The sequence below is a fragment of the Cucumis melo genome, chromosome 12, assembly GCF_025177605.1.
Source record: "Cucumis melo cultivar AY chromosome 12, USDA_Cmelo_AY_1.0, whole genome shotgun sequence".
NCBI classification, from domain to species: domain Eukaryota; kingdom Viridiplantae; phylum Streptophyta; class Magnoliopsida; order Cucurbitales; family Cucurbitaceae; genus Cucumis; species Cucumis melo.
This window is the reverse complement of record NC_066868.1, coordinates 403,845-525,740: the sequence shown is the minus strand read 5'-3', so window position 1 is coordinate 525,740 and position 121,896 is coordinate 403,845. Positions and strand designations below refer to the sequence as shown.

At 36.2% G+C, this 121,896-nt stretch overlaps 3 protein-coding genes and 1 pseudogene across 12 annotated transcripts in view; 1 reads left to right on the top strand and 3 right to left on the bottom strand.

Annotated features, from left to right (window-relative positions):
* Positions 1–4,744: 4,744 nt before the first annotated feature.
* LOC103497223 (uncharacterized) lies at positions 4,745–5,482 on the bottom strand. Its single transcript, XM_008459335.2, has one exon. It carries the CDS (start codon positions 5,480–5,482, stop codon positions 4,745–4,747), a length of 738 nt encoding a protein of 245 aa, XP_008457557.2.
* Positions 5,483–13,657: 8,175 nt separating this feature from the next.
* Positions 13,658–66,321, top strand: LOC103497010 (probable LRR receptor-like serine/threonine-protein kinase At1g06840). 3 transcript variants are annotated; one of them, XM_051080347.1, is made up of 21 exons: positions 13,798–14,024; positions 14,180–14,489; positions 14,747–14,897; positions 15,263–15,334; positions 15,448–15,519; positions 15,786–15,929; positions 16,026–16,097; positions 16,300–16,371; positions 22,670–22,744; positions 34,940–35,008; positions 35,140–35,208; positions 35,345–35,416; positions 40,176–40,262; positions 40,522–40,590; positions 40,820–41,325; positions 44,497–44,655; positions 50,521–50,804; positions 54,818–54,869; positions 55,025–55,275; positions 63,796–63,930; positions 65,791–66,321. In XM_051080347.1, the coding sequence occupies exons 2-21, from the start codon at positions 14,381–14,383 to the stop codon at positions 66,127–66,129; spliced, it is 2,859 nt and encodes a 952-aa protein (XP_050936304.1). In that variant the 5' UTR covers positions 13,798–14,024; positions 14,180–14,380; the 3' UTR covers positions 66,130–66,321. The 3 variants fall into 3 exon arrangements, with proteins under 3 accessions (XP_008457284.2, XP_050936304.1, XP_050936305.1); XM_008459062.3 differs by having other exon boundaries at positions 13,658–14,489; XM_051080348.1 differs by lacking the exons at positions 13,798–14,024; positions 14,180–14,489; positions 14,747–14,897 and having other exon boundaries at positions 15,316–15,334; positions 15,448–15,543.
* Positions 66,322–72,526: 6,205 nt separating this feature from the next.
* Positions 72,527–78,431, bottom strand: LOC127144379 (uncharacterized; annotated as a pseudogene).
* Positions 78,432–103,780: 25,349 nt separating this feature from the next.
* The window catches only part of LOC103497008 (general transcription and DNA repair factor IIH subunit TFB1-1-like), a 39,274-nt gene continuing 21,158 nt past the window's right edge, over positions 103,781–121,896 (bottom strand). For 6 of the 8 annotated variants that reach the window (XM_051080340.1, XM_051080343.1, XM_051080342.1 and 3 more), the window contains 12 exons: positions 121,282–121,338; positions 120,987–121,142; positions 120,792–120,857; positions 120,070–120,193; positions 113,881–113,937; positions 113,663–113,772; positions 113,396–113,587; positions 113,180–113,293; positions 112,625–112,702; positions 104,598–104,645; positions 104,434–104,505; positions 103,781–104,135 (listed from right to left, as the gene is read on the bottom strand). In XM_051080340.1, the coding sequence (XP_050936297.1) occupies positions 104,049–104,135; positions 104,434–104,505; positions 104,598–104,645; positions 112,625–112,702; positions 113,180–113,293; positions 113,396–113,587; positions 113,663–113,772; positions 113,881–113,937; positions 120,070–120,193; positions 120,792–120,857; positions 120,987–121,142; positions 121,282–121,338 (1,161 nt within the window). In that variant the 3' untranslated portion in view covers positions 103,781–104,048. Of the gene's footprint in view, positions 104,136–104,433; positions 104,506–104,597; positions 104,646–104,668; positions 105,038–112,624; positions 112,703–113,179; positions 113,294–113,395; positions 113,588–113,662; positions 113,773–113,880; positions 113,938–120,069; positions 120,194–120,791; positions 120,858–120,986; positions 121,143–121,281; positions 121,339–121,896 lie in introns of those variants that run through there. The other 2 variants (XM_008459056.3, XM_051080341.1) reach the window with 2 other exon arrangements.

Genomic DNA, 121,896 nt, shown 5'->3' with positions numbered 1-121,896 from the left:
TAGTAATGCTATAAAGTTATCACATCTTGAAGTCATGAAAGATTTATGTGAGACTAATGTGATGAACTTAGTATTATTGAGAATGTTTTGATTTATGTCAATCACATATTGAATCTTATTAAGGAGATTTTAATAGTTTGATGGTGCTCTTATGATGCTAGTAATGTGCCTTAAGGAAAATAAATGAGATAGTGTTTCTCAATCTAAATATGCAAAGATTATAGGAAGTATTGCATTTTTTATAAACTGTACAAGACATGTTGTTGCATATGTTGTGAGAAGATTGAGTATATATATACACATAATCTTGATTAAGATTATTTTATTACTCTTCATCATTTATAAGATATCTTAAGGTTATAATAGATTTTGGTTTACAATGTAACAATTGTCTATCATACTAAATAGATAGTATATGCATACCGAGTAACTTAGAATGACAAAGTAAGCTTTACTATTGGATATGTGTTCTTAATCAGAAATGTATCATTGTATGGGGATATTAGTATAAATGATATAGAAACCTAATGGGAGATGTACCATTGTGGGGGACCTATGTACCAGTATATTTGTATTAAAATTCATACGCAGCCATAGGGTATTGCTAAGAATAGTGTGTTATGGCAAAAGAAGACACATTCGTCTGAAACAGGGAGTTGTGAAATGATATATAGTTGAATGAAAGAATTATCTTCTTGAAGTATGTAAGAAGTGAGGAAATTTGTAGATCATCTCTCCAAAGGCCTAACAAGAAGAGTAATTTTAAGATTTTCAACAAGTATGAGACTAAAAAATTTGATGGTCCATAGCCCTATATTTGAGTGATCTATTGCGATAAACTTGATGGTCCGTAGCTCTTTTCTATGTGGTCTATTGCGATAGACTTGATGATCCATAGCCCTTTTCTATGTGGTCTATTGCGATAAACTTGATGATCCATAGCCATTTTCTAGGTGGTCTACTACAGTAGACTTGATGGTCCATAGCCACGTGTGAGTAGTCCTTAAATGGATTTGATTGATGGAACTAAAACCTTTGGATATTCCATAGCCCTTCTTTGGGTGGTCTTGGTATGGACTTGATGGATAACAGTAAAATCTTCATAGTTTAGTTTTGAGTGGTTTGTCTTTGACAGACTTGATGAAGTTGGTCTTAATATGGACTAGTTGTGAAGTTTTCATAGCTTAGTTTTGAGTGGTCTATTGTGATAGACTTGATGAAGCAATAAACGTGATTGTTTAAGGATCTTTTTTAGAGCTTCACGTTGACCCAAGGTTCTATGTGCATGGCCTTAAATAACACAATTATGAGTTGTCTATTGTGATAGACTTTATTGCGAAATCAATGGAAAATTAAGAAGTAAAACGTGTTGTGGGAGTCTCAACCATAATTATTGAAAGTTCAAAATATAACTTACTTTCTTTAATTGGATTGTTGCCCCGCCTCACTATGCATCAATTCAAATCGAAAGATATTGATGTTTAAGTTTATACTACTTCTTTCTTTTCTCAACAATAGTAATGACATTAAAATTGCTGCAACCATCACAATACAATGTAATTCGAGAAATTAAATATTCAAGAGAGGGAAAAAGATTACATTGAATTAGATAAACAAGTTGGTTGAAAGATATGTTCAATGGGACATGCACTTCACCTAGATGGAAGTTAGGATAACGGTTGTTTTCATCCCATCTATCATTGAACAATGCTCTTACAAGGGTTCATGACAGGAAAATTAGTTCAGTCCATAGGATGAAGAAATATTGTCTATTTTTTAAATATTAAAAAAATAAAATAAGATCTAATATAAGAACTAGTCTTAATTTCCTAATTATTAATGGTTGAGATTAACCCAATTAAGGTTATTTTGAAATAAACTCAAGAGTTGAGATTTGGTTAATAAAAAATAATAATTTAGTTATTTTGAAATTAGTAAAATGGAATAAAGTTTTAGAATTTTCAACTAATTGGTTGAGTCCCGAGATATTAGGAAGAGATTATGATAGGAGTTGTCATATCTCTAACACATTGAAAATAGTTATAGACTCATAAATGCATAACACAAATTAATTACACCGGAGAGATGAAATAATTATAGTTCAAAAATGTGTGTATTTTTGTATTTTATAAAATACCATGCACATGACATAAGTGTCATTTGCTAAAATCAAAAGAAAAAATGGTTTTGCCATTTTTATGATCCCTAAAAACCTTGGTAGATCCCTTGTTATCCTTTAATTAATTTAGTCCAAAGAATTTATTTATTTTGGCTAAAGTCCAATTAAGCCATAATAATAATAATAATAATAATAATAATAATAATAATAATAATAACTATAATAATAATAATAATAATAATAATAATAATAATACTCAAATACAAGTGGTTGAGCGCATGGTTCTGATCTATGGACTAACCACCATCAAAGAACCAGAAGACTCCTTAACTTCTAAAGTCGGTCACCTTTAAAGATATATTCTTTCTTCCAAGACTTCAACTTCAAGAACATTACATACTGTGTTCTGCTTCCTTAAATCAAGTATAAGCATTCAACCGACAGAGGATCAGAGGATAACTATTAGAGATTGAACCAATCACATCATATTAACACAAACACAACATCAACACAAGTTCCACAAAACATGTTTATCCAAAAACCTTGTGCAAACATATGTTGTAAGTGATTTAGGGTGGGTTTACACTTGTTCGAACAAGTTGCTTAGCTTTATTTCTTATCTCGCAATTATTTTCCAACTTCCAAACTCTGAAAAGCTCAACTCCAAGTCACTTTTATACATGCTTTAGCAAGTTTTTAGCTACCATTTTTAATTCACACAATGTCACGACTATTGATTTGAATTTGTGCTTTTCAAGTTTGAAAAGTTAGAAGATAATTGCATATGTTGCAGGATATCCTTAGATAAGTGGACAAAAGAAAAGTACTTCATTTTATACTTTCAAACTACTTTAGTCAGGGGTGTAAGTCCAACTCAGATAACCCGACAACCCAGACTATCCAACCCATATTATATGGGTTGAGTTAGGTTAGTTTAAAATATGGGTTGGGTTGAGGGTTGAAAAATTCGGGTCAACCCAACCCAACCCAAATAATAATATATATATTTTTTATTTAATAAAATATTAGGAAATTAAGTCATTTGCTCTCCTCAGACTCTTCATATCCTTCGTGCGCCATCTCCTTCTTCACACTCTCAGTCTCCTTCACACGCCATCTCCCTCTTCACACACCCAATCTTCTTCGCGCGTTGTCTCCCTCTTCACACCCCTAGTCGTCTTCTTCATCGCGCCATTGATGTTTCCCTCTTCATCTCATAGTCTCTGACTCTCCCTCTTCATCTCACTTCAGTTTAGTCTCCAACGACCATCCTTTTCAGATTTTAGTCGCCCTTCGATGGTCATCCCTCATGCCGACGATTGGTACCGTAAACTTTAATTGCTAACTTGGTGTCCTAACTTGTTGCTTCTGTACATATATTTTCCCTAGTAAACAAAATCTGTTTTAAATTTAGAGATCTATTCTTGGGGGGATTTTGTGGTGTGTTTTCATTTTGGGATGACTATTGTCACTCTTTTTATTTACAAACATTAGAAATTAAGAAGAAAACAAAATAAATCGATAACCCAACCCAAGTCAATCCATATTTTACGGGTTGGGTTGTGATATTAATTCGAGTTGCTAATCCAACCAACCTAAAAATATGGATTGGGTTGAGAATATCCAACACAACTCGTTTACACTCCTAATCTTAGTTTTCTAATTTACGTACACTTAAATCACGAACAACATACACAATTTACTTTTTATATAAATTTGTGGAATATGTGTGGAATAAGCAAATCACATTGTTGAGGCTTGTCTTAAAGTTCGTGAGCATTTTGTATGTTTCAACCTACGTGTATTTTTTAAACCATCTTTATGGGGTTTTTTTTTTTTTTTTTTTTGATTTCTTGATAATGAAGAGAAGTATGCTTGCTGCCTTCTCGTAGTTTCCTCAATTTTCTTAGTTAACTTTAGCAAACATATGTCATCGATAAAGATTTAAAATTTTCTATCTACATGTTGTCAAACTCAAATAAAAAGAAAAGATTCAAAACAAGGAATTTTTCTTTTACTAAGCGATCTTTAAATGGATAACTCAATTAATGCAAAATAACTTAATATTAAATTCAATGAAAACTAACATTATCCTTGTTGTAGCATGAAACATTAAACAACTTGGAAACTTCTTCACGCAATTGCCAATGTGTATTGCTATTTTTATTAAAAAATCTATTTGTTGGTCATCCCCAACAACCACAAAATTATAGCAGAGTCAGGTTCCAATCTTAGAATTGGTCACTTGTACCAAAAAAAAAAATCTCTTTTATGGACAACTTTTCTATTAACATCTCACATATTGGTAACTTTATTAACCAATGTCGTCATATGATAGGAATCTCATTATACATCTTCTAAAAGTAAAAAAAAAAATAGTAAACAGAATCAATTTAAAACGACTTAAAAAGAATATCCACAAATTTGATGAAAGAAGATTTAGCTTAAAGAAACTACAGGGAAAGAGACATTTGGAGGAATAACTATCCATAAATGTATATAGATGAAAAACAAAGAGTATAAAATTTCATATGGTTGATTAAAGGTCGTAAAAAAAAAAAGTCAGAGAGTTGATTTGATGAAGATGAGAAATAATGGTCTAGCTGAGATAATTGTTGTGTTGTTTTACCTGATGTTGGGAAACATTCTAATATTACATGGGGGCTCGTTGATTCGATATACAAGAAGGTTTTGTTGAAAATCACATGCTACATGGATTGGCACGTTCTTCAAGTTGAATATCCCAACATGAAACCCAACTTTAGCCTCCATTTTCACCTGCACATCCATTTGCACCTTTTTCCGATCATCTTCTAGTTGCGATAAATTGTCTTTATCTGTGGAAACTCTCTCCACATTCATGGTTACATTTAAATATGTGGTATTTCCAGGACTATGAGAGAAACTAGGAATCACGCTCCTGCCCAATTTCACGTCCTCTGAAACCAAATTAACAACAATACTGCTATAACTCAACTCTATTTTTTCATTCTTGTTCCTCATCTCGATTGACATATCTAATTTCGCATTTAACAGAGCATTATTATCATTCTGATTTGTTGAGTTTTTAATCTCAAAATTGGACAAATTCAGCATTCTTACGGTGATTTCTGGCAATCCTGATTGAAGGAAGGACACGAATATTACGCCAAGGATAAGAATGGCAACAACAATTCCGAATATCCCAACGCATATCCAGGCGCAACAAGCAAATAAACGTGGACAACATTTGTTGTGACGCTCTGAATTACCATCCCCAAATGCAGCTCGGTGTTTAGGAAGGGAATCTGAGAATGCCACACGACGTGATCCTTTGTTTTGGCTTGGAAGTCGATCAAGTCGATTAGCACCAATATTATTCATTTTTTAAAAAAAATGGAACGAGAGAAATCAACCTCTCGCCCAACCCACCACCTTCCCGATTCGGAATTTTATTTTCTTTAACCTCTCACAATCATCTCCAACGCCTCAATGGAGGACATGTTATTGTTGCACGCGAGACTTTCGAGATTGAAATATTCATTTATAGTAAATAGGAGTGGGTTGAAATCTAACCATAAATTGAGGGTTTTTTTTTTCTTTTCTTTTTTTAATTTCATTTTTCCATTTTTGGTTTTCTAGAACAATAGTAACTTGAGGTTGGTAAGGAAAATTAGTAAATATAGTACACTTTACTTTTACATCTCAAAGGTAGCATACTTAAAAAAAAAATAGTAAATTTGTTTTTCTCAGTCAATTTTGGACAACCTCGACATCGAGATTCTTCTCAAATTTTAAAAAATCGTCTCAACATCATTTCTCAATCCATCTCGGCCAAACACATCACCACGATTATTTTGGGTCTTGTTTTCAAATTTCAAAATAAATGGGTATTCTCAAATGACTAAAATACCCTTGAAAGTCCGAACATTTGATATTTGTAAACCCTAAACCTTGAGCTTATTCCGACCGAGACGAAACATGTTTACTCCCAAAATTGAAGAGATTTGACTAATTTTTGCGCACCCACATTTCAAGAAGTCATCCTCAAGCTTAAATTTGTGAAGGTAATTTACTTTGAACGATTTCATAGTTTAGAGTTGGATTTTAAGTTCTGTTATAGTGATTTATGTGAAACTGAGGTGAATGGGAAAATATTTAGTTGGTTTTCTATTGTAGTTGAACATAGAACTAGATTTTAAATTAGTGCATGTGGTTTCGTTTGATGAACTCAACAATTTCATAAATATGGGCTCGTGTAGATGAAGAACCTCGACCGACATAATTGAAATTATCCCGAGATTTGTTGAAAGAGTCCTGAGTTTTGTTGCGTTTCATATACATTTTATGGGGTAATCTCGAGGATGATTGCACCTGATACTAAGCATAGATACATCACATAATGCATATAAAACCCTTATCTCGTGGCATCCCGATGCAATGTTGCTTGAGCTCCCTTGTTAATTCATGTTATTCTCGGACGAGATTTCCTCGAGTTTGAGGAAAGATTATTGATTTTTCTTTATTATGTGTGTTTTCTGTTTTGCATATGCCTTTTGTCACCAAAATCCGCAGTGCATACTTTTTCCTTACGAACTTGACCTGTTGTTTCCCACCTAGCGAAGATCGAACATTAAAAACAAGTTAACACCTAGGGCAGATGTATATTTTTAGGAAACCATGTTTGAACATTTCTTGGATGTTAAGTTGGTTTTAAAAGGACCCCTGTGTCATTACATTTTGATTAGAGAGGTTGAGGATGAACGAGAGGATGTTATTAGCTTTAAATTACTAGGTGAGATTTTCTTTTGACGGAAAGATTTTGACATTATCACGAGATTGAGGTATAGGCCGAGACATGCGCTTGAATTTTAATAAGATAAAGCCCTTAAATTGCGACAGTTATATTTGGGCGATAGGACAAATATGACTGGTGCTAAGTTGGATAGAGATTATCGAAATATTCAATTCCAGAGCAAAACGAGGATGTGATGAATGTTAGAAATGACTATCATTGTACTATTTTATAAGAGTTGGAAATTAATAATTGCTATTATTTAATATATTTTTTAACTCAAAAATCATAATTCTTTTATATATTTACATATGTTTAAAGAAAAATCTTTGTGTAATCTTTTTCCTTCTCAACAAAACAAAATCTTAATTTCTTTCTCTGGGCGTTTTTTCTTCTGATTCTATTCCTAACTCTTACGAGTGCACGCTAGAGTTTGGAAGTTGTGTTAACCTTGGGAAGCAACCAGGCATATGCGATTTAGCACCGAGGTTGTGCCGAATTTTGCTTTCAAGGCAGTGGTTCAACACGGCACAACAATGATGATCAATGTTTGTTTATTTCCAACAATTGAAAGCAAAATTCTCAAATGTTGATCAGATTTGGAGAAAAAAAAAAGGAAAGAAAAGGGGTTTCGGGCATCTTTCCCTGAGTCGAGGCGTGTCAAAACAAATAAGTACCACAACTAATTCATCTTCATTCTTGTGTTGGGTTGTTGGCAAGTTTTGATTTTTGTAATTCCCTTTCTGTCTCCCTTTCTATCTCTCTGATTTAATGCTTATCGCTTGATATTTCCTCAATAAGGGTTGGTTTTGTTGAAGTTTTTCTATGTAATGTTAGTTGTTTTGATGTAATTCATCGAGGGAATTTGACTGGGGTTTAGATCATAGGTGTACTGTAAATTGGTAAGGAGTTGACCTTTGTTGTGGGTATTATAAGATAATGTGTTTCGATCTGCCTTTGATGCAAAATTGAGAATAAAATCTTTGAAGCCAACGTATATCTTCAGTTTCTTTATGTAATTCACCTATTGTTCTTCTTTTGCTTGGTTCTTTATGTTCTTTTCAATTTGGAATGAAGAATTTGAGAGCTAAAACTTCAAAATGGTAGAGTTGGGATTAATGTGGGAACACAATGGAAGAATTTTTCTCTATTAGGTGTGCAACGTGTCCCAATATTTTGGTAAGTTAGTAGAAGGTGGGCTAAATTCTAGGAGTAATTTTCTAAAATTACTGTTTATTTTGGTAAGTTGTTATTTATTTATTTGACTAATAAACTGTAATTTATTCATTACAGTTATTTCTAAAATTAGAAAATTTTGATGAATAATAAATAAATAAGTAATATAAATGATGATTTGTTGATAATTTGTTATGCATTACAAAATTGGAAGATACAGTGCATAACAAATCTTGAAGTTTTGGTTAATTGGCATTATGACACTATTTTAATTGTGAATATTTGGACATCATAAATTGGAAATTAATGACCAAAATAAATTAGTAAGCAACTTACCATTTGAGCTTTCACTGTGTAATGGAAAGTTTTCAGCTTACCATATATATAATCTCGTGTGACAGAGTTATGCATGACTTACTTCATGAATTGTTGATTAATTTGGTTGTTAATTTTCATGAAATTGAAAGTATTACTATTATTTGTAATCAACTTTGGTTGTACAACATTATTTGCATATTACTAAAGTTTGCTAGTAGTATGAAAATATGCAAATTCATTCTTTATGAATCTCATTGGATCTTATCAAAGCTTAAGATATATTGTCTAAACTATTGAATATGTGATTATAAGGAACATGGGGGACTTATACCCTAAGGTGTCTCCAAATTAAAGTGGTATCAGAGTCATGTTGTTATGGTTTAGCCTTGTTGATATAATTCTAGGTCGAACAAAGGGGTAGTGGAACCTTAAAAGTAGTCACAATATTATCTATGGTTGAGCTCTACTGAATAGGCAATATGCTCTAGCTAGAGAGGAGTTAGCCTAGATAAAAGTTTAATGGATAGATGTCTACTTTAGGGGAGGTTTAGTTGAAACTTTGTTCGAGGGGAGGATCGTTGGGAATGCGACCAAAATCTCAAATTAGATAAAGAAACTGATCATAAGTACATAGGCGTAACTTTAGACTAATGAAAAATATTTTGAATCAAACAAGGAATTTAGAATGTTTTGATTCTTATTCTCATACGACCAAATTAGCCACTATAGAGCCTTAAAAGCTTTTGTAGTTGTACGTGGTCTTCTAATAAATCAAGTGTATGTAAAGATGATATTCCTCAATGGTAACTTGGTATAGTCAAATTTCTTTATGGTCTTAAACTAGTTTCTGAAAGTTTAATGAAGAAAAAAAACATTAACAACACTGTAAACAATGTCTCGAGTAGTGAATTATTGATATATGTGTTTACTAAAAGTTGTTTGGAGTTTATTGTGTGAGTATATGTTTATATGTTGATGTGAAAGATTTATGTGATACAAACATAAATGTTAGTAATGCCATAAAGTTATCACATCTTGAAGTCATGAAAGATTTATGTGAGACTAATGTGATGAGTTTAGTATTATTGAGAATGTTTTAATTTATGTCAATCATACATTGAATATCATTAAATAGATTTTAATAGTTTGATAGTGCTCTTATGATGTCAGTAATGAGCCTTAAAGAAAGTAAATGTGATAGTGTTTCTCAATCTGAATATGCAAAGATTAACTGTACAAGACATGTTGTTGCATATGTTGTGAGAAGATTGAGTAATACACACATAATCCTGATTAAGATTATTTTATTGCTCTTTGTCATTTATTAAGATATCTTAAGGTTACAATAGATTTTGGTTTACGTTATAATTATTGTCTACCGTACTAAATAGGTAGTGTATACAAACCGGGTAACTTAGAATGGCGAGGTAAGCTTTACTAGTGGATATGTGTTCTTAATAAAAAATGTACCATTATATGGGTCCATTAGTATGAATGACATAGAAGCCTAATGGGAGATGTACTATTGTGGGGGGTCTCTATACCACTATATTTGTATTAAGATTCATACACGGCCATAGGGTATTGCCAAAAATAGTGCATTATGGCAAAAGAAGACATATTCGTCTGAAACATGGAGTTGTGAGATGATGGTTGAATGAAAGAATTATCTTCTTGAAGTATGTAAGATCTGAGGAAACTTGTAGATCATCTAGACCTAACAAAGACAGAGTAATTCTAGGATTTTCAACAAGTATGAGACTCGAACATCTTATGGTCCATAGCCCTTTATTTGGGTAGTCTATTGCGATAGACTTGATGGTCCATACCCCTTTTCTGGGTGGTTTGTTGCGGTAGACTTGATGGTCCATAGCCATGTATGGGTATTCCTTAAATGGATTTGATGGATAAAACTAAAACCTTAGAAATTTCCATAGCCCTTCTTTGGGGTGGTCCTGGTATGGACTTGATGGATAACCGTAAAATCTTCATAGTTCAGTTTTGAGTGGTTTGTCTTTGACAAACTTGATGAAGTTGGTCTTAATGTGGACTATTGTGAAGTCTTCATAGCTCAATTTTGAGTGGTCTATTGTGATAGACTTGATGAAGCAATAATCGTGATTGTGAGGGTGTGACCGCCTTCTATGAAAAAGTTTAAGGATCTTTTTCTAGAGCTTCACGTTGACCCGAGGTTCTATGTGCACGACCTTAAATAGCACAATTTTGAGTTGTCTATTGTGATAGACTTTATTGCAGAATCAATGGAAAATTAAGAAGTAAAACGTGTTGTGGGGGTCTCAACCATAGTTATTGAAAGTTCAAAAGGTAACTTACTTTCTTTAATTGGATTGTTGCCCCACCTCACTACGCATCAATTCAAATCGAAAGATATTGATGTTTAAGTTTATACTACTTCTTTCTTTGCTCAGAGAAAATACTTTATTACTGTTTTTAATTGGATTGCAATGGTAGCCATTTGTGGGGGATCGTTAGGAACATTGTACTATTTTATTGGAGTTGGAAATTAATAATTGGTATTATTTAATATATTTTTTAACTCAAAAATCATAATTCTTTTATATATATATATATATATGTTTAAAGAAAAGTCTTTGTGTAATCTTTTTCCTTCTCAACAAAACAAAATCCTAATTTCTTTCTCTGGGCGTTTTTTCTTCTGATTCTATTCCTAACTCTTACGAGTGCACGCTAGAGTTTGGAAGTTGTGTTAACCTTAGGAAGCAACCCGGCATATGCGATTTAGCACCGAGGTTGCGCCGAATTTTGCTTTCAAGGAAGTGGTTCGACACGGCACAACAACGATGACCAATGTTTATTTATTTCCAACAATGAAGACATCCCTATTTTATTTTTTTGAGCTTGCGATAATAGGGGAGAGAGAGGAGGCAACACATGGACTGGACCATGTTAGGCCTCATAAAGGATTTGGAGGACTTCGTCAGCTACGACCAGGGTGAGCTGATATGGGTTAAGACCCTATGTAGCTTGAAAAGGGCATTGAACGAAAAATTTGCCCTACATAAGAAGAAATTTGCAAATAGCAAGTCCCTAGAGTCGTATAGCCTATATGAATTTTCCTTCGCCTTTCAGGTTAGTAGTTAAAATGTTTATTATATGCTTTTTTTCTAGTAGTTACATGCTTGTATTAACAATATAATTGTATTAAGGAGATAGTGTCCTTCGTTAGTGGGTGAGTTGCCAATGGGGCTTCGCATGATGTTTTTAAAGGGCCTGCCTTAATCAAAATAACCAATGTGAGACTTTAAAAAAGGCATTTTGAACAAAGTTTAACCAATATAAAGAGATAGAAGAAGTTGGTGACAACTAGCGGTCATGGGCAATGATGAACAGTTGTTGCCAACTAGTACTATAAGACCCGTGCCAGAATAGAATGGTGATCAATTTTGAAAAATAAGTATTTCCGTATGGATTTTGAAGAAGGCTTTGAAAAAAAAAGTGTTTGAGAAGCTAAGTGTTTTGTTGAAGCGCGTAAAGTTAGGCGATGCGAAGAGGGACAATGCGTTTTGAAGCTTGGTGGTAAGTTTAGGCGACATGAGGAGAATGAGAAGGCGGACAAGACTAACTAAGCAACCTGAAGTTCTTTGCGAGATAAACTATGTGATGAAGGATTAGAAATTTTCTGAGAAATTTCCTAAGTATACTTAATGAGCCCTGTGTAGGAGTTTAAGCTAAAGCATGGCTAAGATAAACATTAAACTTACACATGTAGAGTCTCAAGTAGGAGTTGTCAAGATAATAGAGACTCAAGGATGACTAATCTATTTTGGAGATTAGTATAAATAGAGGAGAAGGAACAATAAAAGGATTATTATGCAAAAATCCTTAGTGTTACTATGTTGGAAAAAGAAGAAGTTAGGTGACTAGGAAACTTGAAAACGAGACGTTCTGAACTAAATGGAAACTTAAGATTCGCGAGTGATTTTTCAAAATGTTTAATATTTTTTAAAGATTTCTTTTAAACTTCTCGTTCATTTGTAAGGTTGTTTTTATACGATTAATGTTTATGAAATAAATGATTTTTTAAAGAAAGCTTTTATGCTAAGTAAAGTTTTATACGTGTGGATTGTATTGTATGATATGTTTGTGTATAAACCATTAGTCTTATTTCTATCAATGAGCTAACTATATGTGCACATAAGAAGTAAAGACAACCATGTAGAAAAGGAGGAGTGCATGGTGGAGTGAAGCTGGCCAATGCGTAAAAAAAGCGTATTGTGCTTAGCGGCCTGAGCAGCGAGAAATGAACTAGAAAATTCTCAAAGGGGTACTGTTGATGAAAAGACCATCACAATAGTCTATGCGTGGGAATGGTCATTGTTCCTGGAGAAAGGAATGGAGAAAGGCTAATGTGTGTTTTATGATTTACTGAAATGAGGCGTTGAAGCCTATTTGATGAAATGTTTTTAATGCTTTGTATGCCCAGAATGTTTTCTAAAAGTATCACTTACTAAGTTTTTGACTTACATTTTAAGTTTTCCCTCTCTAGGTGATCAGACGTTAAGACTAAGTAAGAAAGGATGAGACGGGTTGCTAAGCGAGGAAGTTAAGCAAGACATTTAAGATTAATTGTTATGATTTTTGTATTAAGGATGTATGCAAAGTATAATTTGTAGAACATATGGTTTAAAGTTAATAAAGAGAAATGTTTATCATATTCCATTGCTTTGTGTGTTAAAGTTAAAGTGTAAGATTCAAGTGAGCGTTCTGGTGTTTCACTTGAGCACTTGAGGCGTCATAATTGCTCAAGTCGCGTTTCGTTCTGCATAGCAAGGTCAAGGGCCCGTGTGAGGCGGGACGTGACAATCACGGGTGCCTAAGCCGTAAATTTTTTATAGTCACAATGGTCGGTTAGCGGCGGTTGCCTTTGATCATGGACAAACAACTATTTGGTTGTCGATGGTTATGATAGTCGGTTGCCAACAATTGCTGATAAGACTAATAAGAGGACGGAGATGTATGGACATTTTTTCCAAACTCGTGCCATTCTTTAGAATACTCTAATTCAAACCCATAAGCTCATTTTTTAATCATGAGAGTTTTATTTGAAGTGCCGAAACATGAGCTGCTTGGCTTCAAAAGGGCTAAGTTCCCCCAAAACCCACATGTCAAACACCCATTGGAAGATAGATTTAGAAGCAGTTGAAAAAAAAAATGTCAACATTGTGCCTAATGGGCCTCTTGTTGGTGCAGTATGGCATTGCAAAAATCTCGAAATTTACAGGATCTTTGATCAAATCAAATCACCAATATTCTTCGCTAAAACTAGCAAGGACAAATTTCTATGCTATTTTGGAGGAAACCCTAGTCCTTGATATCTACAAATTGCATTAAACACTTTTCTTAATCATCAAGCTTCACTTTCAAGAAACTCTTGGAAAGAATGTCTTACTCCCCACCCCTACCTCAATACAATACCTTTGCAGAAAGGAAAAGATATAAAGTATTGGTGATCTTACGCTACAAATAGTTAGCAATGCCATAACTATTACTATTAGCGAGTTGAGTTGACTAGGTCCATGTGGCGGTAGTGGAAATCTTAAATAAGTAGATTCCGTTCCGATTCCATTTCCAACCACGGCATCCAGTGTTTTTTTGGTATGTATCTGTATTTTCGCTTCCGAAGCGAGGAAAGTAAAGGAAAAGGAGAAAAAAAGAATTTAAATTTAAATTTTTAGCAAAACCTATACCCACTCTGACTTTGTCGTTGTTATTTTATTGTCTTTCCACGACTTTGATGGACTGCATGAAAGAGATGACTTCCATGGTCATCAGCTACAGCAATTTGAAACCAAACTAGAAGTAAAACTCAATAACTATAGATTCTAACCATCCACAGCCACCATCACCTACTTTGCCTTTTCATCTTCTGAAACCCAAACATTTGTTTTCAACTATCCATTCTCCCCAAAGCTTTCAATTCTTTGTGTATTTTGAGTGCTTCCACTCCCGAAATGTGTCGTCGATCACAGCAGTGGGCTTATGTAGCCCTTCTGCTCCTCTGCTTCTCGTCGTCCTTACTAATTGTTGTTGCAGCAGAAATGGGTACCCACCCCTCTGAAGGTAATTCGTCTTCTCCCTTCTAATTGATTTTCACATTTCTTTCCCACAAAACCTTTATTCTTCAATTCTCCAAATTGTCTGAAGCATTGCGTTCGCCAGTTTCTAGATTCAGATTATGTCACGATTGAGTTCACATCTTTTCCCGGATATTTTATCTATTTTTAGCATCATTTTTTAACTCAGAAGACCATGGACCAACTTATCTCTTAATTTCATCTTCCTTGAAGTTCTGGTCGCTCTTTCTTTTTTGTTTTCAGTGGACGCTTTGCTACTCATCAAAAGAAGTTTGTTCGATCCTAATGGGAATCTGAGCAACTGGAACAAAGGAGACCCTTGTAATTCAAACTGGACTGGTGTTCTGTGCTACAATACGACACTGGATGATAACTATCTACATGTTGCTGAATTGTATGATTTCAAGTACTTATGGACTCTTATAACTTATGTTAAGACGTATCTCCATCTATCCTTTGGTACCAGTTTGAAAATAAAAATTTGTAATTGTTACTATGGAAATTATTGTTATGGACAATCTCAAATTTTTAATTTTATTAGTTAGTCACACGACCTAACTTTGGGACTTGAACATCTATGAAACGGCTTCTTGTTCAAATAATCGACTGCATACTTCAGAGTTGTAAATTATTGCGTAGTGTGGTTACGTTGGCATCTCATATTTGGTTGGTCAAATATAAGGTGTTAAATTCTACTTTTCTCCTCGTACCTTTTCATGAACAAGAAGCTAAACCATCAATCTGTATAATCCTTTGCAGGCAACTTCTAAATATGAGTTTATCAGGAAAATTGTCACCAGCGCTCGGCCGTTTATCTTACCTGAGAGTTTTGTAAGTAACTAAAGAACAGGAAATGGAACTTTCATTGAGCTTTAACTATTATGTCGTGGGTGCCATGTGGTTTTCTCTCTCTGCTAACGTAGTTTTTCCTATTTTATGAGAAGGGACTTTATGTGGAATGAGATAAGTGGGGAAATACCAAGAGAGATAGGCAACCTAATGTCCTTAGAACTGTTGTGAGTTGTTCTCCTTTTCTGCTGGTATGCTTATTCACTTTGACAAAGGTTGACTGGTTTATCTAAAATATACTGATACACCATTATATCTTCACTTAAATTTTTAATATGCTCATTATCCATGAACAAGTTCTCACAGAGTTAGTATATATAAACCACTCGATGTAACTGAATATTTATTATTTCAAGGGAATACTTGTAATATGGATCTGATGCTTCCTATTTCCTCTCCTGCACTGCTTTACTTTCTATAAGATGTTTTACAGGCTTCTGAACGGGAACCGGTTGTCAGGTTCATTGCCTGAAGATCTTGGTAATCTTCTACATTTAGACAGAATACAGATTGACCAGAACCATATATCAGGACCAATACCCAAGTCTTTTGCAAACTTAAAAGCAACAAAGCATTTGTAAGCACGTTTCTGCTTCTGCAAGGAGAAAATATTCCTGCAACTTCCTTTTCATCTTAAAGGTTTTTGTAATCCTCCTTTGACTTTTTGGCCCAGTCACATGAATAACAACTCTATCAGTGGTGAAATCCCGTCTGAGCTATCTGGATTGCCCAATCTTGTTCACTTGTAAGTTGCTCCCCCCACCCTTACGACCAGCATATACTTTCTAATGCAAGTTTTGTTTCCTGCAAATTTGTTGGCTTCTCCAGGCATTTCTAGTATGCGCATACACTCTACACTCTACACTCAACACTGTACTTTTTTTAATGTAAAAATTATTTGAATGCTTATACTTTTGACTAATGACATATTTTCCCACTCTTGGCAGCCTTCTTGACAACAACAACTTGACGGGGAAACTTCCTCCTGAGTTGTTTCAATTGCCAAACTTAGAAATACTGTATGCCTTCATCTCCTACCACCTTAATTGCTTTAAATATATGAACACCCTTCCCTGGCTCAGTCTTCGAACAGTTTGTTTATTTTCTCACACCAATTTCTTATGTCTGTCTTTTTTTTATTCTTCTTCTTCTTGTCTTTTCTTTTTGTGTGTGTGTGTGTGGGGGGGGGGGGGTCATAATATATTGTAAACTACATTATAAAGCATGAACACAAGCACAACCATGGATCCTAGTGCTAACTTTCACACCCTGCCAACCTACCAAGAACATAAGTCACGATGTTTGCATGCCTGTTCCAATTTTTTCGGATATCCCCTACGGAACAAACTCTAAGATTCAAACTCGTTCATTTTTTTAAAGGAAACGAACCTTTTCGTTAAATTAATGAAAAGAGATTAATGCTCCAAGTACAAGGAAACAAAATAATCAAAGAAAATTATGAGATAAAACATATTATCTTTTTTTTTTTGAAAAGGAAACCAACCTCTTGAAAACGATCATTTAAAAGGATAAACAATTGTGTAAATGGTTTAACGATCGTGTAAATGGTTTAACGATCGTGTATGTAGCTAAACGATCGTGTAGGAAAATTAAAGAGGTTCTCAGGGTTATAATTGGATTCCAGGTGTTGTGACATGCGGATACTTAGAATTTATTTAAGTAGGAGCCGACAAGATTATTAGTGTTTAAGGAGTGACTAATCTATTTTTAGGATTAGTTTAAATAAGAGATTAAGGTAAAAGGAAAGGGTTTGTTCTGAGAATAAACTCCTGCAAAAGAAAGAGATTGTTTAAGAGTGCTGCCGAGAAGCACTTTGGTGAAGAAGAAAGGTTTGGGCAAGGCTCTCTAAGAAAAAGGGAAAACAACCATCATGGGTTGACCTAGTGGTAAAAAGGGAGATATAGTCTCAATATCTAACTAAGAGGTCATGTGTTTAATCCATAGTGGCCGCCTACCTAGGAATTAATTTCCTACAAGTTTCTTTAACACCCGAATGTTGTAAGGCCAAAGATTAGTCGAGGTGCAGCTTAAGTTGGCCCGGACACTCACGACTATAAAAAAAAAATGAAAAACAAGTTGCGAGTGATTTTCTAGATGATTACAGATTTCTAAAGCTTTCCTTTCTAATGGTCATGTTTTCATGAATCATGTTTACGTTTATGAAAAGCGTGTTTATTAAAGAAAGCTCTAATGTTGGGTTTTCAAGTGAAAGTTTCATGTTCTATTAATTGTATTGTATGCTTTGTTTGAGAGTAAACCATTAGTTTTATTCCTATCGATGAGCTAGCTCTTATGTGCACATAAGAAGTAAAGGCAGCCATATAGAGAAGGTCTGCATGGTGAATTGAGGCGAGACATTGCATAAAAGATGTGTATTACGCCTGGAAGCTTGAGCAACAAGGAACTAACCAGGAAATTCTCAGGGATGCTGTTGATGAAAGGCCATCACAGTGTCCATGCACGGGAATGGTTCATGTCTTGATGAAAGGAACAAGTGAAACTAATGTGTATTTATGAGATCTGAAATATATTATTCAATTTAGACATTGAGCCTGTGTTTAAATGAAAATGATTTATGAAATGTATTCCCAAAATGTTTTCAAAAGCATCACTCACTAAGTCATGAACTTACGTTTTCCCTTCCCCAGGTTGTAAGAGGTAAGCGATCGTTTAGAAAGGTAAGCGATCAGGTAGACAGGTACGCGATCATTTAAGACACTAAGCGACTGTGTTTGAAAGGGTAAGCGATCGGGGCTAAGCGATCGGTCAAGGAGCTAAACGATCGGGCTGGGAACTTAGCAATCGTTGAAGGCTGTAGACCTGAAGGCATTTAGAATTTCTTATTTAAATCCTATTTTAAGATCTTGATTCTTGTACTGTTGTTGAATTCATTAGATTAAGTAATTCAAAGTGAAGTATTGTGTTGTTTCCATTGCATATGGTTATGTTTGGAATGGTTTTCTTTATCGTTTAGTAATGTTAGAGGTGTCAGGATTGCTTAAGTCATGTTTCATCTCGCATAGCAAGGTTAAGGATGTGTGCGGGGCAAGGCGTGACAAAAAGGTTTATACAAAGAGCTAAACAAAAAAGAAACCATAGGATCAACAGGCACATTCGGATATCTCAACTAAGTTGCCCTCATCATATCCAACAGAAGTAGAGCCCAAAGATACAAAGTATAATCTTTCCAGAGTACAAACAGCATGTGCTGAGACAAACATATTATTAATAACATCATTCTAAGACACACGAAAAAATAAGCTATGTTGAAAACACAAATGCCCCCGAATTCAAACGAATATCTTGGATGGAAAAGTTCCCAAATAACTTTAATAAGCTATGCTGAAAACACAAACGCCCCCCAATTCAAACGAATATCTTGGATGGAAAAGTTTCCAAAAAACTAAGAAAGATAGCACTAGGTCGAGCCGTTGATCCTTGCAATTTCAGATCGATCTAACCATTGAATGGATTTATCATGGAACACCCTTTGGATTCTTTCAAATCATAATTCAGGTCGAGCCGTTGATCCTTGCAATTTCAGATCGATCTAACCACTGAATGGATTTATCATGGAACACCCTTTGGATGCTTTCAAATCATAATTCAGGAAGCAATGTGCTAGGCCCCCAATTTTATTAGCTTAAAATAGAAGGAATAAGAAGAATAATGAAGCCAATAGAGAAGCCACACGTGGGAGTGAGGGAGGGAGCAAGGAAGTTGGGGACCATTCTGATGGGGCCCATCAGTTAGTTAGTAGTGCAGAGTAAATAGTGGGAAAGAGAGTGGGGGAGGTTACAGAGTATTTTTCTGGAGAAGAAGGGTGGTTGAATTCCTCCTTGCGTGGGAAGGAAGACAAAGGTTTAGATTCTAGAGTTTCTTTTGTTCTTTGTTTTCATTTTGGTTTTTTAGTGTTCTTGTGACTGTTTATGATCATCTTGGATCATTGTTATGTGTTTCTTGAGTAGTTTTATATTGTAATCGTTTGGAAATATCAATATATATATATATATATATATATATATATATATATATATATATATAAGGTACTGTTTAGTATCTTAACAATTTGGTATCAGAGCTCAACACCTGGGCAAACGCACGAAAATGACAAAGAAGGTTGAAGAGAGGTTGGATGTGGTGGAGCAGGGGATACAGAAATTGCCGATGATCGAAGAGAACATAGCCCTGTTGTCAAAAAGTATAACAAAGATGAACACTTAGATTGACAAGCAATATCAGCAGCAGCAAGTGATCTTGAAGTATATCGAAGAGGTCATCCGAGATGATTCACTGGTGAGGAAGACAGCCGACGACTCTTCTAGTCAAGTCAAGAGCAATGAACCAACGATAATGGCCGTTTCTGGGGAATCGAAGCGAGATGAGAAAACTGATGATGAACGTCCAATGGACCGGAGTAAGTTTAAAAAAGTGGAGATGCCCGTGTTCAATGGAACCGATCCGGACTCCTGGTTATTTCGAGTGGATTGATTCTTCAAAATACACAACCTAACTGATTCGGAGAAACTCACCTGGTCGTGATTAGTTTTGATGGTCCGATGCTGGATTGGTATCGTTCCCATGATGACCGCGAGGCTTTTAAGAGCTGGGATGACTTGAAACAAAAAATGCACGTTCGTTTTAGATCGATTTGTGATGGCACCTTGGTTGGCGTTGGTAGATTCTTATTGATTCTCAAGATGGAAGTTGGAGGTTTTGCTTCGACTATAGAGCTTTGAATAATGTGACTATCCTGGATAAGTTCCCAATCCCAGTAATAGAGGAGCTCTTCGATGAATAGAATGGGGCTAATATGTTTTCAAAGATAGACTTGTAAGCCGAATACCTTCCAATCAGGATGCACCTGGAGGATATTGAGAAAACAACTTTTTGCACACATGAAGGCCGCTATGAGTTCTTGGTGATGCCATTTGGCTTAACCAATGCTCCCTCAACCTTTCAAGCCTTGATGAACCACATCTTCAAGCCTTATATGAGGCGTTTTGTGTTGGTCTTTTTCGATGATATATTGATGTACAGCAAGGGATTGGATGAGCATGCTCAACATCTTGAGAAATGCAGTTTTGCTAAGTCTCGAATAGGGTATTTAGGCCGCTTCATATCAGAAAAAGGGATAAAGGTTGACCCGGAGATGATAAGGGCGATAAAGGAATGGCCTATTCCCATGAATGTATGAGAAGTAAGGGGTTTCTTGGGGCTCATTGGTTACTACCGAAGATTTGTGCAAAATTATGGTAGTATTGCAACTCCCCTAACTCAATTGCTGAAGGCAGGAGCATATAAATGGTCCGAGGAGGCCAATGTGGCTTTTGAATGGCTCAAGATGGCAATGATGACTCTCCCAGTTTTGGCCATACCAGACTTTAATCTCCCCTTCGAAATAGAGATAAATGCATCAGGCTTTGGGGTGGGAGCAGTGCTCACCCAAGCAAAGAGGCCAATAGCATTTTTCAGCGGAACTTTGTGTATGAGAGACAGAGCACGGCACTGATTGCTGTTGTGTTTGCAGTTCAAAGGTGGCGTCCCTATCCATTGGGAAGGAAATTCATAGTAAAAACTGACCAAAGATCTCTTAAAATCCTGCTTGAACAAAGGGTTATACAGCCTCAATACTAGAAATGGATTGCCAACCTAATGGGATATTCGTTCGAAGTGGTTTACAAACTTGGTTTAGAAAACAAAGCAGCTGATGCATTGTCTAGAGTTCCCCAACTGTGCATCTGAATCACTTATCTGCACCAACTCTATTAGATGTTGCAGTCATTCTTGAGGAGGTGGAGAAAGATCCCAGCCTTCAGGAAATTATCAAACTAATTGAAGAGCAGAATCTTGAAGTTCCAAACTACATCGTCCAGCAAGGGGTGTTGAAGTTCGAAGGGAGGTTAGTCCTTTCAAAATCTTCATCTTTGTTACAAACCATCATGCATACCTACCATGATTCAGTTTTTGGGGGACATTCTGGCTTCCTAAGGACCTATAAGCGGATGACTAGTGAGTTATATTGGAAGGGGATGAAGAAAGACATCAAAAAGTACTGCGATGAGTGTTTAATCTGTCAGAAAAATAAAACTTCAGCCCTTTCCCCAGCAGGATTATTGATGCCATTGGAGATCCCCAATGCAAATATGGAGCTATTTTTCAATGGATTTCTAATATTATTCCTCTCTAATATTATTGAACGAATTACAAAGTCTTCTTATATAGGGAAAGACCAACAAAAGGAAAAAATATAGACATAAATAAAAAATAATATTACTATAGAAAGGGAAATTCAACATAAACATATTTATCCAAAGTTTCAGCTGCAGTCAATTGTTCGAAAACAGAGTTAATCAAAACATATTCCAGAAGGCTCCAGTTAGAATTGTCATCACTCTAATGAAACCAATGTAGTTTGCTTTTCTGATAGAATCTTGCTGTTCAGTGAGATAAATTCCCTTTGATTGCTGCACAAATAGGCACTTCCATTTCAGAAAAAGCAGAAGCCTCGGCTTTTGTTTCAAGGAAAGATAAAACATTCTGGAAGCTCTTTCCTTATTTTTTCTTTGGATTTCAACATTTTCCTTCCACTTTTTAACAGCTCCTTTAACCTTTCTCAGGTTAAAATGTATAACAAAACCTGCCCATCCTTGAACATTACAGCCATTACAGCCAGCAATGGAATCTTCAATAATTTTAAGTCTATTGTAGAATTTAAAAGGTGAAGGACTCCAAAAATTAAGGAACGGTGGATGGGTTTCTGGAAAATGTTTGATCTCTTGTCAGTTTCTGTTTCTGATGAGTTTTGTAATGTTTGTTTTATTTTAGGTTAAAATATCATTTTGGTCCCTATACTTTAGAGTTTGTACTTTCAGATGTTCAATTTTAGTCCTTGAACTTAATTTAGTCCTTACTACTAGTTTATCGTAGACTTTTCATTACTTTTTATTTTTTATTGGCATTTTTGCTATAAACTTTAATAATATATTCATTTGCTGTGTTTCTTCGCATGAAAATTATTATGGTTATTTAATTAATTTCAATAAAAATTAACTTTGAGGAACTAAATTTTAGATTTACTAAAAGTACTAGGACTAAAATTGAACAAATTTGAAAGTACAGGATTAAAGTAGTATTTTAAGTTTAATTTTATTAGTCTTAGGATTTCTGTTTATCTTCTTTCCCTGTTTTATTCACATGCCGTTCCTTGTAGAATTTAGTCTGCACAATTAACCTTCTGCTTTTTTCCTTTTCGAATAAATTGAATTTAACAGCCTGATTTTATTTGATTTTCAGTCAACTTGACAACAACGACTTCAGCGGGGCCACAATACCAGATTCTTATGGAAATATGACTAAATTGCTGAAATTGTAAGTGATTTTTAAAGAGATTGTGCATGTTATATTTATTTTTTTGAAATGGAAATAGATCTTTTTATTGAATTAACGAGGAAGATTATGAAGTACAAATAAGTAGGATCAGAAGATTCACCTGGACATCTCAACTAGGTTGGCATTTATACGAAGCTTGAGTTGACTTAATGACTAATAATGGTCAATGTGAATGATATAAGGTTTGAAGGTATTAGGTCATTAGTCAGTCAATATGTTTAGTTAATTTGTTGTCTATCTGTTTATTGTTCGCTGAACTTATATTTCTCTTATAAAAGTCAAGTTCTGAATGATCAATAAAATCAATGATAGTGAATCTATTCAAGCCTTAATGACCACTTAGGATATATCCTATAAGTTTCATTCTTTTTTCTAATTATAAGAAACCATGCTTTCATTGATAAAAAATGGAGAGAATTCAAGGACATCCCAAAAAGTAACTAATCCCATAAAAAGAGGGATTCTCACTAAATCAAAGGAATCCAATTGATCAAAATATGACCTAAATGATAATTACAAAAAAGAATATATAACCTAGCAAGGTACCAAATACCCCTACTGTCCGGCTCCATCCTTCTAAATATCCTATTGTTTCTCTCCTAAACCCCGTGAATGGGATTCAACCCATAAAGCCTCAAGCAGTGAACTTTGGGGGAATACAGAGTAAGTTACCTTTGAATAAAATTTTCACAGAAGATGATAATCTTTAGTTGCAGTGTGAGATTGGAATTGATGCCAAATAGTACCAAAATCAGGACCAGTTGCATAACAGCGGAATTGATGCCAAATAGTACCATAATTAGGATCATTTGCATAACAGCTAGGTAAATGATCAAAGGCAGTCAAAGTTCCTTTTTTTCCCGATGAAAACCACTTCCCTTGAGAAAGAATGAAAAAAGGGCATGCACAAAAAACCAGCCCACAAAACCACCATTTTAAAGGAAAGGGGACCAACTAAGTAAAATTTTGCATATAGAATAGTTACAAAAGATCTTCGAAACCGAAGCCCAAAGAGACGTGATATCTAGCCAACAACCAAACCTCACTATGCCCCCTCTCCCTACCCCTAAACACTCTTTCATTCATCTCGATCCCAAATAATAGCACACACCCCAGAACGCCATAAAAAGCCACCATTTTCATTAAAAGTCGGATGGAGGAGGAACTCCTTAATTGTTGCTTTAACGCTCCTCAAGCCGACAAAGCTAACACCGAACTCCTGCAAGAAAGAGCACTACAAAGACCTTGCAAAATGGCACTCCTAAAAAAAGTGATCAAGATCTTCCTTTGTCATCTGATACAACAAACAACAAAAAGACCCGACAAGCGAAGATCTCTTCCTAACAAGCCTATTAATAGTATTAACCTGACCAAGCGACAAGAACCTAACTTTTTCGGAACCTTTGTCCTCCAAATTACATCACTCCTTTGGGAGAGCGGGGTCCACCAACAACCCATATAAAAAATTACAAGAAAAACCCAGCTAGGACTAGGAATCCAAACACGAACAACTCTCCTCCCTCTCTAACAGAAAACCCCTCGAGTAAGGAAAGAAGAGAAGCCACGTCTATCGTTTCCTTATTGGTCAAGTTACGACGAAATCAGAATGAGAAAGACAGAATTCTCATATCTCATCAAAAGCTCCGAGATAGTATAGTTTTTGAACAAGGAAAGATGATACAAATGCGGAAAAACAGAACAAAGGGGATCCTCCCTAAACCATCTATCCTAAAAAAGAAGTTTCCTTACCATCCCCCACAAAGCAAGAGACAAATCGAGAAAAAGTAGGAAGCTCGTTTGAATGTCCTTCCAAGGATTTCAGAAAGTGCCTTAACCCCTATTGTAATCCACTCAGAAGGAAGGGAACTGTGCTTGCTCAAAATGATCCTATTACAAAGAGAATTGGGCTCAAGATGGAAGTGCCAAAGCCACTTTGCCAATAAAGCTCTGTTACGGCTTCTAAGATTACCAATTTATGAACCCGTATAACTCATTGGGCGCCCCACTGCCTTGGAAAAGAACCTTTTCTTCCATGTTACCAATATCTTTCGAATATTCTCACAAATGGGATTCCAAAAGAACACAACTCTAGTATTATCCCCCAATGGGAGACCAAGGTAGCAAGAACGGTAAGTGCCGACCTCACAATCAAACGCTTCAGCCCACCTTTGCAACTTGGCCTAGTTAGAATTAATGCTGTATAAGTGCATTTGTTTCTATTAATTTTCAGACCTGACATCTCTTCAAAGAATTCAACTGTATGATTTAGGGTTTGGAAAGACTTCTCTTTTCCAGAACAGAAAAGCTAGGTATCATCAGCAAATTGAAGGTGCGACAAGGCAACTGCTAGTGAAGATGATTTTCTACTTAAAGCATTTGCAAGTTTATTTGATGTGTCGGAGGTGTATTTAATCATGAAATCAATCCACCTAGAGTGTATTCTCCTAACACGTTTCTGCAAATGCAAAATCTTGCCAATTAAATAGTGTTCCCTATATTGTAATTCTCGAGCCAAAGAATACAGTTCCTCCTCATAAGCTAATCATTTTTGCCTAGTGTCACGTGGTTATTTTTAACACTTAACCAACGTGCGGCACAATGGTGATAGATACACCAATGTAAGCCTTAGAGTTTGTTGGAAGACTTGCTAGAAATAGAAAGAGGCTTTAGAGAAGGGAAAAGTAGGCAAAGAGTAGAGAAAGATTGAGAAAATTGAGAATACAAGTGTATTGCTTAAGGATGCTTGAGGATTTCTTGGTTTACTCTTGGATGCTTTTTGGATTTCCTTGGATTTCTTGGGTGCTTTTTGGATGCTTTACAAATGAGACCCCTTAGGGGTATTTATAGTAGTACATGACCGACTTTGGCCCTTTAAACCGACTTAAAAGGTCGGCAAAATCATTCTAGAGCATTCTGGGGTTTTCATGACAGTCAGCCACTGACATAGCACTGTTCATGACCGACATAGAAGCTTCCAGATGCGTCTGAGCGTGTCTGGAGGGGCCTGGAGCGCGCGCGCGAGTCTCCGTCACGTTCGTCAGACGCGCGTGCGTTCCGCTCGTTACGGTGCTTGACGTCCGTCATCGAAAGTTCCAGAAATTTCCAGAGGCGTCTCTGGTCTTCCCGGCGCGCGCCGTCGGGTGTCAAGGGCATAATCGTCCAAGGTATTATTTACCGATGGCCGTATGCCCGAATACCCCTAAATCACTTTATCTTTATGTCTTGAAAGTAGCTTAGATTAATTCTTTCGTTTAGGTGTCGCCGAGTCACAGTGTGACATTTCGGCTTTTTCATATGCAAGCGTGCCAAGGCCAAAAATCTCAATATGTACTAGGGGGTACATGACTAGTCCGACCCCCGCCCAAGCCTTGTCGCACTCTCTGCAAGTTAAGCTATTTTCTTTGCAATTGACAGTCTTCAATGCTTTCTTTATGATGTTTTCAACTATTTAATTTCTCTTTCCCGTTTTATAAAAACATTTTCTCAAGAACGAGGAGGGAGGCTACATCATACCGCGAGTTTGTCCGCGGATTCCGAATTTTGAACGGCTGACTTGTTAACCGAGCTAAACAAGTGCCGCACAATCGTGTTGAGAAGTTACGATTGTGACAAGTGGTATCAGAGCCAGGTTGGCTAATTGACGATACGACTGAAACATGTCGTCGTCGAATCCATCGGGCAAGGCCCAGAAAGACCGACTAGTAGAGCAAGAAGAACAGATGCTCTACCTAGTCGAAGTTCCCGACTCCATCCGCTACTTGGAGTCTCGTCTCGATGAAATTTCCGAGAAAACTAATACGATCGATGCGGTAGCTGGCCGTGTCGAAGGGTTTCCGATACAAGAGTTGATGACAAGGGTCGACGCCCTGAAAACAACTATAAACATCGGAAGAACTGTCAACTACGAGCGTGGAGACAGTTCGACGGGCTCTGTTGCCCATATTGAGGAGCGTGTTCAAGAGCTGGATAGCTCTCAAAAGACGCTGTTAGAGATGATAAACGGCATGTCAGAGGACTTCCTAGCTACCCTCGATGTCGTCAGAAACGAAATCGCAGATGTGAATGCGAGACTGAGCCTCACAATGCGAGCAATGGCAAATCAAGCTCCCGTTGGGGGAGCCATTCCGGTTAGTAGAGTGAAGATCTCGGAACCAAAGCCCTTCTGTGGGGCAAGAGACGCGAAGGCCCTAGAAAACTATATCTTTGACCTGGAGCAATACTTCAGGGCCACAAACACGGTTACAGAGGAAGCCAAAGTCACTTTGGCGACGATGCATCTTTCTGAGGATGCCAAGTTATGGTGGAGGTCTCGATTTGTTGACATACAGGAGGGACGTTGCGCGATAGATACTTGGGACGCTTTGAAGAGAGAACTTCGCTCACAATTCTTCCCTGAAAATGTCGAGATCTTGGCTCGACGAAAGTTACGCGAGCTGAAACACACCGGTAGTATTCGGGAGTATGTGAAACAGTTTGCGGAACTGATGTTGGATTTACGCGATATGTCCGAGAAAGACAAAGTTTTCTGTTTTGTCGAAGGATTGAAGCCGTGGGCGAAGACAAAGCTATATGAACAAAGAGTTCAAGACCTCACGTCCACGTATGCTGCAGCCGAACGGCTGTTTGACCTGTCCAACGACTCTCAAGATACGAGACGTCATCCAAGTTCCTCATCTGGAGGAAGTAGGAACAACCGCCCAAGTTCTCCTAAAACTACGGGAGGGGACAGACGCTTTAATGGAGATCGTAGATCCCATCAATCGAATATTGGAAACTCCTGGCGAGGACCAAGTAACCAGAATGTGTCCAATCGTCCTCTTAGTTGCTTCATATGTAAGGGACCACACATGGCCAGGGAATGCCCGAACAAAACTGCTTTCAATGCATTCCAGGCATCTTTGGCCTCAGATTCAGACAATCTACAAAATCAGACCGAGAGGGAAGCAGACCAGACAGAAGAAGTTGATAACCCTCGAATGGGGGCCTTGAAATTTCTGTCATCTCTCCAGAAAAAGGTGGGGGAGACGAACACACCAGTGGAAAGGGGCTTAATGTACGTTGACACCTGGATCAACGAGAAGCCAACCAAAAGCACTATGGTTGACTCCGGTGCCACTCACAATTTCATAACAGTAGCAGAAGCTAAACGTTTGAATCTCCGCTGGGAGAAGGATGCAGGAAGAATGAAAGCTGTGAATTCTACTGCCCTACCTATCATCGGACTAGTGAAACGAACGATGATAAGATTAGGAGGATGGAGTGGCCTCGTAGACTTTGTAGTAGTAAAAATGGATGACTTTGATGTGGTACTGGGAATGGAGTTCCTACTCGACGAACATCAAGTAATCCCAATGCCTTTGGCCAAATGCTTGGTGATCACTGGACCTACACCCTCGGTTGTACAGACTGACCTACGTCAGCCAGATGGGTTGAAAATGATCTCCGGCATGCAATTAAAGAAGGGTCTCTCTCGAGACGAACCAACATTTATGGCCATCCCACTCAATTCGTCAGAGAACTCAAGGGAGACAGTCCCTAAGGAGATCGTGCGCGTACTAGAGAAGTACCGTGATGTGATGCCCGATAGTTTGCCCAAGTCTTTGCCACCTCGGAGAATGATTGATCATGAGATCGAGTTGGTGCCAGGGGCAAAACCGCCTGCGAAGAATGCTTATCGTATGGCGCCTCCGGAGTTAGCTGAACTTCGAAAACAGTTAGATGAGCTACTGAATGCAGGGTTCATTAGACCTGCAAAAGCTCCGTATGGGGCCCCGGTTCTTTTCCAGAAGAAGAAAGATGGGAGTTTACGATTGTGCATTGATTATCGTGCCCTGAATAAACTCACGGTTTGCAACAAGTATCCTCTTCCCATAATTACTGACTTGTTCGATCGCTTACATGGGGCGAAATATTTTTCAAAGTTAGACTTGCGGTCGGGGTACTACCAAGTAAGAATTGCAGAGGGAGATGAGCCGAAGACAACCTGTGTCACCCGATATGGTGCGTTCGAATTCCTCGTAATGCCATTTGGTCTCACCAATGCCCTTGCCACCTTCTGTACGTTGATGAACCAGGTCTTCCACGAATATCTCGATAAATTCGTAGTAGTCTACCTGGATGATATAGTGGTCTATAGTACGACCATGGAGGAACATAAAGACCACCTGCAAAAGGTTTTTCAAAAATTAAAAGAGAATCAGCTGTATGTCAAAAGAGAAAAATGCTCTTTTGCACAAGAGCGGATAAACTTCTTGGGCCATGTGATAGAGTGTGGCCGAATTGGAATGGAAGAAGGGAAGATTGTTGCGATACGCGACTGAGCAATGCCGAAATCAGTCTCGGAGCTACGCTCCTTCCTCGGGCTGGCAAATTACTATCGTCGATTTGTCGAGGGATTCTCCAAACGAGCAAGCCCGCTGACTGAACTACTGAAAAAAGACGTTCACTGGAATTGGGACCTCGAGTGCCAAGCCGCCTTCGACGGCCTAAAACAAGCCATGATGGAGGGGCCACTTCTAGGGATTGCGGATGTGACCAAACCTTTCGAAGTCGAGACAGATGCGTCTGATTATGCGTTGGGGGGTGTGCTCCTACAGAATGGACACCCGATTGCATACGAAAGTCGAAAATTAAATGCAGCCGAAAGGAAGTATACTGTGTCCGAAAAAGAAATGCTCGCAGTAGTACATTGTTTGAGGGCCTGGAGACAATACCTACTAGGTTCGACGTTTGTAGTGAAGACGGACAACAGTGCAACCTGCCACTTCTTTACCCAGCCAAAGACTTCGAAACAAGCAAGATGGCAGGAATTTCTGGCCGAGTTCGACTTTGAATTTGAACACAAGAAGGGGTCGAATAACCAGGCTGCTGATGCCCTAAGTCGAAAACAAGAACATGCTGCCATATGCCTATTAGCTCACCTCCGGGGGAGCGAGATTGGCGGGTCGGTTAGAGACACCTTGAGAGAGTTCCTACAGAAGGATCATGCCGCTCAGAATGTCATGAATTTAGTGAAGGCGGGCAAAACACGACAGTTTTGGGTCGAGGAAGACTTGTTAGTCACAAAGGGCAATCGACTGTATGTTCCAAGAGCAAGGGACTTAAGGAGGTAATTGTTGTATGAGTGTCACGACACTCTATGGGCTGGCCATCCCGGATGGCAGCGGATGTACGCCCTGTTGAAGAAGGGCTACTTTTGGCCGAATATGAGAGATGATGTCATGCAGTACACTAAGACATATCTCATCTGCCAACAAGACAAAGTAGAGAAAGTGAAGGTTGCTGGACTTCTCGACCCTCTACCGGTTCCAACAAGACCTTGGGAGAGTGTCTCTATGGACTTCATCACCCATCTTCCTAAGGTAGGCGACTTTGAAACCATCTTAGTCATCATTGATCGTTTTTCAAAGTACGCCACCTTCATCCCCACCACCAAGCAGTGTTCAGCAGAAATGACAGCTCAATTGTTCTTTAAGCATGTTGTTAAGTTGTGGGGAGTCCCGGCAAGTATAGTGAGCGACAGGGATGGTAGATTCATTGGCTCCTTCTAGACGGAATTATTTTCCTTCTTGGGGACAAGTCTGAACATATCCTCAAGCTACCATCCCCAAACTGACGGCTAGACTGAGCGATTCAACTGCATGCTCGAAGAATACTTGCGCCATTTTGTAAACGCAAGGCAAAAGAACTGGGTCCAGCTGTTGGACGTAGCCCAATTCTGTTTCAACGCTCAGACAAGTTCATCTACAGGGAGAAGCCCATTTGAGATTGTTTCTGGGAGACAACCAGTACCGCCACACCTTGTTGATCATCCCTTTGCAGGGAAGAACCCTCAAGCCCTCAATTTCACGAAGGAGTGGAAACAGACAAACGACATCGCCCGAGCGTACTTAGAAAAAGCATCGAAGCGGATGAAGAAGTGGGCAGATAAGAAGCGACGGCCTCTTGAGTTTCGAGCGGGAGACCAGGTACTCATCAAACTACGACCCGAGCAAGTCAGGTTTCGAGGACGCAAAGACCAACGTCTCGTCAGGAAGTACGAAGGACCAGTTCAAGTGCTGAAAAAGGTAGGGAATACTTCTTATAGAGTTGTGTTGCCCACATGGATGAAAATCTACCCAATAATTCATGTTAGTAACCTGAAACTGTACCATCAAGACACGGAGGACCTGCAGCGGAATATCGTAACTCGCCCAATTATCGACCTTAGTCAGAAGGAAGACAAAGATGTTGAAGAAATTCTGGCCGAGCGAGTAAGGAGGGGCAGAAGACCCACACGAAGGATCCACGAGTATCTAGTAAAGTGGAAGAACCTTCCTGTGGAGGAGACCAGCTGGGAGCGTGTCGAAGACCTTGAAGCGTGGAAGCAGAAGATTGAAGATTTCAAGCTTCGCCAGTTGACGGGGACGTCAACCATTTAGGTGGGGGAGAATGTCAAGGGCACAATCGTCCAAGGTATTATTTACCGATGGCCGTATGCCCGAATACCCCTAAATCACTTTATCTTTATGTCTTGAAAGTAGCTTAGATTAATTCTTTCGTTTAGGTGTCGCCGAGTCACAGTGTGACATTTCGGCTTTTTCATATACAAGCGTGCCAAGGCCAAAAATCTCAATATGTACTAGGGGGTACATGACTAGTCCGACCCCCGCCCAAGCCTTGTCGCACTCTCTGCAAGTTAAGCTATTTTCTTTGCAATTGACAGTCTTCAATGCTTTCTTTATGATGTTTTCAACTATTTAATTTCTCTTTCCCGTTTTATAAAAACATTTTCTCAAGAACGAGGAGGGAGGCTACATCATACCGCGAGTTTGTCCGCGGATTCCGAATTTTGAACGGCTGACTTGTTAACCGAGCTAAACAAGTGCCGCACAATCGTGTTGAGAAGTTACGATTGTGACATCAAGCGCGCGCGCGTCTGCCATGCGCGCTGTCCGTTGCGGGCGCGCGGATGCCGCGCGCATCTGCCCATCTTCCGCGCGCTCGGGCGCGATGCCGTGCGCGCCCGCCTACCCATCGTGCGCGCGCGTTGTGCCGCGTGCGCCTGCCTGTGTCGCGCGCGCGCCCATGCCATGCCAGGGCCGCGCGCGCTTGGCTGCCGCTCATGCGTCCGTGGGCTCCAACGGCTGTGTCATGACCCCTGCGTGACTTTGCTTGTTTTCTTAGGGCCTTTGGACTGTGTGGGACTTGGTTGGCTCCTCTTGGGCAATGCTAAGGAGGCTTAATTTCGAAAAATTTTGGGGGTCTATTTTTGGGGCGTGACACTAGGCTCACTTAATTTCTCACTAAAATATTCACCGCTTCTATTATCTATAATAACCGTGCTCAAACCAACTTCTTAGACACCATGTTTTCACTGTTCTCACTATTTATAATAACAGTGCTCACCTTTCAATTGATTGTGCATTTTGTTCTAAAGAAGTGTCTTTGAGTATGAGTGTCGATGGTTGGGGATAAAAAAACCTTTTGGACTACACATGATGTGTTTGGTACTTAAGGCATTATGGAGCTCAAAAAGAATTTGTTGGGACCTTGTTGAAGCTAATGACAGATCCAGGAGGATTGCTGATTATGTGGGATGGAAGTAAGTTGTCAGTTATTGAAGTCCTGAAACGAAGTCATTCTCTTTCAATAAAGTGCAACACAATCAATAGAAAATCTGTTGGATTTCAAACATTTATGGCCCACACATTATCGAGGTAGAAACCATATTTAGCAGGAGTTGTCTCTTCTTTCAGACCTCTGTACAGGAGCATGGTGTATGGGAGGGGATTTCAACATCACTCGAAAGGTACAAGATCAATTTCCAGTAGGAAGATTGACCAGGGGAATGGGAAATTTCAATAAGTTCATTAGAGAGTCAGAGTTGTTAGAAATTCCTTTATCTAATGGCAAATTCACATGATCAAGAGAAGGAAGGTCAGTCTCACGCTCTCTGCCGGACAGATTCCTAGTATATGCTGATTGGGATAAAATCTTTGTTGACACCAGAGTTTCTCGAAAAAAAGGACTTGCTTATGATATTTTCCCCATTTTGTTAGAAGCTGGTGCAATGGGGTCCCTCTCCATTTCGGTTTTGCAAACAGTTGGTTGCTTGATAAACAGTGTTGCCAACTTACAACGAACTCCTTGACCTCTGGAAACCATCAAGGATGGGCTGGCTTTTCCATTTATTCAAAGCTTCGAAGTATAAAGAGCATTCTGAAATCATGGCACGTGGATGGTGAAAGAGCTCGAAAATATCAGGAAGAAAGTTTGCTTCAAGCTTTTGCAAATGAAGACAACAAGAATCGTTGAATGTGTCATCCTTAGACTACCTTCTGAAACTGTCTCCTCGGTCAAATCCTTGGTTAAGCACCTCTTTACATCTTCTTCACCAATGGATATTTTCTTGTACAAAAGGTTTTGGCAATCTAACAGTCCAAGGGGGATAATCTGGAGAATAACCAGCACCTATTATTTGACTGTGTCTTTGCATCTAAATGTTGGTTCCATCTTCTCCGAACTCTTAATATTTGTTGGGTTTTTGACCAAGATTTTGAGAAGATTGTGACTCAAATCCTTGCCGGTCCAGCCTTGAAGAAGAAGACAGCTGCTTTCTTGTGGGTTAACGCAGTGAAAGCACTCTTAATTGAAGTTTGGTTTGAAAGAAATCAAAGGGTTTTCCATGATAAATCATCGACATGGATGGACCGTTTTGAATTTGCTTGTCTGAATGCAACTTCATGGTGTTCATTATCCAAAATTTTTCAGGAGTACTCTTTGCAGAAAATTTTGTTAAATTGGCCAGCCTTTATAGCCTCACCACTTTGAAGTCTTCAGACAACATGACTTTTGGAATAGCCCTCTGCTTCAACCAGTTTTTCTGCATAAACAAGGACTGATTTTTGTTTTCTCTTTGCTGCCATTCTGTTTTTACGTTTTGTATGGACAGATTAGTTATTTGATTTTGGCCTTGTTTTTGTGGCTTTTATGTTGTTCTTGTATTGGCTAATATGAGCCTAGAGTAAGGATTTTCTTTTATTTCCACTTCATGAATATGATGAAGGCGCAAAGGGGGTGTCAGCCTAATTGAGATGTCCGAATGCGACTGCTGATCCTCCTACTCAATTATGTCTTCTTGTTCATCCCTTGCTTCTGTTGTGTATTCTTTAATTGCGAGGTTTCTTGTTAAGGACAATCGTTGGATAAATGACCACTTGACCACACCTAAAATGATAGAATGATTCTTGGTCAATTCTTGAAAGGAATGCTAGAATTTTATTCAATGACCAAATAAGGAAAGCGTTGACCATCCTTTCCGAACTGTGGTTTGAAAGAAACCAGAGGATCTTTCACAACAAAGAAAAGTCGTGCTCAGAAGTCTTCACTGCAGAAAGAAGTGTAGCAGCTTGGGTTTCCTTAAACAAGGAGTTCGGGGCTTACTCTATTCAAGATATTTATCTCAACTTCGCAGCTTTCCTCTCCTAATCAACCCCTTAATCCTCATCTAGTATTGGATCTAGCCTCAGACTTGTATCATTCAAATAGCTGTAGCTTTTGTTTATGTTTTTCATCAATTTTTAGTTCTTTAATAGTCTCGGCCTGTGTTTCTCTGCTGGACTTATATATGTTGTACTATTTATTTTCTCTGTTTTGATTAGTGTTATATTTGGAATATGATGTTTTGGTCCCAAGGGGGTATCAACCTAGTTGAGATGCTCAGGTGCACTTTCTGATCTCTAGCTTTTTGCTCTTTATGCTTCTTTATTATTCTCAACGTATATAATTCTTGTACTTTGAGATTTTATCATTAATAAAGAAGTTTTGTCTCATTAAAAAAAAAAATGAAATCGCTGCCATATGCATACACATATATATAGGCATTGATGTAAGAACTTTTATATATAATGACCAAATAAGAAAAGGGTTTTTGATTGTTTCAGAATTCAATCAGTCCTAGAAGAAGTCTCTTTCTATGTTAAGCTTTTATTCTCTTCTTTTATTTGATATATTGGTCTAGTTTTGATTTTCTATTCTTATACTGGCAAGCTTTTAATAGCTTTATGTTTTGTCTCCTCTTTTGTAATTTCAGTATTAGTCTCATTTCATTACTTCATGTTTCTGTTAAAAAAAAAAATGTGGAGTTGTACTGACGTAAATGTATTGGTTGTCTTTATGATTGATTTTGCACAGGAGTCTAAGGAACTGTACCTTGCAAGGGTCAATTCCTGATCTGAGCAGAATAAAGAACCTCGGTTATCTGTAAGTCTAAATTAGGTTTCTTGTGTGTAAGTGTAGATATATGACGTCTTTGTTATATGGGCTTCATGAATATAACCGGTAGATGTCTTCAAAATTGACTCTAATATCTTTACTGTTTCTTTGTATTTCAGAGATTTAAGTTCCAATCAACTAAGTGGATTGATTCCTCGAAGTAAACTCTCTGAGAATATCACAACCATGTAAGAATCTCATCTTTATCTTAAGTAAATAAAACTTCAGTGTTCGATTAAAAAACTTTGAAGATTTAAAACCTGCAATAAAAATATGACGTTGAATGTCCGTTTGATATTTTTCTTATCTATATATGAAATGCAGCATCTTATCCGACAACCGTCTAACTGGCACCATACCATCCAGTCTTTCGCGTTTACCACATCTTCAAAAATTGTGAGTGGATTTTATCTTCAGCCATGATGTAGTGTAGTGTATGGATTTGGGTAAATTTGGCTATCTTGGTCAAATCTTTGATTGATTAGGATTAGAATTAGTTTCGTTGGTTTATTAGTATTTTTTTTGAAAAGGATTCGGATCTCATTTATTATGAAAATGAGGTAGAGCTCAAAGTACAAGAGGGTTATACAATGAGCAATTAAAGAACTAGGGATCTGTAGTCGTACCTGAATATCTCGACTAGGTTGACACCCCCTTAGCTTCCTCATCGTACCTAAGAAATAGAGAAGTGAAATGACATTGAGCTGGTAAAAATGGTCCAAAACATAAGACCTTTACATCAGCAGCCTATCATTAACAAAAGACTAAAAGAAAAATCTAAATAGGGCAAAAAAAGGTCCCTTCCCTAACTCAGCTTAGCTGGACTCAAAAGACAAACAATAAAAGCTTGCCAGTTGAGATGAATGTCCTGTGTGGAGTAATCTTGAAATCCTTTGACCATGGAGCACCATGATGAAGCATTTAAACAGGCATACTCAAATCGATCGGACCATAGTGAAGCCGTATAGTGGAAAACGCGCTGATTTCTTTCAAACTATATTTCTACTAATAAGGCCTTGACTGCATTGCACCATAAAATTGATGAGGTTTTCTTTGAATTTGGTCCAGAGGGAATTTGCAGTGCATTACCACTAAAGCTGCCATCAAAAACCCATATGAAATTTAAAATTTGCAGCAGCCTACACCGACAATTAACTGCATAGGACACTTGAAAAAGGTGTTGAAGGTCTTGATTCATACAACATAGATGGCACATATTGTGGTGATAGGCAGTGAGAGGAAAGGTTTTCCAGAGAGAAGAGGCACAATTTAAATTCCCTTGAAGCATAATCCACACGGGTATGTTGACTCTTTTAGGGCTCTTAGTTTTTCAAAGCCTTCTATATAATGAAGCATCAATGGGAGAAGCAAGTGATAGATAATTAACCATGAATTTGACACTGAAGCAGCCACTTGGTTCTAGGGACCAAACTTTGTTATCTGGGATAGAGTTTACCATTTTCCCATTTAAAGAAATCATCTTCATCAATGATTGAAAGTCAACGACCTCCACCTCCTTCAATAATCTTCTAGAACTAGTTTGGCTATCTCAGTGCTTAGAAATTTACCCTTTAGGCAATAGGGCAATAGATAATCTAGGGAACTTGTTGTTTAAGGAATATTATCCAGCCATGGATCAGTCCAAAAAAAAAAAAACAACAACACTCAGCTGCCATTTCCAATTCAGAAAGTGGCTAGTGCTTCAATCTTGCACTGTTCTCTTGAAATATTAACCCACGGGCTTCTCAAACTCAAATTCTCCTTCCCGCTAGTGTGCCAAAGGAAGGGGTGAATACTATTGAAAGCAATAAACACGAAACGAAGCTTACGTAGAAACCCAAGAATTAGGAGAAAAACCACGATGATTTTAGTTTTATTATTTTCTGATAATCGTACAATAGGTACAAGAGAAGAATAAATAGAAAAGTACAAAGAGATAAAAGAAGAAAGAATATTTAGGGTAATTCTCCCCAATGGGCTAAGCCCACTAATTCTAACACTCCCCCTCAAGTTGGGACGTAAATATCAATGAGGTTCAACTTGCTAACACAAAAGTCGAAGTTTGGTTTAAGAAGTCCCTTGACGAGGACATCAGCAACCTGTCGACTCGAAGGGATGTACGGAATGCATATGCTCCCACTGTCAAGTCTTTCTTTGATGAAATGTTGATCAATCTCAACATGTTTAGTTCTATCATGCTGAACTAGGTTGTTAGCAATACTAATAGCAGCTTTATTATAACAAAAGAGCTTCAATGGAGTCTCACATTCTTGATGAAGATCAGATAGGACTTTATGGAGCCAAATTTCCTCACATATTCCCAAACTCATAGCTCTATATTCGACTCAGCACTGCTCCTGGCCACAACACTTCGCGTTTTGCTCCTCCAAGTTACAAGATTACCCCAAACAAATTACAATAACTGGAGGTAGACTTTCTGTCAACAACAGATCCTGTCCAGTCCGAGTCAATATATGCCTCAATAACTTATTCAAGAGGTATTCGTCAAGGGGACCTCCTTTCGCCCTTCCCTTTTCTCCTTGTAAGTGAAGTTTTAGCAGCCATCATCAACAAGTTTTACCTTTGTGGTTAGTATGAGGGCTTCCTTGTGGGCAAGGATTTGATACACCTCCCCTTGCTGCAATTTACTGATGATACCCTCCTTTTCTGTAAATTTGATTATCAAATGCTTCTCAAGCTCAAGGAAGCTATTAGACTCTTTGAATTGTGTTCAAGACAGAAAGTTAATTGGGAAAAATCAGCTCTTAGTGGAGTTAGTATACCCGAGGACATCCTACTGCAAACCGCTGACCGTATGAGCTGCAAGGCAGAAAACTTACCTATTGTATACTTAAGTCTCCCTTTAGGAGGCTATCCTCAGCATCAAGATTTCTGGCAACCGGTCATCGATCGTATTCATAAGAAACTAGATAGATGGAAGCACTTTAACATCCCTAGAGGAGGAAGACAAATTTTGTGCAATGCAGTCTTGACAAGCCTCCCAACTTATTATCTATCCCACAAAATGTGGCAGTCTCCCTTGGAAAAAATCACAAGAAATTTCTTTTGGGAAGGTTCTTCCGGTAGCAAGCTTAACCATCTTGTCAAATGGAATTTGGTTTCTCTTTCCTTAAAGGGTGTGGGTCTTGGCCTTGGAGCCCTCAAAACTCACAATTCTGCCTTGTTAGCAAAATGGGGCTGGAGATTTGCTATGGAAGATTTTTCCTTTGGGAGGAAAATTATTTGTAGCATCCACGGTAAAGAGCCTTTTGATTGGTTCACATTGGAAAAGTCCGGAAATAGTTTAAGGAGCCCATGGTTTAGCATCTCAAAGGTGTGGAGGTCGGTGGAATCTCTGGCATTAACTAAACTTGGAAGGTAGTAGAACAAGTTTTTGGTCAGACATTTAGGTTGGAACCTCACCTCTAAAAGGCCTTTTTTCCCTACTTTATAGAATAGCCTTACTTCCCCAAGGCTTAGTTGCTGATCATTGGGATTTTGCTACCCTCTCTTGGTCCCTACCATTCAGAAGAAGTTTAAAAGATGCTGAAATTGTCGAATTTGAATCATTCCTCTCCCTTCTCTTAGGTGAACAAGTTCTTGATTTAGAAGATCACAAGGTTTGGTCTATTGATCCCCATGGTGTTTTACGGTTAAATCTCTCTCGGCCCATTTGCATTCAATTCGCCCAATGGATAATCATTTATTTAAAGCCTTATGGAAGTCTTCCAGCCCCCGGAGAGTTAATATTCTGATTTGGGTGATGATTTTTGGGTCTCTCAACAATGCTGATATACTTCAAAAGAAGGCCTCCAACAAGTGCTTTCTTCCCTCAGTTTGCACCCTCTGTTTGAAAGCAAATGAGACTTCAGCTCATCTGTTCTTATTTTGCCCTTTCTCATCTTTTTGCTGCTCCGTGGTTTGAAAGAAATCAGAAGTTATTCCATGACAAAGAAAAGCCATGTTCAGAAGTTTTTCTCTCTGCAGAAAGAAGTGTAGCAGCTTGGATTTCCTTAAATTAGAAGTTCGGGGCTTACTCTATTCAAGATATTTATCTCAACTGGGCAGCTTTCCTCTCCCAACCAGCCTCTTAATTTTCATCCAGCATTGTTTCCAGCCTCATTTTTGTATCACTCAGCAGCTGTAGTTTTGTTTGTCTTTACATCATTTTTTTAGTCTTTTTTTCTAGTCTCGGCCTATGTTATTTTGTCCATAGTTTGTACTTTCTCTTTTTATTTTCTTTGTTTTGTTCATGCTTAGATATGAGATATGATGCTTTGGTGCTAAGGGGGTGTCAACCTAATAGGGTGCACTTTTTGATCCCCTAGGGCTTTTTGCTTTATGCTTCTTTATTATTCTTAACCTAGTTGGGTCATGGGTGCACCTCTTGTTATTTGAGATTTTATCACTAATAAAGAGGTTCGTCTTCTTTTAAAAAAAAGAGATGTAGAAGTAATATGCATTTCATACTTTCCAACAATAGAGCAAATTGCAGATGGGCTAACTAAAGGTCTTCCAAATTGCCAATTCAACTAGTTGACTGGAATATCTTTTCACTAAACCAATGAAAAGTTTCATTTTTGTTTAAAAATACAATTTGATTGACAAGTTGACCATGAAGGATATCTTCAAACTACTTAAGGGGCAGTGTTGATTATTTTCTTTTTGGTTAATATATTTATTGTATTGATTGTGTTATATTTGCTGTATTTTTATTTTTCTTATTTGTAATGAGTGTTTCTTCTATTTAAGTAACCATTTCTTTCTAAAAGTAATAAGAGAAAATTACTTTTTCAGCAGTTTATCTCTTAGATTCTTATGGTGTCTCTCTCTAAGGTTTTTGTAATTCTTAGTTGAAGCTTTTTCATCTTATTTGGCCTGTATTCATCTTCATTAGTTGTGTTTGTCTCTTATATTGACTTTCTAATTGGAGGTCTTGTGTATTGAAGCATTAGTCCCTTTTTCTTATTTAACAAAAAAAAAAAAAAGAAAAAAAGAAAAAAAAAAAACACGAAGGATACAACCAACAACTTTCTAAGGATGGGCAAAGTAGATTTGTCTCTCCAAGCATTCACTTTGGGTTGAAGTTGCTGATTAATCTAACATATTACTCAATGTTCAAAGTAATGATTATTTGGTCAGTTTCTCATGGCAGGTCAGTTGCAAATAATTCATTGAATGGCTCTGTCCCATCCACCATATGGCAAAGCAGGACGCTCAATTCTCTGGATAGTCTTACAGTGTAAGACCTGAAGTAACTGAGGGCTCATTTAGATTGACTTAAGAAAAAGTGGTTTTCAAAAAACCCATTTTTATTTACACAGTTTTGATAAAAAATTATTTAAGTACACATGAAAATCTACTTTGAGTGGTAGCCAAACACTCAAATTTCTTCCAAAATGACTTGTTAACTTATTTTGTTGCAATGGGAATTAATATACGTTCATAACAGAATGCAGTTCATTTACCAAATATTTATTTTTGCCTCTTCCATACTGCAGAGAGTTGCAGAACAATAATTTTTCAGATATTTTGGGAAGCATTCATCTCCCTCTGAATGTTTCTGTCTGGTTTGCTTCTTCCTCTTAACTTTGGTAGATCGAAATTAGTACAATACGACTTTTATGCAAATAATTATATCTTCAATCACCATAATGCATGTGAACTACTTGATCCATCGGTGCAGAGTGAACAATCACCCTTCACATATTTCTGGCTGCAAGTATACATGTGCACAGCGTACAACCAAACTTCACAAGTTGATGTTACTTTCTTTTCTTTTTTCCCTCTAAATTTCAGGCTTCATGGAAATCCCGCTTGTGCTAATAACAGCCTGCTGGACTTTTGTGGATCTGAGAGTGAGGATATAATTGACATTCCAACAAATAACTCTCTTGGTTGTTCTGGCCCAATATGCCCACCTTCTTACGAATGTTACTCAGCAAAATGCCCGTCATCTTGTATCTGTTCTGCACCTCTTCTAATTGGATATCGTTTAAAAAGTCCTGGATTCTCACATTTCAGTCCATATCAACTTATGTTTGAGGAATATCTCACCAGTGGTCTTAAGGTACATCTTGAACAATTGGACATTGGTTCTGCTGTGTGGGAAAAAGGTCCTCGATTAAGAATGAGCCTAAAGCTTTTCCCTCTTTATGTTGCTGATAGCAATAGTTCTCACATGTTCAATGACAGTGAGGTTTTACGAATTGTTTCCAAGTTTACAAATTGGAAAATTCAAGACAGTGATATATTTGGACCATATGAACTTCTCAGCTTGACAATATCCGACGTTTATAAGAAGGGTTAGTCTTGAAAACTTCTCTGCTGTATTTTGTTGGGATATCAACTCTTTTATTTAACATTAAATTACAAGTATAATCCTTGAATTTTCAGATTTGTGTCTATTTGGTATGTAAAATTTTAAAAATTTGTAATAAGTCTCCAAATATCAAATTTAAAAAATGAATTTATAATTATTTATTAAATGTAAATTTGATTTTGTCTAATAGAACCGAAAATTGCAATTATATGTTTAATAGATCTATAAAACTTAAAAAAATGTTGAATAAGTCAATGATCTATTAAATACCAAATTGAAAAGTTTAATTGGACACAAAATTGAAAGTTAAGGTTCTATTAGATTTGAAGTTTAGGAACCTAATGGACATAAAATTCAAAGTAAAATTCAAAGAGGCCTATTTGGGACTTTTGAAAGTTTAATGACCAAAAAGACACCGAAAGTTTAGCAATTAATCTTGCAATTTAACATTTATTAAACTATCCAAGACTAAAGATTGTTATAAAAGCTCACTTTTACCTTTGGTTCCATGTTACCTGTTGAAAGAATTGGATATTTGTGATTTCTAAATAATATCCGTTCTATAAAATGGGAACTCTGTCTGTGGCACATTGGTGACCTTATATGGGTTGTTTATCTAAGAAGCATTGACACTCCTGAAGTGGCCAAGTGTTGATGTCCGACACGTATCCAACACTGACATGTCTGACACACCAGCTCACGTGTCTATTATTTTATTATTTTTCTTATTGCTGACACAGCGAGACAAAGCAGGGACACCTTGGGGACATGTCAAGGACACGTGAGCTGAAAAAAAAAAAAAAACAAAAAACAATCTGACCCTCCAGCATTCCACTCTGGGCACTTTAAGCCCTTACTAAAACTATAAGAAATACTGGCTTGGGGCAGCCAAGGTAAAAGCAATATTTTAAACTTTAATTTGTCAATCATCCACCACGCATCCGGCAACTTTGGTTTCTTTTTCTCCCTGATTTCTGTTTTTCATATCTTCAGTTTTATTTCTTTTTTCCATTTCTGCTTTGTTTTCCGTTTAGACTCTTTTTTCTCTATTTTTATCTTTTTTCCTTTTGTTAATTCTTTTTTCCCTTTTGTTCTTTTTGCCTTACAGTAGTTACATTTACTTTTGTTATTTAAAATTAAGATGGCAGTGTCATCTTCGTAGTCGTATTGAAATTAATTAAAAAATGATCATTGAAGACAAATGAAGCTAGGATGTTAAATATTTTAATTTTTAAAGGTAATATTTCACAATATGTTTATAGGCACAACATATTTATTGTATGAAAAAAACGTGTCCCCAATTTATTTTCTTTATCTGTCTCAGCTCTTCTGTATTTGGCTGGACTATGTCTCCCTTGTATTTTGGCATATTTTATCTCTAGCTTTAATTGGGATATGTTGTTTTGGTGCTAAGGGGTGTCAACCTAGTTGAGTTGTCCGGGTGTACCTTCTGATCCCCCCTCACTTATTGCTCTGTTTTTTGGCATATTTTATGCTTCTTTATTACGTTCATTGTATAACTCTCTCGTTCTTTGAGTTGTTATTATTAATAAAGTAGTTTGGCTCTGTTTCCAAAAAAAAAAAAAGTGTTGAGTCCTACTTTTTTGGAAATTGGCTTGTTGTCGTGTCGTATTCGTGTTGCATGTCAGTGTCTTTGCTTCTTAGTTGTTTGTTCGGTCAGTTGCTAGATAAATGCATGTTTTGATTATCTTTGTAAAATAAACTGTTCTTTTATATTATTTTCTGTATATAATGGTGACTTTTTCTTCGGTATGATGGTTTTGTATGCACTTTTAATTAAAGAGGCTTACGTCAATTAGTTGTTGACAATAGAAAATACTTATGATGACAGTGACATTTTCTTTGATTTCAAGCTTGTTGAACATAGCCATTTTGGCACCATTGCAACTAATATGAACAGATGACTGCGGCTATCTAACTTAAAAGGAAATTAGGATTTATTACTTATTATATTTTGCATTATTTTTTTCTGTTTTGGTATTTTCCATTTATATATTTTCCTTGGGTGGTTTCTTTGAGGTCTTTCCCTATGTAAAGAGGTCATTATATACTCTGCATTATTGTGAATATTCAATATTATATGAAATGTCATAGTATCAGAGCTTAAGTTTTGTCTTATTGAACCCTAGTTGTCACACCCTTGTCCAATCTCTGCCTCTGTCGATCCAGTAGCCATCAGTGGGCAGATTTGTCTTGATCCACAGACTCGTTGTCTAAGACCACGTACCAGTGACCTTTGTCCCGTTCGTGGGTCTGTTTCCACCTCCGCCATACTCATCCCATCAGCCCTATCATATGCTGTCGCCGAGATCCGCATGGGATAAGTTCCTTTGTGCTCCAGGCATTGAGATATGTTGGTTTGTTGCTGTATTTGGTCTCTATTCCGTCTTCAAATCAGTTGTTTATGGGTTTTGTTGTAGATCTCTCTTTGGGGATCTTTGTTTCGGCCTGGAAGTTCTTATTTTGTTCTTCATAGGTTTTCTTATAGAACTCTATATTAGGATAGGATCCATGTTTCCAGCGCATAAACTGTTTTGTTCTTCGTGGGTTTTTGTTTTTGGCCTAAAAATTCTTTTTGTGTTTTATTCTTCGTGGGTTTCTGATTCTATCATAGATCTACTTATTTGATTCGGAAGCTTTCTTCACAAACTCAAGTTGTTTGTCATTCTAACACGTTGAGTTTGAGAGAGGGTGTTAAAAGGGAATTAGGATTTATGGCTTATTATATTTTCCATTTATATATTTTCTTTTAGTGGTTTCTTTGAGGTTTTCCCCTATGTAAAGGGTTATTATGTACTCTGCTTTATTCTGAATGTTCAATATATAATATAAAATATCACGAGGTACTATCACATTATTATCCCAATCCTTCAATTTTTTTTTACTTGAAGGGTTTTATTTATTATTTTTATTTCTTTTATTGCAGTATTTTGTACTGAATGTTATTTTATCCCAATCCTGCTTTATTCTGAATGTTCAATATATAATATAAAATATTATGTACTCTGCTTTATTCTGAATGTTCAATATATAATATAAAATATCACGAGGTACTATCACATTATTATCCCAATCCTTCAATTTTTTTTTACTTGAAGGGTTTTATTTATTATTTTTATTTCTTTTATTGCAGTATTTATCACACCATCGTCTGATTCTACTATGAGTAAAGGGGCATTGGCGGGAATAATATTAGGAGCAATAGCTGGTGGAGCAATGCTATCTGCAATTGTTTTTATTTTTATCATAAGATCACGTATGAGGGGCCACCACATCTCAAGAAGGCGTCATTGTAAGTATTTTTTCTTACAAATTAGGATGTGCTATTTTATGTGCCTCATACCTAGTGTTAGAAGTTCATCATTAGTGAATGGTATAATATGGCTACACATGAGGGCTATGATTTAGATGCTAGTTCGTGACCAGGAATATAAATAACTTTCTAATATGTTATACAAGAAATGATGAGGGCTTAATATTGAAACCTCATCCTGTCAGTAGTAATAAATACTGTAGTTATAAAAGACAAATTTTGAACATGGTTCAATCATAGGTTTGGAGATGTATATCCTGATAAAACAGGAGTGTATCATCGATGTATTTGAGGATGGGAATATGTATCTTCTCCTTTCCAACCACGAAGCCTTCAGAATGCCCATTAATGTATAGCTTATTGATGATAGCTCCTAGAACCTCGCTGACAAGAAGAAATAGAAAAGGAATTGAGGATCTCCTTGCCGAATGCCTCTAGAAGCCACAATTCTGCCCCTTGGTTTCCCGTAGATGAATATGGAAAAACGAGAATTTTTCAAACACCCCAACATCCAAACTGACCATTTGGAGCTGAATGTTTTGCAATGCAATACCTTTTCAAGAAATCCCCAATCTACTCTTTCAAAGGCTTCTTCAAGGTCAAGCTTCAAAATCCATCCCTTTTTCTTCTTAGCCCGATAATCTTCTACTACCTCATTAGCTATTAAAACTGGATCTAGAATTTGCCTTCCTTCAATGAATGCACTTTGGAATGGACTTATAATTGAATCCATAACCTGTTTCAAATGTTGCGCCAAAATTTTGGCCTTGTAGGTTAGGGTAGCGAGGCTGATTGGTTTGAAGTCTTTAACATGGACCGCATCTTCTTTCTTTTGTATCAAACAAATGAAGTTTTCTTGGACACAAGCATTTAACTTTCCATTACTGTGTAAATCATCAAGCAGATTTTAGAATTGCACTTGAGCTTAGGCCAATGCTTAACAAGGAAATCCGTGGCAAAGCCATCCAGATCTGGAGCTTTGTTTCTTCCAAGAGCCTTTACTGACTTGAAGATTTCTTCATCTGAGAAGCGGGTAACAAGTAGTGCATTCTAACTGGAGTGACACAAGGCCAGTCAGTAATAAATGGAATGAATCTGTTCCCTGGAATCCCTCTGTAAAGAACATCAAAGAAACCCAAAACGAGGCTTTCAATGTCTCGAAAGGACTTTGTTGCTGTCCCTTGCCAATCAACCAACTCCCCAATTAGGTTCCTTCTTTTTTTTGTGCTAAGTAAACGGCTGAAAAAACCAGTGTTCTCATCCCCAACAACCAGCCAATTCGATTTACTTTTCTGAGTTCCTCTCTTCAATTCTTTATAAACTTAGTAATTCCGCTTGATGGGTGGATCTGAAGGCCAACTCATCATCATTTAAACCAACTGATTGTGCAATTGAGTCACAAGTTTCCAAGTCATTCAACAAACTGTCTTCTTTCTGTTTAAGAGAAGCTTGAAAAGAAGCATTCCAAGCTTTGATTGCTGCTTTAACTTTTCTCAGCTCTTCATGTAGAATGAAGTCGACCCAACCATTACCATTGGAACTGTTCAGGACTCCTTTGATGACTTGATTACAATCTTTGATCATCAACCAACTATTACAAAATCTAAAGGGGGAGGAGGGCCCCCATAAAAGCACTCCAGCCTCCAAAAATAAAAGTGGTCAGAGAAGGTACGTGCTTTGTGGGAAACCCTAGTATTTTCAGGAACTTCATCCCATTATTTATGTATGAAAAATCTATCCAATAAGGATCTAGAAACTGTGCCACCTTCTCTAGACCAGGTCTATCTACTGTTTTGAAGTTGAATTTCCGTGAGGTTTGAGCAAATCAAAGAAGTTAAATAACCTCATTCCTCTTGTGCTTCTGCCAAAGGAAAATGTTTGTGGGCCCAACGAATAACATTAAAATCTCCACCCATACACCAAGCCTCAACACAACATTCTAATAGAGATAAAAGCTCTGGCCACATGAATCTTCTTTCTTTGTATTTGCAAGGGCCATACACATTGGTAATCCAACAACTCTTTTTGCAGACTGTGGAGCATTTAATTGAAAAAGAAAACATCCCTTTAATGGTTTCAACCACTGTAATCCTACTCTTGTCCCACATAGTGAGAATTCCCCCAGAAAAGCCTACTGATTCCACAAAGTCCTAGCTGATTTCTTTGGAGCTCCATAATGATTTTATAAAAACATCGTTAAAACTCTCCATTTTAGACTTCTGTATCATGACCACTTTCGTATTAAGGGTCTTAAGAAATTTCTTGGGAGCTATGTGCTTGGATGGATCTTTCAGGCCCCTTGTATTCCAGGAAACTACTTTCATTGGTGAGAAATAACAAAAGTGAAGTGACAGGATAGCTTGCTCGAACCAGATTATACTAAAATCATTGACTATGGACACCAGATCCTTCGGCAAACCTCTTAATTTTAAAGGGAAGGACCAGGGGCTTCACCTAAAGGGGCACAATCTGCTTCAAACATAACGTTCAAATCCACTCCCTCTACTTCCGCATCAGCCTTATAATCATAAGGACTTTTCAAACCCGTTGAATCTATGCTACTAACACTGAAAGGCGAGTCTAACTCAACATTCGCCTTCTTCTAGATAGAGCCAGCAGAGTGGCATGGAGTACCTCATAATAAAGTGATCTTTGTATTAGGTCGTGAAACTCAAGTAATTGAAAATCTTAGGAGTAGGGGAAGCACTGACTGACCTGTTAAGATAAGCAGATGCTTGGGATTTGGAGCTGCAAACCTCCAAGAGATCTGGATTTTCTTCCGAGAGGGCTTGAAAGGTGGTTTATGTTGGGGAGCCAATTTTGGAGCTTTGAGAGAGCATGGTCCAAATGATTCAAATTTTAAAAGAGCAATCCAAGCGTTATTAAAAGATGTCTGTTTTCGAATAAAATGCTTCGGGAAGAACTTCGGGGTACAACCTTTTTTCTTTCCTTTACTATGATTTAACTTGTTTAAAGTCATAACTTCTGGTGAAGACAAGGGGACATTGACTGATAGCGAGCCGTTGAGAGGAAGACTGTTGGACTTTTGCAATGATTGCGAGGAGCGGGCAGCGGTATTTCCTGTGCTAAACTCGTAACCACGCATGATATTATTTAAAGGCACCTTTTGAGACTCCTGGATTTTTAAAAGAAGAATCAATTAGTTGTGGGCCCACAAACTTATTCGGACAACTGTCTTTAACTGGTTTAACAAAACCCTTTAAATGTGACTCTTTGTTCTCCGATGCATTTAATACTATTTCGGCCTGCCTGAACACCTTTGTCTTCTTCTTCGATGAGGGATCATGAAAATGTTTTAGAGCTTCGAACAGGTTTCGTGCTATGGAGAGAGATGCATAGGTGGATTTCGGAACGTTTAAAACAGGGGGAAAAATGACACATCTACCTCTTCATCTTGCAAAGCCTCCCTAATTCTCAATTGATCATTGGGATTTTTAAAATCTCTAACCATAAGGGTATCTCTAATTGAACTGGGGGGATTCAAACTTTCAAAATCTCCAAAATTCAATAATATATTTCCTCTCTTAAAATCTGTAATTTCAATAGTTGAGGACATAAAACCGCATAAATTCTGCTTGACTTGAATCATTGCTCATCGCAGTTTGTAAGATTTAGTGTTTTTGTAGCAATGTTCTCAAGTCCCCCAGAATGTTCGCCAATAACCTCAAAAGTTTTTCTGCACCTATAATGCAAAGGGCGGTTCTTGATTTTTAACCAGCCAAAACCTTTTGTGACAAGCAGCCGACTATGTTTGTGTTTATCCCATTTGTCAAATTTGAGATGAAAAGAACCCATCACCTGCCATTTCCCTTCCTCATTGATGATGTCCTTGATCGATCCTTGATCAAGACTTATGAGAGCATTTTCATGAAACAAAGGATTTATAACGATCTTTGCTTGAAAATAGATTCCAGCAGTTTCTGAATGTCTCTCCAATTGTCAAAGTAAAGAGTCTAGTAACAATCCAACAATGCTCGAATTTAGCTTGAACAACTTCAGTGTTCTTAACCACCCATTGACTGTTTTTCTGGCTTCAAAACAGGGGAAGAACCAGAAGGACCATCCCTGCATTTTGTATCAGTCTGAACTACAGCATCAACAACTTCCTCTTTACCTTTCTTCGTGACAGAAACGTTACTATCTTTAGTTTTAACCTTTTCTGCATAACCCGTATTGCTTGCCAAAGATGAAAAGGTATTCTTGGAGTGATTACGTGAAAACCATTTGGCATTTTCCTCCTTAGAAGAGAACTTCTCCAGCATGTTGAGAAAAGACCTCCATCCCTGTTTATTTTCCCTTGAGCACACCCTTAAATTTGAATGACCTCCTGATTTAGGCCAATAAACGCAGAGTAACACCCAACCAATCTTTGCTTTGAACTTAAAAACCTTCAATCTTTCTCTATCCAAATCACCAAGCTTTTGGAAGTACTTATCCTTTGGCCCTCTTAATAATTCCGAGACTGCTTTCATAAACCATTCAAGTTGATTTTCAGAGACTGACAAGATTTTGCAAGCTTCCACATCTTCAACATGAATTCAATCTCCCTCTTTCCAAGTGTGGTAGTGAGACTGTAGGACTTTTCAACTGACTACTACTTCCATATTGTATCTTTAATATTCCATCGGCAGGGAGAAATCCGGGAGGATTTGCTGGCAGCCTGAAGGAAAGAGGAAGGAGGAGAGAGGAGAGAGGGGAGAGAGAACTTGAGAATAATAATAAAAAAACAAAATATTTACACATGACAAAAAACCACTGAAGGATAAAAACACACTACACACAATTTTGTCACAAGTGTAAATATTTTGCCAATTTTACCATTTTTGAAAATTTCCCTTCATATAAACTATGTTTTGGTTCTGTGTAGGAATGAGTATCAGAAGCTTGAACTTGTTTATGCATTTGTAGTTTAAGTCAATGTGTAACGAAAGAGGGGATTTACAAATATGTTACCATATAATTAAATTTATATATCTAGTATATGCTTGAGATATAAACTCAACTTTGCATGTGCTGATAGATATTAAAAGTTATTTATTTATTTATTCTTATTTGTGATTATGAAGATTGTTTGACTGGGATGGGCCAGGTAAATATGGTTGATTGGCATAATGACCTTACAGGAAGATTAAATAAAGTTTTACTTGGACATTTTTAAATATTTTCATATCTTTATGCCAATAAGCGATGTAGTCATAGTAGTTCGTTACCATTTGTGGCTGTGTCCTGTCCAGACAATTCAGGATTATCCATCAAGATTGGACGGAGAATTCAAACAAGTTTTTGGTTCATGGGGTTTGAAGGTCTACGCAGCATGAATTAACAATCCTTGTGTATTGATTGAATTGCCTTGTACTTGATGGTTATAAATATCAGTAATAAATTTTGTTTCCATTTTCTCTAGCTATTCTTCCTTCTCGTCGAAACACGAGATCTCTTTGCCATCATTGCCCTTTCCTGTTGGTAAAAGCTTGATGATGATATCTTTCAATTGTTGCTTGTTAGGAACAAAGTTAAGGTTTTTTGTTTTTTTGCTTTTTGTTGTTGTTTTTTAATTTTTATATAGAAAAGAAGATATTAGATTAAACTTTTATTTTTAGTAGAATTGAGGGTGGGTGATTCAAAACGTGGTTACTAGCACACTCATATGGCAATTGAGCGATGCTTGGTATGGCGGAACATAGTTGAGTTGCACCATTTCGTTATCGACTTTTTATGAGATAATGTGTCAATCAATTTTAACATGCTTGGTATGTTTTCATCCGATTTTAATGAAAGAGAGCACTTACATAGAATAATAATAAAAACATTTGATCTATGCAGTGTCAAAAACCTCCATAAAGATAGAGGGCGTTAAGGAATATGGTTATCGTGAAATGGCCCTAGCTACAAACAATTTTCATTGTTCCACGGTAGTTGGTCAAGGTGGTTATGGAAAGGTTTACAAAGGAATTCTAGCAGATAGCACGGCTGTTGCTATCAAACGTGCACAGGAGGGCTCACTGCAGGGTGAAAAAGAGTTCCTAACTGAAATACAATTACTCTCAAGGTTACACCACCGAAATCTTGTGGCTTTGATTGGATATTGCGATGAAGAAGGGGAGCAGGTGATTTGAGGAATCCTTTATTTATTTATCGTTTTTATAAGGATAATTGCAAAACATGCCACTGAGCTACTGGAGTTACAGTTACCCTCTTGATTTTTAAAATTAACCTACTCAAACTTGTGAAATTGTTACAACTAAATCATATCAATTGAGAAATATGAGGTGCAATAATCTCAGTGTCTTGGTATTTTCTTTTCCAATTTTGTATATAACATCTACGAAAGTAATTTATTTTTTATTGGCTTTGTATATAAATATATTTTCATTGGATTTGTATGCAAATATATTTTTATTGGCTTTGTAGATAAAAACAGATTTAATGAAGTTTCCATTCAGTCCATGAACATATGTAACAATATAAAAATTGTGGGAAATTGAGAAAAGTAAAGGCTGCACTAAAAATATGGAATGGAAATCTCCAGGAAACACTCATAAGGAAAGAAGAGGAGTTGTTAAAAGAAATTGAAATTTGTGACAGCATAGCAAAACTCTCCGGCCTAAACCCAGATGCATTAGCCTTCTGTTCCTCATTGAAAGCTGATTTAATGAGCATTCATAGGGTGGAAGAAAGAAATCATGTTCAAAAAAGCAAGCTTCATTGGCTAAAAGAAGGGGATGAGAATTCAGGTTTCTTTCACAGATTCTTAGCTGCAAAAAGAAGAAGGAACTTAATTTCAGAATTAATAAATGAACAAGGAGAAGCAACCAAGTCTTTCGAGACATAGGAAGACTAATTTTGGGGTTTTATACCGATCTATACAAGAAAATTCTAGGTTTAAGATACATACCTCTAATCTTTGACTGGCCGTGTATTACTCCAATTCAGAATGTGGCTCTTACTGCCACTTTTACTGAAGCAGAAACATTCAAGGCTTTAAAGCCGTTGGAAAGAACAAAGCTCATGCCCTTGACGGTTTCACAGCTGAATTCTTCGTAAAAAATTGGCATTTGATTAAGGAGCCCTTCACTGCCCTATTTGAAGATTTTTATGAGAATGGAAGGCTCAACGCTTGTGTGCAATTTTATCTGCCTAATACAGAAGAAGGAGGATGTGGTCCTTGTAAAGGACTTTAGACCAATCAGCCTCACGACCTCAACTTACAAGGTAGTAGCAAAAGTCTTAGCGGAAAGACTGAAATCTGTTATGGTCAGCATTATCAGCCCCTCTCAATGCGCTTGAAGGTAGGCAAATCCTTGATCTTGTCTTAATTGCAAAAAAAATTGTGGAAGAATACCGAGCTAAGAGGAAAAGAGGGTGGATTTTGAAGCTTGATCTTGAAAAGGCCTTTGATCGGTGGGCCGGGGTTTCCTCGAAAAAGTCATGTACGTAAAATTTTGACCAGAAATGGATATCTTGAATTATGGGCTGCCTAAAAATGCCAAGATTCTCCATTCTCATTAATGGAAAGCCTCAAGGTCGTATTTTTGCTTCTAAAGGAATTTGGCAAGGATGGCAAGGTGAACATGCTAGTTGTAAACGGGCATTATGAAGGCTTTGTAGTTGGTAAAGAGAAGGTTCATGTACCAATGCTCCAATTCGCAGATGATACCCTTCTGTTTTGTAAGTATGATGAAAGCATATTAATGAAACTAAAGGATACAATTGCACTCTTTGAATGGTGCTCCTAGCAGAAGATAAATTGGGCAAAATCAGCCTTACGTGGAGTCAATGTAGATGAGGATGAGCTGAAATTGATGGCTGAAAAGATGGGCTGCTACGCAGAAAAGATGCCCTTTTTATATTTAAAGCTTCCATTGGGGGTACCCAAGACAGGTTACTTTTTGGCAGCCCATGACTGATCAAGTGCAGAGAAAGACAAATAGAGGAGTCAATTTGTCACGAGGAGGAAGAGCAACCTTATGTCAATTAGTATTGGCCAATCTCCCCACTTATTACATGTCCTTGTTTGCAATGCCTATCAACGTAGCATCCTCTTTAGAGAGATTAATGAGGAATTTCTTCTGGGAAGGGCACACAAGAAGCAAAATCAACCATTTAGTAAAATGGGCTAAAGTTACTCAGCCCCAACTTGATGGAGGTTTGGGTTCGGGACTGCTGCAAAATAAAAACATGGCTTTACTTCCTAACCAGGGATGGAGGTTTATGAATGAAGAAACTTCCTTATGGAGACAAGTCATCCGAAGCATCCATGGAAAAGAATCATTCAACTGGCACACAGTTGGAAATTCTGGTCATAGCCTAAAACCCCCTGGATTAGCATCTCACGAGTATGGAGGAAGATGGAGTCCTTAGCCTTTTTAAAACTTGGCAATGGTACAAGGATTGCTTTCTGGACAGATGGTTGGATTGACAATTTTCCCCTCTGCACTCAATATCCCCATCCCCATTTTTTCATGATTACATTCTTACCAAAAGGATCCATAGCAACCATCATAGGTTAGCCTTGTAATAAAAAAAGGAGACATAGTCTCAATAACTAACTAAGAGGTCATGAGTTCAATCCATGACTACCTTTTGACGAAATAATTTCCTACGAGTTACCTTGACACCTAAATGTTGTTGGGTCAGGTGGTTTGTCACGTGAGATTAATCGAGGAGCGCGTAAACTTGCCTGAACACTCATGAATGTTAGAAAAAAAAAGATCTATAGCAGCACATTAGGAATTCTCGACATCCTCTTGGTCCATAGTCTTTAGAAGGCTTTTTAAAGACGATGAGATTCTGGACTTTCAAAACTTGATATCTCAACTAGCTTCTAAAAGTGTTTTGGACAATCTTGATAGAAGGGTATGGTCTTTGGAAGATCTCCTTTGGACAAGGATCTATATAAAGCTTTGTAGAAATCTAAATGCCCAAGGAGAGTAAACATTCTCATTTTGGGTTATGATCTTCGGTCCCCTGAATTGTGCTTCATTCATGCAAAGGAAGTTATTGAACAGTTGCTTATCACCCTCGAACTGCCCACTGTGTAAGCAAGAAGGAGAGGATTTACTGCATCTGTTTTTTAATTGCTCTTACTCTGCTAATTGCTGGTGGAAGCTCCTCTCTTTTTTTTTTTTTTTTTGATGTAGTATGGGTTTTTGGGGAATCTTTAGTCTAAATGTTTAGCAAGTTTTCATGGGGCCTGTACTTAAGAGGAAACGAGATTAATCTGGGAAAAATTATCGAAGGATGTGCTGGTAGAAATCTGGTTTGACGAAACCAAAGAACCTTCCATGATAAGGAATCTGGTTTGACGAAACCAAAGAACCTTCCATGATAAGGAAACACATTGGCTAGATCGTTTTGAAGTAGCAGGTAGGAATGGAGCAGCTGGGTGCACTCTTCATAAAGACTTCGAAGCATTTTCCATTCAAGGTATCAGTCTCAATTGGCAGGACATAATTTCTCCAGATCACTGAGGCACTTCTTTCATGAAATCATTCTTGCATTCATCATTGAAAGACCCACTGCTTTATCCTATTGTTCGGCTGCTGTTCTTCATGATGTTTTTATATCTTTTACTTTTTTCCATTTTGGTTCTACAACTGATGCTTGTTGTAATCTGGATATTTATATTTTGTATTTGTGGACTCTGTTTTATTTGAATATGATGAGGGGACTAAGGGGCTGCAACCTAGTTGAGATGTCCGGGTGTACTTGTTGATCCTAGATGGTCTTTTTTTTCTTTTTGTTTTAGCTCCTTCTATAAACCTTTTGTGCTTTGGGTTTAATTATTATCAATAGAGACTGGTTTCCGTTTCAAAAATAAAACAATTAAAAATTGTAACGATTTAGCCTCTAGATTTCGGTTTGTTACAATTTGGTCTGGAAGTTATATAATTAAACCATCAAGTTCTTAAAGACTATCAAATCTAAAAACTTAAACTGGAAACGGATTGATTACAGTATATTTAAATTAAAGTTTCTGTTTGTCAAATTCTGTCACAAAACTTATTAGTTTGGGAACAACTAATCTTATCAGCTCGTAGGACATTTTTTTTTTCAATTTCTTACCCTGACCTTGGAATTTATCGTTGAACAGACTTCTTGATTTTGAATTTGTATGCAGATGTTGGCTTATGAATTTATGTCAAATGGCTCGCTGAGGGACCACCTTTCTGGTAGAGTTCAGCTAATTTTCCTTTAATTTATTTTTCAAAGATTCTGTTTCAATTGTCCATGGTTTTTGTTCCATCATTTTTATGTCAACTGAAAAAACATGGTTTTCTTTTTCCTTCCAAGCATCAACTTACTAAGCATCCTTGTGTTATTACAGTAAATTCTGCAGAACCCTTGAGTTTTGCCACAAGATTAAAAGCCGCCTTGGGTGCAGCTAAGGGAATTCTGTACCTGCATACGGAAGCTGATCCTCCAATATTCCATCGAGATATCAAGTCCAGCAATATATTATTAGATTCTAAATATGTAGCAAAGGTTGCTGATTTTGGACTTTCACGACTTGCACCTTTACCCAATGCAGAAGGCGACGTGCCTGCTCATGTATCAACAGTAGTAAAAGGGACACCGGTAAAATTCTATTAATATTTATAAAATTCTTAGAAATATAATGATAGATTTAATTTTTTCTGACGATATTGTTAAGATTTCAGGAGATTCTAGGTTTTAGAAGGAAGAAATCTTTTGTTATAATAGGTCTATTAGGTTTTAAAGGAAAAGATCGTTTTTAATAACTAGTGATTAGAGACATGAAAATTTAGAAGTTGGTTGGGACACTAAGTTGGTTATTATATTCGTTTTTATAGTCTATGGTTATTATATTGAAAGCAATAAACACCAAACCAAGCTTACGTGGAAACTCGAGAACCGGGAGAAAAACCACGATACTTTTAGTTTTATTATTTTTTGATAATCATACAATAGGTACAAGAGGGGAATAAATAGAAAAGTACAAAAAGATAAAAAAGGAATGAATATTTAGGGTAAATCTCCCCAATGGGCTAAGCCCACTAATTCTAACACTCCCTCTCAAGTTGGGACGTAAATATCAATGAGGCCTAACTTGCTAGCACAAAAGTCAAAGTTTGGTCTGAGAAGTCCCTTGGTGAGGACATCAGGAACCTGTCGGCTCGAAGGGATGTACGGAATGCATATGCTCCCACTGTCAAGTCTTTCTTTGATGAAATGCTGATCAATCTCAACATGTTTAGTTCTATCATGCTAAATTGGGTTGTTAGCAATACTAATAGCGGCTTTATGATCACAAAAGAGCTTCAATGGAGTCTCACATTCTTGATGAAGACCGGACAAGACTTTTTGGAGCCAAATTTCCTCACATATTCTCAAGCTCATAGCTCTATATTCGGCCTCAGCACTGCTCTTGGCCACAACCCTTTGCTTCTTACTCCTCCAAGTTACAAGATTGCCCCAAACAAATATATAATAACCCAATATCAAATCCTGCCCAGTCTGAGTCAGTATATGCCTCAATGGTCTGTCTTTCAAAACATCAACCCCTTACCATGTGTCGTTTTTAAGTATCTCAAAATTCTTTTGACAGCTTCCATGTGTTCTTTATAGGAAGCCTGCATAAAATGACTGACACTCCAGCAAAGGAAATATCAGGACGAGTATGGGATAAGTAAATTAATTCACCCACAAGGCGTTGATATAAAGTCCCATGCTATGCCGAGCAGTGCCAATCGCCCTCCCCAAACTCAAGTCTTGAAAGCAAACAGATTCAGGTAAGAAAGTAGCTTTACAGTACAGCTCACGGGTGATCTTACTGATAGATAATAAATTGTAAAAAAGCTTAGGTACATGCAAAACATTATGGAGAGAGAAACCGTCAAATAGAACTATTTGTCCTTTTCCGACAATCGGGGCTAAAGAGCCATTGGCTATCCAAATTTTCTCATTACCGGCACAGGAGGTATAAGAGACAAAATGCTCCGAAAAACTTGTCAAGTGATCTGTGGCCCCCGAGTCCAAAATCCAGGGATTCTGCCCATCAACACTAATAAGGCTAAGGGACTGAGACATACCTGACTGAGCAATGGCGCTTAGAGTAGGAGAGCTGGTCTGGCTAGCAATAGGGCCAGTTGGCTGAGAGGTGCTGGCAGTCTCCTTAACATCGGTATGCCCTGAGTTCTATTGCTCGTTGGAGGAACGTTTGTTATCTCTTGAGGGCCGATCGTGGAGTTCACAACACTGATCTTTGGTATGCCATTGTTTCTTGCAGTGCTCACAAACGAGAATTGGTTTTCCATTATTTTTTTCATTATCATGGGTCAAAGATTAAGCACTAAAGGTAGCAGAGTTAGTTATATAATTTGAAGGCACATTAGGAAGGGAAATTACCGGGTTATTGGAATACATCGATAGATCAGTCGATTTAGACTGTGCCGAGGATGCATCAACTTAAAAAACAGCTCTCATGTAGGTTTGGTTAAACCCGAGAACACAAACATATGGCTGTCCGACTCGCCCACTTTAATCCCCAATCTGTTATGGAGTTGGTCAGCCTCGTTCCTATAGAAGAGAGGTTGCTGTAAAGGGTCGACGGACAGATTTGCATTGCTGTAAAGGTTTGACAGTTTTGTAGGTTGCTGTCTGGCGGCAGATGACCGAAAGGGTGAGATGGTTGGACAGGCGACAATGCATAGAATCAAATGGGATGGGTGGTGAGATTAACGAACGGTAGCGCGTGGGCTCACGCGCCCGATAGAGGCGACTCGTGAGGTTGTTTCTGGCCGGAAGGTTGTGCGAAATTCAGCGAAGGTTGGCCCATTGGATAGATCGGTGGCATCTGAATCCTTTGGAGTAGTTTTTCCATGCTGATGTCAACGGTGGCGGCGACAGCTTCTATTTTGGTCTGGGTTTTTTCTAAACTTTTTTCTAAGGTTTCGTTGTTGCTTCGCTTTGATATCATATTGAAAGCGATAAACACGGAACCAAGCTTACGTGAAAACCCGAGAACCGGGAGAAAAACCATGATGTTTTTAGTTTATTATTTTTTGATAATCATACAATAGGTACAAGAGGGGAATATTTAAGGTAAATATCTCCAATAGGCTAAGCCCACTAATTCTAACAATAGTCTTTAGGTATTGTTAGAATTAATGGGCTTAGCCCATTGGGAGATTTACCCTAAATATTTTTTTCTTTTTTATTTCTTTGTATTCTATTTATTCCTCTCTTGTACCTATTATATTTTTATCAGAAAATACTAAGAACAAAAATATCATGGTTTTTCTCCCAGTACTTGGGTTTCTACCTGGATATGTATGTTCTTTGTCTCTACTTTGAATATGGAATCAAAGCAAGACATTGAACAAACCCTAGACGACACAACTAGTGATGAAAATCAAATAGAAGAGATCCGTCGGTTTTAGCATCACTTCGTCAATGATGAATCAGTGCTGTCATGAACGAATGATTCTGCTGCCATCAGACAACACTGGCCAATGTAATCTCGTTAATTCTGCCATCGTCTGCATTGCTAAAACCCTCTCGCACCGTCGTCAGAGCTACACGTGCCGGTCCATCCTCCCCAGACAGTACCAACCATCCCATATGTGCAACCCTCTTCTTCATCTGCAACCTATATTGCTCCATACTCCCCAATTCATGTACTGCTACCATCGCTTCTGCTGTTAAATATGTATGCCCTGCCACCCACTGATCTTAGTTATCATCCCGATGTTAAGGATCCTCAAATTTACTCTACATATGAGGTTGGTGAATCTTTGGTACATTCCAACCCTAATGTGCAAGCTTCCTTTTCCTCTTCGAATAACTCAACAGCAACTGGAAGGGCTTCGACAACATATTGCAACAATTGAGGCACCTTAAGGACGACATCCAATACTCTTGTATTGATGTATTCTGAGAATCTGGTAACCTCGTTCCCTACTTTATCTTCTTCTTATGTGACTAATACAGTGGCTCCGTCTACCAGATATCATCTTTTAGGGGTAAAGTTGAATAACAATAACTATTTTTCATGGTCTTAGTGAGTGAAAATGGTCCTCGAAGGACGATATAAATTTGGTTTTCTGACAGGAGAAATACCTCATCCTCCATCCTAAATCCAGATGAACGATATTGGAAGGGAAAGGACCCTCTTCTTTGATCCATATTGACCAACAATATGGAACCCCAGATTGGCAAACCATTACTGTATACTGCAACAACCAAAGATATTTGGAGCACGATCCAGACACTCTACTTCAAACGTTAGAATGCCTCTCGCCTATACACGCTAAGAAAGTAGGTCCATAAATGCAAGCAAGGAACTATGGATGTTACGTCCTTTTTTAATAAGCTCTCTTATGTGGCAGGAAATGCACCTATGCAGAGTAGTCCTAGTGATGGTTTGCAATACTCTAGAATTGAAGAGATAGACAGAATTCATGACTTTCTTGCTGGTTTTAATCCTAAGTTTGATGTAGTTCGAGGGTGTATACTAGGCCAGAGACTGATTACCTCCCCAATGGAAGTCTGTTATGAAATCCGTCTGGAGGAAGGTCGCACAAGTGCTATGAGTATTTCAGCAACTCCTACTATTGACTTTGCTGCTTTTAGTGCGAGGTCCTCTACCAGTGGCAGTGACAAGTACAGTGGAAAAACAATTCCTGTCTGTGAGCATTGCAATAAACAATGACACACCAAAGAACATTGTTAGAAGTTACAGGGTCGTCCCTTAAGAGGTAAAAAATGCCCTCCAAACGACAAATAGAACATAGGATAGGCGTATGTGAGTGGGTCTGCTGGACCTTCTCAACTACCTGATTTACACAGAAACTAGACTGTTCCCAATCCCGTTACTTTAGGTGCCATCCAATCAGGTATATTTCAGTCCTTCGATCTTATTAATGTTGATGGGAAGAACCTCTAGATTCTGGCGCCACAGATCATTTGACTGGGTCCTTTGAACATTTTATGTCTTATATTCCTTATATTGGCAACGAAACAATTAGAATTATAGATGGCTCCTTGGCCCCCATTTCGAGAAAGGGGAAGATTTATCCCCGTGCAGGGCTCTCCTTACATAATGTTTTGCATGTGCCCAGATTGTCTTATAATTTACTTTCTATAAGCAAGATACTCATGAATTAAACTGCAAAGAATATTCTTACCTGATTTTGTCTCTTTTCATGACTAAGCTCGGGAAAGATGATTGACACTACCCGACATAGTAGTGGACTCTAACTCCTTGATGACGATACCTCTTCTAGTAGCATTTCTAAAACTACTATTTTATCTTCTTATTTTACTACTGAACAAGACTGTATGTTGTGGCATTTTCTTTTAGACCACCCTAACTTCCAATATATGAAACATTTATTTCGTTATCTCTTCTCTAAAATTGATGTGTCTATCTTATCTTGTGATGTATGTATTCAGGTCAAACAACATCGGGTTTCTTTTCCTTCACAACCATACAAACCAACCCACCCTTTCGCTCTTGTTGATATTGATGTCTGAGGACCATCCAAGATAACAACCTCATTTGGAAAACAGTGGCTTGTAACCTTTATTGATGAGCATACCCGACTTACTTGGGTCTTTCTTGTCTCCGACAAATCTGAGGTCACTTCTGTCTTTCGGGACTTCTACCACACCGTAGAAACGCAGTTCAATACAAAGATTGCTATTTTGCGGTGTGACAGTGGTCGAAAGTTCCAAAACCACACCCTCAATGAGTTTGTCTTCCAAAGTCATTGTTCACTGAAGTTCTTGCAACTACACTGGCCAACAAAATGGAGTAGTCGAGCGCAAAAACCATCACCTTTTGGAAGTCGCTCGTTCTCTTATGTTGTCTACTTCCCTTCTTTCCTATCTCTAGGGCGATGCTGTTCTCACTGCAGCCTATCTTATCAACCAAATGCCTTCTCGTGTCCTACATGTCTAGACCCCCTTAGAGTGTCTTAAAGAGTCATATCCCTCTATCCGCCTAATCTTCGATGTTCCTCTTCGGGTATTCGGGTGCACAACCTATGTTCATAATCATGGCCCTAACCCATCTAAGTTTACTCCTCGGGCTCAAACATGTGTTTTTGTTGGTTATCCTTTGCATCAACAAGGCTATAAATGCTTTCACCCGTCTTCCCGTAAATATTGTCTCCATGGATGTCACCTTTCTCGAAGGTCGTCCTTTCTTTCCCGTTAGCCATCTTCAGGGAGAGAGTGAGAGTGAAGAGTCTAACTCTAACTGGGTGATATCCTAAGAGTCTATCGTTCCTACTCTTGTTACCATACCAAGTTCAGATCCTCATTACACAATCCTACCTACGAACCAAGTTCCTTAGAAAACCTACTATATAGGAGGAATCTTAGAAAGGAAGTTGGCGTGTCCTGCTAATCTGCCAACTCGAGTCCAAGATTCTGAACCTTTATAAGATCAAGGTATGATTGATTCTATTAGCTCACATATTGACAGTAAAATGAGTGAAAGTGACAGGTCCGAGACAACTATTCCTGAAAATATAGGTGAACGGGGTTATGTTGATATTGAGGTCACCCTAGATAGAAAGGGCAGTAATGATGAAAATGAGGTCAGTGTAAGAGTTACTAAAAATGAAATTAGGAAAGATCGTTTAGAAAATATCAGTTAGTCTGATCCCTCTCTTAATATGCCTATTGAATTAAGAAAGGGTTCCATGTCCTGCACTAATCACTCTATTGCAGGCTTCGAAAATCCTTATATGGGATGAAACAATCACCAAAAACGTGGTTTGACAGATTTTTCACTTTCATCAAGTCTCAGGGGTACAATTAGGGGTACTCTGATCACACCTTGTTCACTAAAGTCTCCAAGGCAGGAAAAATTGCAGTATTGATTGTCTACGTCGATGATATGTGCTATCTGGGAATGATATTGATGAGACCGTTCAACTAAATAAGAAGATGGGGTTTGAGTTTGAAACCAATGATTTGGGAAATCTGAAATATTTCCTTGGAATGGAGGTGGCAAGATCTAAAGAAGGCATCTCTGTGTCTCAAAGAAAATACACCCTTGATTTGCTAATCGAGACAGGTATGTTAGGATGTTGTTCCGCTGACACTCCTATTGAATTCAATTGTAAACTAGGAAACTTTGATGATCAAGTTCCAGTTAATAAAGAACAATATCAGCGTCTTGTGGGTAAATTAGTTTACTTATCCCATACTCATCCTAATATTTTCTTTGTTGTAAGTGCTGTTAGCTAGTTTATGTAGGCTCCCTATGAGTATCACATGAAAGTTGTCAATAGAATTTTGAGATACTTAAAAACAACACCTGGTAAAGGGTTGATGTTTTGAAAGATTGACAGGAAGACCATTGCGACATATACTAACTCGAACTGGGCAGGATCTGTTGTTGACAAAAAGTCTACCTCCGGTTATTGTACATTTATTTGGGGCAATCTTGTAACTTAGAGGAGTAAGAAGTGTTGTGGCTAGAAGCAACACTGAGGCCAAATATCAAGCCATGAGTTTGGGAATATGTGAGAAAATTTGGTTCCAGAAAGTCCTTCCTGATCTTCATAAGGAATGTGAGACTCCATTGAAGCTCTTTTGTGATAATAAAGCCGCTATTAGTATTGTTAACAACCCAGTTCAACATGATAGAACTAAACATGTTGAGATTGATCGACATTTCATTGAAGAAAGACTTGACAATGGGAGCATATGCATTCCATACATCCCTTCGAGCCAACAGTCTACTAATGTTCTCACCAGGGCTTCTCAGACCAAACTTTGACTTTTGTGTTAGCAAGTTGGCCCTCATTGATATTTACGTCTGAACTTAAAGGGAAGTGTTAGTTTATGAAAAAATTAGTTATGAAAAGTTTACCAAAAATATTTTTTCCCTTTTTTCTTTTGCCCTTATGTATTCTATTTAATCTTCCTCATTGTACCTTCGTAATTCATTAGAAAATAATAACAACAAAATATCATGGCTTTTCTTTCGGTACTCAAGTTTTTACGTAAATCGGTGTGTGCTTTTTGTCTCTACTTTCGATACTTTTGCAAAATTATATTTAAATGAAGTATGATATCTTGGTTCTCTTGCTAAATCCTGATCATACTCGCTATCTCTGGTAGCAAACTGTATCGTGGTGATAATTTACCAGGTAAACTTGTATAAGGTTTGAGTGATGGTCGAACTGGTCTTATCTTCCTTAGATTAGAGTTAATTTATGGAGGTAAAGATGTTATGGAAAGTACCACTGCACGTATTTAAGGACTAATTACAGCCTGAAATGTGGGCATCAAGATGTGAAACATCCACTGGAGAAGGGTTCGTGATAAGAATAATAATTTACCCGTGAAAAGCATATGCTCAACCTGGGGCTATGGAGCTTGAAAGATCAAGAAAGCTCACAGCAGTTGGATTAGTTATCCCAGGGCTGACACTAGTGAAATAAAAAACAAATCCAATTACCGTTGTTCAATTGGTAAACAAAGAAACCTTGTCAAGTAGGTACTTTCAGTTCTGATGAACTGTATAGAGGTCCTGTCAAAACACTTACATTTAGTGAGATGGTAAGATGGCGCTGAATGCAACAATTAAGCTAGCACAAATATTAATATTCTACATTTTCAAGGAAACTTGATTTGCATATTCTAATCCCCTCTCATAGTTGTCATATTCAATTACCATTGTCCATCAATTGGTAAACAAAGAAACCTTGTCAAGGAGGTACTTTCAGGTCTGATGAACTCTACAGAGGTCCTGTTGAAACACTTGCGTTTAGTGAGTGAGATGGTAAGATGGTGCTGAATGCAACAATTAAGCTAGCACAAATATTCTACATTTTCATGGAAAACTGATTTGCATATTCAAATCCACTCTCAAAGTTGTCCTATTAGAATAATTGGGATGGGATGCTGAGATGCAAACGATAATGGTACCCCTACCTGATGTAGAGAAACTAAATCTTCTGTACTAAGACTATTTTCTTTTGGTTGTTCAATAATTCCAGCTCCCGGTAAAATAACTATATGAAATCCTGTATTGAGTTTAGTTAAAGGGTATTTTTGAGTTTAGTTAAAGGGTATTTACGTGCATTTTAAATTGCATGCTCCTTCAATTTGCAGGGTTATCTTGATCCAGAGTACTTTTTGACTCATAAATTGACAGATAAGAGTGATGTTTATAGCCTTGGTGTTGTGTTTTTGGAGCTTTTGACTGGGAGGCACCCAATCTCACATGGCAAGAACATCGTTAGGGAGGTATTACAATTGCATTTCTTATGGCCTCTTTATTTGGAATAGCATTAAAAACTAAACTTTTAGGACATAAATCATGAACTGGATATAATAGTCATATGGGGAATCAATTTTATTCCGAATGCCTAAAGGATATAATATGATGTTTACTTATTTCTCTATATAGTTTCCCTTTTCTTTGGTAAGGTTCCAACCCATGGATTGTAATCTGGTAGGATACTTCCTAACAAGAATCAGTATATTTTATATATTGAGAATTAACTAAGAACTACAATATGATCCAAGTTTATGGTACTCGGGATCCCCTCTCTTGAGAATACTACTCAAGACCTATCTACTCAACAACTCCTCCTTCACTCACCAACTTCTTATTTATAACCACTACTGTTAGTTACCGCCTAAATATCTAATTAACCTTATACCCCTAACCCTATACTAATTTAGGTACTTAACTTACTTTGCCCTTCAAAACACCTTGTCCTCATGATGTGCTTACAAACATGATCACAAAATTGGGCCTTTTTTATTTTTATTTTATTTACCAACAATACCCAACAATCTGCTCTTCGATGTTGAAAAAGTTCTCCCCTTCAGCTATGAAAAACTCTTGGCTCTAGTAAGGTCCATTGACTTCAGCCCATAGCCTAGAATCTCTTCCTTGACTTCCCCTTAACTCCTTCCGTTGTAGTTAGCAGCCATTCGATTAGCCGTACTCTTCACATACCAACCATTGAATGGCTAACGTCTTCTTTCTCCATAACAACCAGACATTTTCTGCTTCTTTGAGCAACATTTTCTTCGCCCAGTCTTCATTTCAGGCCTCACAAGCAATCGCCGCTGACCTTTCTCTATAATTTCTTCTCGGTCACTCTTCCTCAACCTCTTCACCTTCTCCGTATAGCCATTGTAACCATGTTTCCCATGAGATTTTATCTTCGACCATGCTAGTTTTCGCAAATTTCACTTCCTCTTGTTTTGACATATCTCCGCTAGTATTAGGTATTTCTTTATAACTTTCTTCCTTCTCCCACACCTGGTTTTCTTTTTCTATCATGTGAACATGCTCTTCTCTTTGTCCCTCCAACATCAATAAGATCTCAATCTCTCTTCGACCACCTTTGCTTTTCTTTGTCGATATTTTTCTCTTTCCTTGATTCTTCTCCACCTCCTCCTTGCTTTCATTTGTTTTGTTCTGATCCGCCTCTATATTCCACACTTTCTTTTACCAATATTGGAGTTTCTCCCGATTCTTCGTCATTGTTCTTTCCTTCACTCGACTTGTCCACTAACGATGATCCAAAGGCGTGATGATCATCGACCAGTAACTTCCTAATTTCATTTCTTGTGAAGTGTTGTTCCTCCATTTGAATGCTCAATCGCTCAACACTCCTAGCCAAGGATCTCAACTTCTCCTCAACCGCTAACAATTTTAACACATTCGTACAAATTCAGCAAGTTCTTGATCAATCACATTTAGTTGTTCTTCCATCCCTTTTTACACATTTTTTGATTCTCACTTAGGTTGTTGCTTTGATACCAATTTGTTAGGATACTTCCTAACAAGTATCAGTATTTTCATACATTGAGAGTTAACTAAGAACTACAATATGATCCAAGTTTATGGTACTTGCGACCCGCTCTCTAAAGAATACTACTCAAGACCTATCTACTCAACAACTCTCCCATCTTCACTCACCAACTTCTTATTTATAACCACTACTCTTAGTAACCACCTAAATATCTAATTACCCTTATACCCTTAACCCTATACTAATCTAGGTATCTAACATAATCTTGAATGAATAGACAATGGCGTGTACTTACACTTGTATCTCTTTTAAATATATGTATGGTCAATAACAGGTTAATGGTGCATATCAGTCTGGGAAAATTTTCTCCATAATTGATGGTCGACTGGGTTCTTATCCTGCTGAATGTGTAGAAAAATTCGTCACACTTGCTTTGAAGTGTTGCCAAGATGATACAGATGCACGCCCTTCAATGGTAGAAGTTGTGCGAACGCTTGAAAGTATCTGGCTTATGCTGCCCGAGTCCGATACGAAAATTTCAGAGCCTTTGATCACCGATGTCATAAAAGTGACCAGTCCCCCATCTTCATCATCCAATATGAACTATTACATATCAGAAGTCTCTGGTAGCGATCTCGTGAGTGGAGTAACTCCCACCATCATGCCCAGATAGAAAACAATATTGCATGATCCAAACCAAGTTTAGGAGCCTTGTTTCATACTATTTCAACAATGTCGGTACGCGGCGTATGTCATTCTTGTACAGCCTCTGTTGCACACGTCAACAAGTTGAATCTCAGTTTGTATATAGTATTTCATATATTGCTGTACTTTTCAATTCCTCCTAATATGTTAAATTAAATTATATCTACTTGTGTTGGAAAAGCATGATTTTGTTTGAAGTAGTTGTAAATATAGCAATCAAGTCTAAAGTAAGAACACATGTAGCTCAATGTAAAAGAATTTACAAATATAGTATCATACTTTTCATACACTTTTTATGAGTTGGATATAGGTTTAGGATTTAGACTTTAGGGTTTGGATTTGGGGTTTAGGGCCCTAGGTAAAATCTAGAGTCTAGTGTTTAGGCCTTTTAAAAAATGATCAAATAATGGCTAGAGAAAGAAACTTTTGAAATTCTATGCATAAAGAGGATTTGAGTTGTCTATTTGGTATTTGAGGTTTTAAAATAGACATTTTTGGTCCAAGAGATTTTAAAATTCGTTTTATATGGTCATTCAACTAACGAAAAGATATACATGGTTGATGTATCATTTTGTTTTCATTCCAATACTTTTCCCTCTTCCTCTCCTCTCCATCTACCACCTTCGACTTTTCTTTTTTCAGTCAATCACAAAATCAATGGTTGACCAACAATCATCATATCTTCAGGGCTTAATCGAGGAGGGTAAATTGAAAATTTTGAATTTTGGGTCAAAACCCAAAATATATGGTTGCTGAACTTTGTGGAGAGTGAAAATGTCATTAACAAAAGAAAAACGATGCACTCTTCAATTGTCCTTTCAAAGAATGGAGAATGGAGAATGGCAGAATTGTGATTTAGTGATTAAAAGGAAATAGGGTGGGTGGGTGCATGAGGAAAAAGAAAAAATATTGGTGAGTTGCTTGGAGGCAGTTGAGGAGATAGTAATAAATGGGAATGGAAATGGTGGGGAATGTGCTAGACCACTATTTTCAAGCTCTGAAAGTTAAAATACCCTCTTCCCATCTTAAATTCATTTCACTGCATAGTACTTGGAAACATCTTGCATAGAGATTTTGGAAGACATGATTCATAGCCATAGAGATTTTGGAAGACATGATTCATAGCCCAGACAGTATTAAACCTCTTCATTCTAAGACAAAACAGTTGATGGGATTTAACTTTCATTGTTATCCCCTCTTTTAAGGCATAATAATTTATACCTTTCTTGATGATCTATAGTTAAAATAGGTTCGTCAGCCCTACCGTCAATATGGAGTTAACCACACAATATGTCTCATGGAAGATTCAAGTTAGGATAAAACATAGTTGAAAATTTCAAAACATATTTTTGATTTCATAATATGTAGCCATAGCATTCATAACAGACTTGGGAAATGGGTTTGGGGGTTTGAGGTTTAGGGGTTTTTAGGGTTTAGGGTTTAAGGTTAAGGTTTTAGGGTTTTTAGGGTTTAGGGTTTTAGGGTTTAGGCTTGAGATTGGGAAGGATTACTTTTGGCATTCTATATTTTTCGTTTTTAATATACTTTTTGATTGTGCCATTTGTATAATTTTATATTTATTTTGCTATTTTTTCCAAATTAAGTTTTGGAGGAGTTGAACCCATGAATTAAATTCAATGACTCGAAATGATTCAACGTCTTTTCATAGAATTTCAGAAAGCGTTCTTATTTCCCCTTCAATTATTACTAGAATTGAAGTAAATAGACGACGATCCTTTCATTTTGTGCCACAGAGTGCAATTTCCCAAACGTATCCCAAATGAAGAAAAGTCTTTTATCGTGTGTATGAAGTTTGCAACACATTTCTTGGGCTCTTTCGTCAATGCCCCAACTAAGTTTGTATACTGCAATCATCATATACAACCATTTAACTGCACATTCAACTCTGCAAATGTAAAATGAAAAAAGAGATGTACAATTACTTTTTGTCAGATCATTTCTCATTTATTATTCATTATTTTCAAATCCTACGTAATGACAACTATTTTATATAATTTATTCTTAAGAATTATTTCCTAAACCATGCATAGTTCTTTTAAACAAAAGAATAAAGAAAAAAAATCTAAAGCAGTCACTTCATTAAATAATGTATAATTAAGAAAAAGATCGAAAGCAGAAAGATCATACTATGTCTTGGATGAAGTAATATTCAAATGCTTTAGATAGGGAGGAACAGCACGAGAAAGTATTAAGTCGAGCTGTCTCAAATTGAATTGTCCAAAGGGAAGCTTTTTCAAACCATAGTTTTGTTAGCAATGTTTTTACTACATTAGCCCAAATCAGCCTTGGCTTTTCTTTTAACTTAGGACCGATCACTAGCTACAAAACATTGTCCTTGAACCCATAACCAAAAGACCAACTAAGGTTGAGGCACTCAAATAAGTTTTGCAACAATTTTCAGCATAACCACAATTGAAGAACAAATGCAGGTCTTCTGAATCTGCCAAACAAAGGTGACAACGTGGGGACAAAGGCTCTGAGAGGAGAGTTTAATTTCCATAACAGTTGCACAATTTTATCCACCCAAGGAGCAAACCCGAATGAAATTTTTCTGCCATTATATGTTTCAACTTTTAACCAAGTCCTTGATATGCTAATTCAAGGACTACGAAGACTGCAAGTAACTTTTCCACTGGTGTGCCACCTAAATAAGCTTTTGCCATAGATACTTTTTACTACTTGGCTCCTTAAAGAGTTTTCTTCGCCTCCACCTCCATTTAGCTGAAAGGGCCAAAATTCTTGATTTTCAGGCCTCCAATACCGATTATCGAGACCACCATCTACTTGGGTTTGGGTAACTAAATCCCTTTTGACCAAGTGATTTACTTTTCTCCCTGAATGTCCTGCCCAAAAGAAATTTTTCACTAAACATTCAACATTCAAAAGTGGTACAACAATAAAGTAAAGACTTTAGGATTTGTATCTATTTAAACCTTAAACTAATAATACGAAGAAAAAAAAAGGAAAACATAACTCTTTTTTTTTTAAGGGTAAAAAGTCTCTTTTATTATTAATAATAATGGGACAAGAGCTCAACAACCCATAGTGTCACTAGCATGCTTGTCTAGGACGTTGTTTGCATATGGTCGTATGCCCAAATACCCCCAAACCACTTTATCTTTATGTCTTGTACTTAGTTTAGTCTATTGCTTCTATTTTTATGTCGTAGACCTAGGGTGCGACGTTTCGCACTTTTCATATGCAAATTTGTCAAAGCTAGAAAAGAAAAAAATGTACTATAGGGGAGGCTCACTAGTTGAATCCTCAACCAAGCCTTGTCATACTCTTTGCAATCAAAGCTTTCTTTGTAATTGACAGTCTTTAATACTTTCTTTAATGACGTTATCAATGATTTTCTTTCTCTCACACATTTTATAAAACAATTGTCTTAAGAATGTGAAGGAAGGCTACATCATACCGCGAGTTTGTCGGCGATTTTCAGATTTTGCACGGCTGACTTGTGGATTGAGTAGAAATAGTGCCACACAATCGCTTGTCCCGTGTTTGAAAGATTGCTATTATGATAAGTGGTATTAGAGCTAGGTTGGCTTTATTGACAGTTAAGACATAAACATGTCCACAACGAAACAGTTGGGCAAGACCCATGCAGACTAATTGGTAGAGCTTGAAAAGCAGATGCTCTACCTAGTGGAAGTTCCTAACTCCATTTGCTTCTTGGGAACCCATCTTGAAGAATTTTTTTAGAAAGCCAAAGCTATTGATGCGGTGATCGGTCGTCTCGATAGACTACCCATACAAGAGTTGTTGACAACAATTGACACTGTAGGGTTTAGGGTTTAGGGTTTAGAGGTTTAGGGGTTTGGGATTTGGGATTTGGGTTTCGGGTTTAGGCGGTTTGGGATTTCGGGTTTTAGGCGTTTAGGATTTAGGGGTTTAGGGTTTAAGGGTTTAGGGTTTAGGGTTTAGGGTTTAGGATTAGTTTGTGAAATTTTCCTATTCAAGGTTGTGTTGATTTCAACCTTAGTTTTGGTGTAAGTTAGAGATCTAAGATAAATACTTAGATGTTTGAATGACAAATTTATTAATTTAATTTCTTTTATGTTTAGGATTTGTCTCTTTGGAAAGCTTTGACTATGCCTATTAGGAATAATTTTGGTTAAGCTAATCTCGAGGTAAGAGATTTCTAGTATTAGATCCTCGAACTAAATTTAAGAGCTTGTATGTGTATTTTCCATTATGCATTGATGTAGTTAAGATGCATAATCTGTTGATGACTGATATTGTTGACTAATATTGATGATCGATATGGATAACTGATATGTGATGATGCATGTTATATTAATCACATGATTAAGGACTTTATAATTAATATTCATGTCATGTTATGATATTTATGATATGCTACATGCTATGGATGAGTGTTCTGTTAACTTTATCTATTAAGGTCATACCCATATGAGTATCCCTTGGGATCACTATCTTTTCGCAGATTTATGACTGTGTGAGTTTGATGGGACCACCAGTTTGACATGATATGTTTTATCACCTATTCTCTTAGGTGTTCCTTTGGGTTCACCGAAGATCAGACGTGTTACTACGGGATCACTATATTACGTGTGTTCGGGAGCACGATAGTTTTTGGGTACTTCCTTACAAGACTTTAATGGGAAGTTAACAGACACCTAGCGAGACTAGTAGTAGATTTTTTACTACGTATATGCTTATACTCACTCTTTCTATGTTTAGTTTTTTAAGTACAGGTAGAAGAAAGCTGTCTAACAAAAAGTGACAACGACTTACCAATAGGATAACTTTTTGTTGCTTTTTCTTTTACTTTTACAATTTGAATTTTTTTCTAGTAAATTTTTTTGTATTGTTGAATCTATCAAACTTATGATTTAAATTTATAATTATTTTTCTTCAAAAGTTAGATAGGACCCGACTAAGATTTTATTTTCTAGCTCTTATTTCTACGTACTTTTAATTATGATTTATAAATGAATGCTTGAAATTTTCATTGAAAATTTAGTGCTCTCTTCATTTTAAATGTTAAAGTCTTTAGTTATTCTAGTAATAATGATCTCAACTTAGTATAAATGTTTGTATCGTTACGATTGATATCCATAAGAATTCCACAACATAACATCATAGTAAACCTTAACAAACTTTACTAAACTGCAAGCTTTTCGAAGATTGTCAAAAACATTTATGCAAGCAAAACCAATGTCACCTCAAGCTTTGAGAATCCTTGAATTAAACCTCAAAGAGGAACCAAAATTGAATTCAACTGTTAGAGCCTCTTCCAAAAATAAATTCACTAAATATCTTCGAACAGCTCGAACTAAATCTACTTTAAAATTTCACACAAGGATCCTTGCTTAGTATTCATGAACCATAATTAAGGGTTTTATAAACCTATATTTCAGCAACAATAACCAACCCCAAAAGAGTTACAAAACCTTAAATGCCCAAAAAAAACATTAAACCTCCGATCTGCTGGATAGCGAGCCAAAAGTCTATGAACCTTAATTATAACATCAACCACATTGCTGTTAAGCCAAAACTCTATGGATATCTAATATTCTTTTGGAAAATCCAAAAAATAAATAAATAAAAACAAAGAACACCAAAACACCCAGTACTATCCTTATTGGAGTTGAGGTTAGCATCAAATGGAGGAAGGCATAAATGCATACATGATGACAATTGAAACTATTTATAAAAGATAACAAAAACCATTGAAGTCTCTATAACCAATTTAAGTGTTTTGCTATATTTTGTAAATAGTTTCATTTTCTTTGCTATCTATAACAATTCCTTTATATTATATATACATGTATATATATATAAATATGAATTATATTTCCAGAACTCACAATATTGACTTTGTATTTGTACAACAAAAAACAAAGGACCAATTATTTTAGTCCATTTATATATATATATATATATATATATATATATATATATATATATATATATAAAATTAAACATAAGTTTAAATTTCTCCTCTATCCCTCTTAAACATCACCTCATAGTTTCTATATTCATAGTCCACATCCATTTGAGTGGTTCTTTCCAAATTCTGATCCCCAAAACTCATTTAAATAATAAGTTGCCAATAAAATTGTTTCTTTCTTCGTGTAGTGAAGAATACAAACCACGGACTCTTTAATCAAAGATACATACTTTATGCAAATGTTTAGACACAATAAAGCCAAGACCAAATGCCAAGACAAAATCAAAACATCTAAAACACTAGCAATTTTACAAGATCACTACCTTTCAATCATCTATACCATCTAGACTAAAATTCCATTGCAGATTATCAATCTAAGATTCTACCATGCAAATGAACAACAGTAAGAGATCTAAGAGCTTTTTCATTCCTCTTCATTAGCTTCAGCAGCCACAATCTCTGAGTCCAACTTGTTCAGCAACTCCTCGCTGACATGTTTGCCCACATATATCAATCGAGGATTATGCTTGGATCAACCCCGACACCCCCACGTTTAGTCAACCGATCATGCCTGTTGATGGATATGGAGACTGCAGAACTCATTTGAGATTCTTCTTCCAAAGTAGCATCAATGATGTAGTGCTTACCCACTTTTGTCAATGTAACAATGGCTGGAACCCCAGATGTCTCGAACTGTAGAAATTCTTCATCACTTACGTCAACTTCAGGTTGTTCGTTGCCTGATGCTTCTGCAGCAATATGGACTTTTGGGATGCATGTATTGTTCAAAGCAGCCTTGAGAAGAACAATTAGAAGTTTTATTAGTTTCTTTCATAAGTATTAAAAGAGTAAGTAAAGTATCACAATCAGTTTTAAATTAATTCCTAAATTTCTTCAAGAAAAATAGAAAGAAAAAAAAATTAAGAAAGACAACATATACATCAACACTAGACTACCAGCCTTTTCCACGAGCAGGATGGTAACCTCTCCCTAATAAGCATGAACACTTTACTTTGACGAGCATGTCCTTGTCATAACACAGACATGGACACTTGTTAGTATAATATATATGCTAAACATATTATTAGGGTTTCAATTCTACTGAAATATTCGAGAAGGGGTAAATAGAGTAGTACGAGTAAAAGTTAGTTATGATGGGAACTACTAGGCTGTATGGAAGTGAGGAAGTGAGGATTGGTCAATCTATGTATTGAATAAGATGACGATAGTTAGAATAGGGTTTTGGAAATTAGCAAGTAGACTTGAGAAAGGGGAGGTTAAGCTTTTCTCAGAGGGAATTGTAACCTTCAGGCAACTCTTTCATATTAATACTAATATTAGTAAGAAATACCTTACACATACATAGAACACTTGCCTGATAGAATGGACTAAAAAGACACATATATGACAATTATAATAAATTGAGTCTGAAATATATCAAACCAAGTCTTTTAAGCATATAAATGCATCAATTCATTTATTTGAATTTTCTGTTGGCATAAAAATTATCTAGTTTTTTAAAGACATATTTTTAATAATAAACAAATATAAGAGACAGCAACACCAAACTAACCAACCTTTTCATGATGGGGTTGGTAACCTCTCTCTACCAGATGAAAATCCAGAAACCACCACAAAAAAATTCCCCATATGATAACACATTCGTTAGTCGTTTCCCTCAATGCATATCAATACATCCCACTAGCTAACTCTCAATAGGAAATTTCTTGTTTTACTCTTCTGATATGCAAATGGCCTAGCAAAGATTTTCAAAATTGAATGAGACAAATATAGGCTTAAAGCTTGACTTTCCTCAATCAAAAATGTGTTTATTGGACATTGGTTTGGTAAAAGAAGTGAAGGTTATATGGTCATGCTGCCTTGTAAAGTGTAAATGATACAGAAGAGAAGTGTAGACAAAAGTGAATAATGAAGTACAAAATCTGTTTATTGAAGTTAACAAATGATAATGAAGAGAAGTGTAGACAAAAGCCAAAAATGAAAATATACCTTAATGGCAACACCAAGAGTGTCTAGAAGATTGCCCTCTGAGCTTAAGACCAACCCCTCAATATAGAGATCCCAACAAAGCTTCCCTTCCACAACTATCAAAGATGAAAGGTCAATCCAAGCCCCTGAGGCAACAACAACACACTTTTTATCAAGTGAAAAAGTTACTGATCCAAACAAGGGAAGCAAATATGACTGATATATTTATCTAATTACAAGTCAAACCTGAGCCACTTTTTCCACCTAAGAGACACCGCTCAAGAGCAACTAAGAGTTTCGTTGATAACTCTTCACCACCCCTACCCTATATTCAATGAAAACCCAAATATTACAAGCACAACAAAAAGTACATATGAAAAAGAAAAAAGATTACAACTTGAAACGATGGATACCAGATTGACGGAGAGCTACTCCTTTCATTGAGAACAAAGGAAAGAAATGGAATCCTAGAGAGGCTCTATGTATGAAATCCTAGAGAGATGATTGAAATCTAACAAAGGATTACACCTGACATAAGACTTCTCAATCCACCTAAAAAGCCTATTGTTTCTTTCACCTCAATGAAACCATAAAATAGCAAAAAACAAGCCAAACACAATAATGGACCCTTTCAGGAAAGGGGTAGGAGTGAAGAAGCTCCTCCACCATGCACTATTCTCATGGTAGTAATTCATCTTGTAAATTACACCATGTTTATAACTATTTCTAAGTCCAAACAAGAGAGGTGATTTGAATCCAAGACCTCTTGGTTCTCAGGTATATACAAGTGTTAGTTAAATTAAGCTCTTAATAGGTCATATTTATAACAATTTCTATTAGCATATCATTTTAGTACCTAAATATTGATTCCATTTTTACAGTAGCCACTAGTTTTTTTCCCATTATCCCATCTGTTCGTTCAAATTTGATTAAATGATATTACATTCAACATGGTTCTTTGAAAGAAAGAAATTGGTTTTCAATTTAATCTCTTTTTTTTCCTTCTTGAAATGGAGATCAAGGCTCAAGGTACAATAAATAAGTAAAACAACAAAAGGCAAAAACAGAAATAAAACTAGCCAGAACAAACAAAAGGAGGAAAATAAAAAACCCGAAGTCCACAGAGACCGCAAGGGGCAAAAGATCCACAAAGTCTGAAAAGGACAAAAAGGAGAACACAACAAAAGCTTTAGAGAGGAAGCACCATGGAGAGATGAAGGCCGAGCACTGGAAGAACAGCTTGAAAGCATGTAACCCAATTTAGCAATGTGTTCTACAGTCTCTTACTTTAACCAAAAGAGTGAGCAACAAGTACAACATTCCATCAAGCCGATGTAATATCACACACTTCATCAATAGAGACAAGGGGAAGGGGTATTTCTCTTGTATGCAAAGGAGTAAATCTACAAGCTTTAATTCCCACCTCTCATTTTAATATTAAAAAATGAAATTTGAAGGAATTATTTTGACAAGTCAATGATTTGAAGGAATGATTTTAACAAGTCAATCATAGACTAAGAAAGAAGCCACGCAATTGTTAAGGACCTTCGAGTTACAATTAGGGTTTCTAAGTTTTTTCTTTAAGTTATAGAGCTAAGATTTCCTTTAGGCTTCCGTTGCACAATGCTGGAACTCGAACTATTAAGCATGGGATCTTGATTTCAAATGCACCTTAATGAGGTTGAAATTGATGAATAGACCATGATGTCCTCTAATCTGCTCACCCCCAAAAACCCCTCAGGTTGAACACACTTGGAGGTGGAAACTGGATAAATCCGATCGATTTTCATCGAAATCAATCATCCATCACTTTGATCATTGCTCATTGTGGTAACAACAACACTGCCCTACACAAGAATTCTGAAGGAAATCAATTTCTTCCTATGAAAAATCAATCATGATAGCATTAATACCAAAGTTCTTCTTAAACAGGCTCCTTTGATGGTCACACTCCTAATTGGTGTCTGATGCCATCTTAGGGGTGAGAGTATTACACATCTTTTGGTTCTTTGTGAATATGGTCCTTTTAGAAGAAAAATATTCTAGTTTGTTTTTTCATTCCTTTTTTCCTTCTTTTCAAGATTAGTTGCTTAGTTTTGTGAGTTTCTGTTTTAAATGTTGTTTTAAATTGTATGTGGTATTAATTAGGTTCATTCTTGTACCTAAGGTGAGCTTCCATGTAATGTTTGCATCACATTTCAATACCCTATTTTTTTATAAGAATTTTTAGTACCATATTTTGAGTACCACGTTTTCTGCATCACCAAATTTTTTCTACTTCAGTTTGAAGTTTATTTATCTATTAGATTCTATTTACACATTTTCCATTTTGTTCTCTATTTAACAAAGATTGAGATTTTGATTATTGCTTCTGCAATATGTTTCTATCAATTTCATTTTCTCAACAACTATGTAGTAAATATCAAACCTAGTTGTTGAAGCCCAACCTTCCATTTTTCACTTATTATTACCTCCTATTCCCCAACTAAAATGACATGAAACTATGATTGCCTCCAAGAAAACACATTTTTTAAACCAAACCATTCACGGGCAATTGTACAATACACGGATGAACAAAATGTATTAAAATATATATATATATATATATATATATATATACACACACACAAATTACCCCACCTCAAACGCCGGCTCTGCAGTCGGCCTACAATCAACAGAGATTGAGACCTTCCCTTTGTCAGGTTGCATTGGATTAGGCCTTCCAAGTTCAGCCTGCACTTCAACACATCTAAGTAGTCATCATCATACCAAATAAACGTTTAAAGTTTTCCAATGGAAAAAGTGAAAAAAAAAAGGAATAACGTTTGTTTTGGTTATCCTGCAGTTATGATAGCCTGTTTGTGTTCAATAACTTTGTTGTTGATTTGAGATGACTATCCTGCAGTTATGATAACCTATTTGTTTTGAATAAGTTTGAGTTGTTGATTTGGGATGGCTATCCTACAGTTATGGTAGCCTTTTTTGTTTTGAAAGGAGTGGGTAGGATGTGAAGATCGAAGTATTTTGTTGTTAATAATTAGGCTGTGTTGGTTATTTTGCAGTTATGGTAGCCTCTGTAGTTTGAAGTAAGTTTTAGTGAAAATTTTGAGAGATTGTATATTAGTAAAAATTAGTGAAAATTCAGGGGAGTAAGTTATGGATGTGAGAGGAGATGGATATGTTTCTAATAAAACCTATTTATATTTTAGGGACTTAAACGATGGACAAGGGTTGGATGAAACTTAGGAATAAGCTCTCCCTTGAGTATAAAGAGGGAGTGACCCAATTTTTAGAATTTGTCAAGTTTCACGTTGACGCCTACGGAAAATTAAGGTGTCCATGCAAAGGATGTATGAATTTAAATTGGAACTTATTAGAGGGTGTGGAACGACATCTACTGACTATTGGAATATCCCCCTACTACACAAAAAGGGTATATCATGGAGAGCCATTAAGCTTTAGAGGTACAAAAAACTTTGAGGAAGGAACTAGCAGTAACCCTTTTGATGAAGGAACTAGTAGTAAGCAGTTTAATGAAGAAGATGATATGTTTGGTATGCTTAATTATTTACAAGCCCTAATTGAACAGGAAAAGGAAAGAGAGGAATGTCGTTTGGAAGATTAAATGTCGAGGAATATTGGGGTAGATATAGATGAAGATAGAACAAACATATTTTAGGACTTATTGAATGAAGCACGTAATGAGTTGTACCCCGGTTGTTCTAAATTTTCGTCGTTGAATTTTTTGGTTAAGTTGATGCATGTAAAGGTTCTAAATGGTTGGAGTAACAAGTCATTTGACATGTTGTTAGAACTCTTAAGAGTAGCATTTCCAATGTGTAGTAGTACTATCCCTAGTTCATTTTATGAAGCAAAACAAAAACTTCGTGAGTTGGGCTTGGGATACGAGACTATTCACCTGTGCAAGTATGACTATGTATCGTATTGGAAAGAGTTTGTTGATTTGCAACATTGTCCTACATGTGGCAAGGTTTGGTACAAGATTAATCATAATTGAGGGAAAAAATTTCGCATAAGATATTGCGCCACTTTCCTTTGGTACTGAGATTACATTGCTTGTTTCTATCGCAGAAAGGATCTGATGACATGAGATGACATAGGGATAAACGTGTTGAAATAGATGATGAGTTGAGACATCCAACTGATGTAGAGGGATGGAAGTACTTTGATTCTGAATTTCCTTATTTTTCTTCTAATCCACGAAACGTGCATTTGAGTTTGGCTTCAGATGGGTTTAACCCATTTGGTCAAATGAGTACCTCATACAATATGTGGCCTGTTGGATTACTTCCTTGCAATTTGCCACCATGGAAATGCATGAAAGAGCCAAATTTCTTCATGTCACTGCTCATACCCAGTCCTAAATCTCCTGGTAGGAAAATCGATGCGTATCTCCAATCATTGATTGACTAAAAGAGTTATGGACTTTCAGGGTGCGTACGTATGACTCTCTTACAGATCTGTTATTTCAGTTACATGCAGCCTTGTTGTGGACGATTAATAACTTCCCGGCGTATAGTGACCTATCAGAGTGGAGTACAAAGGGGTATCATGCATGTTCTATATGCATGGGTGATAGATCGTCCTTTGGGATACGAGGTAGAATATCTTTCATGAGACATAGATGCTATCTTTCAAAGAACTATGTGTGGCGTAGAAGTAGGCTACACGATGGAAAGATAGAGCGTAGAGCTCCTCTAGTCGTGATGAATGGGCAGGAAATCTTAGAAAAGCTAGATCAGTTGGAGGTTTTAGTTATGAGTAAACATCCTTCAATACAGGATAAGAAAAGAAAGAGAGCTCTTAATTAGACGAAGAGAAATATTTTTTTCGAACTTTCTGACTAGTTGAGACTATTGTTATGTCACAAACTTGATGTAATGCACATTGAGAAGAGTGTTTGTGACAATTTAGTTGGTACGTTGTTGAACATCAAAGGGAAAACCATGGATACCATGAATGCTCGGTTGGACCTACAAGATCTGAAGATAAGAAAGAATTTACACCTTATAGAAGTTGGTAACTGATTGGTTAAGTCACATTCGAGCTACACATTGACTAGCAGTGAACGAGTTGAGTTTTGCAAGTTCTTGAAATCAGTTAAGTTTTCCGATGGAATTGTTTCCAATATATCGAGATGTGTGCATGAAAGAGAGGAAAAAATATCAGGACTAAAAATGCACGATTGTCATGTTTTATTACATCGACTGCTACCAATTGGTATTTGAGCATTCTTATCGAAAAATGTGTACACTGCTTTTATCAAATTATGTAAATTTTTTTGTGACTTGTGCGCCAGAACAATAAAAGTAAGTGATTTTGACAGATTGCAAGTAGATATCATAATCATACTTTGTAAGTTAGAAAGAATATTTCTACCTGCCTTCTTTAGCGTTATGGTACACCTAGCCGTTCACTTACCATATGAAACGAAGGTTACTGCTTCAATTTCTTATAGTTGGATGTATCTCATTGAAAGAAGTCTACGAACATTAAAATAGTATGTTAGAAACAAAGCACGTCCTGAGGGGTCAATTGTAGAAGCTTATGTGATGAATGAATCGAGCACCTTTTGTTTACGTTACCTAAGTGGTATAGAGACTCGATTCATAAGAGATGAGCGAAATGATGATACCATTATAGAGGATGAGGTAATTGGTGACTTTGAAATTTTCAAGCAGAAAGTACGACCCTTAGGTGCGTCAAGTGTTCGTACTATACCATAGAAAGAGAAACACCTCTTCTATTGGTACATACTGAACAATGTAGACGAAATATCGGAGTATCAAAAGTAAGCATTTCTTATCTTCGTAATTCTTAGGTATAGTTATTGATCAGTATTTTTTATACATTGTTCTTAAAGAAATTAAACTCATCCTCATCCTTGTCAAGAAGCATTTAAGGCTAATACGTCGACATGCTCAAAATGCTATGGATTTGTATAAAAGACATGAACGAGCATTCCCTGAATGGTTTCGAGCATAGGTATATAACAAGTTTTAGTGTGACATGTATGCACTAATTTATTTAAGCACCTGAAATGTTTATAATCGTTGCCACATTGATTTTAGGTGTTAGAACTGCGTGAGTCTTAAAATCTATCTGACGATTTGTTCTCACTTGCAATGGGACCATCATTTGACGTTCGTTGTTACAATGGATGCATCGTGGGTGGGCTCAGACAACTACAGAAACTAACTCTCTTGACAGTTTTAAACTGTCAAGAATGAGTATTCTTGACGGTTTTAAAACCATCCTTGAATCTAGTGTCAAGAAAGGCAATTTTCTTGATAGCTGTAAAAAACGTCAAGAATTGTTACAATTGACAGTTTATAACCGTCAAGTTTTCAATTTTTCATGACAGTTTAGAACCGTCAAGAGTATAGTTTTTAATGACAGTGTAGAACCATCAAGAATATGACTATGAATGACAAAAACCGTCAACAATATGAGTATTCATGACATTTTAAAACCGCAAGAATGCATTTTTCATGACATTTAATAACCATCAAGAAAGTGATTGTTTATGACATTTTGTACCCGTCAAGAGTATTCATTTTCATGACATTTGAGAACCGTTAAGAGTATGCTTTTTAATGACATTTTGGAACCGTCAAGAATTTCGTTGTTTATGACATTTGCGAACCGTCAAGAAATTTATTATTCATGACATTTCAAAATCGTCGAGCAAATTTTCATTTTTTAAATTATAATTTATTTATATTATTGTTCCTGTATTATGCTCCCATTGGTCCAAGAATTCAACTACATATAAACGATAAATATACATCAAATGGTAACTAAACATCATTCATTCATATCATTTCCAAAATTTTGTATTATATTCATATATCATTTACAAAACAAATATATATATATATAAACAATTTCAGAAGATTTCCAAGAATTGAACTAAACATCATCTAATTAACTAACCTAACCCAAAAGTATATCATCCCCAATACATAAAGTTTCATAATGGCAACCCCCTACATATGAACAGTTCACCTATTAATAATTCACCTAAACTCTAAACCTCAACAAATTCTCAAAAGTATATCAATCAACCCCCCTCCTCCTCCTCACTTTTCCCCTCCTTATGAACATTTCTAAAAATCAGCCATAAAAAATAAAGTTTCCTGTTCAAAGATGATAAATAAGTCCTAGATCATATGTACGAACCCAAAAATTCAACCAACTCAACCCACACCTCATCTAACTTGGCCTATGAGTATGGTTTTCGTGTATCAATCTGTAGACATGCAAAATAAATGAATTACTATTCATGAAAATTATTATACCCACAAAAGAAATAGTTTGATATATAACATATCGAATCGGAGATGACAATGCTTCCCCTATTTACAATTTCTCTCATATACTTCATGACATAGTATCCACACGCAGTGCTCCCGACTTGTAGTGGACACTAGAAAAACAACAAATTAGAATAACGGACTAATCTTAATTGCTAGTAATCTACAAAATACAATGAATTTAAATATTTATACTTGTCTTTACTGTTCGCCATAAAGTTTGTTTCCTGCTTTTATTAATGTTCTTTTGCGAGTGAAATATCGCTATTGCTCTGTTTTGCCAATATAAGATTGCACATATCTTATAATATTGTACATGCATTAGAATTAACAATACTACATGATATAGAAGATTAAACTTACGTGTCGGTTACATATCTTGTAGTTGCTTTTGATGTCGTCCTTAGCGAGTCAAGGTAAAACACTGTATCCTCATACGCATTTATGGCAAGCAGTGCCCAATGATCCCTAATTATACAAAAATGTAAGTACTATTTTATTGTCAATGCAATCGATACCCTAACTTAACTTACCCGGGATTAAAAGGAGCAAGAACTACTTGGTTTGCTTTTGAAACCATCAATCTACTAGACAAGTTTCGAATTCGAGATTCTTGTGTGTTTCCAGAAGAGATTAGGGACGCATCTACGAAGACATACTGCACATTTTCTTTCGAACCAAGAACAGATGAATACAAGTATCTACAAAATATATAAACTCGTAAAAGAGGTACATAAATTTAGATGCAAAAAATTGAAATTGACTTACATCATATAGGCCACCAATGTAAACGTTTTGACTTCGTTCATGTTACAAAGATCAATGATATCCTCTCGAAGCACAGAACTCTTTCGACTAATGCCAAAAAGGTCAGCGGGTAGTGAAAAAGTGATGCTGGAATCTTTCTCCATTACCTTCTCAGCATATCTGAGAATCGACTTCAACGTTAATGGCAAAGTTGATGTCGATTCACATACAACTACTTTTTCTGTAGGCATTTTTATTAAGTTCGTCTCCTAATTCAAGAACATTCACATTCAGTAAGACGTACAATATTAGACATTCCAGTTTAATAGTGGATTACATACCTTCAAGACGTCCAACTCTGGTTCATTCATCTTCATCACCTCCTTCCCTTTCTTTTCATTCTCTTTTGGTTTGTCCAACGATTCCACTTCTATTGTCTTACCCTTCTCTTCAATCCCCTCTAACATTATTGGCCTTGAACAACTCCCATGTACAGACAATGGTGTAGACAAGTTTGAGCGAATTTGTGTCTCTAATTCACTAACTCGTCTACGGAGTTCTTCATTCTCAACTAGAATGTTCGCCTCATCTTTTGATGTTTTCTTAACTGAATGAAAGTACATTGTCGGAGTAACATATCCACCAACCCCACGCACACGACCATTGTGCTCTTTTGTACCCAATGCTTGAGTTAACACATCATTTGAACAGTGTCTATTCACAGATGATGAATCTGTATTCATTGATATCTCATCCTAAAAAGATAGCAAAATTAATGTAAGTTATAGAAATGTGAAAAAGTGATGCTTGATTATATGTAATGACTTACTATTTTACGGATGACTTACTGAATGTTGTCATTGTCATACTGTCCTTGTTTGTTAACTCGAGCTTTCTTCCACATTTTAGCTCAATCAACATAAACTTCATTTGAACCCTCCTTCTTCAATCGAGAACATAGAGTTCAAGCGGTAAACATATTAGCTTGTATTCCAAGAAACAAAGAAGAAACAAACCTCCCCCCCTAAATGACAAAGCCTTACAAGAAACAGACTTATAACTTTTTATGCAACTCCACAAAGTATACAAAGCCTTACAAGAAACAAACTTACAACTTTTTATGCAATCCCCCCCCCCCTCCCGGGGTCCTCTAAATGACAAAGCCTTACAAGAAACAAACTTACAACTTTTTATGCAACTCCACAAAGTAATCAAATCCTTACAAGAAACAAACTTACAACTTTTTATGCAACCCCTCCCTAAATGACAAAGCCTTACAAGAAACAAACTTACAACTTTTTATGCAATCCCCCCCTCCCGAAATGGCAAAGCCTTACAAGAAACAAACTTACAACTTTTTATGCAACCCCCCCCCCAACCACCACCACCACCACCACGCAAGCAAATAGGAGCATTACACCAGATATCAAACCAAACAAGAAGGAAATAATATTAAACAGACATCCCAAAAATCTAATCCCTTATGAGATGGTGTAAAAGAAATTCTATAAGGTTTCTTCGGCAACAAAGAAAGAACAAACTACAAAAATGGGAGTTTCCTCCTTAAACATCTAAACATCTTACCATTTCCTCCTTAAGATTGGCATACCCTTTTCTTGAGATTCTATGATTGTATTTGTTCTTCGATCGTCTATCCTGTTGTAATTGTCTTTTTTCCTATATCCAAATGTATTTGTTAATGAGAAAGTAGCAAATATTCTTCCGAATGATTTTCATGTATAAAAGTTATTCATACCTGAAAGGTCTCAGATAACCTTGACCTTACAAACTCTTCCTAGTGATTTTGCTCAATGAAGGAATACTTTTCAGGTGGAAATTGAAGCAATTGTGGTTCATCTTTAAGCGGCATGATGTATTCTGTTGTTAGCCAGTTCTTAAACTGACGAAACGAAATACCTGCAGTTTGGAGAACGTTTTTCCTAGATCTTGGATCAATGACAAATGCAACCTAAATAATTAAAAGTATACTTAATCAAGTGTCCATACAGCAAGAATATTATCAATATAATAAGCACATTAAAGTTATATATATCTCAACTGTAGTGAATATCTTATCTTTCAGTTCTAGAGGCACACTTTTCCAAGACGTATATGTGATAGGGACATGATAATGGGTTGCAGACCCTATGAAAGACTTTAACTTCGCTCCATTCTCACCAATAGGTGCTTCATCTTCATTGTACCTCACCACCTTCTTGTCTCCCAAACTTCTAATGCGAGTTACATCAAACATAATAGTAGGTCCTCGTCGTCGCTTCAACTCTTTTGGGGTTTCATTTGTAGTATCAATCTCTTCAACTATTGCATTCAACTCACCGACACCAAGTTCTTCATTAAGATCGTCCATATTATATTATGCAAAGCTGTCAATCAAAATGAAGAAACAATTAGCATGATATACAAATTTTAAACAATAAATAATGAAATAAGATAAATGAACATAATAAACTTATGGTCTAGTTGTTTAGAATTATGAAAACACACCATTATAATATTATGTAGGTATCCATGTGCCTTCACAATCTGATCTTACGTACATTGAGATATTGTCATCCAAATCATTGTTTAAATCGACATTTGGCATATCATTGGGTATTCCTTCACACTGGAGTATTGTATCACCAAGTTCGTCGTCATTATATCTATCTTCAAACTCTCTTTGTGGTGGAGTGAGTACAACTGACCATCTAACATCACTTGGATCCTCAACATAAAACACTTGCTTTGCTTGGCTTGCTAGTATAAATGAGTCTGACTTGTGTCCTACTCTATTTAAATCAACTAAAGTATAACCAAGTTCATCAATCCGGACACCACCACTATTCTGAACCCAATTGCATTTAAACACCAGAACATTAAACGTATTATAATTGAGTTCCCATATCTCTTGTATCGCTCCATAGAATGACATATCTCCAATGCTGGGATTTTTATCTTTAGGACTAGACATTTGCATTATTTTTGCAACTAAGTTAACTCCACTGTTTTGTACATTTCGATCCTTCTCAGAATATTTTGTGTGATAGCGACATCCGTTTATTGCATAACCACTATATGTAATAAAAAAAGGATGAGGGCCATGAGCAATCCACCTTAAGTTATCTGAAACTCCACTATTTCCAACTTCAAGCTCAATTGATACCTACCACAAGAATTCTTATTTAAAGTTCAACACATAACATGTATAACTAAATTAGAAGGTTCAACACTATACCTCTTCTCGTAACCAATGTATAAAAGTTCGATTATGTTCCTCTTGAAGCAATTTCTGATTTTTAAACTTATTCCGATATTGTAGTTGCAAAGCCTTCATATGTTTTCTTTGTAGTCATCATTCAAACATTGTAATATAGTTAGATTTAATTATATAAAAGTCAATGAAACAATAAAGGAAGCAATGAATAAACTTACTCCATATATGGTTGAACATCAATTGTATTTTCCAACACATATCGATGAGCTTGACGTAGAAGTTCTTGTTCAGATTTGAATGGAGCTTCCATGGACAATGACCTACCAATGTTTGAAGTGTCTAAATGGTCTTGTGACTTGCGAGTCCCAAGCCCAACGAGATTTACTCCAGATAAGAAATCAGAACAAAATTCAATAGCTTCTTCTATTAAATAACTTTCGACAATACAACCTTCTGGACGATATCTATTCCTCACAGAGTTTTTTATGACTTTCATGAATCTTTCAAAGGTATACATCCATCGAAGATATATAGGGCCACAAAGTTTGACTTCTCTAACTATGTGTACTGTGAGATGAATCATGATTGTGAAGAATGAATGGGAAAAATACTTTTCAAATAAACATAATGTTACCACAATATCTTCTTCCAACTTGTCTAATTGTTGCTCATCTAACACCTTGTTGCATACAGAATTGAAAAAGATGCACAACCTAGTTATAGCATAACGAACATGTTTCGGTAGCACCGATCTTATCGTAATGGAAAACAACTGTTGTATGAGCACATAGCAATCATGAGATTTTAAACTATTAAGTTTTAAATTTGTCATTGACACAAGGTTTCTAATATTGGAAGAGTAACCTTCGGGAACCTTTATTGTTGACAAAGTCTTCAAAACACATCGTTTTTCTTCCTTTGTAAGAGTATAACACGCAAGAGGAATGAATATTTTCTTCTCACTACTAATAGAGGCAAGCTCCGGTCGAAGTTTTAGATCAACTAAATCACGTCTAGCATTCAACCCATCCTTACTTTTACCAAGAATATCAAGAAGCGTACCTAAGATATTCATACAAACATTTTTTTCGATGTGCATCACATCTAAACAATGTCTAACATGCAGATCTTTCCAGTATGGCAACTCAAAAAAGGAAGATAACCTATTCCAACAAATCTTTTCACTTCTGCTCATCGATAGGTTCTTATGGATCTTCTTTCCTTTAGGAAATTCAAGATCTTTCAATTTCAAGTACACATCCTCCCCAAAAAGTGGTTCTGGAATTGTACCAAGTTCTTTTTTACCGTTGAATGACTTTTTTTGTCGTCGATACGGATGGTCTCGTGCTAGAAATCTTCAATGTCCTAGGTATGCTATTTTCTTCCCATGTCGTAACCTTATAGAATTTGTATTATCTCCACAAATTGGGCATGCCTTATACCCTTTAACACAACATCCACTAAGGTTACCATATGTAGGAAAATCATTGATTGTCCACAACAAAACTGACCTTAAGTTGAATACTTCTTCTCGATAAGCATCATAACATTCAACACCATTTTTCTATAAAAGTTTTAAGTCTTCAATTAGTGGTGCTAAGTATGTGCCTATATCATCCCTCGGTTGTTTTGGCCCTGAAATTAGCATTGATAGCATCATGTACTTTCTTTTCATACACAACTACGGTGAAGATTATAAATAACCATTACTATCGGCGAACAACTGTATTTAGAACTCATGTCACCATGAGGATTTACTCCATCGGCTGACAATGCTAAACGAAGATTTCTAGGTTTGGAACTAAAGTCTGGCCATTTAAAGTCTACTAACTTCCATGCTGGAGAGTCCGCTGGATATCGTAACTTACCATCCTCAATTCTTTCACTAGCATGCGAAGTTAGGTTTGCAGTACATTCAATACTTCTAAATAGTCTTTTGAATCGTGGAATGGGTGGGAAGTACCATATCACTTTTGAGGGAATTTGCTTTCTCTCTTCATTTCTATCCTTAACGTTTTTCCACCTCGATTGACCACATTCAAGACATTCGGTTGCATTAACAAATTCTTTCCTATAGAGACCACAATTATTAGGACATGCATGAATCTTTTCATATTCCATTCCTAATGCACCTAATGTTTTCTTTGCTTCGTACAATGAATTTGGGAGTTCATTGGTAGTTGGCAGAATTTCTTCAAAGTTTTAAGTAATTCTAAAAAACTGATATCACTCCATCTATATCTAACTTTTAAATTATACAATTTAACTAGAGTAGACAACTTGTTGTACTTTTTATATCCTTTGTACAATGGTTTTTCAGCATCAATAAGCAACTTCTCAAATCCATTTGGGTCTTTTGAATACTCCTCGTGTGCAACTTCAATCATTTCTTTTACACTTCCAATATCATTCTCTTCACATGTATGTGTGTCAAACTTTGAAGATTCTCTATAGAAAGATGAGTTAGGAAGTTCTTCACCATGCAAAAACCAAATTTTATAACTTTCATTAATACCATTAACATATAAATGATCTTTAACACCCTTTCTACTATGCTTTTCACAATTCCCACATTTCAAACAAGGACAACGAATGTAGGAGGTACTTGTATTGGAAAATCCAAATTTGATGAAATTTTCCACACCCAACTCATATTCTTTGGATAATCTACTTTTGTGCATCCATGATTTATCCATAATTGTAAATCTATTGACACATAAAGTAAATTAAATTAGTTCAAAAAGTCTTGTTGAGATAATAAAAAAAGAAAACAAATATGGAGATTGAACAAACATTCGCTTAATAAGACTAACTTTCCACCAACTAACCAAATAAAGAAAATAAATTCCTAGACAACATTAGGTTTCTTCAAGCCCCCATCACAAATTTTTTCTCAACGAAACAAATAAAGAAAATAAGGTTCCACTACTACAAAAAATGACTCTCTTCACACAAATGTGTCAGACTTCAACTCTAACTTTATTTCAGGCATTTCATCAAACAGTTTAAGATCATACAGAGAACATCAACATTAACAACAACCTACAATGTTTTGGTTATCACAAAGAATATGACATTCTTCCTCAAGCCAAGAGATGAATTTAAATTGAAAAATTGATATCACAATCCATTAGAAAACATCAATATTGTACTACTGCCAAAATTCTCTAACCATCATCAACCACAAAAAGCAGAACCCAACACTCAATTTTGTCATGTTCATTATGCTTCAAATTAACACAACCAATGAATATCGAAGTTAAGGCCAAAGTACCATTTATTTGTCACGAAAAAGATGATTAAAAAATACCTAATCGTCGTTCGGCGTTGGGCGAGCAAGGGAGCAGGGGAGAGGCATTCGCCGAGCAGGGAAGCGGCGTTCGCGTTTGGATGGTAGCAATAGCGCCGTTCGGCAACAGTGGCGTTCGACAATCGTTTGACAGGCGTTCGACAGGCGTTCGGCGACAACGCGTTTGGCTTCAGCGGCGTTCGAGGCGTTTGGGATGGGTGTGAAAGGGGTTGCCCTCGGGACTTGAATGTGAAATTTTGGGTTGTGTGGAGGGAAGGGAAAAAGTAAAAAAGAAAAGGGGAAAATTAGGTTTATTTTTTAAAAAAATTAGGTCTTTTTTAATTATTTCTTGACGTTTTTAAAACGTTAAGAAATGTCAAGAAATATAAAAATGAATCCCCTCCGCTTTTCATAAAAATTCTTGACGCTCTAAAACGTCAAGAATTTATTGATATTTCTTAACAGTTTGAAAACATCAAGGATAAGTATATATCATTTAACATTTAAAAAAACATCAAGAATATCGAATTCATAAAAATTCTTGACGTTTTACAAACGTCAAATATTTAAAATATAAAACTTGACGGCTTTAAAACGTCAAGAAAAAAGTTCATATTATTTGACGTTTCAAAACCGTCAAGAATTCTGAAAATTGCCTCCCCTCCGTCTTTTCATCAAAAATTTTGACGGTTTTCCTATTAAACCACCCATTTCTTAGCGGTTTTTCCAAAAACCGTCAATAAAATAAAAATCAACCGTCAAGAAAATGTCTTTTTCTAGTAGTGAGATTTCACATCTGTGAATATGATTCCCGATGTACTACACAAAACAGTGGACTGATAGTCATTTGTGAAAGCGATACAAGTGAAAGTGGCGACAATAATTTCTACGGTGTTCTGGATAAAGTGTTGCATGTACAATATCCATTGGGAATAAATGTATGACTATTTAAGTGTCGGTGGTGTGACACCGACATAAACAAAATTCAAAGAACACACGTTGAACTAGGGTACAAATGTCTCAACACGTCTTGTTTTTGGTACGCGGAGGAACCTGTAATTCTTGCGACTCAAGCACATCAAGTTTTTTTACCTAGATGACCTAAAAAATGGTAGCGATTGGAAAGTTATGCAAGTCGTTTAGAATAAGCGTATATAGGACATGCCAGAGGTGGAGGATGTTGAGAATGAGCACATTAGTACTAAAATCGTTGTGAGCCATCGAGTGGATGACCACATTGAGGATGACACTCTGTGCCAGAATGACATTGATCCCACAATCATTGAAAGAACGGTTGTGTGTCATGTCACTGATGACTTCATCGGCGATGTGGATGAACAGTTGTCATATGCAAGCGACGACGATGAATTATAGTGACGAACCACGTACCCACATATTTATGTAGTTTATATATTTTGATTCCAGCTATGTGTTCGTATTTGCTTATTAAATGTATTTTCTTGAGACGAATGCTATGTTCCTTGAGTTTGAGGACGATTTAGATAACCTTACGGGAGGGTCGTCATTGGTGGCGACAATTTCGGCGAGTCTAATAATTTCCTACATTTTAACTTAAGATTATTTCATGTTTTTTCTCTAACATATATGTTACAACGTAGCACTCCAACTCTAAGAGTCGAGACTGCGCAAGTCTCCTAGAAGTCGGAGTCGTAGGTGGTTTAGAAAACAACCCTGCTCAATAAATTATAAGAATTATTATAATTTATTGAGCAGGGTCGTTTTCTAAACCACATACGACTCCGAATCTTAGGAGACGTGCGCAGTCTCGACTCTTAGAGTTGGAGTGCTACGTTGTAGCCAATGGACGCATTTTGATGATGATTGCCCCTGATGTGGAGAAGCCTATTTCGCCACACGTCGTTCGCTTAAGCCAGGCGATAGGCATGTGCGTGTGAAAGATATTTTCCGTCTGTTGCCTTAAGTGGGCGGATGTTGGCAGAGAATACATTGAGGTCCTCATGAACGACCTCTAGGTAATTAAGTCCATTACACATTTATGATTTCATTTGAAACATATCTAAGTTAACCAATTTAATATGTTATTTTTATAACGTGTAGCGGTTTTTTATGCTTGATTTCAATGATCAAGCAATGAATAGGTTTGTTCAACAACTTTAAAGAGTTTCGGGACGACTGTCACAAACACTTTAAAAAGTAAAGCGACCCCGAGGAGGCTCGTGCCAACCCATCAAAGCTATTAGTGGGACGTGATGAGGATCAACATTTTCTTTGCGACCACTACATGAGTCGTGCATTCCAAGTGAACAATTGAACCATTTGTCATGATTAATTATGATTTCAACATTTAATATGTATAAGAAATAAACAATATAATTGTTTTCATGTAGGAGCAATCACGGACGAACAAGGCTGCTAGACAAAAGCAACCTTACAATCATAGTAGTGGGTTAAAGTCGTTTCTACAACGACAGTACGAGCTCTCTGAGAAAAGAGGAGAGTCGATCGATCGTGTGGAGTTGTTCCCATAAACAAACGTTTGAACTGAGACGTTCATGTCACAGGCTGCAGAGGATGCGCATGTAAGTTATCGAAGCAACACTTATGCCCTTATTAATTGTCCTATTTGATTATATATTTTTGACTTACTAATTTAGTTTTTAAATTTATTGCAAAATCAAATGCTGGAACTCTAGTCCCAGCCTACCTCAGAGGGTAGTCAACCACTCTTTAGGGATGAGATATACGATCAGGTGCTAGGTAGACGACCAGGTCACTCAAAAGGCCTTAGTTGGGGACCCAAGTTGAAGGCCTGCAAGATGACGAGTGCGAGCAGTTCCTCGACGTCATGTTCGCAGTCCACAGAAAGAGAGATTGAATTACAAGCTAAACTTGATAAAGTTTTGGAACGGATTGAAGTGCAAGATAGAAATCACCAAGCGTTAGCTTCAGTAGTGGAATAAATACAAAAGCCGATACAAGAACTCGGGCACAACAAGAACCACCATATGATCCCTAGCTTTGCGATACGTATATATGTTTCCATGATTCTTAAGTTTTTTCAATGATAGTATAAAGTGATGATATGAATATATGTACTAAACTTAGCTACTTTTGTATCATTGTAGGATCCGCGGTGTAAAATGGCGCATACAAGGCTTGTTAGGAGATATATGATTTTCTTTGCACTTTTTGTACTATGAATACTATATTTTTTGTATTATGAATGCTATTGTGTTTTTTGAACTTCTTCGTATTATCAATATTAAATTGTTTTGTTGAATTTGTGTTTGTATTTTAATTTACTAATTTATTTTTAATTTCTTTTAATCTAATCCAAAGTGAATGTCATTATTTCACAAAATAGAGAACTTGTTTGAGGAAAATATTTTAGAAGAAAAAATTAAAAATTACATATTTTAAAAAAATACATATGAAAAGAAATTCCCGATGCAACCAACCTCGACAATACTTTGCATACGACGCGTCGAGGATAGTGTTTCCCAACGCATTCTCGACGTCGGATATAGGGACGTCGGGAGAACTCATTCCTGATGCACAAATTGACGTTGGAAATGAACACGTTGGAAATTATATATTCCCGATGCTTCAGTAAATCGTACGTTGGGAGAATGTTATTCCTAACGCTTTGTCGGCTACGCATCGGGAATTCTTCTCCAAATGTATTTCTTCCGACGACGATCCCAACGTCGAAAACGACGTCGGGATACCTTTTCCCGATGTTCTTATCACTTTTCCCGACGTTTTAGTGCATCGAGAGTTCCCTCGCTTCTTGTAGTGAAAGGTGGAGACTTCGAAAATCAATTTTTTTAATTATTCTAATTAAATAATATTAATAAAAATAATAATAATAAATCAAATCTCAATCAATTTAATTGAATTAATTTCAATCAATTTAAATATCACTTGATTCTAAAAAAACTCGTTAAAAATTAATTTCAACTATTCAAATTCTCGATCACCTTGTTCTAAATTTTTTTACCATAATGAGCTAGTAAAAGGACCTTGTGGAGCTATAGATCATGGGCTCCAACAATTCGAGATTAACTGACTAAACTCTTTTAGACCAAGCTAATCAACATTCATGAACTAATGGGTCTTGCACTAAAGTTTTGTAGTTGCACTCCCATCACTATAGATATATTTATATCCACCTGATATAACCATGATTAGTAAATTAACTCTTCACAAGTTGTTCATAATCTCAATTGAGTCAATTTACCATTTTACCCTTGAGATTACTTTTTGTGTCTTAAGTACCACTAATCCTTTAATGAACAACTAGTTTAAGGTCCAACCTATAAACTGAATCCCTCTCGAACCAATGAAAGGGTGGGGCTCATGTTCAAAACTTGAATTCAATGTAAAATAACCTATCTACTTACTATAAATTGGTCGGAGTGAATTCCATCTTGCACTCTATGTTCCTAGCTATCCATCCAGTCCTACCCCTAAAATGGGTGGCATATCAGGCCAACATTGATAAGCTGCACTCACTTATGTAGATCGAATGATAATCCTATGTGAACAGGTGTAAGACTCATGCCTGAAATAGAAGGATCAATGAAAATAAAAGTTTTCTTATAAGGTTCTTGAGGATTTAGGCATTTTGATGCTTGGCATTGGGTTGGAGATCGGGACACGAGGAAGACAAGTTGCGAGCAAGACTAAGTAGGTGGTTTGAAGTTCAACATGAGTTGAAGTTAGGTGTTGAGAGTTAGGAATTTTCTTGAAAATTTTCTAATTGTACTTAATGGGCCACGTGTAAGTGTTTAAGCTAAGCATGGATGATTACTCCAATGTTGGATTAGTATAAATAGGGATGAAGAGTCAGTAGGAAAAGAAGGTTATGCTGAAATTCCTGAAGTTACTCTAATGAAAAGAAGACTCATTAGGTGAGAAGGTCTTTGGGGGAACTAGGCGTTTTAACAAAAGAAATTTGTGTAGTGACTGATTTTTTTTTCCAAAATTTTCAAGTTTTTAAAGCTTTTTTCTAAGTTCCTTGCTGATTTGTAATGTTAATATTTATAAAGGAATGATTTCGAAAGAAAGTTTGTATTATATTTAATGAATGTATGCTATGTTTGTTTATAAACCATTAGTCTTATTCCCTATCAATAAAGCTAACTATTATGTGCACATAAGGAGTAAAGACGACCATGTACAAAAGGACTGCATGGTGAGTGAAGCTGGCCAATGCATAAAAAGAGCATATTGAGCTTAGCAATCTGAGCAACGTGAAGTAAACCAATAAATTATCCAAGGGATGCTGTTGATAAAAAGGACATCATAATAATTTATGTGTGAGAATGGTTCATGTTCTTGGAAAAAAGGAATATGAGGGACTAATGAGTGATTTCTATTCTAAGAAATGATGTGATGGATGCCATATTTATGAAAATGATTTCATATATTGTATGCCCATTAAGTTTTAAAAAACAATCACTCACTAAGCGTTGACTTACGTTTTAAGTTTTTCCTCCCCCAGATCACTAGGTGTTAGGGCCAAGCCAGACTAAGCAAAGCGAGCTACCAAGTGTTGAAGCTAGACCAATCTTTTAAAGCCTTATGTTATAATTCATGTACTTTAAGAAGCATGTGAATTGTATTGTAGAACGCATATTGTTAAGTAAATAAAAGAGATTGGTTGTTAGTTTTTGCTGTGTTGTGTCAATTCTTATCACCTAATATCTAAGCATCTAATTGAGTTGGAACTAGGCGATTCAACTTAAGTTCAAGAAGTTAAGATGAGCATTACGACGTTTCACCTTGAGGCATTAGGACAGCTCAATTCGCGTCGCTTGCCCCATACAAGGTCCAAAACCTGTACAAGGCGAGGCGTGACAACTTGGTATCAGAGAAATGCGTTCCTTAGAAATGGAACAAAGGTAAGTTGTTTTAGTAAAAGTTAAGCTAAAAATTTAAGTTGTTCTTGTAGGAAGCCGTAGAAATCATGCCGCCAAGAGGACGTGGAATAGCTATGAGTAGATCAAGGACTACAACTGAGCCCACAATGGACTCAGAAGCTCATTCGGTCAATCTAGATGCGATGAGAGAATAAGAAGAGGCGTTATATGATAGAGTAGCATATGGATTGATAGACGGATTATCAGGGGAACTTGAGAAGAAATTTAGAATAGAAATGCTCAAGGCGTTAGGAGCTAATGAATTTACTAGAACAGTAGAGTCATAGTAGGTGGAAAAATGGATTAGAACACTAGAAAAATGCTTCAGGGTCATGCAATGTCCTGAAGAAAGAAAGGTAGATTTGATTGTCTTTCTACTACAAGAAGGGGTTGAAGATGGTGGATGCTAGAGGAAAATAGGCGAAGAGAAGTCTGTTGGGAAGAATTTAAGGATATTTTCAATACAAGTATTTTTTAGAAACCTATAAGGATGAGAAGCGAGAAGAATTTCTCCATTTGAAGCAAGGAGACCTCTTTGTTATTGAATATGAGAAAAAGTTCACGGAGTTAGCTAGATATGCCATGATGTTGGTGGCATCGAAAATGGAAAGATGTAAACGATTTGAACATGGTTTGAGGCCACAGATAAGAACACCGATCACGACTATAGTAGTGCAGTGTGATTACGCAGAGTTAGTAGGTGCAGCTCTGTGAATTGAGAAAATTATTCTATACTTTGCGGTGTGAACACTGTTATGGCTTTTTTTCTTTTTCAAAATTGTTCTATACGCTGTAAATATTTTTGCATTTTGTTTTATTTTTGAAAAACTCCCCAATTTTTAACTACTATTTTTAATCTCTCACACATCTTACAATTTTCAATCTCGAAAGGCCTAATCCCAAATAATTTTTATACTTTTCTTAGATGACCTTAGGGTGGTTTTAAACATGCATAACATTGATTTGATGTTAAAATTTATATTTTGGGAATTGTGCGAGATGTTTGCAAGATAATTGCAAGATAAAAAAATTGTAACTAAAAACTTGCTAAATGATGTTAAAAACAACTCTGAATTATCTTCAAAACACCTAACATATGTATAAAATTGATTTAGGGTTAAAATTTTCAATTTTGGAGTTGCAAAATAAGTGTGAGATGAGATTGCATATGAAAAATATTGTAACTTTTAAAACCTTTTAGATCATATTAAAAATCACTCCAAATTATCTTTAAAATACCTAAAACACATAAAATTAATTTTGAGCTAGAAATTCCAATTTTGGAAGTTGAAAGATAGGTGCAAGATCGTTGCGAGATAAAAGAAAAACAAGTAAACTTAGAATTTCCCTTTTGGCTTCTTGAGTTACATTGAGCATGTTGTAAAATCACCGTAAATCACCTAAAATAGGTATATAGCTATGGACATTGTGAGATTTTTGCGAGATGTGTACAAGATTAAAAACTTAGCTAAACAAACTCATCAAACATGTTATAAATCACCATTAACAACTCGAAACAAGTATAAAATTTATTTAGACTTGGGTACTTCAAATTTAGACATTGTGAGATATTTGCGAAATGTGTGCAAGATGTTTATGAGATTAAAAATAGTTGATAAAACTCCTCGAAGATGTTATAAAATCACCATGAATCACCTAAAACAAGTATATAATTGATTTAGAGTTGGATATTTTAAATTTGGATATTACAAAATATTTTACGAGATGCTTGCGAGATGTGTGTGAGATATTTGTTAGATGTGTGTCAGATGTTTACAACATACAAAAACAGTAGCTAAAAACTTCCTTAAACATGTGTAGAATCACAAAAAATCACATAAAACAAGTATATAATTGATTCAAATTAGATATTTAAAGTTTGAAAGTTTCAAGATGTCCTGCAAGATACAAACTCAATAGCTAAGAACTTTCTAAGACTGTGTAGAATCACCCTAAATCATATAAAACAAGTAAATAATTGATTTGGGATTTGAACATTTAAAGTTTGGAAGTTGCGAAAATGTTCGCAAGATAAACTAGATAACAAAAAAACTTTCTAAACGTGTCTAACAACTCTAAATAACTTATAAACTTGTAGAATTGATTTCAGGCATTACGTTTAAGGTTTATATTTCACTAAGAGAAGAACCAAAGAGACATAAAAAATAAAAAATAAAATAAAAATAACTACAAGGACTACTTGATAGTAGAAAAAAAAACATAAACACTTGCCAGAACAAGGAAAGAGTTTGTTACAAACTCTAAGAAATTGCAAGAGAGCTTGGGATAAAATAAGTTAAAAGAGAAATATGAGAAAAAAAAGTGGGAGATGTTTAACCTTTTTTTGAGGAAAAAAGAGACGAAAAGAAGTATTTCATGTAAGCCTATTATGGACATTTCATACACCTAGTTATCCTAAAACTCAACTTTTCAAAAAGTCGTAAAACTCTTTATCCCTAATTTTGTCTTATTTTTTATGATTTCCCATGAAAAACCATAAATTTTTAAAGTTTCAATCCAATTCGAAAGTTTCTCAACATATTTAATCTAAATATTTTAAACCTTGTTTTACGTTTCACTACTTAATTCTCTTTCTTTTACAACTTTTTTTTAAATAAAACCCAACAAATAATTGTGAGTTTACCCTTTGAAATTCAACGATTGCATTGAAACAATTTAGGAGAAGCAAGCGTGTAAAGCAGTTGTTAGAGTTTTTGGCAATTGGGAGAGGAGAAATAGTAAAAATGTGACGTTAATGGGTCCTTTCCTTACAAGGTTATGACAATACATACTCTATGTTTTCCTTTCTTTTCAATGCTTAAAAACTCCGTTTAAATTTCTCAAATGCACACCAAAGGTGATTGTGTAGCTAAATTTTATAAAATTTCTTATTGGAGGTCCTTTTTGAACCTATTAGTCACAAACTCTTCTTACTCAACGATTTTTTTGACATTTTTGAAGTAACATATTAGATAAAATTTATATACTCCTCTCCTCTTTCAAATACACAAGAAGAAAACTTATATTTTATAAGAAGATTTGATGTAGGAAGAATGTGTTAATTGGATGGTTTTAAAGGTTAATTCCTCCTTTTCTACCCCTACTTGTAACAAACTGCAATGATAAGTCTTTCACTCTTGTACGAACAACAAGACCTTTCTAATAAAAAAATTCACAATTGCTCTTGTGGTAACCCGTGAAACTCTTGGTGACACCAATTTCAGAAGGAAGTTTTGAAGTTTTGAATGTTGTACTCCTTAACAAACAACTCACATATAAGAACCCTTTAAGAAAAAAATAAATAAATGTTTACACGCAAAGAACAATGTTCCATGCTTGAAATTATTCTTTTGATTATGAAACACAATCAAGAAAGGTCAATTCTTACGGAAGAAAGTCCATGAACAAGTCTTTTATGTACAATTACATTGAAGCATATTCAATAATCTTACAAGATCAAAATAGTCATCATGTTGCATTGAAGAAAATAAAGAAACAAACGATCTCTAGCATTTATGGAATGCCTTAAAATCCCGATGAGACCCATATAATTAACGGAGATTATTGAAACAAAATCCCGTAAAGGATGATAAAATTAAAAAAAAAAAAAAAAAAAAAAAAAAAAAAAAAAAAGGGAAGAATTTTTAGATGATTCAAAAGTGGTCCCAAAGGAAGACATAGAATCCAACAAAGGAAAAAGAGGTATCAAACAGTAAAACTATAGACATCAAAGTAGAAAAATAAAAAACAGCGATGCAATGATTCCATCGGAAAAAGATCACCAAAATATCAAAAACTTGAAGCAAATGATAAAAACATGATTTCTTAGGGGTTCTATTCGATGATTTGTTCTCTACTTACGGCTTGAAATGAACTTAATCAAATCAAAATTTCATGTTTTGGATGTACCTGTTTCATCATAATATTGCTTTTCAAGAAGTAGGAAGTTAGTTTGGTCCTATTCTGTTCAACGAGTTCTTTTTATGTTATGAATACTCAACATTAAAATCAAATATTATTTGATGTCCATAACCTCCTTAGGTTACAAATTCATCCAATAACCTTCCATCAATATCCATAACTTTCTTGTCCCCTATTTATGTTTGGTTTTGTAACTATTATTCTCACAACCCTATATATAGAGGTTGTAGAGATCATTTGAATTGAGTTCAATTGTTTTCTTTTCTTCCTCTCTCCTCTATTCTTCTCTTTGGTTGTTTCATTGTTCTTTATTTCATAACACGTTATCAGCACGAGTCTCTACTACTTTGAAAGTTTTGTAGAAATTGATTTTGATTCTTGTTAAAGACTTGCTATAATTTTCTCAATAATTTTTGAGATATTTAGAACTTCGTCCAAATATGGTTTGTATTTTGATTTTGATGATTTTGTCATATATGTATGTATTTGGTGTATTCATCATTGATCTTCTCATCACCATCGTTCATATTTCTTGATAACTAAGTATGCAATATATGTTAATTGTGAAATTGTTTGCTAAGGTACATTTGTTATTAGTTTTACAATTTGATTTGATCGAATCGAAAAACTTTATTCATATGTTCGACAAAAGTTGCACGTACTTTATCCTCATACTTTGCAGAATGACTAAATAGAAAAAATTTACGATTGCGTAGATTTAATGAAAAACGATCCTTAATTTGGTTTCAAGTTATGTATGACATTTCATGATAAAACTTTGTGATGTTAAATTTTGGGTGCATGAGATATGTATATCATGACATATGTGTTGAATAAGTATATATTCAAACTTAAATTCTATTTGAAGTATATGTATATATATGTGTGTGATTACTATTTTAGACTATAGATAATTTTCATATTTGTTAAGGAATAAAATATATGTTTAAGAAACTTAAATAACCTTGTTTTGAGTGATCCAAAATAGAAAAGATATTGAATAATCAAGTATTTCTGGACTTTAATTTTTTGGTTAAATCTTATAGATTTGTCAAATATGCTATATCATTTTAGATGTATGTTATAAATATTCTAATGTTATTTAGATTAAGGTGGTAAACCATGCCTTATTTTTAAATATAATTCTTATATTTGAAATATTTGATTGAGATGTTTTTCTAATTAATTTATATGAAAATTCAAATTAGAATATTTGCTTTCCTAATTGGATTTCATTTTACTTGACAAATATTGTGGTAATATTTATCTTACATATATATATACGTTAAGATTATATAATGTTAATGTTGTTTGTCAAATATGCGAATAAATTCTCAATGTTTTTCAAATATGAGAATAAGATTATATAATGTTAGTGCTCATTGTTTTTGCCGTGCACCAATAGTTGTACATATCAAAACACCTTCTCTCTTACAATAACAGTTTGAGAAAGAAAGTTTGAAACATTATATTATATATTGAGTATATGTTTCTATTATATATATATATATATATATATATATGTGGTAAATTTCGATCAAATAATTTAATAGCATTCCCTGAAGTGAACGTTACAATATTTTTTAAGATTAAAATTATGTTAATAGAAAAGAAATGTTTATTTGATTAGAACCATATATATTTATATGAGAATTTTATTTTCCAAATATGTTTGGAAAAGATACAATAATCGTGTACTTGTCGTACATTAAGAGTCTATTTGAAAAAATGAAAATCCTTAACGATGAAAAGGAGAGCGATGTATGAAAGCAAACTTTGATAAATTATTTGTATCTATCGAAGAGATTATAGTTTTTATTTTAACCTTATAAATATGATATTATTCGGATAATCTGTACAATCTCTTGAAGAGATGATTATTCTTTTTGCCCTTTTATATATGGATGAAATATTTGGATTTTCTTTTAATCTCTTGGAGAGAATAAGAATAATCTCTTGATATTTATGCGTTGCATATAGTACATCTATGCATATTATACTTAAAACTAAACAATACACCTTCAAGATTTGATAGTCTTGATAGTCTTGATATACTTTACTATCTTTGTAAATCTATCAAAGAGAAGTTTAGTAAATTGGAAAGGTATATGTTGTAATCAATATCATATCTAGAGAGATTAACTATAAGAATAACATATGATATGCATATATTATATATAATCTTATGCGGGTAGTGCATATAAAAAATTTGTCTATTTTTACTTCTCAATTATATTACACACACATTCGCGTAATTGATATATATGCAACAACGAACCTGAAGTTCATTGATCCATACATAATTTTATTTGACATGAGAGTTATTTTGGGTCAATAATGAAATTAATGTATGATTGAAAATATACATTAACATCCATTGAAGAACTAGAAAATTCTTTCATGTAATAAATTGTCAAGGGGTCTCTTGTTCTCAAGAGGTTAATTATCAAACTCTCATTAGGGAAATTTGAAATTGAAACTCTCATGCTTTTGGGAAGAGATTCATGGTTTATTAATTCTTGTTGGCGCATCATATTGTTGGCCATAGATATACTTATTATTTTGATTTAAGAATGTTAGTGAGTTTCCATCCCAAACATTTGATAATTGATTGAGATAAGTGAACGACCATATTGTAGCATATGTTTGAATAGAAAAGCTTCTAAATTTGTATGAAATCATGTTTAAGATGATGAAACAATTAAACCCTAGATGGATGATATATTTACTATGCAATTTGTTAGTTCTCATTAATGAGACATTTTTTCCAACATTAGGGGGAGAAATTAAGAAAATGTTGGAAAAATAAATTGAATGAAATGCGTAAGTATCGTCTCATTTTGATCATTATACAAATTACTTTGAACTAGAAGTTCAAAAGATATCTCATTTATAATAAAATGATATCAAATCAAATGTAGATGCATTTACAGAACATTTATAATTGTAAGAAAGTGACCGAGTTATAGTAGTTACAAAGATACCATCTAAGAATGATATCCTAGTGCAACAAGTTGTCAATACTACACGCTTGAAGCGTAATAGGCAAATGTAAGTTCCAAAAGAGAAAGATTCTTGAAGAAGAAATAGTAAATTAATGACTTGTTAAGAATATGGATATTCTAGAAAAAATTCTGAATATGAGCACTCATAAGAATCTTAAAGTAAATATGGATAGTAAAGAGATCTCGATAAAATCATATGTTATGACAAGAAATGGAACTATACTTAAATAACTTGACAACATTTTTGCATACAATGTTGCTTACGATATTATTTATGAAAATAAGTAATATGTACTTAAACATATTGAACAATTCGCGACTACACAGAAAGGATTGGCTTATGTGAAAAGAAACAATCCAATCAAAATAAACTTATATGTTTCAAATCGTGAGAACTAGTTAGACATTTAGAGAATGTCGAACATGATGAATACAAGTAAATTGTTTGTATGAAAAACAAATAGAAAGTGGGACGAGTTCCACAATAATTATCGAGAACTGGTATTGGTTATATGAGAGATACATATTCTCCTATGGTGGATACAATACCATGAGATATCTAACATATCTTAGTGTGTATGCAAAGCTTAACATACACCTTATAGACGTTGTTGTTATACATTTATATAAATTTATTAATAATTCTATCCCTGAAGGATTAAAAGTTATAAAATCATATGATTCAATAATAAGAGAGTTATTCCAGAAGAATATCATCCTCTCTTATTACATTTTTGTTGATAAGAGGGTATAAAAATAACCCTATTTGTCCAATTTGATGATTTGAGTAAAAACTCTCAAAGATATTTCAAAGATAATAGAATTTCTCTAAAAAGAATTTGAGATTATATGTTTTGTCTTAACTTGAAAATAAACCATAAAGCAAATGAAATTGGCCTAGTTATGTCATTGAACTTTCCTAGGGTGGTTCATTCACTTTGTCATGTGAAATATATATATATATATATATATCATCTAGTATCAGAAAGATATTGAAGAACTTGAGGTCTTGAAGAACCATAATTTTAAGAAATAAGTGCATTTATATCCTTACTAGTTTATACACTAGCTTTTGTAATATTTTTAGTAATTTTGTGACATAAAAAATAATATTTCTCCAAAAATATTGAAGTAGAATTAAACTATATAGGATTAATTTAAGAATTATAAGCTCACAGTAATTTATTTATTCTAATAGATCTAATTATGATCTACTTGATTATGAAGATGCAGGTTATTTATCTAACCCATACGAGCTAGATCTTACACGAGTTACTTAATACATATAGAAGATTTTTATATTATGGCAGCTTATGAAACAGATCATAACAACTACTTTAAATCATGCAGCGATATTGATGATGTACAAAACTAACCAATAGTAATGTTCTTATGTGAAGACAAAGCATCAAATGATGACATCAATTTTTCAAAATACAACCTGACAGGCTTTTTACAAAGGCAATTACCAACTCCAACATTTGAAAAGCTTAAGCACAACATTAAAATGTGACAACTCGGAGAATTCAAGTGATATACTCATGAGGGGGAGTAAAAATATTGCATTCTTTTCTTAACTATGGTTTTTCCCATTGGGTCTTCCTAGCAATGTTTTTAATGTGACAATTATTAAAGTATATAAAATGATGTATTCTTTTTCCTTCACTAGGATTTTTTCTCATCGGGTTTTTTCTTAGTAAGGTTTTATCGATGCATTTATTTTATATAATATGGACATCTAAAGGAAGAATGTTATGAATATTCAACATTAAAATCAAATATTATTAGATGTCCATACTCTCCTTAGGTTACAAATTCACCTCCCTATCAATATCCATAACTTTCTTGTCCCCTATTTATAATTGGTTTTATAACCATTATTCTCATAATCCTATAAATAGAGGTAGAAATCATTTGTTACACATCACAATTGAATTCAATTGTTCTCTTTTTCCTCTCTCCTCTATTCTTCTCTTTGGTTGTTTCATTGTAATTTATTTCATAACAAATTAGATAATATTATAGTTTAACTATCTTTTTACTCCACTTGTAATAAACTATAAATAAGAGATATCCCCCATCATACATTATTAAGATTTTGAAAGGATCACCCAAACTACTCCAAGATTTCAAGGAAACACCAAAAGGAATGGCCCTTAAAACAATGAAAGAAAAGTTGAATTTTATAGTTTCCTTGAAATACACGAGAAGATGAACAATGAAAGGAAATGCCCTAGAAATAAAGTTTGAATTACGATAAACAAGATGACTGAAGATAAATATTCTGTAACTTCCCGTAATATATATATAAATATAAAGTCAGCGTGGCTATTACAATACAATTATAATGTTTATTCTATCTATATATGGAGAAATAATTAGTATGGATTATAAAATGAAAAATTACCATTATTTACTACTGAAGGCAATAGATTAAATATTGTCCAACACATGATGATGGCTGTCCGCCGCAAAATTTCATTTGAAGACGAACACTCAGTGAGGGAATTGAAAGAGAGATTCTATATTTGATAATTTCTAAGTGTATCCGTTGACCCTTTCTCCACTCTTTACTGATCTCTTCTGCAAGTCAGCGTCATGATGCTGAAACGCAGCATCCAGAGCCTACAGAAACAAATCAAAGTCATTTTCTCATCCACCATACTCACTACCATGCATAAGAAAATAAAGTGTTATTACAAACCAATCCTCCTGAACTCACAAAATAAAGGGTTCTAATTCAACAATACCATCAACTTTTGTGGTCAGGTATTATTGCAACATCTAGTTTGAAGGTGGTTTACGATTGGGGATTTAGAACCCAGTAACCACTCATCAATAAAGTTATAACAAGGTTTGAGTGTGGTTAATTTTATAAGTTTGGGGTACTTGTATAAGTTTTGAAAGAGAATACACTACAAACCTGATGCATTGGACGAACCAAAAGAGATACTTGGTGGCGGAAGTCTGCCACCACGGTTTCCTTAATCTCCTGCTTTTAATACAAATGGTATCATAAAACTATAATAATGCAAACATATATATATATAGTGGTCAAAATATCAAATTGGGGGAAGATTCTTGTACTTCTAACTGTCGATAGATTTTGGACATTGCATCCTTCAATCTGCTGACCTGAGTAGCAATTAACACACCAACAAGCAATAAGAGTACAAGCGACTTATGCCAAAAATGCAATATATACCCAGTATAAATCATTTAATATAAGCTGACGCTAAAAAGTGTATCACATTGACTTCAGCAGGTCAAATTATATCCAGAATAGAGAAAAAAAGGGAAAGAAAAACATTTCTCAAACAATCGAATGTGCCTCATCTCTGTTGCCTGGACCTTGAACTGGTGGCATGTCCAATTGACTAAAATTCTACCCCATCAACAAGGCATGTAAGCAGCAGGTAGCTTTCTGACATAATCCCTGCTAAACGGATCAAGTTCTTTCTCAGACCACAGTTCCAGCTTTCAAGTCCTTTCCTAAGTTGTCCCCTTCATTATCTACCACTGCAAAGCTAGTTCAATATTGACGTCAAATCATACATCTAGCAGGAAGATTCTTCATCCCAAGTTTCAAAATTCAATCCAACATTGCCAATCATGCACCAACCTTTCCAGTATCAAAAGCTAAGTATCCCACCCTAGAAAGGGTTTTCATTTCCCTATTTCTTTAGCTCACAAAAAAATATCTACCAACACCACAATTCTACAAAGTACAAAATGTGGCTTTTTAGTATGCTAGAGCTACAATTAAGGGAACACCAAGATATGGGGAGGGCCAAAGCTTGATCTTGTAGCTGAGACTATTTACCAACTAGGTTCCTCCAAGGCCTCATAAGTCAAGAGTACCAAACTAAATCAACTATGAATAATAAACACGAAGAGGTCACCTTGCCTTGTACCTATAGAACAAAATCTAGGTTTTCTGTTATTCGTTTTCCACTGCCTTATGCCTCTAGAAGCATGAATTAGACCCTTGAAATCTATCAAAGGACCTGGTCCTTAATTGAGTCTAATCAAGTAATACATAAGCCCGTAAACTTATTGGAGCAACGATTAGCATCATTTATTTGATTCTGATTGAAGCTTTTATATATATATATATATATATATATATAGAACAAATTTCATTGAGAAAAAAAAATGAAAGAATAGAATGGCATCCAAAAAAAAAAACAAGCCCCCAAAAAAGAACCCCACTATAGAAAGGATTTCCAACTACACATGAGAGAGTAATTACAAAAGACCTTCGGTCAAAGCCCAAAGAGAAACATAAGACCTCATCAAGAATCAAACTTCACAAGGGTCCATCTCCACACCTCTGAACGGTGAACACCCTATTACTGTTTCTCTTGCCCCATAGATCCCAAATCACAGCACACTCCATAAAACCAAAGAAAACACCCTTTCTCTCTGAAAGGCGGATGAAAAAGGAATTCCCGAATTATCAAACGAACGTCCCTTTGACAAGCAGACGAAGTATAAAACTCAAGGAAGAAAAAAATGCATATTGATCTCGCGTATTGACACTCTCAAAGAAAGTGATCCAGGCTTTCCTCCTCGTAGCAAAAAATGCAACAAAATGGACCCATTAACAAAGGCAACCTTCTTGAAACCTTGTCTATTGTATTCACACGACCAAGCAAAAACTTGCCAGACGAAGAACCTAACTTTCTTAGAAATCTTAATCCTCCAAAGAACATCGAAGGCTGATTCAATGATGGGAGAAGGGTCAACTAAAATCCTAGAGAAAGACTTACAAAAAAAACCCGCCACCGGATTAGGACTTCAAACACAACCATCCCTTCTACCCCATCTAAAGTCAAAACCCTTGATCAAAGAAAGAAAAGAAGCCACCTCCATCGACTCCTTATTAAACAAAGCCCAACGGAAACCAAAGGAGAAAGAGACTGAGTTCTCAGACTAAAGAAAAACATCTGATACAGAGCAGTTTTTCAAAGAAGACAAATGGTACAACCTAGGAAACGTTGAAGAGCGGGGTCTATCTCCCACCAATGATCTGTTAAGATTCTTAACAACAAAGACACCAAACAACTAATAATGGCTTGAAACAGAGGCGGTACTCTGCTAGATTATATATATATAAAGCCAAATAACATGTAAAACAGTCACAACAGCCCAAAAATACAAGAACAAGATATAGAAAACTTACCAGCCCCTCACAATGAGCTCAGTCTTTACACCAAAATAACACAAAATATATCCTATCCTAAAAAGACCTAAAAGATACTATTTATAGTCTCCCTCAATTTCCACCACCGCGGGCCCCACAGCAGTCTTCTTTTTCAATAGCTTTTTTCTTTTCCATAACTAACCATCAAGTTACCTTTTTACCCCTCCTTTTATATGTGTTAATTATAGGAGGCCTTACAATACCCATTGGCTCTAAATTCACCTTGTCCTCAAGGTGAAATGTAGGGAATTGTTGATTGATCTGAAACACTGATTCCCAAGTTGCTTCAGCCTCGGGTAGCCCCTTCCATTTGACTAACCACTCATTGCTCCTAGCTCCTTGTTCCATCTGATCCCAAGCACTATTTCTGACCATAGTTGGAGTTCAAACTCTTCAGTCAACATGGGATGTTGATGCTGTACTCCCTGCTGCTTCCCCAGTTTCAACTTCAACTGTGAGATGTGGAAAACATCATGTATGGCTGCCTCCGGCGGTAGTTCCAGGCGATAAGCCACTTGCCCAAATTCTATATGGTCCATAGTATCTAGGTGCCAGTTTCTCACATCTCTTCCTAGCCAAAGAACGTTGCCTATACGGTCTCAACTTTAAGTACACTTCCTCCCCAACTTTGAATTTAAGCTCTCTTCTTTTTTGATCAGTCATTTCTTCATTCTGTTTTGTGCATTACCCAGATTTTCCTTTAAGGCATTCAGGGTCAAATCTCTCTCTTTCAGCATGGCTTCTACCTCATTATTAGGAGTTTTCTGGTGCCCATAGGAAATTAAAGGAGGGGGTGGTCTCCCATAAACCAGTTGGAAGGGGTTGCCTTTGCTGAAGCATGGAAAGTGGTATTATACCACAATTCGGCCCAGGGTATGAATTTATCCCAACTACTCGGCTGCTCATTGCAAAAGCACCTTAGATATGTTTCCAAGCATCTATTTACTCTCTCGGATTGCCCATCAGTTTGGGGATGGAAGGTCGTACTTCTCTTCAATATGGTTCCCATCTTAACAAATAGTTCCTTCCAAAAGTTGCTTAGAAAAATCTTGTCACAATCTGACACAATAGACTTAGGGATTCCATGCTTCCCAATCAACCTATCAATGAACACTTTAGCAACCTATTTAGCTGAAAATGGGTGTTTAAGAGTTATGAAATAGGCATATTTACTCAACCTATCCACCACTACCATAATGACATTTACCCCCCAGCCAAGGGTAGTCCCTCAATGAAATCCATGGTCCAATCTTCTAGCATTTTCTCAGGAATTGGCAAACAGCAGGCTTTATGGCTTCAAACTTATTCCTTTGACAAATATCACACTACTCAACATACTTTTTGATGTCGTTTTTCATGCCTATCCAATGTAATTCCCCAATCATTCGTTTGTAAGTCCTTAAGAAACCAGAATGGCCCCCTAAAATGGAATCATGGAAGTATGCAGCAAGTTTGGAATTAGAGAGGATGTTTATAAGATCACTACCCTTCCTTTATACAATAATCTTTCATTCTCCTATTTATACTTCCCTCCCTCATCCTGATTTTCCTTCAAGCTTTTTATAATTTCCTGCAACTCCCCATCCTTTTCTACTACTTCCACATCAATTATTCCATGTGTAGACATGGCGTTCAACTCAGCTGTCTGTTACAATCTAGACAAAGCATCGGCTACTTTATTTTGCAATCCGGGCTGGTATAGGATTTCAAAATCATACCTTAGCAGCTTAGTTAACCACTTTTGAAACTGAGGCTGCACTTCCCTTTGTTCCAATAGGAATTTCAAAGCTCGTTAATCAGAGATGATGGTGAATTCCCGTCCCAATAAGTAATGTCTCCACTTTTGCACCGCAAGTACCACCGCCATCAATTCTCTTTCATATATAGATTTTGTTTGTGCTCTCATGGATAATTTCTGGCTAAAGAAAGCTATTGGATGCCCATTTTGTGACAGCATCGCTCCCACACCTATACCTGAAGCATTTGTTTCCAACACAAAGGGCAAAGACCAATTTTGGAGGGCTAGTACGGGTATGGTAGTCGTGGAAGCTTTTAGCAATTCAAAGGCTATTGTGGCTTCTTCATTCCAGTGGAATGCATTCTTCCGTAGGAGTTTGGTTAATGGGGCTACAATTTCACCATAGCCCTTCACAAACCTTCTATAATACCCCGTCAAGCCTAGGAAACCCCTCAATCCTGTCACATCCTTGGATTGTGGCCAATTTATCATGCTTTTTTATCTTTTCCTCATCCGCTTCTACCCCTTTGTTGGAAATCTGATGCCCTAAATACTAGATCTTCGAGTGTGCGATCACACACTTCTTATTAGCAAACAGTCGGTTATCTCTTAAAACAACAAACACCATTCCCAAATATTTTTCATGCTCCGTTATATCAGCGCTATAAATCAGTATATCATAAAAAAAAACCAATACACATCTCCTTAGAAATGGTTTAAATACCTGGTTCATGAGAGATTGGAAGGTAGCCGGTGCATTGGTGAGGCCAAAAGGCATGACAAGGAACTCATAATGTCCTTCATGCGTCCTAAATGCTGTCTTCTGAATATCTTCCTCCATTCTAATCTGGTGATATCCAGATTTTAAATCCAGCTTCGAAAATGCCTTGGCTCCATGTAGTTCATCCAGCAGCTCTTCTATTACAAGGATGAGAAACTTACAAGACACTATTACTTGATTTAGCTTCCTATAATCCACACAAAATCGCCATCCTCCATCTTTTTTCTTTACTAACAAAACCGGGCTGGAGTAAGGACTGCGGCTAGGTCGAATCACCCCCGCTTGGAGCATCTCTGTCACTAACTTTTCTATCACTTCTTTCCGAGTATGACCATATTTATAAGGCCTCATGTTGATGGGCTTTTGTTCGGGCAATGTAAGGATGTGATGGTCAATGCTCCTACTAAATCAATGATCTTATACAGCAAAACCTTGATCATAGGAAAATCTTCCTCATCACCTTTGACTTGTGCTTCTTCCTCATAATCTTCTTCGGTCTCAACCTCACCGAATTGCATCTCAACTAAAAAGCCTTGGTCTTCTTCTTCCCATGTTTTTTCCAAGGTTTTTAGGGAACATTAAGCCTTGATAAGCATCGGATCCCCTTGAGAACCAGTTGTCTTTTTCCCATCAAAAACGTCATAGTTAAGGATGGCCAATGGACTTTCATAGTACCAGTGGAATTCAGCCACTGCATTCCCAAAGCTAAGTCCACGCTGCCTAGTTCCACCACCAAAAAACCTGCCACAATATACAGTTCATTTAACTTGAGTTTTACTCGTTTGCATATCCCTTGACCTTTGCATCGGGTTTCATCCCCAATTGTAACTCCAAAGGGAGTGACTTCCATCGACAGCCTCCTATCCTCCACAATCTTCTTATGTATGAAGTTATGAGTGGCTCCACTATCAATTAAAACCACCACCTCCTTATTCATCAGTACCCCATTTAATTTCATAGTGCCCTTTGATGAGATGCTTGTGATGATCTTGAGCTCCACTTCAGCTCCTTCAGTCAGCTCCAAATGTTTCAATTCAACTAACTCTTCCCCATTCTCTTCGGGTGGATGTTCTTCCTCATTGCTTTCCTCTTCATTCAAAATAAAGAGCATCAATTCTCTCTTCTCCTCAACCTTGCATTTATGGCCATGGGAGTATTTGTCATTGCACCTGAAGCACAACCCTTTATCTAGTCTAGCACGAAATTCTACATCTGACAATCTTTTTTATGGGGGGTTCATTCTGGTGGTAGCTGCCCTTGATGGGTATAGTCACTTGCTTCATTTGGAATTCAGTTTTCTTGTGGCCTTCCTTATCACTACCTCCCTTGCTTTTGCTGCTGGTGCCTTCGCCATTCTTTGGTTTTGGTAAACCCAGTTCTTCTCTTGCAAGCCTCAAAAAGCTAAGTTACGGTCATTTACTAATTGAGCTTCATGCATACATTGTTCCAGGATCTGTGGGTGTCTGCTAATGACTTTTGCTTGTAGTGCTGGCTTTAAACCCATCAGAAAAGCATCCCTTAACACACTTTCGACCATGTGCAGAAGAGGAGCCGAGTAATTCATGAATTTCTTCACATAATCATTATAAGATCCATCCTGCTGTATACGGATTAGCCTAACTCCTAAACTTTTCTGCCCTGAATCTCTAAAGAACTCAAACATTCGGTTCTTGAGGTCTTCCCATGACTCAATCTTCTTTCTATTGTGGCTCCACCTATACCAGTCAACCTCATCTTGCCCAAAACTCACTACAGCCACTTTCACCTTTTCTGTTTCTGGCAGATTGTTAATCTCAAAGAAGTGTTCTGCCCGGTAAACCCAAGATTCAGGGTTTCACCAAGAAACATGGGCATTTCCAGCTTCTTGTATTTGCTTCTGTCCATGGTTCCTTGAGTTCCTTCATTAGTACCATTGAACTCCTCCATTTTTCCCTTCAGTTTCATCACAGAACCACCCGAAGTTCCAGATTCTTCTCTTTTTTTATAACTGTGATTTTCTCTCATTTCCTCTGTCAGTCGATCCATGGATTTCTTCATTTCCAGCGTCATCTACTTAAGACCCATGACTTCCTTCTCCGTTCCTTCCATTCTTTCTTCCAACACATGTTGAGCCATTGCTCGAGTAATAACCCCCAGTTTCTGAGGCTCTGATACCAATTTGTTAAGATTCTCAACAACAAAGACATCAAACAACTAATAGTGGCTTGAAACAGAGGCGGTACTCTGCTGGATTATATATACATAAAGCCAAATAACATGTAAAACAGTCACAACAGCCCAGAAATACAAGAACAAGATATAGAAAACTTACCAGCTCCTCACAATGAGCTAGGAATATCCAGAGGCTACAGCAGCCTTTACACCAAAATAACACAAAATATATCCTACCCTAAAAAGACCTAAAAGATACTATTTATAGTCTCCCTCAATTTCCACTACCGAGCTCCACAGCAATCCTCTTTTTCAGTAGCCTTTTTCTTTTCCATAACTAACCATCAAGTTACTATTTTACCCCTCCTTTTATATGTGTTAATTATAGGAGGCCTTACATGATCCTCACAGAAAAAACATATCCTGACCTTCGACACATAACACAAAATGGGAATAAGAAGGGACAAGGAGAGATATATCCTTCCAAGGATTACGGTGTGTACCTTTAGCCCTTTCACCACCCACTTAGAACGATGAGGGCCATGTTTACTCACGATAATCTTCGACCACAAGGCTTCGGGTTCAAGGGCAAAATGCCACAGCCATTTGGCCAACAGAGCTTCATGGCATAACCTTAATTTCTCGATCTCTAACCCCCACTCCCCACCCCAGATTTGTAGGCTTCCCCACTAACTACGAGTTAACCAAATGGCACCCTTTCCTTCAGCCACCCTTCCGATAGGAATTTCCTCATGAGCTTCTCCATAGTCTTACAACACGAAATGACCACAAAATAGAGAGAAGTAACAAATAGCTATAGTGCTCAAAACAGATCTGATGGGCGTCACCTTCCCAACTTTGGGAAAAAAAATTCTTCCACAAAGCTAACCTTTTTCTGCACCCTCCCAGCTTTGGACAAAGCTCAATTCGGGTTGCAGCTTTGTGAGAAGGGAATATTTTTTTTAGTGGGACGATAGCTGTGAAAAGACAGATTTCCCATCTTTTCTTTAATCTTGACGATGTAAATATTGTGAATTATTTGCACAACAGTAATTAGTCATAAAAAAATAGATTCTTGGTCAATCGTAGTTCATGAAAATGTGAAGTATTATAGAAGTAGACCTTGAACTACTTATTCAATATAGAAATAAATGGATAAAGATGTGATGTGGTGATTGGATAGAAAGTATCAAATGAAAAATTGTCTTATTAATACTGCAATAAGAATAAGAACTTACTTTGGTATAAAGATATGATGTGGTGATTGGATAAGACGACCAAAAATGCTTGAGTAACTCTTGAATCGAGATCCAATGCTGGAAACAATAAGCTTTCTTAAACAATACCTCAATAAACAGTAATATCAAAAGAAACACAAGTGACAGGAGAACAATAACTTATGCAGTCAACCAACTTCACTGTCTAAAATATAATTATTGTGGCCAATAAATGTTAGTGAGATGGTTAAATGGGTGATTTTAACATCTCCTGAAAACCAGCCATCAAAATATATTAAAATATCACTATTATATGCTGTAAAGGCAGTCTGATTGTCTTCTTTGACAAGTCTTTTCTTAGTTTTGTTTGGATGTGACGAGGACAATAAAGGGGTGTCAACCTAGTTGAGATGTCCGGGTATGTCTACTGATCCTAAATTTTCTTTCGCTTATTTTATAAACCTCTTGTACTATGCTTTAGTCTCACTTATTATAACAAAAGAGACTTGTTTTCCTTTCAAAAAATAAATTTTATACATATATTCAAATATTACGGCAAGAGGAGCACCAACTCACGTGTAGAAGTTCCTCCTTAGTAGGGTTTGGTAAACTCTCCAGAATACTCTCCTGAGGGTTTTTCCCTAGCTGATATTTGGTACTAGAAATATTTTGAGTTAATCCATTATAAACCTACAAAAAAAAAAAAAAATCAACGTTTGGTAGTAGAAGAGTAGTCAATATAGATATCAGAAATGGCTGTTTTTAGCAAGAAAAAGCTGCAGGTGCCTTTACCATAAGTGCAACTTCAGGCTTAATTATGGGATGATTGAATCCAGAAGACTTAATCTCAGATATGGATTCCCTCAGTGAGCAATATGCTTCTGTAGTGCTTAAACTGCACTTAGTTTGTTGCATTCCAGCTCGTGTATCATCCAATGTCTTAATGGCATTTGCTTGTTGAGCATCAAAATAATCTCGAGGATCCTGTTATATGGCATCAAATAGTCTTCAGCTAAAATGATTGTAGATCTTAGCATCTTTCACCAATAAAAATCAAACCTTGATACAAAGAGGAGCAAAAGGATGGCTATGAGGTGCTTGAAGATCCTCAATCGCTGTCATCCTAGAGATCCTATCAAGTGCTGTCTGCCTCTCATTTCCTTCTACCGCTGTAAAATCAGTTACTAGTATTTAATTGCTCAATGCATGATAGAAGCAAAGTCAGTGACAAGCCTGGGATCCAATTGGGAAAAGAAACCTTCGTATGCCATACTAACCATGTCTAGACCGCACAAGTGCTTCTGCTACTGTCCTTGGATCTTCCAAGTCTACATCTACTCTCAATTTTGTAAAGCAACAATTCAGAAAATTAAACAATCAGTTTTTTAGGAAGAAATACAAACTCAAAGAAAATGTAAAAAGCAATTCTATTTATCATTCCAATCGAGAATCAATGGACAGAGCAAGTAGTGAGGAACTTGAAGATTTTCAGGCTTACCTTAGAACATGTTGATTATTCATAGGTTTGTTTCAGACAGTTTTATTTTTTTAAAAAAAAAAAGAAACAACCAGTTCATTGAGAAAAAAAAATGAAAGAATACAAGCACAGACATACAAAAAACCAAGCCCACAAAAAGGGAAATCAACTACATAAAAGGGCTCCAAGTATGCAAAAGAATGCCAATGGAGTAGTTACAAAAAGTCTTTGAAATCAAAGCCCATAAAGCAAAATAATAACGAACAAGGGACCAAGTCTCACTAGGGTCCCTATCCCAACTTCTAAAAGTCCTACAGTTCTGCTCACCCACAAAAACCAGACAATAGCACAACGTTTTACAGGTAGAACTTCTAGAGAGGTAAGCATAACAATAGGGATGAGTTGATCCTCCTTAGAGGATCTCTCAACATCAAATTACTATGAAAAAACAAAAACAACTATTAAACAGTATAAACTAATAGTTTAAAATTTTTATTTAAATACACTTCCATTAACCAACTTTTTTTTCTTTTTATAGTAAGTGGTCGAGTAGATCGATAGAGTTAGTTGTTGGATATGAACAACAAAATTTGTTGGTGGAGTTAGTTGATCAAGGTGATAATCGAAGTTGGCTGTCAAATGTGATTGTCACTTGAGTTTATCGTTATTGGTGGTCTTCGCCAGTGCTAGGTACCTAAAGCGAATGTAGGTAACGACCTATTGATTGTCATCGAAGTTGATCATTAAAGGTGATTTTTGTGGGAGTTCATTGTGGGTAGTGGTTGTTGGAGCCCGAAGAAAAAAGTTGTCGTCAAAGTTGATTATCAAAGGTTATTTTCATCGAAGTTTGTAGTCTGAGGTGGTTGTTGGAGCTAGAAACTTTGAGTTTGGGGGTAAGAACTTAGACCATAGAAATTGTCCCTTTTTAGACATTCCGTTAGAGGTGTGCTATAGTACTAAAATTTTTAATGAATTTTCTAAAAAAAGAGGCTAAACCAAGAAAGCTTTGTAATTCTTTTACCGTTTTTGGTTGAGGCCAGTTTTTTATTGCTTCAATCTTACTAGGCTACACAAATATACCAAACTCATTGATGAGAAAACCCATAAAATATATTTCTTTGATCAAGAAAGAACACTTCTTAAGATTAATGCTAAGTTGGATTTTTGAAGTGTTTTTGAAAAGTTTATGCTGGTGAGATAGATGTTGATCATAAGAAGTGCTATATATGAGAATAACATCAAAATAGACGACCAGAATTTATTGATATATGAATGCAAAACTTGTGTCACTAGCCACATAAAAGTACAAGGAGCATCGAAAAGTCCGAAGGACATTACCAACCATTCAAAGAGGCCTTCACTAGTCTTGAATGTTGTTTTCCATTCATCTCCTGAACAGATCCTTATTTAATGGTACCGATCTTCAGGTCAACTTTGGAGAAAAGTTTTACTCCTCTAAGTTGATCAAAAGGATCAGACATTCTTGGAATAGGAGAGCGGTACTTGATTGTAATTTTATTGATGGTGAAGTCTCCACACACATTCTCCACATTTCGTCTTTCTTGGGAGTTAAAAGAACCAGGATGACACAAGGACTTGGGCTAAGCCTAACATGTCCCTTCTCAAGAAGCTCATTGACTTGTTCTTGAAGAATCTCGTACTCTCTTAGGCTCATTCTATAATATGGTAACTGGAAGAGTTGAACCAGAAATGAGATCGATAATATGCTGAATATCCCTTAATGGTGACAAGCTGGTGGGTACCTCCAAAGACATGGTGAAATTTTTCAAGCAATTTTCAAGTATCCTCATTTTCTTCTGCAAGAACGGGATTGGCATTTGATCTCTTACCACGAGAAATACTATCCCCACTCAAACCAAGACATAACTTCTACTTATTCAAATAACAATTAAGGTGAAGCAGGGTCAGGAACAACGAATCTCTTTATGATAAACAGATTCATTCTATAAGTTCGTTATTACGGAACTTCTACTTATTCAAATAACAATTAAGGTGAAGCAGGGTCAGGAACAACGAATCTCTTTATGATAAACAGATTCATTCTATAAGTTCGTTATTACGGGTAGTTCCTACAAAGGATTGGACTAAAGAGGTATACAATACTTGAACTCTCGATGTAGATGCTACATAGTTGATTCTCATCCTTCAGAGACTACAAGTGTAATAGGAGCATCCGTAAAAAAAAAGTCTATACTTGTTTAACATCTTTCTTAATAAGTTGTCCACCTTCTTGAACACAAAATAATTGCTTCTTCACATGCTTCTTGCCTTTGGATTCCAATTTTTCCAACGGGCTTGTTGATGGTAGAAGCTTTACTTTTTGTCCCATCCAAGTGAACTCATATGTGTTTTCCCTTCCTCTATGAATGGCTTGTAAGTCGTATTGCCAAGGGCGTCCAAGCAAAATATGGCAAACATCCATGTCAAGTACCTCACATGTAATTTGGTCTTTATAAAAATTACGAATAGAGAGAGGAATGGTGCAAGTTGAACTTATTTGAGCTTTGTCACTTTTCTTAATCCAATTAACTTTGTAAGGATGTGGATGTGGATCTAATTAAAGGTTGAGGACTTGCAAAAGCTTTGAAGAAACAAAATTTTCGCTACTCCCGCTATCAATTATGACATTGCAAACTTCGCCATTAATTGTACAACAAATTCAGAATAATGCATATCTTTGTGGATGAGTCTTGGTTTTTGAAATAAGTAGAATTCTTTGAACAACACAAGAAAGTTGTTCTCCCTCGCCCGGACTTAATTCATTGGTATCTTCTTCGGAATTTGGCACCATCTCGTCTTCTTGGCTTTCTCCACCTTCAACATATGCTACCGTCTACCGTTGAGGACATTCATTAAACAATGTCCTTTATGGTTGCATCGGTAACAAAAACCAAGATTTGGTCTTTGATAAGTGTTAGTTCCTACTTTCTTATTCAGAGTCTCTTGGTCTCTTCAACTTTGATTGGCTTTGCAAGGTTGATCTTCTTTATTCCTTGTTAGGTTAGAACTTTGAACTTGCTTGCTGTTCTCAAGAGTATTTCGTTGGTAAGGAGTAAATGGCTTGTCCCAAAAGTTCTTCTTGATGTTAGTACATTCTTTCTTTTTTTCCAACTTAATTTCGGCTTTGTAAGCCATTGAGATTGCCACAAGCAGTGAAGCTATAGGTTGTGAATCTAGTTTTTGTATTTCATCTTTAAGGCCATCAACGAATCTAGCAATTTGGTAGTTCTCACTCTCACTTGTCCGAGTCCTAGCACTTAATCAATGAAACTCTTCACCATACTCCGCCACATTTCTATTTCCTTGCCGACACCGTCGATATTGTTTTCTTTTGTTTTGTTTTCTTTTTTTTTTTCTTTTTTGGAGATAAGCTTCTATATTAGTATAAGAAACTCATTTTTTTTTCTAAAGGAGACAACGAAAAGGAGACACCACTCATATTGTTGGTAGAGTATTTATTCGAAATTGGCCGACAAGTATCATCCTTCCATCATCTTCATTGTTCGTGGCCAATTCTTGATTGGATTTTTCCAGATTACATCTCCAGTTGATTTAGACTTGATCCTACCAAGCCGAGGCACCGGACTTCAACTACAAGGTTACTAATTTCACCTTCTTGTTTTTGGGAGTTTCCATGTATTCAAAAAAATTCCCAACATTTTTAATCCAATCGAGGAAGGCCTCCACGTCAAGCTTGCCACTAAATGTCAAAAGATCCACCTTCCTTTCGAATTCGTGGTTGTCAACTCCTCCATTTTGGACATCTCTGTCATATAGAATTTGATTTCGTCCTTCTTGGTGCTGTCGAGGCTGACATCGGTTAAATGGGTGCGGACGAGCTTGGAATTCTTTCCTTTCCTCAAAAGTAGCGTTAGAACCTGAGGTGGGCATTGATAGGTACCGAAAGTCAAAGGGGTCTAAGAGGTTCTTGAACCTCTGATCAAGTATGACTCTTCTTCACCATGTCTTGGCTCTTGGACTCGTCGGTGAGGTGTTTCTTGGTTTCGCCCAGAAATGCGTGGGTTGTGTTTTCATTGTTCATTGGGCAGGTTGTCTTCTCGCCAGTGTGGTAGGGTGTTCAACATGACTTCCAAACAGCGAGCAATTTGATACACACTGGTTATTGATGCTTCATCTTCCTGGGAAAATAAAAAAAATAAAGAGAAGTCCCCTGCAAAGAAGCCCTCTGTTCAATTCGTTACAAAGAATCATTAAAGATTCAAGGCTGCTCAGAAAATCTATATAAAAGGGAGAACATCATTCCACAATGCTTGGACGGCCCTAATGAACTCTGAACTTTTAGAATAAAGTTATGTGAAGATTCAACCTCTGGTTTAGATTACAACGGGTCAATAAAATCACATTTTTCTAACTCGAATTACCACCGATCTCATTTTAAAATTCCAGGCTCAGACAATAAACTTATGTGACGTACTTCACATCCTTTTTCAAAAATTCCAATTCCTGAAAAGGAGCTCCCAGAAGATGAAGCATCAACAATCATGGCAGTCAGTGCAAGCTGAGAAGGGTTGGAGATTGGGAATTTAGAGGAGTTGGAGGAACATTAATAAGAACAAGAGGAGGCCGAGATTCCTGATACACTGAGGCCAGATTTTTCCAAGTTATTTCTTCCTCCAGAATCCAAAAAATCTTGCAAACAGGCAGCTGCAAGCTTCCCTCAAAATTTGGTTCCTTTCTTAATAGCTTGTGAGATTGAATTAATTTGAGAAAGAAGAAAGCATGAAGATTATTTAGTGAAACACAAGAGTTCTTCAAAGCAAATCAAAACAATTGGCTCTGAACAGACTATTGAAGAGCTCAAATCCAGACATGGTTCTGATTCAGGAAACGAAGCAGCGGCGATCGACATTAATCTAATTAAGACCTAAGGGAGTTCAGGCTTTGTTCAGTTCACTGGAAGGAAAAATGTTAAATACATCCTCAGATCAGAGAGTCATCTATCCACGACTTCACCTAATGACAATGTAGTGTAAAGGAGTCTATGGAAAACTAAACGTCCGAAAAGAATTAGTATTTCAGTGTGGATCATTCTGTTTGGAAGTCTGAACTGTGCTTCAGTATCACACAAAAAGCCACCCCACTTGTCCCCCCCTCAATTACCATACCAGGAAAAACTTCAGCATCTATTTTTGGCTCTCCACATACTGTAAACTGGTGGAACCAGCTGCTGCAACTATTCCATATTTTTTTGGGTTTTTGAAAATAATATCAGAAATAATGTGCTGTAAATTCTGACGGATTTAGTCACGAAGAAACCTCTTATGGTGCATCACAGTCAAGGCATTACTAGTAGAATTTTGGTTTGAAACAAATCAACAAGTCTTCCTTGATAAATCTGCAAGCTGGAAGATTGCCTTGAGTTTCGCCCAATTAAATGCCTTGTCATGGTGTTGTTTATTCAAAGCTTTCTAAGAGTATTCCCTTCTAGAGTAATTTTTGGTTTTACTATAATTAGAATATATCTGTTTAACCTATGGGGAAAGGCTTGCTTTAGTTTTGTATTTGGCTGTAATCTGTTTCTTATACCTCGCGTTTGGACATTATGAGGGCGCCAAGGGAGTGTGTCAACCTAGTTGAGATGGCCTAGTGTGCATACTGATCCTTAGGTTTTTGCTCATGTACTTTGAGCTTTGACTCTTTAATAAAGAGATATGTTTCCATTTCAAAAATTTGATAGCAAATGATATTGTTGGAGTTTGAATGCATGACCTTCACTAGAATGACAAGGGCATAAAATCATGAGCTAAGGTATATTTGTAAAACAGTAGTCTACAAACAGAATCTCCATACTAAGTAATCTACCTTTCATATAAGTCGGACCATACTGGTTTAGGGGGTATATTTCACTATTATATATATTCAACAAGGTCTACCTATAAATTAGTTCAGACCTTTACCTGGTTAACTGCAACATAAGAATAAAATTTATCACAAGTTGGAAACTAACCAATAGTTCTGCCTTCAAGAACAACTGCACCTTGACGATTAAGGTCTTGTGACAAAGTCCTTCTATAGTGCTCATTTTGTGATTCAGTTATTTCCTTGCCACCATCGCGAAAGATTCCATGATCCTAGATTTAAGAAATTTTGCATCAGCCAGTAAGATAAGAAGACCACCAATCTAAATATAACAATGTTAAGACAAAAAATAGTTTTATTATCTGAAAGGTCTTCCCCTCTATCTTAACTTTTTTTAAGCGGAGAAGCCTCTTTATTAAAGGTATTAATAAAAGAGACTAATACTGAAAGTACAAGAGAATTATACTAAAACAAAAAAATTGATTTTCCTGTCCACACTTTTTAAACAAGAAAGTTTTATTGAAATGTGAAAGAGGCTAAAGATCCAAAGATAAATCCTGCAAAGGAATTGGTGTAAACCAAAAGTCTAATTTTTTTACCAAATGATTATCCTCCTCAAATGAGAGAAGTGTTGTATTTATAGGAAAATATGAGTACAAGGTCTTAAGGAATTCTCACAACTACCCTTCTAATTAACTTTCTTAACTGACCCTCCTAATACAAATAACTCTCTTTCTATTACAATTAATACACTTTCTTACTCTCAGCGCACCAGGAATAAATAACAGTCCAAATAAGGATAAGTCTTCCATGAAGAACCAAAAAAAAAAAAATCCAAATAAAACACCGAAACAAAGGCCAATAACATACTGGAAGGTGTGTGTAATCATCTCCTAGATCAGCTTCCAAATCCAATGTAGGATCAACATGCCGAATCTAGAAATAACATGAACCAAAATAAATAGAATTTAATATGGAATGACAATAATAAAAATTAAAAAAACCACCCTAAGTATTTTAATAAGGGAGAAAACTCTAAAAGATTGACATTTAAAAAAAACATACCTTTTTCCGAGTATCAGCAGCCAATATCTCGTCGTCCTTCAGAAAAAGGGCAAGTTCTTCGTCTTCAGCAGCCTCTGCTGCCGCTGCAATAGAATTTTTTGTACTATGAAGGTACTCCGCTCTAAAATATTTTGTCCAAAAGTCTTTCTCCGACATCTGTCATTAAACAAAAGGAAAATGCTTAAATAAATTAATGTTTTCTTTATTTGCTTATCTAACTACCTTCAACAACTACTCCATTAAAACCAAGAAGAAAGAGGATAAATTAGTTACTATTTCCAATATTTAGCAGTACCTTATTGGGAACATGATTAAGGAATGCCTGGTGAACAGCTGGTTTCAGAGCAAAAATCTGAACTAGATAGATAAGAAAAGCATATTAAAAAGAATGTTCAAACTACATTAGCGTATTATAACTGAACTCCATAAAGCTTTGCATAACTCAACTGACGTGCACATGTCACAACCAATATCAAATGATTCAAAAATAAAATAACAGATACTTGGATAAGAAATAACAAAAACAATACAATGCATAAAAATCAAAGGAATCCTAGAAGAAGTAACAATGTTTTTTTTGTTTTTGGATATGATAGAAGTACAATGTTGAAACCATCATCATTTAAAACAAAGGATTCCCTCAAGCAATAGTCCTTAGCCCAATGCAAGATAGAAAAATAAAAGTGGTGTGTGATTGTGAGCGGTGAGGCACATGGCGTACAAAAGATAAATTTAAACAGAAAAGGTAAAATTAACTGGGCCTAGAGAGGTGAGGCATAAAATATACCCAAAAAATTTAATATAGTGAAGCAAGAGATGAAGAAAAAGTAAAGACAAGTGAGATAGAGGAGGAGTGCGAGATTCACAAAATAAAATTGATGAAGAGATAGAGAAACAGAGATGGTAGAAA

Excerpts from the sequence above, each read along its gene's own strand:
- LOC103497223 (XM_008459335.2), bottom strand. The coding sequence starts at position 5,482 with ATGAATAATATTGGTGCTAATCGACTTGATCGACTTCCAAGCCAAAAC.
- LOC103497010 (XM_008459062.3), top strand. The coding sequence starts at position 14,381 with ATGTGTCGTCGATCACAGCAGTGGGCTTATGTAGCCCTTCTGCTCCTC. Across the intron at positions 15,520-15,785 it reads CTAATGTCCTTAGAACTGTT|GCTTCTGAACGGGAACCGGT; the intron begins GTGAGTTGTTCT and ends GATGTTTTACAG. Across the intron at positions 35,009-35,139 it reads ATAAAGAACCTCGGTTATCT|AGATTTAAGTTCCAATCAAC; the intron begins GTAAGTCTAAAT and ends TTTGTATTTCAG.